General features: G+C 42.2%; 1 protein-coding gene across 1 annotated transcript; it reads left to right on the top strand.

Moving 5' to 3' along the window:
• Nucleotides 1–64,814: 64,814 nt before the first annotated feature.
• On the top strand, nucleotides 64,815–126,426 carry RND2 (Rho family GTPase 2). The gene is made up of 5 exons (XM_072111783.1): nucleotides 64,815–65,071; nucleotides 78,724–78,811; nucleotides 105,021–105,130; nucleotides 121,483–121,617; nucleotides 125,694–126,426. Exons 1-5 carry the CDS (start codon nucleotides 64,883–64,885, stop codon nucleotides 125,940–125,942), a joined length of 771 nt encoding a protein of 256 aa, XP_071967884.1. The 5' UTR covers nucleotides 64,815–64,882; the 3' UTR covers nucleotides 125,943–126,426.
• Nucleotides 126,427–144,179: the final 17,753 nt, after the last annotated feature.

Here is a 144,179-nt window from a genome sequence, read left to right as displayed (position 1 = left end):
AATCTGAGAGTTTCTGTCCCTCTTGCTAGACAAAGTTATTCAGCAGAGCAAAATTTATTGGGGTACATTTTCTTACCCGATCCCCAAAAGTGCATTGTCCGACTGGAATGCACATCTGTCGTGAAGATTGTGCGCCCGATATCCTGCATGTGTCGCTTCCCCGCTCAGGTCCGCCGGAGTTCACCATCTTCTTCCCGGTGTATGTAAGTGCATTGTCTTGCGACACAAATTGAATCTTAAATCCTGCACTTAGTCCGAATCAGACGGATCGTCCGGCAGCCCGCGCCCCAATTTCTGTCGCATGAAAGCCGGTGCCGCTTCTAAATACCTGTCTAAATGTCGGGAAGTCCGACGGAAATGCGATCCGCGGACCCATAGTAAAGAAGCCCAAATGTATCAGAAAAGGAGGCAACAGGAGAGGAGTCAAATCACTGGAGAAATAAGTATTTTTATTCTTAAAAAATAGTTTACAAAGTCACATGTACCATTTATGCAATATTTAATGAAGTAAAAGTGATCATTTGAAGCTGTTGGGCCTCACTTAGAGAAAAAACACCTATATCAATATCAACTTTTAAAATTATGCTAGTGAGCCATAAGGGCTCTGTGGGGTGATACCAGTGCCCATCTGTGCTGCAGCTTCACACACTTTTACTTGATGGACGTGTCTTTTTTCAACCGTATAAACTATGATACCATGATGATGATACTCTGTGCAAGAGCACCCTTTCTCTGGAGGCTGTGACGAAGGTTCCGAGCTGGACCGAAATGTTAAAAATTAATTTTTTTGGATTGCGTTAAATAACATATGTGTGAAATATTTCTTAATAACATAAGATTGCATAGGAAATCTTACATTGAGTGTCAGGCATTTGTTTTCTGAATACAACTGCTGGTGGTTCCCTAGCTTGTGCCCCAAACCTTAACCCTTTCCATATAAGGAGTGATGTGCATTCATCCATCAACATTTGCCCCTCCCCCTTGGCAGCTCCTTGCACAGTGTAACAGGCGAAGAAGCTACAACACGGAGGGACTTTGGTAACACCTTCAGAGCACTTCTGTCTCATAATTCAGAATTTTACAAGTTGTTTTTACAAGGAAGGAGGCCATGGATAACAAAGAAGATTACCAAGGTCACTGTTCCTGGATCAATGAGTAAGTGTTCCTGGTTTATCATGATGGATTTTCATGGTAGATTTCTTTTAACTTCATCCAGTCTGCCAACCCAAGCATAGCTTCATGGTAAGGAGGGCTGCGTTAAGAGGGAGCAAAAGAGGTGTGGTGTGTTTCCGTTGTCCTATCTGGGAAGGCTTATTTACATATTTCCCAGAATACCCTAGTGGTGCATCAATGGCTATAATACTCCACATGCCTGCAAAGGTGATCTTAATTGGAAAAGTCTCTGTAAGGAGAACTCAGTGACCTTGGGATTAGGGTTGCAAATAATTGGAGTTGGGGGAAGGGTAAGGGGTGCGGCGTAAGACATGAATATTTTCCAAAATGCGATGAAAATTGAGAGCTGTGGGCTTTGCTATTATACCGTCTGCTAGCCCATGGGGCAGGGGCATCGGCAGGGGGAGGAGGTGAGGCATGTGCTCTGGATTCTGTGTGTACAGAGAATTTTATTATCGAAGCCCAAGGGAGTCTGGGAATCCGTGATAATACATAATCAAAGAATGAAACAATGGGATCTTCTTTCATACATCTACAACACTGGAGAATCATTGTAACCCTAAAATGCATGCCCCAGCATCCCACCTTATATCTATAGGCTTTATTTCCATGGGGTCCCATCTCTTTCCATATATAAAAGTTGTGCATCTCATGATCTAGGTAAATAAGTACAGCTTATAATGCAGAGTGTCAGTGAATGGAGGTTGTGCCTTGTTAATATCTGAGAGCAAATATTTATACTGGTATTTGTAATGATAATGTCTGCAGCGCATGAATCCTATTGTCTGTCTATTCATCTCAAGTGCAGCCTAGGGTGGAGTGAGGCTGATTTATACTGGCAGGTTTTGCCATCTAGTGGAGCTAAATGGTAATCCATACCATAGTGAGGAAGATAGTCAATGGATTGGAGTGGAGCTATGTAACAATGGCTAAAGTGCATCTACCGCCGGATCAAGGATTGTATACCAAGCACACATACATGCAGGGGCAGTGGTGTAACTAGGAGAGACTGGGCCCCATAGCAGATTTCTGCATGTGGCCCTCCTTCCCCATAAAAAAATATACATATGTAGGCTGCATTCACATAAACGTGTGGTGGCCAGACTATAGCCTGGCAGGCACACATCGGACGCGCTGGAGAGGAGATCGCTGCTCACCCCTCCCCTCTCCATAGAGAATAGAGCCGCATGGCCGTTCTTATGGCCATAGATAGAGCTCGCTCTATCTCTGTTGCGGCCATGGTTCGAAACAGTAAGTACTCGTTGTGCTCACCGTACCGAGCCGAGGCGCTATAGATGCCTTTGAGGGATGTATATCCGCCAGCGGCCAGATATACATCCCCCATACGTTCTTGTGAATGTACCCCTACACGGACTTATTTATACAATTACACAAATTTATACACTGATACATACACACCTTTATATACTTATTTACACATAAAGTTCTACACATGTATAGTCGCACCCATATACATACAAGTATACACTCATACACACACATTTAAGCACTCATATACATTTATACACTAATACAGAGTGTATACAAACTCACACAGTATATACACACATACAGTATACACTGACCATATATACACATACATGCAGTATAAAAAGACCATATACATACATACTATTTGCACAGCATATACAAAAACACACATACATTATATATATATATATATATATATATATATATATATATATGTATACAATAAATACAGCATTTGCATCTATGCATATATACACAATGGGGCAGATTTACTTACCCGGCCCATTCGCGATCCAGCGGCGTGTTCTCTGCGGTGGATTCGGGTCTTCCGGCGATTCACTACGCTACGCTGCTGCGCTGAAGTTCCCCGGAAAGCACTCAAGTTTTCCCGACGTGTTACCCGAATATTTCCGATTTGCGCCGATTTCCCCAGAACTGCCCGGGATTTTGGCGCACGCGATCGGATTGTGGAATGCACTCAAGTTCACCGGCTTATTCCTAGTGATCGCGTGCGCTAAAATCCCGGGCAATTCTGGGGAAATCGGCGCAAATCGGAAATATTCGGGTAACACGTCGGGAAAACGCGAATCGGGCCTTTAGTAAATGACCCCCAATATATTCATATATACATATATACACACAGTATATTCATATATACCCAATAAACACAGTATATGCATATATACACAATATACACAGAATATACATATATACAGAAATATACACAGTATATACATATACACAGAATATACATATATACGCATATAGACAGCATATACATATATATATAATATACACAGTATATACATATATACGCAGTATACACAGTATATACACGGTATATGCATATATATGCAATATACACATATACACAGTAAGGGCCCAAATCGCTATTTTTCGTCGGGTTTCCCGAATATTACTGATTTGCGCCGTTTTTCCCAGAATTGCCCTGAGTTTTTGGCGCACACGATCGGATTGTGGCACATCGGCGCTGGCATGCATGCGATGGAAATCGGGGGGCGTGGCCGTTTGAAAACCCGACGGATTCGGAAAAAAAAAATACCCGACGGTATTTTTTAAAAAAATGTGTCGCTTGACACGCGCTTTCATGCACCCAGGATAGGAAGGTGAACTCTGGCGGACCTCGGCGCAGCAGCGACACCTGGTGTACATTGGTCGCACTGCCTTAGTGATCCAGTGGCGCGCTCTCTGTGGAGGATTCGGTTCTTCTGGCGATTCACTAAGGTAGTGCGCCCGATGTCCACTAGGTGTCGCTGCTGCGCTGAAGTCCGTCAGAGTTCACTGGAGTTCACAATCCGTTGCTGTGTGCAGGTAAGTGCGTGTCAAGTGACACTTTTTTTGGGTTTTCCGACGGCCACGTACACCAAAAACCCGGGCCAATTCAGGGAAAATCTGCGCAAATCGGTAATATTCGGTCGCTGGGCGGGAGGGCGAGGGCATGGGGTGCGTTCGCCAGGGCGGGAGGGCAGGGGGTCCGTTGGCCGGACGGGAGAGCGTGGGGGTGCGTTCGCCGGGGTGGGGGTTTTGGTGTGGTCGTGCCAGCGGACGGGTAAGGGAGGTGGCTAGCGGACGGGTGGGTCAGGCAGGTGGCGGGTGGGAGTTTCGGGGACACAATCTACCAGGCACCCGGCAGTGCATTCCCGGACCACTTGGCAAAGCACTGCACACAGGGTCAGTGCATCCCCGGGCCCCTGAACCTCTTGGGCCCCGTAGCAGCTGTACAGCGGTAGTTACGCCAGAGGTGTATACCCTCTCTGGCAAGATCTGCTCTTCTTTAAGCTTCTTAATGTCCTTGTTTTTATGAGAAAAGGCTGTACATTATGCAAATGAGCCTGAGGGGCTCTGGGTTACATTAACATCTATGGAGTCCATAGCCCCTCAGGCTTATTCGCATAATTTTTTAAAGCTTTTTTTTGGTAAAAGCATGGGCATAAGGAGCTAAAAGAAGAGCGGGGCACACACCCGTATGTAAGTGCGCTTGGTTTACAATCCTTGATCCTGATGGTAGATTTTCTTTAGGACAAGGAAGTTTATTGTCCTGCCTAGTAAACAACTAACACAAACTGTCATCTTGCATCCTGAAAGATTAACGAGATATATTCTACCTATAAGATCTGAAAATAAAGGCTGCAAGAGGTGGTATTTTATTAAATAATAATATATAAATATATAAAATAATAATCTTTGTGAAATGGGATCATTTGTGCTTCCTCATCAGCCATGTCTAGTTCTCTTTGGCTTTCTCTACCCCTATCTCATGCAAAGGTCCCTCGAGTGTATCCTCGACCCTCTAACATGTCTATTGGTGAATACTTGTAGTTATGAGAACCTGCATACCAACCAGCAAGGTACCTTCCGTAGTCTTCTGTGTAATATGACATATGGACTCACCTACAATAAAATATTGATGAGACTATATAGTTTATATTGTGTAAAATATATGGTTTAGATATAGGAGGGGGGTTGGGTATTCTGTATAGCCCATTTTGATTCTGGGTTTCCATGTCCTGGGTTAGGAACTCTCCTATTATTACTAATAACTTTTGATGTAATGTATTGTGATATTGGACCTGTGTATAGAATAAAAATTGGTTATTGTTTTTATAAAGATAGACTCCCATGTTTTATTTTGGTGTGTTGATGTTGGTTATTGTCTATCTGTAGATTGTTCTTTAGACAGGCATTTTTCTGTTATAGATTCAGCAATAAATACCAACCCAGAAACCAAATACTGCATTCAGACAATAGTGGAGACTAGCCCCAGCGCCAGGGGCGTAACTTTAGGGTGTGCAGAGGGTGCAGTCGCAACTGGGCCCAAGAGGTTTAGGGGGCCCATGAAGATCCACTTACCCATATAGGAAGACCAGTACTATAAACCATAGATTACAGTCAGGGACCTGGCACAGACTTTCCACTGGGACCCATTACCTTCAAGTTACTCTGCTGCCTTGAGTAGATAATAATCATAGTACTGGAGTCCCTAGTGCAGACACTAACAATACTGGAGACCCCATAGCAGACTAACAATACTGGAGACCATTAATGGAGAGAAATACCGGAGACCGTAGAGCAGATAATAATACTGGAGACCCTCGGAGAAGACATAATACAGGCAGTCCCCGGGTTACATACAAGATAGGGTCTTTAGGTTTGTTCTTAAGTTGAATTTGTATGTAAGTCGGAACTGTATATTTTATCATTGTAATCCCAGCCAGAACTTTTTTGGTCTCTGTGACAATTGGATTTTAAAAATGTTGGGTTGTCATAAGAATCAGGATTAACAATAAAGCTTCATTACAGACAGCTGTGATAACTGTTACAGCGGATCATTGTAAGCTAGGACTAAAGTACAGTAAATTACCAATATCCACAGGTCCGTTTGTAACTAGGGGTTGTATGTAAGTCGAAGTAGGGGACCGTCTGTACTGGAGTCCCAATAACAGACAAATAGTGGAGACCCCAGAGCAAACAGAACAATAAATAGATAAATAAATCATCTCCCTTCTCGGCTCATCGTCTCCTCCCTGCACCACACTGCAGCTTCTTATTCATAGTTTATTCATAGTTAGCAAAATGTGTAATTTAAATTCAACATTAGTAGCCTATAAAGTTGAAAAATGTTAATTAAATCACTTTTAGATACATAAAAGGTTGATTTTATATTAATATAAAGTGCATTTTAAACATTGTAATTGTTCATTATAGTACGTATCAATCTTCCATGCGCGCTGAGCTACACAATGGTTTTGTCTCTCACAAAGTAGGGAGCTGGTTATAAAAATTTGAATCCCGCCCCTGCTGACTCCCTATGTACAGACCAAACTTACAGGCCTCATAGTATTATAGGTATATGCTGCAATAGTACCATCTAGTGGCTAACCAACAAACTGCTGATAACTGATCTGATGTAATCTTAGGCCCCTTCTACACTGGCGTTTTTCACGCGCGAGTTCTGCGCGTGCATTTGACGCTCAGAACTCGCATTGCACTCTGTCCCATTGTATTCAATGGGTCTTTCTCCATTTGCGTGGTTTTCAACGCGCGTGCTTGCGTTCGTTTGCACGCGCGTCAAAATCGCAGCATGCTCTATTTTTGCGATTCACGCGCATTTTTCACGCCCCATTCAAGTCTATGGGGACGTATCAAAAACGCATTGCACTCGCAAACATTGCAAGTGCAATGCGAGTGCAATGCGTTTTAAACGTAAGGGTTGCTAGGTGACCAGTATAACAGTATTTCCCCTGCTCGCGAACGATCATTTAATTAAAAAAACACAATGAAGAACAGTGAAGAATAGAATAAAACCAGTGAACACAGTGAACACAGTGACCACAGGATCATTTAAGATAAAAACACAGTGCAGAACACAGTGCAGAATAGATTACAGATGTTCGGCACATCTGCTTACTTGTCGGGAGATACGCGCGGAGCGGTGCGAACAAAATAGCATGTGAAGAACAATATATATGTGTGAAGAAGACATTGCAGATGTATGGAAACATCTGCAATGTGTTCTTTACACACATATATATTGTTCTTCACATGCTATTTTGTTCGCACCGCTCCGCGCGTATCTCCCGACAAGTAAGCAGATGTGCCGAACATCTGTAATCTATTCTGCACTGTGTTCTGCACTGTGTTTTTATCTTAAATGATCCTGTGTTCACTGTGTTCACTGTTTTTATTCTATTCTTCACTGTTCTTCACATCTGCTAAATTGTCGGGAGATAATATACGCGCGGAACAGTGAAGAATAGATCGCAGATGTTTGCAAATTATCAGAAGACATTATTTTTCAATTAAATAACACATTTTAATCCCAAATCATGGTCCCTTTGAAAACTGCTCGAGTCTCCCATTGAAACGCGCGTCAAAAATGCGCCGAAAACGCAAAAACAACGCTAACAACACGCGCGTGAAAAACGCAAAAACGCAAATTACTCCAAGGAAAAATGGAACAAAAACGCAGCCAAAACGTCAGTTTTTCACGCATTGCACCCTGACGTGAAACGCAACGCTAGTGTGCAAGAGGCCTAATGGTTCCATGCTGACTTTTTAAACAAATTATACAACGTTTTCACACTTATTTTGAACTTATTTTATTACCTTTATCTCTAAAATCTCTATGACTATAATAGAATCATGGGCGGACTAAAACTGCTATGGGCCCTGGACTGTATGAATATTATAGCTCCCTACAAGTCTGGAATCACTTCCTACATGTGGTACCAGAATCAGTTTTTTGGGGAATGGAGGATACGTCCCTTCTGCCTGCTTTCTATCCTTCTATCTGCAGTTTCAGGACCTTCAAAGGTCCTGAAATGACTCTTGTGTACATGTGTATTGAGAGCATGAACAGATATACAAGGATTTCATGGGTAAAGGTCCTTCTGAATTCAATATTTGGTATGTGGTTCGAATGGCCATAGGGCATCTAGAAGGCCTGGGCCCTGGGATACCGCCCAAACAGCCTATATTATAATCCACTAAGGAACAGAATCTCTGACAAAATACACACCTGACACAGGAAAGGATGGAAAGCAAAAACCGCCCTGGCTGCCACCCAGAAGTTGATTTTTGATGATGTTCCTGTATGTATGTAATGCTGAATCTCCCAGAATCATTGTAATGTTTGAAAAATCTCCTACATCTCAAAAAGCTTTTCTGTATGTCCCACCAGTCCAATATTACAGAACAAAATCAGTGATTTAGGAAATGTTGCTTTAGGTTCCATGCACGTGACCATAAATGAGGGCTGTGAGCTAGCAGCGAAAGAGGTGTATAGTGCATGGCTAAAGTGTGGTGAGCACAACAGGGGTCATTCATCATTTGTGGTTCAGGGTCTGTTTTTTTGGCTCACAAATTGTGCGATAATTTACACTGCAATGTTAGATTGTGGCGAAAGGGAGCTATGAATTTGAGCACAACAGAAAAAGTGTCACATACCGTAGCACGGCGGGCACTCGTCGTCGGACAGGAGAGAAGGAGGGGGTGAGCGCTGCTAGCCCCTGCCCTTCTCCATAGAGATATATGGGAAATACGGGAAAAGAAAGGACATGTTGCTTAAAAAAATAAACACATGCTTACCTCTGTGGTCCTTCTTGGTGTCCCGTATTGCCATCTCTACGGGCTGTGCCCCTGTTAGTTGTGATGTAGAGTAGCCAGGGATATATCTATATTCTACTTATACAATTGATCTGCATTGTATATACTTTTGTATATATATATATAATAAACCTAATATTAGACTGACAGCTAACATGTAGAATGTATAATCTATTCTTCCTAGACTGCTGTACAGGGCTGAATACAAATAAGCAGAACAAACTGTGGGAACACAACGAGCCAGAAAGGGATACTGGGAGATTTGAACTCTGACGGTCCAATTCACATCTCAGCTATATCATGTTTTTTTTTTGCATTAGTTATTATGAGCCAAGGCTAGTAGTGTTAGAACACACTGAATAGGTACAATACTTTACATTATACCTTATCTATATGTTATTTCTGCACCTGGTTTTGGTTTAAAATAATTGATGCAAAAAACTGATGTCCCTTAGCTGTTAGCTATATTAGTCTGATTAACTTCTAGGGGCGTAACTACTGCGGTAGCTTCACATCTTCCACAGTACACAAGAAATGTTGGTGGAGAGGGAGGGAGCAGCAGAACGAGAGGACTAGGGATCTCTCATCTCTAATACCTGCCATGTACTTCCCTCTTGTGGTCAGCAGCTCCTGCGACAGATCTGTGTAAGTGTATAAATGTATATATCACTGCATAAATGTGTGCGCATGAGTGTATAAATGTGTATATGTGTGTAAGAGTTTATAAATGTGTGAGTATACAAGTATATATATATTTTCTAAAGGGGGGGGGGGGTGCCTATTCAGAAGTCTGCTATGGGGCCCTGCCTCTCCTAGTTTCAGCCCCGATAACTTCATATCTACAGTGGTGGCCAAAAGTATTGGCACCCCTGCAATTCTGTCAGATAATACTCTTTTTGAAAGACTCTTTTTTTCCTGTAAACTCTATGTTAATGCCTTTTCCCAAAAAACTGTACTTTTGTCTCAAGTGACCAAAGAACAATCTCCCAAAATGTTTTAGACTTTCTCAGGTAAGTTTTGGCAAACTCCACCCTGGCTTTTTTTATGTTTCTGTGTAAGAAGTGGAGTATCCTGGGTATCCTACCATACAGTCCCTTTCATTCAGACGGCGACGGATAGGACGGGTTGATACTGTTGTACCCTCGGACTGCAGGGCAACTTGAACTTGTTTGGATGTTAGTCGAGGTTATTTATCTACCATCCGCACAATCTTGCGTTGAAATCTCAATTTTTCTTTTCCGTCCACATATAGGGAGGTGCCACAGTGCCATGGGCATTACACTTCTTGATGACACTGCGCATGGTAGAGACAGGAACATTTAGGTCTCTGGAGATGGACTTGTAGCCTTAAGATTTCTCAGGCTTCCTCACAATATTGATTCTCAAGTCCTCAGACAGTTCTTTGGTCTTCCATCTTTTCTCCATGCTCAATGTGGTGCACACAAGGACACAGGACAGAGGTTGAGTCAACTTTAATCCATTTCCACTTGTTAGGTGCCACAGGTAGTTTACAGCTGCTGTTAATTATACAAATTAGAGAAGCATCACATGATTTTTCGAACAGTGCCAATACTTTTGTCCACCCCCTTTTTATGTTTGGTGTGGAATTACATAAAATTTGGCTTTTTGACATTTATTTTTGTGGTTTCCCATTGAAGACAAATTAAATGAAGATAATAATACCGAAGAATTTCTTATTGAAATCACTTTTTGGAAAACACTGGGGCAGATTTACTTACCCGGTCTATTCGCGATCCAGCAGCGCGTTCTCTGCTGTGGATTCGGGTCTTCCAGCGATTCACTAAGGCAGTTCCTCCGACGTCCACCAGGTGTCGCTGCTGCGCTGCAGTCCACCGAGGTCCGCGAAGTTCACGGTCCATTGCCGGGTGAAGGTAAGCGCGTGTCCAGTTACACTTTTTTAAAAAAAATGCGGTGGTTTCTCCAAATCCGTCGGGTTTTTGTTCAACCACGCCCCTGATTTCCGTTGCGTGCACACCGGCGCCGATGCGCCACAATCCGATCGCGTGAGCCAAAAACCTGGGGCAATTCAGGGAAAATCGCCGCAAGTCGGAAATATTCGGGTAACACGTCGGGAAAACGCGAATTGGGCCCTTAGTAAATGATCCCCATTGAGAATTATTTGACAGAATTGCAGGGGTGTCAATTACTTTTGGCCACCACTGTATATGGAATAAGTTAAGTCATGTATATATACACTCACCAGCCACTTTATTAGGTACACCTGTCCAACTGCTCGTTAACACTTAATTTCTAATCAGCCAGTCACATGGTGGCAACTCAGTGCATTTAGGCATGTAGACATGGTCAAGACAATCTCCTGCAGTTCAAACCGAGCATCAGTACGGGGAAGAAAGGTGATTTGAGTGCCTTTGAACGTGGCATGGTTGTTGGTGCCAGAAGGACTGGTCTGAGTATTTCAGAAACGTCTGTTCTACTGGGATTTTCACGCACAACCATCTCTAGGGTTTACAGAGAATGGTCCGAAAAAGAAAAAACATCCAGTGAGCGGCAGTTCTGTGGGCGGAAATGCCTTGTTGATGCCAGAGGTCAGAGGAGAATGGGCAGACTGGTTCGAGCTGATAGAAAGGCAACAGTGACTCAAATCGCCACCCGTTACAACCAAGGTACGCAGAAGAGCATCTCTGAACGCACAGTACGTCGAACTTTGAGGCAGATGGGCTACAGCAGCAGAAGACCACACCGGGTGCCCCTCCTTTCAGCTAAGAACAGGAAACTGAGGCTACAATTTGCACAAGCTCATGGAAATTGGACAGTAGAAGATTGGAAAAACGTTGCCTGGTCTGATGAGTCTCGATTTCTGCTGCGACATTCGGATGGTAGGGTCAGAATTTGGTGTCAACAACATGAGAGCATGGATCCATCCTGCCTTGTATCAACGGTTCAAGCTGGTGGGGGTGGTGTCATGGTGTGGGGAATATTTTCTTGGCACTCTTTGGGCCCCTTGGTACCAATTGAGCATCGTTGCAACGCCACAGCCTACCTGAGTATTGTTGCTGACCATGTCCATCCCTTTATGACCACAATGTACCCAACATCTGATGGCTACTTTCAGCAGGATAATGCGCCATGTCATAAAGCTGGAATCATCTCAGACTGGTTTCTTGAACATGACAATGAGTTCAATGTACTCAAATGGCCTCCACAGTCACCAGATCTCAATCCAATAGAGCATCTTTGGGATGTGGTGGAACGGGAGATTTGCATCATGGATGTGCAGCCGACAAATCTGCGGCAACTGTGTGATGCCATCATGTCAATATGGACCAAAATCTCTGAGGAATCCAGCACCTTGTTGAATCTATGCCACGAATAATTGAGGCAGTTCTGAAGGCAAAAGGGGGTCCAACCCGTTACTAGCATGGTGTACCTAATAAAGTGGCCGGTGAGTGTAAATGTGCTTTTTTTCTATGCAAATTAGCTGTAAAATATCATCCCCTTTAAAGCGAGGAAGTTACAATCTACCTGCAGCAGGCGAGTACTTTCTCTGCTTGAATCATTTCACAAGGTCTTACGACTTTGTGACTGGCTTGCACTATATGAAATGGGCTCAAGCACCCTCAGTTGTTGTAAAAATGTGTTCAATTTGATAACATGGGCTTGTGTACAGACCCAATCATAATTTCATTGTAGGAAGCTTACCTTCATCTCTCGGAACACAGATGGGAACATTCAAAATAACCCTGAAATGATTTAGAAGATGAACCTGTCAAAGCCAATATCACGTCAATCCTTAAGATCGACATTTCCTTGATTGAAGCTCCGGTAGACGGCCGTGCTGATTTATCCATTGTAACTGATGGATTTTTTAGAGGTAGACAGCAAGTGTATACAAATGAGGGATGACTGATGCAAATACTGACTACAAGTATAACTGTATTGACTGCTTTATCTTTATAGTGTGGCTTATACAGAGATAATCTACAGTACATACATGAAACTGTCTCTATACTTTTATTCAAAGTGGTCACCGCTTCTGATACTGGTGTCTGTATTAGGAAAACCTGGGCACATTGCCTAGCTCATTAGGCCCACAGGAGGTATTAGAGATGTGTGTACATTGCTTTCAAATGTTTTAAAGCATAACTGTAAAGCTATAGGGATTTTAACAAATTATAATATGTGATTCCCCCTTTAAAAAAAACAAAACTATTCCTACTTTGTACTGCCCGCCCTTTGTACTGCCCTTCCCAAAGTTATGGCATTTTCTCTTCTGAAAGTGTTTGACAAAAATCTGAAGTGGGCGGAGACTAATGTCTGTCAGTCTATGCCCTCAGGCTGAGGCTAGTTAGCTTGACCACAGATCTTGTGTTCTCTCTAATTTAGCATTACATCTATTTAGTTTCCCACAAGTAAATCCACTAAACACTGCACAGTGCAAATGCAGGGTGTATATGGTGGCTAGCCTGGCTGCTTCCATCATGGAAGAGCAGGGAGCTTGTAATAGGAAGAAATCCAAGTACACCAGTCACATGAAGTCTTTAGCCTGTGCTGAGTGAGCACTAAAGGTTAATAGCTGATAGTGCCGAGTAGATGGTCGGGGAAGGGAGCAGCATGAGGTGCAGAGAGAGACATACAAAGTTCTGTAGAATCACAGACTGGGATGGAAAACTGATAGGGAGCAAGGAAGATCTTGTGCCTCACTATTCTGTGCAGGAGACATCTGTATCCACTGTCTGGAACACATCCAGCCCTGCTACATACACAGCGAGAGCGCTGTCAAATGACCTCCTCTACTGTGAGCAGGGAGCAGCAGCCCCTCCCCTCCCAGGAGTCCGTAAAGTTTGTAGAGTTTGGTTATAATATGTGACCGCGACCGTGCCCACTGTGGGGAGGAGCCTGCATCGGCACACTGCAGTGCAGACTATGGTGACAGCCAGGAGTGTAACAACAGCCAGTTTCCACGCTGCCCCTGGATTATTTCCCCTGCTTTCAAGTCTCTATTCACGCAGTGGTCCGTGCGGAATCCGTGACGTGCAGCGCTGGTTGAAGTCATTTGGTGAGCGACAAAAGAACTCACAATACTTATCCTGCATCTGCACTGCCTCTCCCTGATGACAGGTGTGCCAGGATGTAGCAACAGCACAGCAGTAACAAGGGCAATTTAATGGGGCCCCATTTGCTTTGCTGACTAGGCCCACCTGCACACTTTTTTTTGCGGCCCGCCCACTCACTTTTCCTGTCCACCCAACTCTAAAGCAAGTTGCCTGCCTGCCACCACTGACACCCGTACCGCCGGGATGCCATACTCTGCTCCGCCCACCGATGCCATTCACCGCCACCCGCCCAATGCCACAGCCAGCCGTCTACCACCTGTCTGCCGTCCAGGACAGCCGCCTGCTCACCGCCACAGACACCCGCCTGACAGCCTAGTAAAGTAAGTCCCTCTATGCATATGCTGTGTGTATGCTGTATGTGCGTGCACTGTGAGTGTATGTATATGGTGTGCGTCCGCTGTGAGCAGTGGCGTACCGACCGCGGTCGCAGCGGTCGCCATTGAGACCGGGCCCATCGGACGGGGGGACCCGGACGACCATCTCAATGGCGACCGCGGTCGACACGCCACTGGCAGTCGGGCAGGGGCCTCCGTCTGTCCGGACAGGAAGCTCCTGCCCGTCACTGAATAGTCCTGGATGCGGCAGTAAGCGGCCGCTCGAGCACTATAACTGGAGCGATGTGGCCGGAAGACAACCCCGGCGCACATCGCTCCATGAACTGGGATGCGCGGCTGCGTGATGACGTCATCACGCTGCCGCGCACCCCTTCCTGCCCGCCCGCGGCAAGAAGATAGAAGACGCGGGACCCGCTGCCAGAGGTGAGTATAGGTTATTTTTTTAATGGGGCTTATTTTATAAAATCATTAATTTGATCTGATAACTCATTGGGGGGGGGGGGGGGGGTTTGCGCAAGAATATGTGGTGATTAATTGTGGGGGGGGGGGGGGAATATGTAATAATTAATTGTGGGGGGCAGAATATGTGGTAATTAATTGTGGGGGGGAAATATTTAATAATTAATTGTGGGGGGGGGGGGGGGCAGAATATGTAATAATTAATTGTGTGGGGGGAGAGATTGTAATAATTAATTGTGTGGGGGGAGAGATTGTAATAATTAATTGTGGGGGGCAGAATATGTAATAATTCATGGGGGGGGGGCAGAATATGTAATAATTCATTGTGTGGGGGGGGGAGAGATTGTAATAATTAATTTTTTTGGGGGGGGAGAGATTGTAATAATTAATTGTGGCGGAGGAGAATATGTAATAATTAATTGTGGGGGGGGAGAATATGTAATAATTAATTGTGGGGGGGGGAGAATATGTAATAATTCATTGTGGGGGGGGCAGAATATTTAATAATTAATTGTAGGGGGGGAGAGAATATGTAATAATTAATTGTGGGGGGGGCAGAATATTTAATAATTCATTGTGGGGGGGGGGTTATAATATTTAATAATTCATTGTGGGGGGCAGAATATGTAATAATTCATTGTGTGGGGGGGAGAATATGTAATAATTGTAGGGGGGAAAGAATATGTAATTAATTGTGTGGGGGGGAGAATATTTAATAATTCATTGTGGGGGGTAGAATATGTAATAAGTAATTGTGGGGGGGGGATTGTAATAATTAATTGTGGGGGGCAGAATATGTAATAATTCATTGTGTGGGGGGAGAGATTGTAATAATTAATTGTGGGGGGGGGCAGAATATGTAATAATTAATTGTGGGGGGGGCAGAATATGTAATAATTAATTGTGGGGGGGGGCAGAATATGTAATAAATAATTGTGGGGGGAGAGAATATGTAATAATTCATTGTGGGGGGGGAGAATATGTAATAATTGTGGGGGGGGGAGATTGTAATAATTCATTGTGTGGGGGGAGAGATTGTAATAATTAATTGTGGGATGGGGTGCAGAATATGTAATAATTGTGGGGGGGGAGATTGTAAGAATTCATTGTGTGGGGGGAGAGATTGTAATAATTAATTGTGGGGGGGGGCAGAATATGTAATAATTCATTGTGGGGGGAGAGAATATGTAATAATTAATTGTGGGGGGGGGCAGAATATGTAATAATTAATTGTGGGGGGGGGATTGTAATAATTAATTGTGGGGGGCAGAATATGTAATAATCACTGAAATATCGGTTAGCAGAAAGGGTTTTGAGGTTTTTTTTATTTAGGTATAGTTGGGGAGGGGCGGGGGGGGCCCCATTAGGAATTTTGTCCCGGGGCCCAGTGGACTCTAGTTACGCCACTGGCTGTGAGTGTATCTATATGGTGTGTCTGCATGTGCTGTGTGTATGTGCTGTAGTGTGTGTTGTGCGCTGTGAGTGTATAAGGTGTGTGTGCGCTGTGAGGATGTATATGGTGTGCATGTATATGGTGTGTGTGTATATGTAGTGTATTTGGTGCTGTATGTTTTGTGTGTGTGTGTGTATCTGCTGTGTGTGTATGTTCTGTGTGTGTGCGCGCTGTGTGAGTGTATGTGTGCTGTGTGAGTGTATGTGTGCTGTATGAGTGTTCCTGGTGTTTGTTTATATGCTGTATATGCAGCATGTCTGTATATAGTGTATGTGTGTATATGCTGTATGTGCGCTGTGTGAGTGTACCTGGTGTTTGTTTTTATGCTGTATATGCAGCATGTCTGTATATAGTGTATGTGTGAATATGCTGTATGTACATGTGTACATAAATGTGTGCGTATAAGTGTATACATGTTTGTAAGTGTGTACAAGTATAGAAATGTGTGTATATGAAAGTGTATAAATGTTTGTGATTCTATAAACATGTGTACAAATATGCATATATATTTTTTAAGGCGAAGGGGGGCCCCATGCAGAAGTTTGCTAGCCTCTCCTAGTTATGCCACTGACTCCAGAAAGCAACTCCTGCAGCACTGAGGTAATCTAAGGCCCATTCCACACTCGCAACGCATGCTGCCGGGAACGCAAGGCCCAAACGCTGCACCGCGGGAGTGAACTGACATGCTGAGTTCACTCCCGCGGTGCAGCGTTCAGGCCGTGCGTTCCCGGCAGCATGCGTTGCGAGTGTGATGCGAGTTCATCGCATCACACTCGCAAGTGTGGAACGGGCCTAAGAGGCATAGCAAGTAAACTACTGCATATAGGTAACAAATATAATAAGCAAAGTTGCTGTACATCCCAAGAACTACTGATTTGTCCGGGGAAAAAAAAAGGTAGTCATACTGTGATATTTTTCTATATTTGCAGTGATAATAAAAGATATCTATCATGTCTGGTGCCAGTTTCTGTGCCAGGGGCAGACCAGGATCATGGCACAAGTTATAGCAGAGATTTAAGCCAGGCAAGACTTAGAGTCAGAATTAATACATTATTCCCATAAGGTTATAACATATTGATAACATAAGAATAGGTCTTCATTATCACATTGGTGGATTCCAGCACCATGAACCACCATCAATAAGTTGTTTTCTCGAAATTTAACTACAAGCAGATAGCACCATTCTCAATGTGTAATGTCCCACTGGAACAGTCATTGCGAAAAGCTAGTTTCAGTTAACCTCCTGGCTAGCTGACAGAGTGTGGCAAACTCTGTTGTGCTAATTCTAGGAGTTGTGCCTATTAAAACCTATTAAAGAGTTCCCCTAACGTATTTGTTATCATTTGGCGCCATGTAATATGGTATTATGCCTACAAGATATTTATGCCTGTGAACTCTAAGGTTAATGCCTGTGATGTTTATATTAAATGTTTCAAATATATTATTTTCTTTGCACTTTAAAGCTAGTGTTTGTTGGAGCCCTTGGAAATCCCCAGACCTGAAAGTTCATATATATATTCCTCTGGCTGGATTTCAGGGAAGTGCCGAGTGCGAGTGCAGATTTATTCAGTCTTCTGAGACAGTTAGTCAGATTGCTCCTGTCTCCCTTCAGAGGGATACTCCTCTGCCAGACCTGCGTCTCTGCATGCAAATACTACAGAGACTGCATACAGATTGCTGCTCAATCTTCCTATTGGTTCCTACTAGCCAGCCCCTCACCACTGGACTAGGTCAGAGGTACTCTCCAGAACGACCAAATCACATCCAACCAATCTACCAGCTTGTGGGAGTCTGCAGAGATAAATGTTTACAGCCTGTTACCTACTGCTTCAGTGGACTGTGTGCCATTAAAGAGGCTGTGGGATTTTGTTTAAGGTCCCTGTCTCCACGTGTGATCCCTGGCTGCCGCTTAACCACAGGCCTCCCTTTCACCATCACCCTAGGGATCTATTACCATACACACAACAAGAGTGCCCCAGGGGGAAACCTTTACTACACTGCAGCCTTCCCCTCTTCTTGCATCTCTCCTGAGGGGCGTGGATGAGGCCTGTTCTCCTGGACCAAGCCACATATGACATAACTCTGATGCTGGCACTACCAGCTAGCCAGTCACATACCAGCTTCCCCCCACACCACAATCAGACACCCGCTGGGTGGACATTGCATATGTAATGGTGAGATTATATTCATTTATATGGGAGCCTAGCTGCAGTGCCTCAATTCAACCACTACGTAGAGAATGGAGCTGTCTGCTTACTTTTTCATTCTTTGTGTATCAGATTCCGAGAACAGCTGATTGATCGGGGTGTTGGCTGTCAAAACCCACCAAGCTGACTCATCCTATCTTACGAATAACTCCCCACTAATTTTAGTTGTGAAATCCATAGGTGAGAAATGTTTAAATTGCTGGATGGGATATAAATTAGCTCCTTTTTTGGAAAAAGATTCCCCTTATACCATCTGTGGGAAGATGACTCTAACCCTGCACTAACCCTAAGGTTGGCGGCATACAACTGGTTTAGCCCGTAGATACATACCTGTATGTGATCCAATCCCATAGACCTAACACAATCCACGGGATGGGAATCCTTACATCATACAGAAATATGCAAGGACTCTCTGGCTGCTGATTGAACAGCAGGGCCGGTAATGTAAGACTTGTTATGGCTTGGGAGTCCTTGTATTATACTTCTGTAAGATGTAAGGACTCCACTCCTGTGCAAGGTATTCATGCGTGATTGGGCTAACATAGGGGTCTGTTTCCATAGGCTGAACACATTTGTGTGCAGCCGGCCTAACACTAACTCTATTAACTATAAATTAGAAGGTAGCCTATTAATAAGGCTGTTGTGGTGAACCAGATTCTCATTTAAAGTCAGCTTTTTTAGGTTGTTTGCTTCAAAGATACTGGGTGCAGAATTAATATGGCCGACAGCAAATTTACTGAAAATGGAGTTAATGAAAATTTCCAATAAACTATCCCTCCTTCACCCCGGATCAGAAGAGTTGGCACAAAGTCGTTCTTCATTGACCATTGATTTCTTTGTTTAGTGATAACTAGAGATCAGCGAACATACTCGTCCGAGCTTGATGCTAGCATACTCGCAACTGCTCGGTCGAGTATTTCACCCGTTTAGATTTTTGGCGGCCAGAAACAGAGCCAATCACAAGCCAGGAGACTCTGCACTCCACCCAGCATGACGTGGTACCCTTACACGTCGATAGCAGTGGTTGGCTGGCCAGATCAGGTGACCCTGGGATAGACTAGCCGCTGCCCGCGCTGCTCGGATCATTCTGTGTCTGGATGCCGCTAGGGAGAGAGCTGCTGCTGGTCAGGGATAGCGTTAGATTGCTAGTAGATTACTGTTAGGCAGGAGTGATTCTACAAGAACCCAACAGCCCTTGTTAAGGCTACATTAGCGTTTTTAAAAAGTTAAAGTGACACACTCAGTCACAGCACAAAATCCTTTAGTGTGCTGTCAGTGTAGGTTAGAAACTAGCCATAGCAATCATCTTCTGTGGTTGCTGTCTGATTTCTTCTGCATGTTTTGTTCTATAAAAAAAAAAAACAAACAAAAAAAAAATGTTACAGTTTATTTTTCAGTTTTGTCTATGTAACGTCCGTGCCTGAACGTCGTTCTATCCGCAGTTGGCGGAATAGAGGCGTTTATTTGTGTGTGAACTGTGGCTTAATTCTTGTGTTTGGATTAACTGAACCACACCTTGCTCCTTGCATTTCTGTCTTGCCCAGCAAGGGTTACTAGCCTGATGGACAGTTCCTCCAGTGTGCTACTGGGGGCGTGTCCGGGATCGGCTTTATATACCTGCCCATTCCCATCTTACCTTGCTGGTTATTTTTAAGTCTGACCTGTGTATAGCCCGCCTGTACCTGTATCCATCAGGCTGGCTGGTTATTTTGAGTCTGACCTGTGTTTATAGCTGTTTGTTCTTGTCCTGTCTCTGCTTGTCTGCCTGTATCTGTACCTGACCTGTGTATATCTGCTTGATCTTGACCTGACCTGTATATTACCCGTTTGATCTTGACCTGACCTGTGTATATCCCGCCTGTACCTGTAACTGACCTGTGTATTACCTGCCTGAAGACCTGTCTAGATCTGTTGTTTTGTCCCTGTCTCAGTCCTGTGTTTGTATTCTGTGCACCAGTGTGAACACTGGTCTATTCCTGTATTCCGGTTTCCTGTTCAGTCCTGCGTTTGTATTCTGTGTACCAGTGTGAACACTGGTCTATACCTGTATTTCCGTTACCTGTCCGCTCCACCATCCAGCAGCTGCCAGACGAAGTAAGTGTCCCCTGTCCTGTTGTAGGGTCACTCAGGGACCGTCAGTTAGGTTCCTGATAGTGGGTTCGCCCTTATCAGGGTGGTTTATCTGCTTTAGGCAGGGCCTTAGCCCGCAGGGACGCCGCAGGGTGAGTTCGCCATCACTTACGTAGTCTGACAGCTAGCGCCAAGCCTGGTTGTGGTTGCGCATTTGCTGGACGGGTGCTAACAGTCTATATAATAGACTTTAATTTTGACAATGTTGAACCCGAGGGCTAGGGGTAGAGGGCGTGGGCGTCCATTTACTGCAGGGGTCAGAGGCCATGGTCCTGGGTGGGGTAAGACAGCACCTGCTGATGAGGGAGCAGGGGAACGCTGCAGAGCTACACTCCCTAGGTTCATGTCTCAAGTTACTGGGACTCGTGGTAGAGCACTGTTGAGGTCAGAACAGTGCGAACAGGTGATGTCGTGGATTGCTGACAATGCTTCGAGCAATTTGTCCACCAGTTAGTCTTACACTCAGTTCAGCCATGTTACCCAAGTGAGCACTCCTCCAGCTCCTCCACATCAACCTCCATCCCCCCAGTCTGCCCCCTCCCAGGAAAATTTGGCATTTGAGCCGGCATACTCTGAGGAACTGTTTTCTGGACCCTTCACAGAGTCACAAACCACTTGTCCGGTTGCTGCTGAGCTCTTTTCCGATGCCCAGGTTTTCCACCGGTCGCAGTCTGTGGGTGATGATGACCTTCTTGACATAGTGGAAGAAGTGTGTAAAGAGGTGTCAGACAATGAGTAGTCACGGTTGTCAGTGGTGAAGTTGTTGTCAGGGCAGGAAGTCTGAGGGGGGTGCAGACTGAGGGATTGGAGGATGATGAGGTGACAGACCCAAGCTGGGTTGATAGGCCGGGTGAACACAGTGCTTCTGAGACGGAGGCGAGTCCTATAGCAGAACAGGTTGGAAGAGGCAGTGGTGGGGCCAGACAGAGAGGCAGGGCCAGAGCTGGTGCATCAGCGCCAAATGTTTCACGTAGTGAAGCTTCCTTGGTGAGGGCTAGATTTTCTGAAGTCTGGAGGCTCTTTAAAAAAACACCAGATGACCAACGGACTGTGGTGTGCAACCTGTGCCACACCAGGATCAGCAGGGGTTCCAACACTACCAGCTTAACCACCACCAGTATGTGCAGGCATATGAATGCTAAACACCCCACTCAATGGAACCAAGGCCATTCACCTACGGGCACACCACTGCTCCTTCCCCTGTGTCATCTGCTGCCTCTGCTAGTCAGCCCCCTGCTCAGGACCCCAGCACAAACACCCCCCAGGCGAAAACCACTCCTTCGCCTCCACAATCCTCCACAGCGTCCACCAATGTCTCCATGCGCAGTGTCCAGCTCTCTATACCCCAGACACTGGAGCGCAAGAGGAAATACAGTTGCATCCTATAGGCTGGTAGAGACCGAGGCCTTTCGCAACCTCATGGCGGCGCCCCCCCCCTCGTTATTTGGACCCCAGCCGCCACTACTTGTTCCCCATGTGCCGTCCCAGCCCTGTACCACCACATGTCAGACAACATCATCCGTGCCCTTACCAACGCTGTTTCTGACAAGGTCCACCTGACCACGAACACGTGGACGTGTGCTGCCGGGCAGGGCCGCTATATATCGCTGACGGCACATTGGGTTAACTTGGTGGAGGCTGGGACTGAGTCTGACCTTGGGGCCGCTCAAATACTGCCGACGCAGAGGATTGCGGGGCCTACCTCGGTCCAGGTCTCTCAGGCCTACTATGCCTCCTCCTCCTCCCACCCCTCCTCCGAATTACCATGCGTGGGCATTAGCCGGTAGCTCAAGGAACAGCAGCAGTGCCGTCGCTAAGCGACAGCAGGCAGTGCTCAAACTGCTGAGCCTAGGCGATAAAAGGCACACCGCCCAAGAGCTATTACAGGGCATCACGTCAGACTGATCTGTGGCTGGCACCGCTGAACCTGAAGCCAGGCATGGTTGTGTGTGACAACGGCCATAACCTGGTGGCGGCTCTGCAACTCAGCAGACTGACACATGTGCCATGCCTGGCCGATGTGTTAAATCTCATAGTTCAGCGGTTCCTCAAGACATACCCCAATCTGTCTGATTTGCTCATGAAGGTGCGCCGCATCTGTGCGCATTTCAGGAAGTCCAGCACAGATGCTGCCACTCTCAGGGCAGCGCAGCGCCGCCTCCAACTGCCCGCTCACCGACTGTTGTGCGACGTGCCCACGAGGTGGAATTCAACATTAACCATGTTATCCAGAGTTTACCAGCAGCGCAGAGCGATTGTAGACTGCCAGATGTCAACTTCCACCAGAACTGGTAGTCAGGTCAGTCAGCTTCCTCAAGTCTTCAATGAGGAGTGGACGTGGATGTCTGATATCTGTCAGGTACTGAGTAACTTTGAGGAGTCAACACAGATGGTCAGTGGCGATGCCGCCATCATCAGCCTCACCATCCCGCTGCTTGGCCTGTTGAAAAACTCTCTGGTCAGCATGAAGTCGGAAGCTTTGCGCTCGTCATAAGAGATGGGGGAAAAAGATTTCCTTGTTGATAGCCAAAGCACCCTTAGGTCTGTTTCTCAGCGCGTATCGGAGGAGGTGGAGGAGGAAGAGGCGGAGAATGTTGGCGAGACAGAAGAGGGGAGCATTGCTCAGTCCTTAACTGTTGAGTGTGACAGACGAAGAGGAGTTGGAGGAGGAGGAAATGGAGAATCAGGATAGTGAGGGGAGTGAATTCTTGCGTGTTGGGAATCTGGCGCATATGGCAGATTTCATGCTAGGCTGCCTATCCCATGACCCTCGCGTTCAAAGAATTTATTCCAGCACCGATTACTGGGTATTCACTCTCCTGGACCCACGGTACAAGCAAAATCTTTCCACTCTCATCCCTGGAGAGGAAAGGAGTGTGAGAATGCATGAATACCAGCAGGCCCTGGTGCACAAGCTGAAACAGTATTTCCCTTCTGACAGCGCCAGCGGCAGAGGGCGTACTTCTGCGGGACAAGTAGCGAGGGAGAGTAGGCGAGCAGGCAGCTTGTCCAGCACTGGCAGGGGTACGCTTTACAAGGCCTTTGCAAAGTTTTATGTCACCCCAGCAAGACACTGTCACCTGTCCCCAGTCTCGGCAGAGTAGGGCTGATCTTTACAGAAAGATGGTGAGGGAGTACGTAGCTGACCATACCATCGTCCTAAATGATCACTCAGCTCCCTACAACTACTGGGTTTCAAAGATGGACATGTGGCCCGAACTGGCGCTGTACGCCTTGGAGGTTCTTGCCTGCCCTGCCACTAGCGTGTTGTCAGAGCGGGTTTTCAGTGCAGCTGGTGGCATCATCACCGATAAGCGTACACGCCTGTCGACTGACAGCACTGACAGGCTGACGCTTATCAAGATGAATAAAGCCTGGATTTCTCAGGATTTCCATTCTCCAGCAGGTGAAAGCAGCTCAACCTGAATAATGTATGCACTCCTTCTCCTCATTCTCCTCCTCTTTGTAGACTAAAGCAGAGGAAACTGGCTATTTTTTTCCGAGGCCAACTGGCTCTAGCTATAGTACTCTATGTATTTAATTTTTCTGGAGGGCCACCTACCCTCTCCTCAGTTTTAGAAATTTTTGGGAGTGCCACATACAGGTATTCTATGTATTTAATTTTTCTGGAGGGCCACCTACGTTGTCTCCATAGCTGCCTCCAAAAGTCGTCCACATAGCTGCCTCCATACATCGTCCCCTTAACAAACGAGCTGTGCCAGGCAGAATTTTGGGTTGTTTTAACGGCTTCCACATCAAACTTGTTAACTTTGTCGCCCCCCTGCTGTGTTATCCACAAAATATACTGCCAAACTTTTATCACTTACCGATATTATTTCAGCGCTACTTGTGCATCTGTTTATGTCCCCCGCCGTCATAACCAGCCAAATACTTATGAGAACAGTACTACACTTGATCTTATACAAAAGGTTCTTAGAAATGCTGTTTGTAGCCCCCGCCTGCTTTGAAAATTACAATTTTTTCAAAGTAAACGCCTCTGGCCCCCAGGCCCATTTTGGGTGGGGAGGAGCCAAGGGTCAGGGGCTTGGACAGGCAAAAGCTCGCCTGGCAACGGACCGCCAGCTCCATCCCAAGATTCAACTAACATCGTTTAAACTGCAGCACCTTTAATCTGCTACTACTTTACTGCCTCCATACATCGTCCCCTTAGCAAACAAGCTGTGTCAGGCAGAATTTCGGGTGTTTCACCAGATACATAATTGAACTCGTCGCATCTGTCGCCGCCATGCTGGAGACCTGAAGTTTCAATCATAGCACCGCAATATGGATGCCCCATACTGTCGCTCTTAATCATGGAACCATTTCCGTAAAAACAATTAAAAATAGAACCACTATGCTATTCCATTATTCCTAGGTGAAATATTCAAACGACCCGGCCTGCTTTGAAAATGATAATTTTTTCAAAGTAAACACTTCTGGCCCCCAGGTCCATTTTGGGTGGGGAGGAGCCGAGAGGCATGGGCTTGGCCAGACTCGCCTGGCAGCGGACCGCCAGCTCCATCCCAAGATTTCCTGTCCATTTCTCCTCCACGATCCTCCACAGTGTCCACCAATGTCTCCATGCGCAGCGTTCAACTGTCTATACCCCAGACGCTGGAGCGCAAGAGGAAATACAGCACATCATCCCCTTAGCACATCATCCCCTTAGCAACGAGCTGTGTCAGGCTACATTTTCGGGTGGTTTACCGGCTGTGATTTTCTGGTGTTTTATATGGGTCACTCATTTTGATAATGGATGCAAAGCTGTATGACTGAGTGCGCCCCCCCCCACATGCCACCACACGTCGTCTCCATAGCAGCCTCCACATGTTGTCTTGATAGCTGCCTCCACACGTCGTCTCCATAACAGCCTCCAGATGCCGTCTCCATAGCTGCCTCCACACGCCGTCTCCATAGCTGCCTCCACATGCCGTCTCCACAGCTGCCTCCACATGCCGTCTCCACAGCTGCCTCCACACGGTGTCTCCATAGCAGCCTCCACACATCGTCTCCATAGCAGCCTCCAGACTGCCTCCAAAAGACGTCTCCATAGCTGACTCCTTTAGCAAACGATCTGTGTCAGCCTCATTTTTCGGGTGTTTCACCAGTTACGTTATGGAACTTGGTCACTATGTCGCCACCATGCTGTGTTATCAACTAAATATACCGTCAACCTTTTGTTCACATAGGAAATCATTTTAGCGCTTCTTGCTCACCTCCTTTGGTTCCTCTCTGCTGCCATAACCAGGCAAAATACTGATACGTACAGTGCAAGACGTTATCCTCGCCAAAAGGAATTTTTAAAATTGGTTTGAAGCCTGAGTCCATTTGGGGTATGTCGCCATGCCACTCTCTAGCCTGCCGCTGCTGCCGCTGCCTCTGCATGCCGTCCCCTATAGTGTCAGGGTCAATTATTGCATGTTTTAGATGCTATCTAGCTTCATTCTGTCACTCTGTCATGGCCATGCTGTTGCCCATAATTTTGGCATAATGGTGCGATTAAGCAGCCTCAGAGGCATCCATGCATGCTGCCCCTGCTGTTTCCTGTCCATTTCCATGGTGTTTCCATCCTTTTCTGAGGTTCCCAGGTGTTTGGCCAAGCTTCCCTGTGCAGAGCCTTGGTCCCTTTGAAAAATTTATTCGAAACGAGCACATGAGCATCGGACAAAGTTCGACTCGAGTAACGAGCACTTGAGCATTTTAGTGCTTGCTCATCTCTAATAATAACTATTAGCAAATCCAATATAGTTTTATCCAGTAGACACAGTTCATCCAAGACCACAGACACATAGATAATGATTGCGATTGTCTGAATCTTCTTATATTTTATTACACTGGCAATAACCCCGGACTAGATTTACCTCTCTCTCCACCAGAAATGGTAATCTTGCAAGATTTTTAACAGAAAGCCTTGACATGCTTCGGAAACAGGCTCCTAGCACGGAGAATAATATGATTTATTATATTATGACTACACTGACATGATCTAGCTGTATATTTATGGTAATTTTTCTTGTCTTCATAGTTTATTGTTATAACAAAAAAGACTGAACCACATCCCGCCTGACAAATATTTCCTGTATTTTATTGTAAGCAGAGAAGCAAAGCTGCTACTTGATATTCATGACAACAGTTGTATTCTAGATGGATCTGTAAGCAAACCGGACTGACTTTATGGGATATGAATGATTGCCGGCAATTTGTCAAGTGTCATCCGTACTGATGTTTTTAGAACTTATACATGAAAAATATGTGTAATTATATGCATTGTCACTTAGGTGTCCTTGTTCTGACCTACATAAATGAACAGTATATTACCTCACTACCGCTAATAACTTCATACACATCCAAAAAGTTACACTCCTACAAAAAACAGCACAAAATGTCACCCCAGAAATTATAAATGCCAAAGTACAGCAATAAATACCACCACAGCAGCCAAATACTACATTCAGAGCAAACAATAATAGTGGAGACCCCAGAGCAGATAATAAGAGTACTGGAGACCCCAGGACAGTCAACAGTAAAAATGGAGAGATCCCCAGAGTTGACAATAATAATACTAGAGACCCATAGAGCAGACTAACAATACTGCAGAACCCCAGAGCATAAAACTACTAATACTGGAGACCCCATAACAAGTAGTATTACTGGAGACCCCAGAGCAGATAATAATACTGGAGACCCCAAAGCAGATAATAATACTGGAGACCCCAAAGCAGATAATAATACTGGAGACCTCAAAGCAGATAATAATACTGGAGACCCCAAAGCAGATAATAATACTGGAGACCTCAAAGCAAATAATAATACTGGAGACCCCAAAGCAGATAATAATACTGGAGACCCCAAAGCAGATAATAATACTGGAGACCCCCCGAACGTAAAACTAATAATACTGCAGATCCCCAGAGCATACAAATACTGGAGATCCCATAGCAGACAGTAATCCTGGAGTCCCCAGAGCAGACATAGATAAATCCTCTCCTTTCCTGGCTCCTCTTTTCCCTGAACCACATTGCAGCTTCTTTTTTCCTCCATTTGTATGTACCGACATCAGGACATGGAGCAGAGCTGCAGCAGAAGCAGGAGAGGACACGGAAGAAGTACAGTACAGCTGACAAGTACTTACCACTCCCGGGGCATCTCCTGCTCCTGGGGCTGTTCTGATCAGTGTCCTTAACCCGACGCATACACCCAGTGTCTGGAATCAGGACACAGAGTAGAGAAGCAGGAAAGGACCTGGGAGCAGTAAGGACACAGAGTGGAATGGCAGGAGAGGACCTGGGAGCAGTAAGGACACAAAGTGGAATGGCAGGAGAGGACCTGGGAGCAGTAAGGACACAGAGTGGAGTGGCAGGAGAGGACCTTGGAGCAGTGAGGACTTCTTGGCTGTAATCATGCTACCCAGCCTTCTGCGCCAATAAACACTTCCATCAGTTATCAAAGCACACATTGGATTCTGTTAGCACAATGTGAATGGCAACTCATGGCTTGACAGGCCACATGAGGCCTGGCGGTGCAGTTTGTGAACTCCTCTTCTAGGATTTAAATTGAGATTAATGTGTGCTGTACTTTATGTACATGCTCAGAAGTGAAGCACTGCTAGAGTGACCAGGCTAGAGTCAGAGTCAAAGTTAGGGAAACTGAGGAGTCAGAGTCAAAGTTAGGGAAACTGAGGAGTCAGAGCTGGAAGTTTGGTTTACCGACTCCACAGCCATGACTAGCTCTCTGAATCTGGGACAGTTGGTTGACATATGAAGAATGTGGGACCCCTATTCCAATGGAGTGTAGAGTGAGGACTGAAGAGGGCTTAGTTTAGACTTGTAGTCAGCACATGACTGTCCAGTTCTAGCCAAGGAACCCAGTGTGTTAAAGTAAAGTTCACACAAGAGCTTTAAAGGGAATCTGTGACCAGGAGTCCCATTTTTAGCATACCCCCAGTTCCCATAGAGCAGTGATGGCGAACCTTTCAGAGACCGAGTGCCCAAACTACAACCAAAATCCACTTATTTTCCATGAAGTGCCAACATGGCATTTTTTAGCAGTAGCTTATTGCTCCTTGTTCTTCCACATCATTCAATTGTATTAGCTCTCCTAAGGCCACCAATAGAGGTGAAAGAAGGTGGGCAAATAAGTTCAGACCGTCATTGTAGCTTTTCTCCAGGAAGAATGGTGGGTCCAGCAGAAGGACCTCCAAAGACAATGCAGTTCTGTCAACACCTGCTCACTTTTCCCACAGTTTCAAACAGCCAATAGCGCTTTAAAATAGCACTGAGAGCAGCATCCCTTAAGTTGCTTGGGACTGCAGGAAGATTTGGTGGATTTTGTCCTGTTTGGTGAAATTGGGGGGATGGCCTGAGTGCCCACAGAAAGGGCTTTGAGTGCCACCTCTGGCACCCGTGCCATAGGTTCGCCATCACTGCCATAGAGCATTGTACATACACTGCCAAAGAGTGTGCACTGTGACTAGGTCATCCGTCCCCTGGGAGTGGTTTTCCCCCTATCCCCTGCCATCTTCGGGAAACCGCTCCTGCTTTTTCTTCATAAAAAAGGTTTTAAAATATGCAAATGAGCCTGAGGGGCTCCAGGCTCAATAGATGTCAATGGAACCTGGAACCCCTCAGGCTCATTTGCATATTTTTTTGTAAAAACAAGGGTTTAACAGAAATCTACAACTTGTAGTTATGCACTGTGAACCAAACATACTTTGAGAATGCTGTAGCTACAAATGAAAATGCTGAAACATTTCTTGTTTAATCCATGATCCAAGTGCTTTTGCACAAAAAACAATTATAAAATCGAGGAGCTTGGGAATGCTGGGAGCAGACTGGCTGCAGTACATAAACACATAAACACATTACACAGAGCTTACTAAACTGTCCATCCACCTGAGCTGGATGATTCATATACAGTAGCTGGGGGACGGTGCAGCGATTGATTACTTCTGCCTGTCAGGGACAGCAAAGTGAATACTGCGTTCTCTGGAGCTCTGCATAATTAAGGTAAGAGGAGAAGTGGTGGAGCAGGCACAGGAACGACAGAATTTCATTATCATAATTTTAAAATTGTTTTTTTGAGGAAAGCCACTTGGTTCAGGGATTAAACAAGATATGTTTCTGCATTGGTGTAGCTACAACATTCTAAAGGTATGTTTGGTTCATAATGCATAAAAGCAAATGGTAAATTTTCTTTAAGAAGCTAAAAGAAGAGCAGATCCTGCAAGAGGGGGCACACATCAGCATGTAAGTGCGCTTGGTTTACAATACTTCATCCTGGTGGTAGATGTCTTTTAACAGAGTCCCCAGCTAATTACTATACTGCTTTGATGCCTTCTGGTCCGATAGCTAATGACAATTCTTCCCTTTGCTTCACAAGGACTTTATGATCATCACATTTATGGAAGACACTTCTAACAAAAAGGATTGTCAAACGTGGACACCCCTTCAGGTAAATAAACCAATTATAGAAGCAGCGTCCTATTAGTATTCTTGTGGCTGTATAACTGCATAATACAAAGCAAGAATACAAAATGTAGTGTAAATGAGTCACAATACTATGACAATGTGGGGATGATAATCACCACTAACACTGCTTATTACAAGGTGCACGCACAGATAAGCCCGAATCCATCAGATGGAAGGAACACTTTGATTACAATTGATTCGATATTCATAAAAGACGGAGCACAATGCCGGTTGCATTATCTTCCTGAATTGTCTGAAACCTTCTTTATTCTAGAATTATGAAAACTAGAACATTAATTAAAAAACGAAAATGTGAGTTGCATGCCTTATTTTCCAGGTTATCTCTTTTTCATCTGAACATGAATAGAAAAATATAAGCTTATTCCTCTTTTATTAAGGAGATTATATCAGGTCTGAACATTGGATTAATATACCAGCTGAATGCGTGTACTGAAGATTATACATTAGGGGGGGGAGGGGATTCAATGAAACAGTGCCCCTAGTGGTCAAAGTATCTTTGAAAATTAACACCAACTTTCAGCCATTATTACAGACTATTAAAACACAACTTATAGAATACTCCAAACACCAAATCACTTGGTTTGGCCGAAAATTCCTCTATCTATTCAAAACCCTACCCATACAAATTAACAAAACTTTCTTTTATAAAGCTAACTCATACCTACAAAAGTTTATCTGGCAAAACTAAAAAAACAGATTTGCCTGCTCACTAATGACCAAAAGCAGAGAAGAAGGAGGGCTGGGACTCACAGAACTAAGGGAATTCTCTGTAGTAGCTAATTTAGACCAAATAGAGCACTGGTGGTTAGACAACAATGATAAGACTTGGATAGATATAAAAAGAATCCTACAAAAACGCAACCCTCTAATGAATCGCATGATCGCCTCCTGCTGGAGAACCTACACTCCTAAAACAAAGCTTATTCCCATGCGCACAGCAGATTGGGCATGTAAGCATCTTGGTCTTGGTCTTTCTTAAGTGGAAAGTTCCAGAGGTCAGTTTGTCAAGGAAGTCAGTTCAGGAAGCAGAGGTGTTTCAGGAAAGCTGCCTGGCACCTTGGCCAGTCAGGAGACTAGGCCCAGAGTAGAGCTCCACATCAGGACTCTGTTCCATCCCAACTAGCCCATCCCGAAGCTACTTTACTGAGCTGTGTGCACACATTCCTAAGGATCAGCACTCCAACCAGCTGAAGTTTTGCTGCTGTTAAAGGACATCTACCACAACATTTAAGGGTGGTAGACTGTCCCCAAATGGATGCTCATTACGTTAGGGGTGATGTGGGACAACTGTTGGCATGCTCCGGGCCACCTTCTATGATGAAATATCGACTTATAAAATTTATGCAAATGAGCCGGCGACGCTCACATCTCGGCTAGCCGAGCACCTCCTGGCTCCGTCGGAATCTAATTTATTCACGCTCCTTCTGTTTTTCTAGCCCCATGTAGGATGGCCACAAGCGCTGCAGACAGCCGGTGACATCGCCCAACTGCGCAAGGAAGTTAGCTACCTCGCATGTGAGAGATTAGCAGACAGCCGGGTGATGTCACCTGCTGTCTGCAGCGCCCAGCATACATTGCCTACATATGCAACACCCCTGCCAACGTATAGGCAAGGTGGTAGTTGCGAATGGCGCCCTCTCCATGTCAGGATCTAGGGAGAAACCAGTACATCTGCCTCCTTATTTCTTGCACACACCACCTGCTGGAGACCTGCCAGGCTGTAGGACAGCCCCCCGGTCTCCATACCAAGCACCGTGACATCAGAGCGCCCTAGGCCGCAATCGCCAGCCACTCGGTATTCTGGGCCCCGGCTTGTTATCACAAGACACTGGAAATCAGTAGATGCTGCCCACAACAATGAGATCATAGCACAGGTAAACACAAGCTGCACATATCTTTAGCCCCAAATCGCATAGAGAAGGGGCTGGGGACTGTAGGGGATTTCTGGTGATGGTGCAGAAGGTGGCTAAAAAGGCGATTGGCCCCTTCTTTAGGCCGTCGCAAAAAGGGGCTGGAATGGGCGGGCTTATTGGGGCCCACCCTGTGGTTTTAAAAGCATTGGGGGCACGTGGAGGGGCCTCTTTCCTTCTGCCGTCAGGACCGAGCGTCGAGAAGTCTCCCACCCACCCTTGCCCTCAGGTTAATTTTCGTTTACAGGTGATTTTTTCCAGTTTCTGGCTGTTCTTTTCGTCTTCCCTTCAGATGTCACAGCATTGGTGGATTATTACATGCCCGAAGGCGAGATGAAGGTGCCCACATGACGTATGATGCCGTTCGGGTGAAAGGTTTTTGCTCAAGAAGAAGCGAAGGGCCCGGATGGGCATGAATTTTGTTCCAACTATTTAGCATTTTTTCTATTGGTTATTTAATTAATTAATTGTTTCTCTAAAAATAAATGCTGTGCCCCCCCCCCCCCCCCCCCCCGCATACCCACAACAAGAAACACGGTGTGTTGTCCATTGATGGCTGGTTTTGCGAGGATTTAAAATATTTTGGACTTAGTTACAAGTCCCTACAGTCTAAAACAATCTTGGCCCACCAGCTCTCATCCATGTCCAGATTCACCAAAAACTTTCTACTAACTATAGCATCACAAACAGTTATACCAGAATTACTCAACCCTTTTTTAAAGCTCAATATAAGAGCTAAGGAGATAATTGTCACCAGTCTTTAAACCCATAACGCAAAAAGAAGTTACTGTACGTCTTGTTGCGTAGGGGGTAGTATGAAGCTGGCTCACGGGCTGAGCCCTCTTTGATACTCACTGGGTGTTTGCTTCACAATGGAGCAAACACCCATCGCTAATACCCTCGATCAGTGCTAGCACTGATCGCGGGTGTTAATCCTTTGAACGCCGCTGGCAAAGCTGCCGGCAGCATTAACGTGACGTCATCGGGGAGTGGCGATCCGAGGCGATCATGCTTTAGGCTATCTATTACAATGTGCGACTCGCACATTATAATAGATGTGGGCAAATTTACTTACCCAGTCCTGTTGAGATCCCCTATCCGAACGGTCCGACGAAGATGAAGTCGTGTAACTGCGTGTCTTGCCACACAATTTGAATATTAAATCCCATGTGTAGTCCGAATCCGTAACAGATTTTTGAAGGTGGGGAGTGAAAAATGAAAACGCAAAAAACAGAAAAGGGCCTGGTCCTTAAGGGGTTAAAAATACCTCAACCCCCAAGAGAAACACTTTGTGCATGCCCCATCCCTGAATTTGTTGTTATTTTCTTATCTAACTTGGTCAAATATAGCCATTTTCCCTCCGTTACCATACAAATACATGAAAGATAAGCTGCAATGGCGCAGTACGGCCAATGTAAAGGGCAAAGACCACTATAGCCAGTCAGATATTGTCAATTCTTCACCCATCAAATACATATATATTAATATTATATGCACTATATTCACTATATGAGGAATGAAACGGCATGTACCAATAAGTCTATCCCTAATATTGCCATTAGAGGGCAGTGCATCCCTATGAATCGGAAGCATTTTTTTCCATTGGGAAAATAATTCTATATATTTCATATTATAGTTTTCTGGCCTCCTATCTAATGATTTCCTAGCACTGGGTGAGTAATGTAGACCACTGCGCAGCTCTGGGGGTGTGAATTACAGTTACACCTGCCACTGTGAGTTTGGGCCTAAAGGACAGTGGTAATATAGAACTGGCTATATTTGCTGGATAAATGTTGACCACGCATCTTATATGTTTAGGGGCCTCTACCAATCTTGTAGCTAACTGTAATAATGTTCAAATTCACAGAGAAGAAGGGACTCCATGCATCATATAGCTATGAAGCACTTTGGGGGGGGGGCATTTATTATTTGTGTCGCAAGGTCCTTTTTTTTGGTGCACAAATTAATGACCTATAATAAATAAGGTGCACGTGTGAAGCAACAATATAAAAAGCGTCCGCAAATGAACTGTCACAAAGCCAAAAATAAATGCCCCGCCCTATGAGTCCTGTCCCCATACCTGTGCTCGATTTGTAAAACAGAATTTTGCGCAGTTCGTGTTTCACAGACCAACCATGCTCATCTGTTTCATCTGTTTTGTGGATACACAGTAACCTTAAAGACACAATGGGGCACATTTATTAATGCATTTGCACCTGTCTTTTGGAAGGCAATCACAGGGGGGGATTTATTATTGGCTTTTCAACAGTTTTTGGGTGTTTTTTTGTGCAACATATTTTTGAAATGTTGGCGGCACAATTTCGGTCCTTTTCCGACACTCACGCCTTCTTTTTTTGGGTGCAGCTTCAGAATCCCGACACTTGGGAATTCCTGCACTTCTTTTTTTTTTTTTTTTTAAGTATTTTTTTATTTATTTTAACAAAACAATCCTGCACTTCTTGATTCTCAACACTTTCTTTCCCGCAATTTTTGGAGCACAATTAGACCAGCTTTCCTACCAAATTCTATTTCACCATTATGAATGCGGAGTCAGTTCAGACTCTTTTTGGTCATGCGTCAATTCATTAAGGCCAATTCATTAAGTTCAAAGGAACTTCCCAGTCTAAATTACCGCACAATTTCAAAATAGCCAACCATGCAACACTATTAATTGATTGCCCCCCAATTTTTATTTTTTGTTTGCGCCTGCTCAAACAGACTTTCAGAGTGCATTGTGTTTTCCGACACATTTTTTTTTTGTCGCTCAATTTGGGTGCAGCTTTTGAATCCCGACACTTTTCCTGCACTTCTAGTTATCTGACACTATTTTGGCCCAATTTATGGAGTAGAATTAGACATACCTCTAAACCCCTCAGGAATGTGGAGTGTCATTTCTAACACTCATTTGTTTTTCTTCCAGTGCGCCAAATACATTAAAGGACATCTACCAGGATGCCCTTGTTATTAACAAATAAAAAAGGCTTTTAAAATGATGCAAATTAGCCTGAGGCTCTCCAGCCTCCATCAGCACCTATGGAACTTGGAGCCCTTCGGGCTCATTTGCATAATTTTAAAAGCTTGGGGCATAAGAAGCTAAGAGAAGAGCGGATCCTGCCAGAGGGGGCACACACCAGTATATCAGTGTGCTTGGTTTACAATATTTCATCCTGATGGTAGATGTCCTTTAAAGTCGTGTACCACAATCCAGTCTGAATCCAAATAAACACTGAAGTTGGGGGCCAGATAATGGACCTATCGCCACATATCAATAAATTCCCCCACTGACCGCAAAAATGAACAAGAGATCCATGGTTTGAAGGCAGGTAGCCTCACTGAAGACTTTCTTTAGATTTTCTTGCGACTATAACTCTTTTACAGCAGCTTCAGGCCTGTCTATGCTGTCAAGGTATCTCCATTATTTATTTCTGCCAGTGTGAGATGCTGTGAAGACACAGGTTAATATGGCGATCAGAAAATCATTCATTAAAGCTGGGGCTGTGAACCCAATTAAGGCTCCATCGATTGTATAATTACTCAAGTATAGTTAGACGCCAATTGTGTGACCAGCCAAACCTCATTGCTGCAGTGACATGTCAATAGCAGAGGAGTTTTCATCCCTGGAGAAAGACTGATCATTTCTTTTTCTTTACACAATTTTTAGGTCAGATTTAGGATTGAGCCCCAGTAATATACCGGCACCAAACATTTGCTCTGTTGGCATTTTTTCTGCTGTGAAACTTAATTAGATTTAGATCTTTGAGTAAGAAATATATGGGGCTGTCAGACCGGGCCAATTACTTTCCTTTTACCATGCACAATACTCTTTAGTAAGGCATGGCTTACTAAAGAGAGAACAATTGATCAGAACAATTGATCAGATTTAAGAAAAACGTTATCAAGGCTTATACACCAACACAAGTGTCACGGGTGCTCCCGCGATCCCTGTCTCGGATCGTGAGGCGCACCCGTGTCCTTCTGTGTGCCCTCGCTCCAGCTGCAGCTCCGGACTCACCTGTCCCGGGTCCTGCTCCCCAGCGGACTGCTGTGCGTGCACGTTCCCACCTCCTATGGCGCACGCTCGTGGTCTGTCAGAAATTTAAAGGGTCAGGGCACTGCTGATAGGTGCGCTGGCTGAACACGTTCTCTTTATAATTTGGCACGCCCTTTCCTGCCTCGCCAGATGTTTGTGTGCTATTGCCAAAGAGAAAGCTCCCCTGCGATATCCCTGAGTATTCCTGCGTTCCTAGTTGTTCCTGTTCCTACATTCCTGTGTGTTCCCTTGTTTCTGTTCTTGTATTCCTGTTCCTACGTTCCTGTGTGTTCCTGCATTCCTGCTCCCCTGCTCCTGTGTGTTCCTGTTCCCGTGCTCATGTGTGTTCCAGTCCATTGCTGTGTTCCTGTTTCCCTACTGCCTGGACCTACCGTCGCTGACCTCAGATTGGACTTGACCTTGCATCTCTGCCGCCTGCCCCGACCCTGTGCCTGAACCTTACAAGACTGTCTCCTGCAAAGGTACCTCGACCTTGGCTGCCGCCACAGCTGTGGAACGACCTGGTGGTACCCCGCCGTACTGCTTGGCGGTGGGCTCTGGTGAAGAACAGGTGCCACTTAGATTACGGTCCCAGGTGTCGGTTAGTACTACGTCCGACGGTGGTCCAGAAGATCCACAGATCCCGCACCCTGACAACAAGCAATGATAAAAGTCCCACAAGTGAGTCTTGCACAGCTCTTGTGTAAGAAAATCGCTTGTGACAAAGACACCTCAGTAAATACTAACATTCCAGATGAAGTAAAACCGCTGGAGCAGCTTTCCTAAATGATACCGTATTATAAAGAAAAATATTCTAGTATTTGAATTTTGCATATTTAAAGTTACCCCCTATACTCAGGATATATAACATGTTTTCTCAAAAGGGGTCCGACTATTGAGACCTCCTCCACCAGAAAAGGGTCCCATGGGCTCCAAAATAAATGGACTTTTGTGTATAGACATTTCCTTTACTTCTAAGGAACTAGCTATTTGTGCAGAAGAAGGGTAGACTTTCTCTTGATCATTGGGGGTAGGGGGGGGGGGGTTACCACAAGGGCCAGATTATGGGGAGCTCCCCAGGGCCTGCACCATTTGGCTCCTACGGGGGCCCCCACCAAATAACGATGGATTACAGTGTAGCCACACAGGTCCCAAGGGTCCCATGGTCAACCAAATCTCCCACTTGATGTAGACCTGCGCAGGAAAGGTAAGGTTGAGGTAAAGTTAAAGAGTAAAGTTTTATCATTTTGCTGTGGGTTGATTTCATTACTGGGGGCTGTATATATCCATAACTAGTACATACGTTGTGATTTTTATTCAGTAGCAGTTTGAACACAATTCTGTTGCTGGGATCTTTGGAGAAGTAATAATATTACCAAGTAGCAACAGAAGGGAAAGGCACCCACCAGTTTGCAAGCACGGGCCTCCGCCACCCTTAATCCGGTCCTGTCAACTACCCACGAGCAAGTTCCTGTGAAATTTTGCAGAGTACTACTTTGGAACACATCTGTCTGAAGATGACAAATCCTGTTTAAACACTAACATTATCTGAATAAATGATATTATGTTATAATATTATAAAGTAAATTACATAACCACACTGAGTATAAACTATGCCCCTAACTCCAGTGGACTCGTGGTTTGCATAGTTCCTGTTATCTGCCATTTATAGGTCATTAATGAATATAAGTTTCAGGACCTTACTTTTTAAGCGTAAAATTAGGACTGAAAACCCCCATACTCATGGCATAGGATGAAAGCCGGAGCACGTGGTTCTGCCCACTAGATAAGCGATGCCAGTGCTCTATACATCTAACGGCCTTATCTACAGTCCTGTGCAATGTGATTGTCATTATTGTGATATTCAGGATGGGACGTGAACCAGGCTCGGAGTCAGATAAGTTGTATTTTGTGTCTGCTTTCATCTGTGGGATTTCCTGATGTTTTGTCAGCAGGATCTTTTTACTGCCTGCGCAGTTTTGCTTACAAAGAAACCAAAGATAAATTTGAAACAAGGCAGCAAGACAGAAGACAAAAGAATAATATCTGCTTAGCAGGAATTCTGTGTATGGAAGAATTCTGTGTATGGAATGAATTATATGTTCCTGTATAAAGTCTAATGGGAATAGATCTGTAGTGACCCAGTCTGGTTACTTCACAGTATATAGAGCTGTCTATACCCGGATCTGTAGCGTATTTCTGTGGCTACTTATATGTACAGATACTGGTAGGGATGTCAGGTGTCGGACCCTTGCCATTGTATACTGATTACTTCTCCTATGGTCATCACTAGCAATATCCAGGAAAAAGCTCTCTGTACACTATGTAGGTGGCTCAAGTAGTGTCTGGGGCAGTGGTGGTCAGGGCAAGCAGCGTTAAGGTACAATAGAAAAGAAGGATGGAGTCAGGGCAAGCAGTGTTAAGGTACAAAAGTAGAGAATGCTGTGGTCAGGGCAAGCAGTGTTTAGATGTAACAGTAGAGAAGGCTGGGGTCAGGGCAAGCAGTGTTTATGTGTAACAGTCGAGAAGGCTGGGGTCAGGGCAAGTGGTGTTTGGGTACAATAGTAGAGAAGGCTGTGGTCAGGGTAAGCAGTATTCAGGTACAACAGTAAAGAAGACTGGAGTCAGGGCATGCAATGATCAGGTACAACAGAAGAGAAGGGTGGGGTCAAGGAAAGCAGTATTTAGGTGTAACAGTAGAGAAGGCTGGGGTCAGGGCAAGCAGTGTTGAGGAAAAAGAGTAGACAAGGTTTGAGGCTAGGGAAATAAGTTTTTAGGTACAACAGTAGAGAAGGCTGGGGTTAGGGCAAGCAGTGTTTAGATACAAAAGTAAAGAAGGCAGGGGTCAGGGCAAACAATGTTAACATACAGCAGCAGAGAAGGCTGGAGTCAGAGCAAGCAGTGTTTAGATACAACAGTAGAGAATGGTGGAGTCAGGGCAAGCAGTGTTAGGTACAAGAGTAGAGAAGGCTGGGGTCAAGACCAGCAGGATGAAGGTAGAGTTGTAACAAATGTCATGACTGCAAAATATCTGTGCAGCACCTGTGCTAAACAGACCTTATACGAAAATAGTTTTCAGACGTGGTTATAACCATATAGGCAAACCAGTAGTTATACACAAAGTACAGGAACATTGAACTGGGTCAATGTAAAAAAGCATTAAAGTATCGCAATGAATCGTTGCTACCTTTGTCTGGTGACTAGTAATAAATGGCTTTGTATTGCAGGCAATGAATATGTCAACCTTGTCTTAACACAAAGGAGCAGAAATATGAAAAGTGCTGTGCACGTCTCTGTATAGCAGGCAGGAAAGATAAAACCTGATAAAGCTTCCATATTGTAGAAAAGTAAACCGTTATGTGCCCCTTTACCTCAACAAGGAGGTGGTAAGTACCTCATTGTATGCAAACAATTCACCATTCAAACCACCAGGGATTTGGGAATTAAAGGGGTGATCACAGAATTACATTTTTTTCTAAGAACATCCATAAACATCCATCATTTCAGTCTTGTATTTACTTCTACTGCTTCTCCTTTCCTCTTTCTGTATAAATCGTTTGCCCCTGAAGTGCTGCCCACATAAATGCCCTTTGCTTCCAGGACATTTCAGTTCACATCTTCTTTAGAATCTACTATGTAGTTTCATCCTGTGATATTTTTTAACGACCATGTTGAACAGAAACTGTAAATGTTAAAGTAAATCTGTCACCACGACTTACCTACCTGAACAAACAGCTATGTTACGTAGAGTGTTATGTACAGTGTAACAAAGTCCAGGTGTATGTGTTCTACTTCTCCTGCATTGCTAAATTTTTCTGTGCAACAAAGTTTCAATTAGAAACTGCCTAGGGTGTAAAATGCTGACAGCTACTGTAAAAAACAAGCCCTCATATGGCCATATTAGAAGAAAATTATTATTTTTGGCTCTTGAAACTGGGTGAAAAAACTGATCTGACATGTGTTAAGGAGATCACACTGGTTTTGGACGCCATCTTGCGCACTGTCAGCCATTTTAGATACAGCGGACATGTTCGCTGACCACTGTCCAGCTAATGTCATGATTCAGCCATTTTTGTGTAACCTGCCTGTAAAAGTTTTTCCTTGGCACATGTGAGAGATGATTGACCTTCAGTATGTTCTCCTTCTTATCATAAATGTTAGGGTTCTCTGTACATTCTGTAGATAAACATTTCTGAAAAGAAATAGTTTATGGGTCATTAACCGTTTGGGAGAATGTCTTAGAGAATGTCCTGGTAAATTCATTATGGCCAATAGCATTACAGTATTCTATCTCCTTGTCACGTCCCTTTGATGATGATGTTTCTGTCTTTTATATATGCAACTGCGGACTAATAAACTGGGAGAAGATTTCCACATACACTAGAGACTGATGTGTCTAGGTTTGTTCGCCTCCCGGGACCAGGGCAGCCATGAAAGAGTTAATTTGAAAGTCAACTGTACAACTGAAGTAAGGACTGTTTTGAGTCCTAGATAAAAATCTCTAACACATGTATGCTAACGTTTAGGTGGCTGATAAGTGTCCCCCCTCAATATACTGGATACCAAGTTGTCATGAATTAGAGCTGCATCATATTTTCAGGATTCTGAACCTAGTGATAAGGACTCGGAACCGTAATGCTCCTGCACCAATGTCTGAATGAGGCTGCTGTTTACTGTGTTTTAGTAAAAGGTAAGAAGTGAACTTAAAGGTTATGTTCACATGACTATTTGACCAATGAAAACTCAAGCTCACATTTTCAGTGAAAATTCCAGATCGGGCTTACCAGCGTGGAGTTTGACTGCAATATTCTATATGTGGCATTTGACCAGTTTCTGTTGTGCTGTACACCTTTTGTAGAATTTACTACTGCTACTCCAATTGCAGCAACAGGGGGGGGGGGCATTTGTTGTTTTTGCGCTAGGTGTTGTTTTCTTTTTTTGGCGCCTGATTTTATCGATGTTTTGCACTGTGATTATATGTTGGGGACCACATGTTTTTGGCGCATTGCAAGAATGTATTTGATTTTTTTAACAGATGCCTTTAACAGGTTTATTAAATAAAACGGATACTACACTTTCTGTTAGTGTCAGATAATTTACGTTTTCTATTATTTTACAGCCATCTGGGTTTTTTTTGTATTCCTCTGCTTCGGCCACTAGAGGTCGCATTGAAAATCTGGAATTTATAAATCAGGGCATGCTCAGTGTGCAAGCTGGTCTATGGTTACAAATAAATTGGGGGCTACTGATCTAAGGGATTATATAACCAAAAGCTGTTATTATTGGCCACGTGATCACCATTCACCACCTTGCTATGAATGTATAAGCACAGCCTGTGCGAGCACTATGTCATAATTGCAGGTCAAGATGCGCTAATTTGGGGGACACCAAAATGAAAGAATACCAGGAAGCCGAAAATGGAGAAATAGACAATGTAACAAATTTCATAAGACATGGAACATACCATAGGTTCAAAGGTTGGAATTAGCCTACGATACCATGAATGCTTGTGGTCACCTCATCCACTACCCCAGACCACCAGGGCTCTAATCAATAATAGCCCCACTTCCATAGACCATCCCTGATTATATACATTTTAGCATCCATTCTAGAGCACCTAGAATTGTACTATTAACTCCTAAACAATCCTATACAACCAACAATATTCATTAGTTACTAAACCTTTGAAACATTTTTTTAATTTCAGAAATTAATACCGAAAGGTGATATTGGTAAACTTTGCTATATACTTCATTAAGACTGCTTCTCAATATACTTCATTAAGACTGCTTCTCTGTGTCCTTTATCCGCTCTTTCTCCTGCAGTGAGCAGTATATGTAAAAGCTTCTGAAGTCCATCTACTTCAGACAAATAATCCTGAACTATTATCATCTGCATTAATAATTTATGTAATTTTGTTGAAAGTTTAGTCACACTTTAAGCTTTCAGCAACTCTAGAGAACAGGAATCAACATTCTAAAATCTCTCTCCACTTACCTGTGATGTCAGTGATACATATATAATAAGCAGTAGCTATAATACCCTCTTGTATAAGTGACAAGCTACATTATCCAGACATATTAAACACCCCACACAGACAAGTGTATATACAACAGCCAGTCAAAATGTCCAGTGTCAATGTGTCACTGTATCTGCAGGACATGATGCTAGTGCGGCACCTGCTCCGTTTTTCAGGAACGTCTGGGAAAATGTCATTTGCCCTATTTGATTGGCATTCATCTACAGGGAACTCTTGACCCTGGGGGTCAACACTTACACAAAACAGTATAGTGAAGTGGGGTCTCTCCATTTCCCAGCTGCCAACTTTCCTGTGAAGTTAATTTGCCTTGCCACTGTTGACCACTATAGATCCTGCTATTCAGGAACATTCCCAGCAGCCTCTGGAGAGCATGAATTCCAGTGTGACGGATTTACCCGGCAGAAGGCATCAGGTCGTGGGTACCATACATACAGAGAATATACAAGCTATGCCTGCACAGAAAGATGAAAATTTTAAAATTCTAGAAACATAATGTTACAAATAGAAGGAAAATATTCTTTAAGTAGGTTGGGTAAAAAAAGAGGATGTTTATGCAGGATGATTACTTTTATGGTTGTAGTGATGATGGCTGGGGACATACAGTATGTGTCTGTATATACATATATATATATATATATATATATATATATATATATATATATACACACTCACCGGCCACTTTATTAGGTACACCATGCTAGTAATGGGTTGGACCCCCTTTTGCCTTCAGAACTGCCTTCGTGGCATAGATTCAACAAGGTGCTGGAAGCATTCCTCAGAGATTTTGGTCCATATTGACATGATGGCATCACACAGTTGCCGCAGATTTGTCGGCTGCACATCCATGATGCGAATCTCCCGTTCCACCACATCCCAAAGATGCTCTATTGGATTGAGATCTGGTGACTGTGGAGGCCATTTGAGTACAGTGACCTCATTGTCATGTTCAAGAAACCAGTCTGAGATGATTCCAGCTTTATGACATGGCGCATTAGCCTGCTGAAAGTAGCCATCAGATGTTGGGTACATTGTGGTCATAAAGGGATGGACATGGTCAGCAACAATACTCAGGTAGGCTGTGGCGTTGCAACGATGCTCAATTGGTACCAAGGGGCCCAAAGAGTGCCAAGAAAATATTCCCCACACCATGACACCACCACCACCAGCCTGAACCGTTGATACAAGGCAGGATGGATCCATGCTTTCATGTTGTTGACGCCAAATTCTGACCCTACCATCCGAATGTCGCAGCAGAAATCGAGACTCATCAAACCAGGCAACGTTTTTCCAATCTTCTACTGTCCAATTTCGATGAGCTTGTGCAAATTGTAGCCTCAGTTTCCTGTTCTTAGCTGAAAGGAGTGGCACCCAGTGTGGTCTTCTGCTGCTGTAGCCCATCTGCCTCAAAGTTCGACGTACTGTGCGTTCAGAGATGCTCTTCTGCCTACCTTGGCAATTTGAGTCACTGTTGCCTTTCTATCAGCTCGAACCAGTCTGCCCATTCTCCTCTGACCTCTGGCATCAACGAGGCATTTCCGCCCACAGAACTGCCGCTCACTGGATGTTTTTTCTTTTTCGGACCATTCTCTGTAAACCCTAGAGATGGTTGTGCGTGAAAATCCCAGTAGATCAGCAGTTTCTGAAATACTCAGACCAGCCCTTCTGGCACCAACAACCATGCCATGTTCAAAGGCACTCAAATCACCTTTCTTCCCCATACTGATGCTCGGTTTGAACTGCAGGAGATTGTCTTGACCATGTTTACATGCCTAAATGCACTGAGTTGCTGCCATGTGATTGGCTGATTAGAAATTAAGTGTTAACGAGCAGTTGGACTGGTGTACCTAATAAAGTGGCCGGTGAGTGTATATATATATATCAAGGATAGATCATAGATAGATAGATAGCATCATTTGGGGAATAATTGGTAGAACCAAAGGATTTCCCCAGGGTCACCATATATCACAAATATGAATGTTTTATCCATATTGTGTAAAACAATCGCTATATTGTACTATGATGTGTGCATATGGTGGGCATCTACAGAAGGTTGTGATCAGGGTCGGCTCCAGCACTGGGCATACCCAGGCAAGTGCTGGGGCCCAGAGCTGTTTGGGTAGCCCACATAAGTCTGTACATAAAAAATCCATGAGGTTCAGGAGGGCTGTATATAAAATAACTATGAGGGGGCTGTTTGGGATGATAAATTAGGGAACATTTTAGGAGACTGTTTTAGTTTCTGAATTTTTAATGCCGCCACATGAGTTTACTGCAATGGGACCTATTGAGGCTCTGTCGCCTAGGGGCCTACTGATACCTGGAGCCAACCACGGTTGTGATATATCTTCACAAGTAGAGATGAACATAGCTATTGATCTATTCGTAGATTCAGTGCAATACTGGATATTTTTCTGATACACTTTGACAAATTTTCTATTAAAGATAAAAGGAAGCCTGACAGATTATTGATTTCAATGGGTTTGTGATGGGTTCTATTATTGTTGGTTTACATAACACCCATAAGGTTTCTGTAATTATCAACTTAATAAAAGCTGATACTTAGGACACAATAGGGCACTTTAATGAAAAACAACTTTTTAAAGAGGACTAGGTATATACCAATTTTCCAGGACATTTTAAGCAACATTGGATAGATTTGTAGGCAAATCGAATCCTATGAAAAATTTGGTGAAGCTTCAGCAAACCACATCTTGAATGATTTACTCTTCTCTATTTTCAAGCACAGTGACCCATTTTTAATTAAGATTTTAGAACATGCATATTTACAGTTATGTAATCCAATGAAGAGTCCCTTACTTGTCTAAGCTAAACGTTTTATTTAGGTGGGGCCCTTCACTTAGCCATAGAATATGCAATCTCACTTTAGGGGTCCTGTGTCCAACTTTTGAGTGGAGTTGTGGTCACTTCTCATTTACTATGAATTTAGCCAATAAATTACAATTCCCCCCATAATCCATGTCAACCAAAAAATAATTAAATAAACAATTATTACTAATAGTCCCCATAACTCTTTAACTTTTTTTTAGGAATTCTTGTTGCGAGCCTAATGCCAGAGCAGCAAAGCAGATCATAGTTATTTATCAGACCTGTATTTTTTAATTTAGCATTTTACACTATAATTATTATAATATAGATTTTTATGCATGTATATGACTTTGCAGGGGGTATACATTTCCCTGCACGATTAATGTGCAATCATATTTCCCCTCCACTGCCTCCAAATGACCACGGCTACAGCTCAGGACTCATTTTCCTCTTCTGTACTGAGGCCCTTTGACCTCTTGCCCAGGGAGACAAAAGATGGTCATAGGTCAATCACTTCTGCAGTGAGAGCCCTTTGAGCCAACCTCAAAAATATCCCAAGCGTGGAAAATGGATTTAGGAACTTTGTTGACTCAGTTTAACCTTGTAATCCCAGGGACTTTGAGCTATAAACTTTTAATTGTTTTCTTCCTTTAAGGCACAAGAAAAATAATGCAAACACACAAACATTATCTAAAGTCAATACGGTCAATATGGGGAGAGTTCACCTGTAGCTGCCATGTTACAAGAAACAAATAGTACGGTATATGTTTTTAAGGGATACTATCGAATGGAATGTAATAGCCTGTTACACTGTCACAGCCTTTGTTTGCAGCATTATAGCACATGTATCAGCTAGGCAGAGGGCAAAAGGACACCTTTTTGGCTTGTGTCTGACTAATGGAGCCCTATAATGTGTTTCCCCTGAAAATAAGACAGGGTCTTATTTTACTTTATTTTTTGGAGGGGGCACACTTCAAACGGCTTAACTGTGGCACCTTTACAGTTCTGGTGCCATTTCATGGAGAATTTCGCCTTTTAAGGATTGTGTTTTTAGGCCACTAGTTTATGCCAGTCACTGTACCGGCTGCCTGTCTCCTTCCGAATTCACCCTCATCCACCAAAGATCTGCATAATGCTGCACCTCCCTATCTCTTTTTTTCTCATCTCAGTCAATCGCCCATCCCATGCTCTTCGATCTGCTAGTGATGTCAAATTAATCTCTACCTCCAGAACTTCTCCCGAACTGCAGCAATGCTCCGGAATGCCCTTTCCTGGACTATCAGACTAATACCCAACCTCCAAAGTGTATAACCTGCTCTTAAAACCCATCTTTTTAGGCAGATCTATCAGACTCGCTAACTGCATGAAATGTCAACTCTCCCTTTACTAACCCATCTTGTGTCCTCCTCTCATCTGTTATCCGGCAAACACCAAATAGATACCAAGCTCCAGGCTTCCCTGCAGTTCCACTGACTTTGGACTTTGTATATAAGATTGCGGCTGGTATTGTTTTAGTCTGTTCCCTTATAAACATGACTGGACCATTATACAAGCTCTTATACATGTTGTGTCCCCTCTTCATCCTCATAGACTGTAAGCTCTTGTGAGCAGGACCCTCATTCCTATTGTTCCATATGACCGTTTGTACTCTGTAATGTAGTATTTTATTAGTATATGTCCCCTATGAGTTGTAAAGTGCTACAGAATATGATGGCGCAATATAGAAATAAAGATAATTATCATTATTATTATTATATTCGGCACAGGTAACGGGTACAGGTAACATCATATCACCTACGTGTTTTAGGAGCCACCGCGCTCTGATGTCCGCCATGATACAACCTATAAATAATCCCCTAGATTGTTTATAGGTTGCTAGTACACCTGATAATCAATAGACCAGTCGTTGACATCATATAATAATACGCCATAATTAAGAACGCAGTTGTGCTTGAAACATGTAGGTGATATGATGTTACCTGTACCTTTGCTGGATATGTTTGATGTTTCAATTGCAATTTTTCAAATAAAGTCTGAAGACAAAACTTTTTCAATAACTGGATCGTTTTGGTGCTGGATCAATCTGCCATTTTGCTGAATTGCTTACTCTGATCCGAATAGTGATATGCAGCGCACACTGCCACAGAAATTTCCCCCATATACTGGTGAGCTGTACTTGTTTGGTAATATATTGCCTTGTCCACCAACTGTCAAGCTCAATGCAAATGGGGCAAAAAATGTCACTTTCTGGAACTATGTGTCATAGCTGTGTGCCATAAACTAAGACTCTTATAGTACAGATAATAAAAAAGTATGAAAAATTCTCACAAATGTGAATACAGCTTCTAACTACCTGCACACAATTGTAACCAAAATTGTCAGTGAAAACGGATGTTAACATCAGTTTTTCACGGACGACTTGCATCGGTTTTTCAAGGAACCTCATGAAGTATAGATTACGAGTGATCTATAAGAAAGAGTTCTTGCTAGGAAATGCTCTACAGATAGGTTGCAAGTCCAGTTAAATACTGGAAAGTACGAAAAAAAGTACAATCTACGATTGATTTCATGCATTATGAACCAAACATACCTTGAGAATGCTGTAGCTACACTGATGCAGAAATATATCTTGTTTAATCCCTGAGCTGAGTGGTTTTGCTGAAAAAATAATTATAAAATTCAGGATAATGAGTCTCTGTCGTTCCTGTGGCTGCTCCGGCGCTTCTCCTTTTACACTGCTCAGGAAAATGATGTAAAACTGACAGGCAGAAGTAATCAATTACTGCGCCATCTCCAGCTGCTGTGTATGAGTGATCCAGCATAATGATATGATCCATGTCATTATTGTTTTTTTCAGCAAAACCACTCAACTCAGAGATTAAACAAGATATGATCCTACATCAGTGTAGCTACAGCATTCTCAAGGTATGTTTGCTTCATAATGCATCAAATCAAATAGTAGATTTCCTTTAAGTGCAACCGTGTGACATCCGTTCTAAAAACAGACAGCATACTTCTGATTTTCACTATCGCGTGCAGCACATTCTTGGTCACATTTGTCACTATGGAAGCTGGGTGATAACTAATTACTAATGCTCCTCCCATTTAAAGGGATTCCTTTATCACTGAAAGTGATAGTGTATCACCTTTTGATAAGTGACTGCTGGGACTCCCACAACTTTGAAGATGAAAGGGTCTTTTTATGTTCCCTTTCCAGTTTCTCCCTGCATATCAGCACTTTGGCCTCCAGCTGTGCAGACTCCTTCCAGGAAAATCTTTTAAGGAGCTGCAGCGCTGAACCTCATTCATAGAACCAGAGAACTGCGGTACCAGACTGATCAGAATAATGTGGGATGTTACTGAGCAGGAACTGACTGAAAGACAAGACATGGGCACAGACAGAGGCTGCTGCAGCAGATAAGAGGGGTTTTATCGCACCCCAAGTGCTTTGTTTATATCGGGTCAATAATTCTCTATAATATCCTATATGAGAGAGAGAAAGTGTTATGGAGAAGATTAATTTCTACTTTATGTGTACAGTGTATAGGAGACATAATAGTGTCTAGTCTCCACCCTCCGGCTCTAAGACTACTGAGAATTATAGAGAAATCCTGTGGAGGGAAACGGACAAAAATGCATAATATGTCATGTATTTTCCGAAAATAGTGTTACTTCTCATGTTCTCACACTGTACTAAGTTTATGGAAAGGGTAAGTACTGTAACACAATTGAATAAAGATGAGCTGTAATACCAGACATGACCACTGGAAAGACCTGGCGCTTGAGTATGTTTTTTCTAATTCAACCCTATTCAATCCTATAAATACATTAAAAAATATATTAAAAAATATGTATGCACCTACTTCTTTACACACAGGCCTACAAACCCTCCCTGTGAGTTTTTATGACATTTTGGGTTACCATTAGGGCTTTGGACTTTGGGTTTTAGGTTGTTTGCACAGTTTAGCTTTTTAAATGTGGTCTAATTGCAACATGTTCACAGAACAAACAAGAGCCAGGGGCAGAGGTTAGAGACAGATGAAATGGGCTGGGGGGGGGGGGGTGATTTATAGAATACATGGTCAAAAATGTTTTCCAAATTTTCAGTGGAGTTCCCTGGAAAGAGAGCCATTGCCCCTAACTAAATGATCATAATAATTGCCATATATACTCCAGTATAAGCCTAGTTTTTCAGAACAAAAAAGTGCTGAAGACCCAAACTCGGCTAATACGTGAGTAAAAAAATATAGGTTTTACCAGGTTTATGTGGTAAAATTAGGGGCCTCAGCTTATACTTGGGTCGGCTTATATTCAAGTATATACAGTATATGGTAATTGTCTTTATAAATGGAGGCAGGGAGCAAATAGGACAAGGATAGGACATCTCCAGTTTTGGACTAGGCCCCCTATTGTGAGGACATGTGTATATCCACTTTTAATAAAAACACTGTTATTGTATACATATATAGGTCTAATTGGTTAAATTAGTACTGAATCAATCCATAAGAGATTATTAATCCAAAATCAGCTCCAAAAAGGGTTGCTGTCTTCTGTCTGTTATTTTAGAGCCTCAGTCTAGTTGTGTGATGGACCAGTCTGATGTTGGATCTCATCATGCCAATAAGGACAGAGACCTTAAAGAGAACCTGTCAGGCAAAATAACCCCCCTAAACTAAATATATTTTCATAAACTGCCATTAGAAAGTATTGCCTCTATCCCTTCATTGTCCCTCTACATGCCTGTAAACCCAAGCAATGAGGTCCTAAAGCTGTATGCAAATGACCTGTGAAATGTCCAATGAGTCATTAGCATATTCAAGCTGTCCAGCTTATTCATGAGTGAGAGGCACAGCCACACCCCCAGTGCTTGACTGACAGCTGCTCCATATAATGGCTGCTCCATGTGCTTGCTGGTGGCCACACCTCCTGCAGCCTGTGTGTGTGTATGTGTATGTGAAAGATACAACAGCTCCAGGATGCAGCCATGTTATAGCACAACATGTCAGGTACTTGTGTAGCTGATGTCTGGGTCTCTGTGTATTAGGAGAATGCAGCATGTCAGCAGATACTGCACACACACTAGCAATGCTTTACTATACATTACACACAGAGATGAGCCGGGGGAGGAGAGAGGAGGGGTAACAGGGGTGACATCACTGCCTCTGACCATGTGACCAGCCTCATTTACATAAATGCGGCGCAAATCGGAAATAGTCGGGAAACCCGACAAAAATGCGTCTTGCGCACCTGGTAGCTAAGCTACTAAACAACATATTTTCTTAACTTTGAGACTAATAAATGTTAAGTTTTATCATATTTTCTTTTTGTCCGGATATGGGTATCTCTGTCTGCTAATAGCAGTATTGTATTCCTTCAAGTAAAAATCCCTGCCGGACATTTGGTCCATTTGGTCCATCTCCTCTTAAGAAAAATTTACTATACATTACACACAGAGATGAGCCGGGGGAGGAGAGAGGAGGGGTAACAGGGGTGACATCACTGCCTCTGACCATGTGACCAGCCTCATTTACATAAATGCGGCGCAAATCGGAAATAGTCGGGAAACCCGACAAAAATGCGTCTTGCGGACCCTTAGTAAATGTGCCCCATTATATCAATGGGCAGTGATGACAGTTATTATGGTACCTGAGCAAGACAGTCTGTTACATCATCACTGGGAGCATAAGAGGGAGGGGCTGTAACTTAGAATAGAAGGATCATGGGATAACAGCCATCTTGGAGATAACTCTTTAGAAAGGCCATAACATTTTGTAAATTATAAAATCAAACTATTGAAGCTCCATTTTGTGATTAATGATATCTAGTTTTGTTGTATTTATTTATTTATAACATTATGGGGTTTTTGTATCAGACCTGGAATATTCCTTTAACTATATATTTCTCACAATAAGTCACCTGCTTAACCTCACCTAACATAACACTTACCGTATTTTTTGGACTATAAGGCGCACCGGAGTATAAGGTGCACCATCAATAAATGCCTGCTAAAATGTCTAGGTTCATATATAAGGCGCACTGGACTATAAAGATGAATGACCAGCAGGTGGCAGACCTGTGCACAGTTCAAGGCAGCTGTTGTCTGTAAGTACGGTTCATATATAAGGAGCACTGGACTATAAGGCGCACCTTTAATTTCTGAGAAAATCTAAGGATTTTTTGTGCGCCTTATAGTCCAAAAAATATGGTACCAATTTTAGGATACATTTTTACAACTTCATCTACTGAAATCTCTACTGCAGTATCAAAGGTTTTCTAGAGAGATATATTTACAAAGTAAAAAAAAAAGTGTATTCTGATTGGATTAGGAACCCGAACGATTTTAATTAAAGTTATCAAGAAGTTTAAGCCTCCATAAGGTTACACAAGAGATTAATTCATTAATTGTTCATGTTTCGAGGAAGAAGGTGTAGCTTTCCCGTAACTCCATGTCCATAATAATACTATTAGATTACAGATTACTCGGATTATGAAACAGATTACTTCACGTTGTGGAAATGTTATGTAAGTGATTTATTATTTTCATATCTCAACAACAGTAATGCATAAAGTATTACTCAACAAGACTACAAGTATTCCTAACAAATGTGGTTAAACCTATTTAGTCATATACATCAATATGTTGATACACACCACGGTATGTTAAAAGTCACAGGGGTGAAGGTTGCTGAATAGGAAGGGGTGACAGGTCAGTGGGACATGTGTCCACGTGATAGTTGTTGGGGTGGGGGGCAAGTTTGTGTATTTAGATGCATACCAGGGGCAGTGAACTGGATGAAGGAGAGGCTAGCCATGGATCTTCGGTGATGTGACTCTCAGTGTAAATTATATATGAACATATAGGGGCACATTTACTTACCCATCCCGTTGCGATCTCCGATCCAGAATGTCCGACGAGGATTCGGAGCTGCCGCGATCCACTAAGATCGTGCGTCCAATTTCCTGCATGTGTCGCTTCCCCGCTGAGGTCCGCCGGAGTTCACCATTGTGTTGCATGAAAGACGGCACCGATGCGCCACAATCCGATCACGTGCACCAAAATCCCGGGGCAATTCAGAGCAAATCAGAAATAATCGGGAAACCCGGCGGAAATGCGGACAACGGACCCTCAGTAAATGTGTCCCACAGCGTCGGAGCATGTAACCTCATAGAAAATTATTCTGAGGGTTCATCGTCAATGTGTGGTCAATTTTCATTTTACTCATATTTCTCATAAACTGTATCTGTAGGATAGGTCATCAATATCATATAGGTCTCAGTTTGCAGCCTCAATTGAATAGGAGATGAGCTGCTAACCCCTGCTCAATTAGAATAGCTGTTCTTCCGACTCCATTCAAGTGCCTGAGAGTGATCTTATTGGTTGGTGAACTCATGATAGTAAGGTCCTTGAATAAAGTCAATTTCTTTTTTTGTTAAAGGAAATCTACCATCGAAATCCATCATGATAAACCAGAGATACTTCCTCATAGATCCAGGTACAGTGACTGTGGTAATATTCTTATATTTTTTATCCATGGCCTCCTTCCTTCTAATATCAACTTTTACAAGTATGCTAATTAGCCTGAAGGGCTCCCGGGGGTGTTACTGGAACCCCTCCATACTATGACTTCTCAGGCTGTGAGACTGTCTCCCTTTCTCTCTGTTTAATGTAATATCAGTTCAGAAGAGAAAGTTTCAGTGGAAGGGGGAATTGCTCTTGTACACTGTAACAGCCGGTGAATCTGGTAACACCCCCAGGAACCCTTCAGACTAATTAGCATAATTGTAAAAGTTAATTTTAGAGGAGGTCATGGATAACAAATATAAGAAGATTACCACAGCCATGGTGCCTAGAATTACGAGTAAGTGTCCCTGGTTTATCATGGTGGATTTTGTTGGTAGATTTGCTTTAGGCAACGAATAAAAGCAAAACAGTCCTAACTTGCAGGACAGTGGGTGTTGTCTTTAGCTGGACCTTTGGTGTAATGATTTTGAAATATTGTGGTATGTTCACAGAACACACCCAAGGAGTAAGTACAATAACAATTGTGATATAACAATAGAAAATAGACTAAGCACATGAAGTACATTGTAGTATATTGTGACATTATCAAAACAAAACAAACCGGCCGTTGTGAAATCATCGTAAGACTACAATCACATGGACATATAAATAATTGTCCGGGATGAAACTTACTGTCTCCAATGTTCTTTACAATACAGAAAGGTTCTTTCCAATATGTACAAGTCATTACTGTATTTTTCGGATTATAAAGCACACCGGATTATAAGGAGCACCATCAATAAATGCCTGCTAAAACATTTAAGTTCCTATATAAGGCGCACCTGATTATAAGGATGAATGACCAGCAGGTGGCAGACCTGTGCACAGTTCAAGGCAGCTGTTGTCTGGTTCATATATAAGGCGCACTGGACTTTTCTGAGCAAATCAAAGAATTTTTGTGCGCCTTATAGTGCGAAAAATATGGTAACTTTCGAACCAACTTTACATAAATCAATGGAAGAAATGAATACATAAAAACTTGTAATATATCTTATGACAGCAAAAAATAACAATAATTAAAAAAGCTTTATTCATATAGCGCCATCCTATTCTGCAGTGATGTACAGATCATGGGGTACATATACAAATAAAACAAGACATTACAGGGTAATAACATAATCAGGTGAAACAATAGAAATGAGGGCTCTGCTCACAAGAGCTTACAATCTATGGGGATGAAGGGGTGACACCGAAGGTGACTTGTACAATGGTCCAGCCATTCTTTAACCCTTTCCCGACGCGCTAGTACTAGTACGGCACGCGCCGGGTCCCGGTACATGGAGAGGGCTCGCGGGCCGAGCCCTCTCCATAGCCGGTAAGTCTTTGCTGCATATTGCAGCAAAGGCTTACCGGTAACACCCGCGATCGGTGCTAGCACCGATCGCGGGTGCTTTCACGGCAATCGCCGCCGGCAATGCTGCCGGAGGCTCCAAAAAGATGGCGCCGCATGGGCGCCGCCATCTTGCAGCGGTTTGCCGCTCCCCGATGACGTCACAGGGAGTGGTGATCCGTTGCCATGACAGCTTCGGGTCTCACGAAGGCCCGAAGCAGTCTCGTTTTAACCCATTCATTACAATGTGCTATCAGCACATTGTAATGAATGAGGAGTAAAATCCCAATATACTGCCATATTGCAGTATGGCAGTATATGGTAGGATCGATCAGACAACCTAGGGTTAAAGTACCCTAGGGAGTCTGAAAAATAGTAAAAGTAAAAAAAAGTTTAAAAAAGAAAAATTATAATAAAAAAACCTCAAAATTCAAATCACCCCCCTTTCCCTAGAACTGATATTAATATTAATAAACAGTAAAAATCATAAACACATTAGGTATCGCCGCGTCCGAAAATGTCCAATCTATCAAAATATAATTACGGTTTTTCACTGCGTTTAACCTCGTAACGGAAAATAGCGTCCAAAGTCAAAATTGACATTTTTTTGCCATTTTGGAAAATATAAAAAAATTAATAAAAAGTGATCAAAAGGTCACACAGTCCTAGAAATGATAGCAATGAAAACGCCATCAAAAGTCGCAAAAAATGACACCACCCACAGCTTCGTACACCAAAGTATGAAAAAGTTATTGCCGCCAGAAGATGGCAAAATCAAAAAAAAAAATTTTGTACAGGAGGTTTTAATTTTTTTAAATGTATGAAAACATTATAAAACCTATACAAATTTGGTATCCACGTGATCGTACCGACCCAAAGAATAAATTAGACATGTCATTTGTGGCACACAGTGAAAGCTGTAAAATCCAAGCCCACAAGAAAGTGTTGCAAATGTGTTTTTTCACCATTTTCACTGCATTTGGAATTTTTTTCCCGCTTCCCAGTACGCGCCATGGAATATTGAATACCGTCACTACGAAGTGCAATTTGTTATGCAGAAAATAAGCCATAACAGAGCTCTTTATGTGGAAAAATAAAAAAGTTATAGATTTTTGAAGGTGGGGAGTGAAAAATGGAAGTGAAAAAACTAAAAAAGGCCAAGTCGTGAAGGGGTTAAGTGACCCCCATCCGAACAGCTGGCAACCTGAAGCTAGATAATGGAGACTGACTTTAACACTGTGCATATTAGCAAGTGTGAACACTGCATGTGGTCTGTTTTTTTCTGCTCAGTTTCTATAGAACCAAAGAAGCAAAGGTTCAGCTTGGTGACCTTTCTCTTGTGGATTCTGGATTTCTATGTAAAGCAATTTTAGAATATAACATCACTACTACAATTAATGTTTGTTTTAGTGAAGGTTTTGGGAAAGTTTTTTGTGCTGGAATTATTTTTATTTTGTTGCACTGCTATTTGTACAGCAATATGTACAACTTTTGGCACGTTTGCACCTCTTAGGCTGTGTTCACAAGTTACGGTTGACTTGCATTTAGAAACAAAAGTCAACCAGAATGGGGAAGGACTTAGACCAGTGGTGGCGAACCTATGGCACGGGTGCCAGAGGTGGCACTCAGAGCCCTCTATATGGGCACCCTTGCCATCACCCCAGGGCAGGGTTCGCCAGACAGGACTCAAGGTCTCTTGCAGTCACAGGCAGCCCAGGACCCTAGTAGGAAGCTACAATAATGATCCAAACTTCTTCTCCTTCTTTCTACTGTATTGGTGTCCTCAGGTGCCTATACAATTTAAACCTATGACAGAGCAGGGAGTAATAAGTTACTGCTTAAATTGTTGCATCGGCACTTTGCGAAAAATATGTCGGTTTTGGTTGTAGTTTGGGCACTCGGTGTCTAAAACGTTTGCCGCCAATGGCTTAGACCGATTGCATATGTGTTCCAATTGAAATACATAGGATCAGTAACAAGCACCACATATTTTTGTATATAAACAATGCAAAACACATGCTCATTACTAGTCGCATATGCAATGGCCCCAGGCTCCTCCCCATTCCGGGTGACTTTTGTTTCTAAAAGTTAACCGTAATGTTTGAATGCAGCCTTACACTAATTTTCTGAATTGTGGGTGTGTCATGTTTGGGATTACTATAAGAGGGTGTGGTCTTGTTTCTAGCTTGCATAGATTGGAGAATTTGCCTAAAAGAGATAGTAAAACCTCCAAACAAATAGCCCCACTGTAAAAACAGCACTAAAAAAAAACTCTGTTAAAAAAACATGTGCCAAAAGTGTGATTAGCCCTCCATACATGTTGCTAGTAAATACTGGTATAACCTATAGATTTTTTCCATTCTTGGTATTCTTTGTTGTACTCGCATATGCTTCATTTCATAAGCGAAAATGTTAATTACTTTAGCTGTATTTTTATTTACTGTCAATTAAAGTCATTATTTTTCTTAGGCTAAAAGCTTTTTAAACTTTTTTTTGCTCATTATCTGTAGAATTTTTTTCAGCAAAACTAATTTTTCAAAAAACGATTTGCATTTTGCTGTGAACAAATCAAAGTAATGGGTAAAATGATTATATTATTAAGCTTGGTTGTGTTAATATGGATGCCAGATGCACTCATCAGAGTCGTGAGTTGAGTACTTTGAAGCTATAGGCACTCTATAGTGTTGGTGCTCTCAGTAGGGGATTATAATAAGGCAATTTGGGTGGTAGGCCGGGGTCCAAGCCTTCTAGGGGGGCTAAGGCCACCAAAACCACCCACTAAATCTACATCTGTTCATGTTTTCAATACACATGTACACAAGAGCCATTTCAAAACCTTTGAAGGTCCTCCAAAGGTTCTGAAACCTCATATTGAAAGTAGGCAGAAGGGACTCATCCTCCATTCACCAAGAACCTTGATTCTAGTACCATAGGGCAGCATGGTGGCTTAGTGGTTAGCACTACACTACAGCCTTGCAGCACTGGGGACCTGGGCTCAAGTCCCAGGGTCACCATCTGCAAAGAGCTTGTATGTTCTCTTTGTGTTTGCGTGGGTTTCCTCCGGGTCCTCCAGTTTCCTCCGACACTCCAACAAAACATACTGGTAGATTGTGAGCCCCATTGGGGACAGGGACCGATTTGGCAAGCTCTGAGTGCACTATTTAAATAAAGGAATTATTATTATTACATGTAGGAAGTGATTCTAGTCTCGTAGGGGCTATAATATTCATACAGCCCAGAGCCCATAGCAGTCTTAATCCGCTCCTGAGTGGTCTATATGATGCCATAGCATGGCTCACTGGTTAGCACTGTGGCCATATGGCACCTGTGACCCGAGCATCCAACAAATGTCAACGTCTTCCTACATAAGCCTAATCTTTTCTGCTTTGCTTCAAACTAATTTTCTAAAACTGGGGCAACTACTGCAGAGACTAGGGAGGGGAATTGGGTGATGGAAAAAGGTAAAAAAAAAAAACAATAAAAAAAATGAACAAAGAGAGATAGGGGCTTTTCATGAAAAATCCTGGGTTTACGTCCCATCTAGGTCAACATCTGCAAAGAGTCCTCCGGTTTCCTCCCACACTCCAAAAACATACTGGTAGGTTGATTAGATTGTGCGCCCCATTGCGGACAGGGACTGATTTGGCAGCTCTGTGCAGTGCTGTGTAATCTGTGTGCGCTGTATAAAGAAAGGAATTCTTATTATATTATTAAATTAGTGTTTTCATGGACTACCAATTTTGGGGCAATTGGAAAAATATTGCTTTGGAGTGAATACTTTTGGATCTGCGGCGAATCTTTTAAAAATTTGGTAAAGTGAATCTTGGAAGATCTCTGTACAATATTACCATATAATTCTCTATGGGTGCTGTATTATGTCTCTGTAAAGCTTATTATTATAGAACAGCGCTTGAACCTTTATTGTAGAGGTCATTTCACTGCATTGGGCTTTATTAAAAATGCGTCTAAATGTCATATATTAAAAACATTAGCCACTTCTTGTGTCTGTAAGATATCATGGCCTGGGAACTTCTGTATAGAAATTACACAGGCTCCATAAGGGATATATCACAAATATCACTGCTCTGTGCTGTTATACATCTTCAATAATTTTTATTGTTAAGTTTATTGCACAATGTTTAGATAAATCTCAGTCATCTCATTCTACAAGAATATTTCTTACATCCAAAGATTGGATTCTGGTTTTTCCCATCAGTTTTACTACTACTGAAACTCCTGAAAGTTTTCATAGCGATACTTTAGGCACATGTGCTTGGATCCCTGTAGTTGTGATGGGGGAGGGGAAGCAGCTTGTTCCCAGAGGGGGGTTCATAATGACCATTAGTGAGTCAGCAGGAGAGGGGATGGTGGTGGTTTTATATTACTAATGCACAGAATGCAGAAAGCTGGTTGAGCTGGCTACTCTGCTTTTCCCTAATGACACCAAAATTGACAAAAAGATGCATACTCACCTAAAAACTTTTCTTCTTCAAAACTAGTTTAAAGATTTATGCCCCACTAAAACAACAACAACAAAAAATATAATCCTGTCAAGTTGGGTGATGACCAGCATAGCTGCTGTTACAGGGGTTATTATCTAGTTTGCCTAGAGCCTAGATTAGCATATCTGCCAAGCAGTGGCGTAACTAGGAAAGACAGGGCCCCCTAGCAGGCTACTGCATGGGGCCCCCCTTCCCACTTAAAAAATATACATATTAGTATACACACATGCAAGTTACAATCAAGTATAAATATACTCATGTACACACACAGCATATACACACACGTACAGTGCCATATGCAACATACTCACATATAGTGTTTACAGACACCATATACACATCACAGATACTGCATATATACCTCACAGTATATGTTATATACATACTATTCTGGACAATGGGCAGTACAATATAGATATAATGGTGCACATCCTCCATTCTTTATTGTGTAAGGTCGGATGACGGGGCCCCCTGACACTGCGGGCCCCAAAACGGCTGCTATGGCTGCTACCCCTGTAGTTACGCCCCTGCTGCCCAGCCATGCAGGGATGTAGATAGTTTAGACCACTTGATATACCACTTTCATACTACAGTCTATGTTCTCGTGACTTGTCATGGCCATTATAGTTCCAGACTAACTGTGGATTTACTACTGTACAATACTGAACTGATGCTATGGGTGTGTAGATCCGCAGTAGTCCACTATGAAGTTCAGTTATGATGAAGTCAGGCCTACCGGATTTCACAGCCTAAATGTGTCCAAATGAGTGGACTCTTAGGGACTTAAACTGGCCATATAATTAGATTAGTGTCATTTGAACCTATCATGGATGTCCCAAGTCTTTCAATGGGTGCAGATGTTTGGATAGATAAGGAGCAGGCAAGGGAATTTCAACTCCCAGATCTTTTTGATCTTAAAGTGATAAACCACAGCTGGAAGTATCTGGCACCAGCTTCTACACTATCACACTATGCAAATTCAGATCCATGTGTGTATCTGCACAGGGAGAACGGAAGAGATAGCTTTTGGCCTAATATGCATTCAACCACCTATCTTATATCTATGATCAGCATTAAGATGTGTAGATACTCTGTGTATAGGGGGCTCGAAAAGCCAGAAATACCCCCATACAACACATATTCATAATATATGCATCTTCCTCAGCCCTTAAAATACTCTTTAAGGTCTTCAAAAATGAAAATGTGGTGGTTTGTGCACCTTTTACAAGACGTTTCTAAATATATATTCACATTGACTATACAAAACAGAAGGGAAGGGTGAGAGATGGACTGTGACATTTAGTATGTAAAGAAATTCTTAAGTGAAATTCTGAAGATCGCTATGGGAGGGTGAGGTGTGTAGATCACACCTTAGCTTTTGAAGAAAACAGATGCATGGTTTTCAAAATTAAGAAAATAATTTTAAAATAATGAAGCAGTTTTATGCAGTTTTACTCTCAATATTGTCACTTTCTGCAACCATAACTTTATTGGCTCTGCGACTAGTAAGCACTGCACCCATCGTTGTTCACATTATGTACTGTCTACATCAGGGGTACACAACCTTCTTTCTAAGTTGTGTCCCGCACCATCGACGACGTGGGTGACTATTGTATTCTCTCCCCATTATTATTATATGCTGCTCTGCCTGCTCTCTATTATTACTTTCTGCTCTGTGGTTTCCAATATTAATTTTTGCTGCTCTGGGTGGTCTCCATTATTACTATCTGCTCTGTGGTCTCCATTATTTTTATTTGTCTATTGTGAGGTCTCTTATATTTATTGTCTGGTGTTGTGGTCTGTATTAGTTATTGGGGCTTACTTACTAAGGGTCTGATAGCCCCACTTTTGTTGGGTTTCCAGAATATTTCCATTTTGTGGCGTATTGCCCCAGGATTTTGGCGCAGGTGATCGGATTTTGCCGCATCGATGCCGGCTTGCAAGTGACAGAAATTGGGGTGCGTGGCCGTTGGACAACGCGACGAATTCGAACAAACCGCAGAATTTAAAAGAGGATTTGTGACGCAAGATCAAGCACTCACATGCACCAGGAAGAAGCAGGTGAACTCCGGCGGACCTCTGCGCAGCAGTCACACATGCAGGAACTCGGACGCACGATGTTAGTGAATTGCGCTGGACCCGAATCCTCTTCAGACAGCACACCGCGGCAACGCGACAGGATCGGGTAAGTAAATCTACCCCATTGTCTGAAAGCAGTATTTGGTTTCTGGGGTGGTATTTAGGGTACTTCAGGGGCGGCATTTGCTGGTTACTAGCACAGACTCTTGAAGTTGAGTGGCATGACAATGTGGCCATTGGATCAATAATGATTGTGAATTCCAGATTTACAAAGCACACTGTGCAGGGTTTCACAGCTTAGTCATATTCACTCCACATTGAAGGACCCCCACTGGTCTGATATAAATGCCATCAACAATGTGTATCACGAAAAAGCCCTTTACTGATAAGGATAGACAATGACATTTGGAAAGGATTAAGACGTAAATTTATGGGATTACTATGGAAAACATTGCACAGGTCCTATGACCCAAGTGTGTGTAATTATACAGCCATTACCTGACTTAATAATAGTCTGGTATGTTGCTCAAGGTGTTACTGTAATGGTTGATTATCCATAAGGTTGTTGACTAAATGTTGACATCTACGGACAATTTAGAGGGATCTTCTGATCCCAAAACCCACTTCTATTACTTCCATATGTCCTACCTACCATAGCATATGGAAACAGTAACTTCAGTCCAAGGTGATTATAATATGAGCAACCTTGGCTTTATGATGTTTGCCTTACCCCATACTTTGTGATAGAACCAGTGTAACCTTTCTCTTGAGACTAGACAGGATCATTCTAACTGGATTCTGCTGAGATTAGGAAGAAAATCCTATATAATAATGTATAATCACATTATCATGGCCACACAGGTACAGCTCTAATCATTCCCAGTTGCCAAAATCTATAAGCCTCTGACCCAAAATTGTCAGATTGTTGGAAATAAATTTAACTTACATCAATCATCCATGACCCCAAATGGACAACTTCCATCTACCAAGTCAAATAATACAAAATAACATTCCTTTAAAATTCTAATTATAAAGCTGGGTTCATGTCTCTTCTGGGAACATCAGTTGAGCATTGACAAATATTATTGACTTAAATGGGGTTTCTGCTATGTGAAATAACACAATATGCTATGCCATGTTGTCCATGAGTTTTGGACAACAGGCTTTTTACCTTAATATATTTCAAGATTTGGGTTCTGTCCAGAAATTAAGGATGTATATTGAAATACAGCACCAAAATGGGTTCTGTAAACAAATACAGTACTAGAAATACAGAACCAGGACCAAGCTCCATCAAAAATTCTGCACCAGAACTGTGCCTCGTACAGAAATACAGCACCAGAACCATAAAGTAGAGGAAGTGGAGGGCATTGGGGCCTTCAATGTGCTCAAATGGCCGCCCCTTGACCCTGATTCTTTACTTAATATTGATCAAACCATAGAATATCTTCTCTATTTGAATACAGTATAGACCAGACCTGTGCATTGTACGGTCCATGGACCACATCTAGCCCTCTAACTTTCTCTGACAGGCATGCGTGAGCTTGTTGAAAAAATTTAGCTCCCCGGCCTGATTGCCCACCCTTGCACCCAAACGCCAACCCTCTGAGGCATCGCTAGTCTGGTGCTGGATGCCCATGATACTTGTTGGCTTCTTGACTGCCTGATGGCTTTGGAGACCTCCAGGTCTGTTCTTGGTCCACTTGTGCTACTTGCGGTGGTGGAGTTGATATGAGTAGAGATGAGCGAGCACTAAAATGCTCGGGTGCTCGTTACTCGAGCCGAACATTTCCCAATGCTCGAGTGCTCGTTTCAAGTAACGAGCCCCATTGAAATCAATGGGAGACCCGAGCATTTTTCTGTAAAATTACAAACTGAACGAGCACATTGAAAGAACACAGTGCAGAACAGATTGCAGATGTTCGGGAACAACTGCGATCTGTTCCGGAGACAACATCTGCAAGTTGTTCTTCACACATATTGTTCTTCAAATACTATTGCGGAGAACACTGTTCTGCACGCGTGTCTCCGGAACAGATCGCAGATGTTCCCGAACATCTGCAATCTATTCTGCACTGTGTTCTTTCACTGTTTTCTTCAATTAAATGATTAAATTAAATGTTTTAATTGTATTTTTTTACTCTTCTTCACTTCTTTTTTTTTTTATTAAATGCTCGTTATCGAGCAGGGCAAATACTCGTCCGAGCAACGAGCCGGTCCGAGTATGCTAATACTCGACCGAGCATCAAGCTCGGACGAGTATACTCGCTCATCACTAGATATGAGATGTTTTGTGTTGACTCCTTGTTGTGTCCCGATGCTGGAGGAGGTTGATGCTCAATGCAGAGATTTTTGCAAGGAATGGGCTTTTTAATATGTATTTTCTGCAGTTGATTGTAAAGCTGTGCTCTTAGTTTGTGGAGAGCAGATATCTGTGTTTAAGGATTGAGTCCAGTCCTCTAAAACCATCCCAATTTCTCTTGCGGTCCCATGGGAAAACTGAATTGCCCACCCCAGGTATTGACTAAAGCTGTTAGTAGTATACAGTCTATAATATATTTATCTCTGTTTTATAGATTATACTGTGAGTACCAGTACTGTGTAGTTGATATTATAGTTACTTGATTTGGCTGCGAGTGGTCAGCCACAAACTCCCTCATTTAGGGGTCCGCACAAACTCCCTCACTGCTGTTCCAGTCCACCATTAATGCCTGCTGGTTGCGATGACACAGCATTTTAACTGAGTGAAACCCTATAGCGATGTCACCGTAACTTCATGACTAATACACTTATAAGGTGTCAGAAACAAAACATAACTATCACACCATCTTATCTGACTGAAAAACATGTGTGACCTCAAAGTACTTTTGTAGACGGAAACCCCTTGATGATGTCACTGCAGCTGAGATGTTATTTCTATGGGATTCCAGGACTTCCTGACTGATATCAACTTGTGATGTCATACTAGTTTCACTATCCGAGTGAAATCCATTTGTGATGTCACAGAACCAAAGGGGTAAGGTCACAGCCTTTCACTTGAGAGAAACAGCTTATGACATCATCTTAGTTTACCTGACCTAAACCCCCCAGTTATGTCAAAGCAGCTCACCTGACTGATACCCAGTTATGATTAGGGGATAAGATTTGGATCAGGATGGGGAAAAGGAAAACCACACCCCTTTTGCTAGCTTGTAGGCAGCCCCCATAAAATCAAGAATGACTTTCAGGAAGCCTAATGACGCGATGTGGGATTAAAACCAAACCAGTATATCTATTTCAGAAGGAACAGACTCCCAACTGTAGATGGCGCTGTTTTGACCTGGTTGTGTCTATTCAGTACAGTGTAGGGAGAACTAACCCTAAAACCTCTTATTTATCCAAACCTGCTCCCTACGCTGTACTAAAGAGACGCAACCACATCAAAACATTGCTGTCTACAGTTGGGAGTCTGTTCCTTCTGGAATAGATACACTGGTTTGGTTTTAATCCCACATCATGTCATTAGGCTTCCAGATAGACATACTTGGTGTTAAGGTGGCCGCCTTACCAGGTATCAAAAGAGGCGTGTTTTTCCTTTTCCCATCCTGGAAAACTTATTTGCATATTTACCCAGTTGTGATGTCATGGACAGATAGATTTAAGCCTTCAAGGACAAAAATGTTTTTGTTCATGTGCTATCCGTTTTTTTCACACACTAACATATTCATTTCAATGGAGCCATCCAACCAATTGTTGTGTAAAACAATCATATTACCCTTCAAGATGTTGGGGCAAGAAGTCATTTTCCAGCCTTCTTTTTTCTTAGCGGATCCAGATGACATACTGACTGTCCCAGTGGCGACGGATTACACACTGAGGACATCAACAATGGATCCATGGTCCGTATTTTGCGTCCTACAAACAGCACACAGTGGTGTTTCAGGCTATATATCACTGGTGTCAAACACAAGGTCTGCCCCTATGCAGCACCAGGAGAGCATTATAGGGGCTAAGCTACCACAATTTTCACCTAACCCCACTCCCCCAAAGCTAGTGCAGTCTTCTTCTGTACTTCTGTGTGTGGCAGCTGTTGTGTACAGCTGACACACACAGGAGTAAAGAAGAAGCCTGCACTAGGTTTGGGGTAGTGGGGAAAGGTGAGCACTCTGATCATTGCCCGCTGTGCTATCTAACTGTATATAGTGGCTGTTATGCTATATAGCTGTATATAGTGGCTGTTGTGCTATCTAGATGTATATAGTGGCTGTTATGCTATCAGGCTGTATATAGTGGCTGTTATGCTATCAGGCTGTATATAGTGGCTGTTATGCTATATAGCTGTATATAGTGACTGTTATGTTATCTAGCTGTATATAGTGGCTGCTCTCTAGTACAGGAGTCAGTATTGTGCGCTTTAACCCCTGCTTGCCCGGGCAGGTGAGCGCGCTGTATCATCCTCATGTCTGGCTGCACCTATAATCCTCATCAATTCACAATCTCATCAAGCCGCTAGACCACGCCTATTATGGTAATCGGGGCACCTCTGTCCGGCTCGCCATTGGCGGCTCCCTGCTAGGAGGCGTGTCCCCGGCACGGGCAGGTCGGGGGCGCCGCTGGTCGGGCTGTGCAGTGCAGGAGCGATGTTGGGAGGCTGAGGAGCGCCGTGCATGTGTGGACTGTACCGGGGGGCTCTCTTCCACTGGGCTGGGGGGCTCTCCATGAGGGAGCCGAGGGCTGAGGACACAGAGGAGACAATGGAAAAGCAGATGTCTCGCTGTAAGATAGTCGTGGTCGGGGACACTCAGTGCGGGAAGACGGCTCTGCTTCATGTGTTCGCTAAAGACTGCTACCCGGAGGTAACCGGCTCCTCACTACTACTATAGTCACTGTAGTATGCAGAGCTGACACTCTAGTGCCGTGCTATGTAATACTATACTGTTATACTATAGAATATCAGGACTAGTATGTTACATGTACCAGGAGTCAGTGCAGGAGTGGATATGATGTCCAACTACTACAACTACTAGTATAATCACTGCTGTAATCTTTTATAGACAGTAATTGTTTTAGTTATTGTTTGGTTAACTGATCAGTTATGTTATAACTAGTAGCATGTTATGGATAGGACTAGTACTTACCAACCTGTACAGCCCCTTATGTTTCCTTCTTACTAGTCTTATACTCCAGTGTGATAATACTTGAAGGATGCCATCACTCCTGCTTATAACTAGTAGGTTATAACTAGTAGCACTAGTATTTTATAAGCACGAGTGTTATCTTTTATAGCCAGCAGTTGTTTGTACGATTTTTTGTGGTTAACTAGTTATTTGGTTATAACTAGTATCATGTAATGGATAGGACTAGTACTTACTACTGTTTGTAGCCACTTATGCTTAATTCTTACTTGTCTTGTCTAGCTATTTTCTATAACTAGTTGGTCAAATTATTTACTAATAGGTAATAACTAGCAGTCTCAACTAGTAATAGTAACTAGTAGTCTAATCCATGTTTATAGTCACTTACGTTTCTTTCTTCCTTGTCTTGTGTATATACATTAGTGTGAGAATGCTAGTATGGTGTCATAGCTATTGTCTATAACTACGTGTTCACATTATTTACTGATAGGTCACAACTAGTATTAGTATAACCTTATGTTCATAGCCACTTATATTTTCAGCCTAAGCGTATTTTCTATATATTTTCTAGTAGCGCGTCAGAGTTCCTGTCTATAACCAATATTATTACTAGTAGTTTGTTATAAGTAACTAATGGAGTAAAGTTACTTGTCCATTGAAGAGCAATATGTCATTGGATACTCTTGTATATATTCTTTGCTAATGTGTTCTTACTAGAAGTGTCTGTTATTGCTAACAGTGTGTATACTCATGTGTACATAAGCATTGCTAGTGTGTCATTACTAGCAGGGTGCAATTGGTCTGTAACTAGTTGTGCTGTGTTTTCTATACACAACTAACGTGTTATGGCTGACATGTCTGCTCTGTACTACTGTGACCTTTTTAGGCTATGAATGTTTTATAGCCACTAGTCTATAACAGATGCATTGCTCTGGTGTTATTACTACCTGTGTTGTAGTTGTTACTGGTAGTTGATTATAGTATTCAGTGTTCTGCATCTAGAATGTATTGCAGTTACTTGTCTTCTATATTTTCCCTTATTATATGATGACAAATCAACACTGTACAATTATAGGTTGGACAAGTGTATTTTTGCTGTATTGTATCCAGCAGTGTATTAAAATTTCCATTTGTAACTACCAGTGCTTTGTAGTTACTAGTCTTTAGGTATATACTAGTATATATAGTAGTGTATACTAGTGGGGGGGTTGTTACCTTTATTTGTATCCATAGGTGTGTAAGACATGATTGCATGTGTTATAGTTACCAGTCTGATCTATAGAGCAGTATTATTTCTAACATGTAGTCTCCTATACTGTAGCTTCCAGCTGTAACACTATAGTTACTAGTCTGTTACAATGAGTAGTCCTAAAGCTTCTGACATGTAATAGTTACTTGTTTACAATACTGTTAAATGATATGATTGTTGTATAAATAACAGAGTATTAATTACTAGTTTTAAGCTTTTATAATGTGTAACATTTATATACTACACGGCTATATATAACTGTTTGTGCATCATACATATTACTGTATTATAGGCTACAGTTCTCTTATACTTTTATGTTATATAGATTGCTCTTGTGTTACATTTACTAGTCTTTACTGATTGTAACTGGTAATCACTTGTGTGTTATAGCTAGTAGTGTATTGTAGGACACAACAGTGTAACATGTACTAGTCGGTTATATGTATTATTGTGATATTATAAGTGATGGGTTATGACTATTATAGCTGCTTATTTTGTATTATATAAGTCTCTTCTTGCCTACTGGTTCCTGAGTTGTTCTGCTCTTCACTTTCCACAAGAGGTCATTTAGATCTGACAGATTTTGGACATACACCACCATACACTGTATAATTTTTCTCGCTTGGTCCCTGGAGCAGTGTTTTCCTTTAAAAAGTGGAAAAACTGTGTCCTTCTTAGTTGGAGAATTTTAGTTTTTAAAGATAGAGAACATGTATATCTATGTGTTATTCCTAATATGCTCCTGCAAGTTTTTAACTCTTTAGTGTTGTGACCTTTACTGACTTATTTCCATATTGATAACTAATGGGGACTGGACTCCAAGATCTTCAGGACCTTGTCCGTTAAAAGGGGCACCAAACATTTTTGGCTGTTTTCTAATGATGTTAAGTCAGGTCAGCTTTGATCGCTTGTGTATAGATTCTGAGACCTTCTACTACAGGAGGAAATGAGATTTAGACTGGTATCTGGTTTAGTCTCATGAGTTTCACTTTCTTTCTATTATAAATCCTATTAAAATTTGTTTATAATAAATTATATGGATATCAATTGGGTAGATATTGACAATCCCTCGAAATGTCGGCACCTGCATCACTATGAATCTGTGTGTGAAGTTGATATCGCTTTGATAGATATGTCACATTTCATTTAGGAGTCTCTCCCCACCCCTCTGTACGTGATAGAGTGTACGGGATCCATTCATATATCTGTGTCCCCAGTACTGAGTCTGCTCCTGCCTTAGCTGTTCATATTGCTGCCTTCATATAAGACATGATCAGCATGTAGCCCCCTCCTGTGTACACAATGCAATGTCTGACATATCATGCAGAAGCAAGGACAGGATTACAATGTCTTATAGACAGGTATATTACTCAAAGTATTAACCCTTTCGGTGCTTCGTCACCTTAAGCATTGTACATGCTCATTGTGCGGCCAAACCCTATGAAGGGTTAAGCCAGCATGCGTCTACAATGAGATCCAATTCGGTCTCCTCAGCTGGATATTCCCCCCTTTTCGCCTCCAAAGTGGAATCATATGTCAGTTTCCAGTAGAGTACAGTGTAATCCTACAGAGGATTGTTCCCAGCAAAGTTTTGCATTTATGAAAAGCGTTGTTCCACGGAGGCATGTGGTATTGTGAAATGATATGCAAACAATTGCGATCATATAGAACTACGCTGGGTTTATATGTGCCCTGCCAAATGGACGTCCTGTAGTTTTATCAATGTAAATGCCAATAGTGGAACCCGTCCTGTTGTAGAGCTCACAGAGGCAATGCAATCCTATTAAAAGATTCTGAATGTCGTACTTGTATTGAATTCTAGAAATGCCAAGTCCGGAGTGATCCTATAAAGCAGCCAGTGTAATCCTATTGCCTCCATGCAGTTCTTTAGAGAGGCAAACGTGCCATGGTTGTAACAAAGTGGTTGTATCTTGGGGCCATGGAAAGTCTTGAGCTTCTTTGGTGCTCTTCATAATTATGGTATGAGAAATTGCAGTATATCATTGCTATATGGTGTATACTTTATCAACTATCTGATGTGCCAACTAGCCTTACCATGGGACTTATGTCTTAGTCATATACAAGCGGTCCCCTACTTAAGCACAGCCGACTTACTGGTGAAGCTCTCTGGATGTTTTTTTAGTCCCAGACTGCAATGATCAGCTGTAAATTGTCTGTAATGAAGTTAAATTGATAATCCTTGGTCCAATTACAGCAAAAAAGTTTGAAACTCCAATTGTCACTGGGGATCTGGATCTACAATTCTAAAATCTACAGTTTCAACTTACATCCAAATTCAACTTAAGAACAAACCTATGGAACCTACAGGGGCTGCCTGTGTTGAACTTGATGGACAAGTGTCTTTTTTTAAACCGTATAAACTATGAAACTATATATAATTGAATCTTTACGTTATTTTCTGGTATATAAACACTTCCTAAATCTCTATCTTTACGGTCTACTTGTAGTGTTCTTCTTTATAAACAGGAAGTCCAAAAAATTCCTGAGCTCCTCCCGATCCAGTCATCTCACACATCTCCAGTTCTGAGAGTCTCTGAGAAACATCTGCACATCTATGAGAGAATAATATTGGCAGCTCTTCCCATACAGTTCCCTTTTATAAAGTTCCAGCTTTAGGTCTTAAGTGCGGCAGGAGGTGGTGTGATAGTTTATTGGAATATTATTCACGTTTTGAGGCTAGAATCAAAAATGTATTTTTTGGGTGCACATTTTTGAACCTACACAAAATACCCAGTGAGTATATTGCTGGTCCTTTAGCTATCTGGCACAACTTCTTAATAGACAAACGCACTCAGGAGTGGCTTAACACCAAATGAGCAAAAGGGTTGGTCAGTTTCAAATACAGTTACACAGTCCTTATGTTACTCTATATATTATATTTGGTTGGATATTTCACCTGACAGCAAGCTTAAAGACATTTTTCAGCAGTTTTTGCCACGCAATGCTGCAGACAGTCTTGGGTATTGATTCTGTATATCTTTGATCATACCATTGTGTATATTGTTACAGGACTGTAAAATGTGAAGTTATAATCCAGCAATGTGGATCTTGGAAGGGCTCTGGATGGTTCTTTCAGCCTGAAGAGCTTTCTGCACTGAGCTTTTCCACAGCCCCTCCCACAGTAGGAGCTGTATCAGGATTCTGGTTGGATGCTTACAGCAGTTACTCAGAGCAGAGGGGAGGGGCTGTGCAACAGTTTATTGCAAAGAGCAGAAAGCTTTTCAGGCCCACCCAGAGAACAAGCAGGAGCTGCAAAGGAGGAAGAAAAGCTCATTTTTCACAGTCCTGCTACTACTTGCTAGACACGCACACACAAAGATATGGTTACACAGATCTCCAGGACCTCCAGTTTTCCATTGCTGGTCTTGGAACTACGGGACTCAATTTGGCCTTTATTTGACTTTTTCTGTACCTGGATGGGGCAGACAAAGTAGAGAATTTTGACCACGTTTTTCCCATTACAGATCTGTCAACTACAGTATAACCTCTTGGACATGATAGAATCAACAGTTATGGACCATTGTGACTTTTCTTTTTGGACCCCTGTGTTCTATTCTCACGCCTCACTTTCCTGTGGGAGATTACTGAAGGACATTGCTGTTCCCCAATGCTATCTGTCCATGGTGCTTGGATCAGTTAGCAATTTGTTAGCTCCCACACAGTTGTCCGTGCTCCAGCTTATAGTATTGGATGAAGCCGGAGGTGAGCTGAATATATTTATGTTGGTATTTTTAAGCAATTTGTTATCCCATTGCTACCAGAAAAGTGGACGTTATAGTGAATTGTTATGCTGTTACCAGCTGTTCCTTCTTGCACGGTCATTGTTATCATAACTCATTTTGTGTGTGACAATTACTTTATGATCAGTGACAGGAAGGCTCATATCTATTGCCTGTTAATGATGGACCAGATACCTCTGAGCAGGTTTGGATTTCCGAGAAGGGTATTTGGATTTATGATATCATCAATATTTCCTCCACTTGATGTGTCTCTGTCATCTCTCTACTCTCAAATTAATTATATTTTATAATGTGTTGACTTGTCGAAGCGCCAGTATCCAAGTTTCCTTGTAGGTCAACCAGCAGCCTTCTAACTTATTGCCTCTGTCTTTTTTCCCATAGAGTTCCCTATTTTCGGCTTTTACATGCTGTCAGTTTTTCTAAAAAGATCTATTTTCCAGATTAGAATGTCCATACACGTTGTAAGTTTGCTGGCTGGTCTGGATAGCTTCTGGTATCATGCCATGATTTACTGCATGAAGTGGCCCCAGCTGGACCATAAAGGAAAAAGGATAGCAAGTTTCTATCAGATATCAATATCAACATGACCTCTGTTATTAGATATAAAACCCTTATTGTGAATTCTCATGAGAATCCATAAAGTTTACAGTTTTGGGCACCAGTGTATAAAAAGGATATAGTAGAGCTGGAATGGGTGCAGAGGAGAGCAACCAGGATTATTAGGGGAATGGGGAGACTAGAATACACTGACAGATTACAAATTTGGGATTATTCCTGAACGGACAGTACAAGGATCTCTCCAAAGATCTTTTTATACCTCGGCCTGTGACCAGGACAAGGGGGCATCCTCTACGCCTAGAGGAGAGGCGATTCTACCATCAACATAGACAAAGGTTCTTTACTGTAAGAGCAGTGAGACTGTGGAACTCTCTGCCGCAGGAGGTTGTTATGGCGGACTCTATGTACATGTTCAAGAGGGGCCTGGATGACTTTCTGGAGAGCAAAAATATCACGGGTTATAGGGATAAAACATTTATTTAATTCTTAAAGGTTGGACTTGATGGACTTGCGTCTTTTTCCAGCCTTATATACTATGATACTAGAACTGCAAAATCAAATATGTGGATAATACCTGGATGTCTCCTGCTGCAGGACCATTGTTCTAACCGCATATAGATATAAAGACAAGTTATTATCTTGGGAAAAGTAAAGAACGCTGGATTACCTGGCCTCTGGAAGGTGTCAAGAGCGGCCTGAACCAGGGAACGTTTTGTGAGTGAAGAGGAATCCAGAAGAACCACAAGATATTGTGACATTGAATATTTTGAATCAGTATCAATTAATACATGGCAAATTAGTCTCAGAAATGCACAAAATTTTTTTACAGCTGACCATTAATTTTTATAATGGTAAGGTAACAGCTAAAATATCTGGGTGGCCCATGTCTTAAGAATTACTGTGATCCTTTAAGAATTTTTTTTATGTGTGTTCTGTGGTTGGTGACTTATCTTACCATCTTCTCCTTCTCCATCTTCTCCTTGCCAATAATGGCCCAGACATATTATTATGCTTGCACCAGTTTTCTGTCTAATTGTGCACCAAAAAGAACGTCTTCGGAGATCGACACATATATTTATAAAGTTTTGCGCCACTTTTGTATCGCATCTGCACTTTGTCCAACGCTTTAGAAAACTGTGCCCCTAAAAGAGCATGATAGTGCTTAGTGGTAGTGCTACACAAATGTGCATCAAAAAGAAAAACGTGCCGCTGTGTGCACACTATTCAAGTAGCAGATTGTGCCAGATTATTGAACACTGTGCACCAATATTGAGTTATCTGGCGCACCCTGCACTTTTTATAAATTTGGGCCAATGTCTCCAGGTGTTAGCTCTCTAAATTGCCACCATTCTGTTATCTATTATGATGACACTTTCTTTATTATAATATTGTATGCTCAATTATAAAGAAAACAGAGCTTTGACCACTGCTTTTAAACACCAGGAAGGAGACATGGGGCGGGCAGAACTCTTCTCAAGCTGTCTGGTACTTCTAACTTGATTGGGTACACCGCCACAAGGTAGAGTGAATTAGACTGCCACAAGCCTCCTAGACTCGCATTGAAGGAAGGTGCAGTGACCAAAGCCTGATAGATAGAGGATTGTGATGACATAACCAAACTACGGGAACTTTTGGAAATTGGTCAGCTTGACTTTTAGGTACAATGATTCCATTCTAGCATTTGAAAACAGCAGTCATAGTCCTTTTTGCTTAGTTAAGAAAGAATCTGAATGCAAAGTCAACCTGCTATGGTTATTATGAACCTGTTGCTGGTGGTTTTGGAATTTAAATTCCTTTAGAGCTACTCAAACCCACAAGGTGCACAAAGTTTGCGAAACCCTTTGTAAGCTATTTGGCCAGTAATGCCAATTCAAAGGTGTTTTAAATCTACTACAGATTAATCTCAAGAGAAAGTTGGAAAGAACATGTAGAACTTCAACATGAGTGACCCTTGGGAAAAGGGAACTGTTGGGAGTTTGTAGCTGTGGCCAGTTACCATACACACACTCTCAATATACCCATGTTTAGGGAAGTCATAAGGAGTATATGTGGCCAAATCATCAAGGCTAAATGTAGACATAGGGGGTTATTTATTGTGCGTCATGTATGATAGCCCCGCTACCCCCAGTGCAGCCAATACATCAAGAGGGTTAAGTGGCCACTCCCCCTATGGCCCACTCTTCGCACCACTCCAAGTCCCCCAGGTGTCCGAAAGGGTAAATAATTCCAGGGCTTCTACGCCACATTTGTGCCAAAGAAGTCCTGATATTTACCCCCCATAATCTTTATTTAATTTAAAGCTATCGGTTCTGAATAATAATAAATATTTAGCATCAGGATGCACCGATCATGGGATATCTTTATCTGTATCTACAGTATATGCCCCCTACCCAATTTTTCCATAAACAAATGGGCTAAAAAATTGGAGTATGTAAGTTTTCTTAGTATAATGCTCATACTGTGGGCATGTTACTGCCAAAGCTAATCTTTGTTAGCATCTCTCCTACTTTGGTTTATTGTAAGGGAACCCCCTCGTTGATGCCTGCAGGTCCTAATAGACATATGGAAAAGGGTTGTCGTGATTAGACGTCCCTTTAATAAGATTAAGGAGACGGCCTCTACATCGTCCACTTATCCACTAATGCACACATTCCGTCTTGGGATGTTTTCTTCCTGTAGACTTCAAACAATTGCATTAGCTGTAAACATCTGCTCTTAATCTCATTAGGAGGTTTTTAGCTGTGGTGAGTGCGGATTAACGCTCTTTTTCATTTAGATTTCTGTCTGATATTTTAATTGAAAAAGCAGCGATCAGGTTAAAACCATGAAATGTTGAAATGTTTGGATGAAGATGAAATGTTTTGTGACGGCTCAGAAGTGAAAATATCGATACTATGGTAACAAAACGAGCAGAGGACAAGAAGCAAATATAGTTCTGGAAGAAACGGAGCAAATCTATAAGCAATCTATAAAAGCACGGCAGAGGTGTAGGAGAGGAAGTAGTTGACCTGTAGCTTGACATGGGCGCTTCTGAAGAAATTGTTCCATTTAAGACACTTGTTGCTGGCCACCAGTGAATTTCACAACTGGAATTCCAGTTTTCAGAATTGGGTACCAATAAGTCCCCTGCACCCCTCCCTGTGATTAGAGCACAATGTGGCTGCATCCAGCACAAGACCTGCCAGAATTCCTAAGTGGTTCTGATCTCGTAGTAATTCTGGTGCAACCCAATTCAAATGTAGGCCAGGTCTGGCCTGGGATAGATTTCAGCTTTTTTTCTGCCCGTTTTTTTGGCACAGGTTATAGTAAAATTGGCTCCCTAGGTAATCTCTGCTCTGGTTCTCCTTATTCCGAGCTCCTCTGCAACCACAAAAGAGATTAAATCTCATAAATTCCATGGTGTGTGCCAAAAATGTTTACTTTTGCATGCCTTGTATGTCATAACACAGTTGCACAAAATCTGATGCAACAGCCCTATAGAAGTCATACATGTGCTCTGGAGCATCAGGGGCTTTTCAGGTCCTTCTTATCCTAACTGCTTGAGGTCCTGTGGTCAAAGTCTAGAATCTCAATAGAGTGGTGGTCACACACAGTGGATTGTCCCTCCATTCACAGAGGGGACTTGGAAAGTCCCATTTTAATGATCTCATCCAGTGATCAAACATTTTACACCTATCCTGTGGACAGGTAAAACATACTGGGGCTTATTTGCTAAGGGTCCGCGGCCGCACTTTTGTCGGATTTCCTAACACTTTCGGGATTTGCGCCGCTGTGACAGGTATTTAACTGGGGATTGTGTCGCACCCGGTCGGATTTTGGCGCAGCTGCGCTGGCTTTCATATGACAAAATTTGGGGGGACGTGCCATCGGACGATCCGACTGAGTGCGGGATTTAACTTTCAAATTGTGCTGCAAGACCAAGCACTTACATGCACCAGGAAGAAGAAGATGAACTCTGTCGGACCTGAGCGGGGAAGCGACACATGCAGGATATCGGGCGCACGATCTTAGTGAATCGCGGCGGAGTACATTATCGTCGGACAATGCACTTTCTGTGAATTCCTTTATCTCCAGTGCCCCTTTGTTTACATGGCTGCAGTGATGTGTTGGTATACCCCACATTACTGCTATATATACCTGTCATCAGAAATTGACCTAATAAACCACTACCAGTGTGTTTCCAAGCAGATGAACACCTTCCAGATTGTGTTTCTTTGATGACCAAGTGTGGTGTCCTCATCCAGAAAATCAACTTTGAAGTGAGTTGTGATTTGGTTGTATAAAGTCAAGGAGGCAGAGATTTAAACATTGAAATCAAACTCCCTCTTCTGCAGAAAGCACCTTCACTGTTATTGATGATCCTGCATCCAGAGACATCACTAACCAGATCTCCTGAAGTCTGATGCATGATGTCAATCACAGAGGAGAAGGCGTTCAGAGCCCCCACCTTGACTTCAGTGTTAAATTCTCCTCCTCTTTTACTTAATACAACCAATTTACATGTCACTTCAAAGTTGATTTTGTGGATGATGCCACCACACTGGACCATGAAAGAAACAAAAACTTGAAGGTGTTACGCTATATACTAGTAGTGGTTTATTACACTAATTTCTGATGACAGGTTCCCTTTAAGAGGCTGGAGATGGACAGCAGTGCCAATATGGAGTGTGCAATCACTTCGCCCAAGCCTAGTGGGGAGGACTGGAGCAGTGGTGCTGGAGTGATGGGAGATTACACAGGTGGCTTTAGCTTCTTTATGACATTTCCTCGCAATTTTTAACTCCTTTTAGGTCCAAACCTATACCTGAATACATCTTCCATTCCCATTTCCACATCTTTTTTTTTCTGATTCTATAGCTTTTAATCTTCCTGTATTCCTCTGTGTCAGAGGGACATATTGTAGCGAGCTCTACAAAGGCATAGAGTAAGCTTCCCTTGCATCCCATAAGAGTAGCCCGGCTTCATTTACATAACGTGTTATAAGGTGATAATTTCCTTTTCCATCTCCAGGGACCTTTTTATCATTCCAGGAGATGAATAGGGCTCTGGAAGAATTCTTGTGATTCATTTATCGTTGTCATCTCACATTTAAATGAGAGGGTCTGGCAGCCTGCGATGTGAAGGCACGGAGGAAATGCAGCTGTATAGGGGAAAACCAGGAGACAAAGAGCTGTCATAGCGGTGGCTCTGTACAAATGAGCTTAGGATTTGGTAAATGAGTCACGTCAGTCACTTCCTGACCCATTCTTACAATCTAATATCTCTACAGATGCAAATATACACACCCAAGCAATCATGGAATAGGAAGTTAGATAACAAAATACTCAGTGCTGGGACTTGTAGTACAGAACTATGGGGAAATCTCGGTTCTTATCATTTCTTATGATTGTGGGAAAGTCTGCCTTGAGCTTCTGTATTACACTTCTATGCAGCTGCTAATTATACTGTTGGTAGCACATAGGAGCTACAGATGTAGCAGAGCCAGCAGAGGTGCCATCTGGCACAGCTCAATGTGATGTGATGATGTGTTATCTCTAGTTTTACATATGACTGCAGGTAAATGCATCATCACATTCCAAAAACAATGAAGCAAAGCACAGATTTGAATAACATTCTCTGTATAGAGATCTCATGGAAGTGTAGCGTAATCACAATGTGTCATTAATGCTTCTTTTGCAAATTTTTCTTTTGAGTCACCTAATCTTAGTTGATTTGTAATGAGAAAAAAAATCTGGATCTGTTCAGAAACTGTCAGCAAGTAGACGGCTGTCAGTGATTGATCTTACTGAATACCCAAATGAACCAATTAGCAGGTCATATGGTATATTGAGTATTCATCAATGACATTGTGAATGAATGGGGGAAAAGTAGCTTATGATGGAGGGTGAGAAATGAATTGATAAGGTAGTAAAAACTTTGGTAAATCCTGACAGGACCCCTAGGAGAAACGGTTAGTGTCCTTACTGTCCTGTTCAGATAGAGACAGAGATACAGGGACAACTTTCTCTATACATATGGTCTACACTGAAGGATGTCAATCACTGTGTGTAGGCGGGGTTACCAGGACTCTCCTTGCCAATCACTATTGTTGGGTGGGATAATCAGCACTTTCCCTGCCAATCACTATTGTTGGGTGGGATAATCAGCACTCTCCCTGCCAATCACTATTGTTGGGTGGGATAATCAGCAGTCTCCCTGCCAATCACTATTGTTGGGTGGGATAATCAGCACTCTCCCTGCCAATCACTATTGTTGGGTGGGATAATCGTCGCTTTCCCTGCCAATGACTATAGATGGGGTAATCAGAACTATCCCTGTCAATTACTATAGATGGGGTAATCAGAACTATCCCTGTCAATTACTATAGATGGGGTAATCAGAACTATCCCTGTCAATTACTATAGATGGGGTAATCAGAACTATCCCTGTCAATTACTATAGATGGGGTAATCAGAACTATCCCTGTCAATTACTATAGATGGGGTAATCAGAACTATCCCTGTCAATCACTGTGGGTGGGCGGAATCAATGTCAATCAATGTGGATTATAAGCAATTTCTTACAATTTCTTAAAACTAAAGGTACATATAACAAGTATATCTTATTAATTGACACCAGCTTTCTGGCAGTTTCCTGTAGAACCAGAAATGTTGTACACATTACACAATAAAGCAAACAGAAAAACAGGTAACATATTACAAAGATGTTTAAATGATCCCTAATCTTATCCTGCATTAAAGAACCAGTTTTATATAAAGGTAAAATATTTTTTTTATACTACAAATCCTGAAGATTGAAAGAGCAAACATAGCAGTGTTTTGTAACCTTTAGTAACCAGGCAGATATTTGTTTTCATTAGTCAGTCTGTGTAATAGGTGGTAATTGACTAAGTAAATGGATGTCTTGGCTTCTTTGTTATATACGATACATCTGAGATTTCACAGCATCTGAATGGTCCTAGATTGTCAATACTGTAAATGGAGCGCTCACATAGGCCGTGCTCCGGGAGTGTCTGTGCGAGTGGAGAATTGCTTGTAATGCGCTTCCTTAACGTAATGGATGAATTGGTTCAATGTCTTAGCTGTACCTTTTAATATAAGAGTGCCTTGTGCCCTTAGATGCCAGGTACTTGGCCTCTAAAATGCAGAGATGCACTGCACAACTGAGACCTTACGTGTGCCAAACGTAATTTAGTTGGGCTCCGCTTTCAGTTCAGAGGTGCAATTTTAGGATCCAGGGCCGCAATGCAAAATCTGCTAGATGCCTTCTCCTATCCTGGATCATACTCAGGATTCATGACGTTGGACCCAAATAAGCAACAGATGTGGGTGCTTTTGCTACACTCTTATAGCAATCTCTCTACTACTAGGGAATAACTCTCTGATAGATAGGGGTGCCAGGGATGGGACTCGCAAGGATCTTGCAGTCTGCAGGCAACTCAGCTTTCCAAAGCTCTTAAATTTTATAACTAGTTTTTTGAGCAAAACCACTCAGATCAGGGTTTAAACAAGATATGTTTCTGCATCAGGGTAGCTAGAGCGTTATCAAGTTATGTTTGGTTCATAATGCTTAAAAAACAAATGGTAAATTTCCTTTAAGTGAATCTGTCATAAACATGGCAGATGTGAACTTTATAATCTGTTTTTATTTAAAAAGCAAAACCAACAAAAACCTGTTCCCAGCGTATGGAAAGTACCTGAAACACCATATAGAGCTATGGATATTCCCCTCTTACATCTATGGACGTCTTATATTTTCCTGTGTGTTGTATGTCCGAAGTAATAATTTTGTTCTCTCTATTTCAGAATTATGTCCCGACTGTTTTTGAGAACTACACGGCCAGCTTTGAGATAGACAAGCAGAGAATCGAGCTCAACATGTGGGACACGTCTGGTGAGTCTGTGCTGGTGCTTTATCGGCAGGCTGTCTGGGAGTTACACAGCGTGGCAGGTGTGCTGGGCTGGAGCCGGAAATAATGAGCATTTTATATGTTTTGTGGATTTCCCAGTGAAATAACTTTCATTTTATTTATCTTTTTTAAAAAGCCGGTGCACTTCAATGTAACATCTAGTAGGAAAGTAGACGGTAGAATTTATACACATACTTTATGGGGCACATTTACTAAGGGTTTTGCGCTGCACTTTTGTCGTACTGTGCACGTTTTTCATGGCTAAAATGGCTTGCAAAGGTGCTTAAAAAGTGTATGCACTGCAATTGTGGCTAGCCTTTTTTGACATGGCTGCGCTGGCTTCCATGCGACACAGATTAGGTGTCGTTCTGTTGGTCAATCCGACTGATTTGGATTGAGCGGCATTTCTAATTGTGTCGCACGCCCTATGCTAAAGGTGCAATACAAAAAAGATGATGAAGTCTGTCAGACCTGAGCGGGGAAGCAACAGATTCATGATTTCAGGCGCACAATCATAGTGAATTGCCGCACGCAGCATTATACACGGACAATGCACTTTCTGTGAATTCGAGCGGCATTGTAATGTAATGTTCCCCAATGTGTACGAACATAGCGTCACAACCACATCTGTGAATCTCGGGTTCCCTTCAAGGATCTTGATTCTACCAGCTCCTGGGTTATGTATAAACTAAGCATATGGCATAGTAAGAGATGAACCCTGCTACTTAGTCATGTCATTCATGTCATTCTAGCAAAAATTCTAAATTTATTTATGTGGAAATGGGCATGGCTGTGAGGTTAACCCTCTCTGGTTATGTGGGCACTGTCACGCCTGAGCAGGAGGCAATCAATGGTTAGTTTCCTGTCCATATGTTGAGCTGAGAGAGTATATAAGACTAGGGAGGAATAACCATGGTCTGAGGGAGTCGGTTTTGTAAGCATCAACATCTGGAAAAAGTGTATATAAAAAAAATATAGTAAAAATTTCCTTGAAGGGGTTGGCAACTTTACCTCATGTTTTTGCAATGTAAGTGTTGGAGAGGCAGGATATTAGGTATTTTACCAATACACATCTAGTAATAGTTCTGTTCTGCTTTCTTGATATGTAAAGTGAAGCCTCCTGTCTTTTACCTCATCAGCCAGACATTCCTATCCACAAAATGGCCGCAGATGGAGGGTCATGTGATCTCTATCTGTCCTTAAGCAATCGCCCTGCATGGACCTGAATTTTATATTCATGAATTGGCTGAGGTAAAAGACAGGAGGCTTCACTTTACATATCAAGAAAGCAGAGCAGAACTATTACTAGATGTATATTGGTAAATTACCTCCTATCCTCCCCCACACACATTACAAAAAAACATGGGGTAAAGTGGCCAACCCCTTTCAAATATATAGGGGGACACTTGTACACCAGTTTCCTGGCGTACAAGCCTTGAAATAATCACAATTACTTGCGCACAAGCTATAGACTACGCCTGTTCAGACACGGATTGCAGCACAATTTTACTACAAGCAGGGCCTTGGGTATAATTGTTTGGCAGTGCAGCTGGAGCCTCCTGATATAAAGGGCGTGGCAAGAGGGGCAGGGTTTACATAATACACTGGTGTATTTTGCTTTTAAAATACCATATATTTCGGACTATAAGGCGCACCATCAATAGATGCCTGCTTAAATGTCTAGGTTCATATAAAAGGCGCACCGTTTATAAGGCACACCTGATTATAAGGATGAATGACCAGCAGGTGGCAGACCTGTGCACAGTTCAATGTAGCTGTTGTCTGTAAGTACGGTTCATATATAAGGCGCACTGAACTATAAGGTGCACCTTTGATTTCTGAGAAAATCAAAGGATTTATTTTGCGCCTTTATAGTCCGAAAAATACGGTATGATAAATCCCCTACTAGAATCTATTGATTTTCAGTTTGTTCAAGACAAAAGCTGAGCCGTTTTTACTTTAATAAAGCTGAGCCTCCGTGTATGGGGTTGGTTGTTTTTTTGGAAGAAAGCGGCCATGCAGTAAACCCTTTTAAGGGCTGTTGCTATCTCCCTTTAGTGCTATGTTTGTGACTACCATTACTCTGCATTTTACTCGATGGGAGTATTTCCCATTCTTCCCGCACGCGGGGCGATGATTTATATATGCACAGACATGAGGGACATGTGAATAAGGAAATATTTTATCTACTGCCTTTATCACATTGCCCGGTTACTAATACACATGCAGTCAGTATATCAAATATATAAAGGGAATTGAAAAGTTTGCCCATTAATAAATCAAGCGTCGCAGCCCGGGCAGATCTGGACGTAGCAGGCCCCTCCCACTTGCCAACTACACTTGTTATATAGGCGCATTAATCACTTTTAATGCTTGAGAGTTGAACCAGGGATTATATATCCAGTTATTGGCATTTGAAGCTGTCGTACTGCGTAGTAATAAATGTGTTTTATACCAAAAGCAACGTGGGGATAATACCCTGTTAGTTTAATGTCAGAAGAAGCTATCATTATACACTTTTATTACCTCCTTCATCTTGCCACGTAGTCTTTTACTTGAATTACAATTTTTTTTTTTTTAAACATTTTCTAATATGCGTATAAATGGCATGTGTTACGCTACCAGGAGTTGCTCTTTTTCTGGTGGAAGTAATTGCAGTTCCTTGCGGCAAAAAGCTTTAACACCAGTGTTTCGGGGAGTTCCCATGATGCAAAGCGGCTGCCTATGAGAAACTCGCTGTACACGTGTGGTGACATTTCTATGTGCATTGGAACGTGCACTGATAAGGAGATCTTCTGCACAACATATGTTTTGCTTTGAGGGAATTTACGCTATTTTACCTATTTTACATAGCAGTCTGATACAACAGAACTATCTGATACAGCATCTAGGGTTATCGCCTTAGCAACTCCTGCTTTACCTTTACCTATTACCTGCTGCAATAGGGGGCGCCATAATACAGTAACAATGTCCTGTGGAAAGAAGGGTAATGTGGAGGCGATATTTCGTCACACATGTCCCTTCTAACTTTTAGGTCTCTGACCACATAAAAATGGCTGACAGGGTCACATGACACTTACATGACCTTAGGAACCGGAAAATCCTGGTTTGTAGAGAGGTGCGAAGTTGGCTTTTGAAACTTGATGGGTGTTTATTCATACCAATAATCAACCTTGCAAGAGGTTATTTTGTTTCACACATTTTTTTGGAAATAATAATGACCAAAAGTGGTCATACATACACCCTTCCCTGGTTTCCCATTCTCACAGCGTGCCATCAAAATCAACTATGGATAAACCAGGGGCACTTAATGTGGTAATCTTCTTATATGTGTTATTCCTTCTTAAATCAACTTTTAAAATTCTACCAATGAGCTTCTGGGGCTCTGGGGGTGTTACTAGAACCTCTCTGTGCTGCAGATTCACAGTAACTGCTGAGGCCAGGATACTCTGCCACTAGTTAGGTTCATAACATAAGTATATTTTATGGTTTTACCTTCTCCCTGTCCAGGGGTTCACTATTGTTTTCAGAAAATCCCTTTAATACTCTTCTTTAAGGGATGCATTGCCGTTACAAATGCTGCCTGTTCTTCTTTCTTTCTCTTTTTTTGGCTTTCTTTCTTTTTCTTTTTTTAATTTTTTAGGATATTTGACATTCAGTTTCAGAAATATTTAGTATAGACTACAGTACTTATCCTGACATTAGTAGTGAAAAGAACTGGTTGTGATTTAATTAGTTTGGGACATTGTACCATCCCTATATTATTCTAAATTTCTTATGAATTGACAACTGGGCGTCATCTGTTGGGGGCGTGTCACATGGATTCTCATGAAAGCTCCGCCCCTGCACTAGACCTAACACCGCTGAATATTTTTGCCTGGAGTCCTCCCTTTAAAATTTTTTCCAATTTTTTTTTATCCATCGTCTGAAAACATATATTTTAACTACCGCAAGCCACCGGAATGAGACGCTAAACATTTTAACATAAAACGGTAACATAGCTCATGCGTGAAGAATCAGGATACAAACAGACATCCTTTGTGGGATAATATAAACCAGATGTACACTTTGGGCTGAAAATTATTTTTATTATTATTTTTTTTTTTTATGTAACTGTTTTTTGCTATGAGCCATAACTCTAAACAAAGGGTAAAGAAATACAATCTCTTATTAATTCACATTACGACTGAAAACGTTCCAATTCCAGATATTGGCTTTTACGACTCTTCTTATGAACCAAAGGCAGCTGTAAAATATCTACTGTAACATTGTAGTCATACTGGGCTAATTGAATGCAGGGACGGAAAAAATTCTGCTTTTCATTTAGCTTTCTTATAAAGCTACGTCCCGTTCCCCATCACAACTTTCGTAGACCGCAGATGACTCGTAATTGTGATTGTAGGCAGGTAACATGTGGAATGGACTGTAATTGTACTTTTACAGCCCAGTCCAGACTGTCTCACATTGATTGATATGGATCTAGAGGGTCATGAGAGTCGAATTGCTCAATGTTACTTCCTTCTGGTTTGAGTTGTGAAAACTTAATATGATTGAGTCACATTCCAGTAGAAGTCTGAGTAAATATCACACCTTTTCTGCGGCCAAGCGAGGTTCTTATTATACAACCTGTGCAATGGCCGAGGCCATGGGCCAATGTTCCCGTCAACGCAACACCTGGAAGTGACTGCGCTGCGGCCACATTGGTCTGAACATGTTGTGATTTATTTTTGGTGCACACAGTGTTATTTTGCTCAACCTTCTGGTTGTAGGTGTTTTGTAGTTTGAGGTTTGGTGTACGTTCCGGCCATGGGGCCATCACCTGTAGGGGTGGCCTTAGGGTGGATGGTGCCCTGTTAATAACCTCCTTTTTAGGCCCCCTGTCCATTGTAAGTAAAGCACCATATGTAAAGGTCTAGCTTATTAGGGTTGTCTAGAATTTATGATGCCGTTCCTCTGGATAGGCCATCAATATCTCCCAAGCCATAACTGTAGCCTTGGTGAGGATTCTCTTCCACAGGGAGTTACAGACCACATGTTGAATATGCTATCAATCATATTTCAAGACCACCCCTTAAACAGATTGTCCAACAAGTAGGTGTGAGTTAGAGAAAATGGGCATGACTTTGTTAAAGGGAATTTGGTTTAAACATAGGTGGTATAAATTAAGATTCCACAAATTAAAAATTAATAAGAGTAATCATTCACCGTCAGGTGCTATGATAACTGGGCACATTTTTACTCTATCTTGGCAAAGTTTGCCCCCTCTCAGTATGAGGCTTCATGCGCACAAACACGTTCTATGTGCTAGCCATTGTTTCAGTGGCTAGCACAGGCCCCCATCTATTTCAATGGGTTCATAGACACGGCCATGGTGTGAGCCTAAAACCAGAGCCAAAAATTATAGAGCAGGTCTGGGCAGTCTTATTCTATTGTGATTGATGCTTTAAGAAGAGCCCCTTTGTACTGTAGCTTCACAGGCTATTACATTGTTCCGAAACGATCCAAGGGAGCAAAGGGAGGAGACGGTGTAACAGCCTATTAAGTTGCAGTACAGAGGGGCTCTGGTAACATCCCCTTGAGTGTTTCTGGACATAATTTTAAAAGGAAGAATGCTGTAGATGATAAATATAAGAAGATTACCAGAGTCCTTATGCCGGAATCTATGAGCAAGTGTCCCCGAATTATCATTCTTGGTACATTTTTGTTAAATGCCATATAGCTACCAGTCCCTAGTCTCATTTTGAAGTAGTTTTGCAGTCGCCCAATTGCCTTATATATAATGCCCAATATACTAGGTGTTTATGCTGCATCATATAGAATCATTAACATACTGTAGATAAGAAGCTTTCTTTCTGTTGTAAACTACTCCCAGGTCATGATGTGAGTTGTAGTGTTCCTGCAGTTAGAGCCCATAGCTCTAGCAGACCAAATAGTCCTGGATTTTACTATTCGCTAGTTGTAGTCTCTTCATTCTGAAAGCCATATAATTACAGGCAAATTAAGAAACTATTAAGTTGTAGCCCTGGCAGACTAAATACCTGAATATATTCTGCATTAAACTTCTCCTTGCTTGGAAAATATTATAGGAAGGTAATGAGGGGATTTCTCTTCACCAGGCTGCTCGCTAACTGCTAATGATCGCGCCTTTATGGCTGCAGTTATCTGTACAATGCGGCGTTAATCGCTCTGCAGTGCTCAGGCGTCGGGTCGCCTCGCACGATGATGGGAAGGAGTTTTGGGGGTCAGAATAAGTGAATGTAAATATTCTTTCTAATTTGGAAATGCAGTGGATAAAAGTACACAGTAAACAAACAAAAGAATGTAAAGAACCCATTAAAGAAGGACTAATAAAGAATAAGCTATGTAGTGCAACAAGTCTGGCAGAACAAGCTCAAGATGGTCCTGCATATTGATGGAAGCCCTTCTTTTAGCTAAAAATAGTTTCCCTTACATTCTCACAAAATTGACTTTGTTATCCTTCCAGGCATCAGAGGGGGCGCGTGCTGCTTGTCCTAACTACTCCCCCATGCCTTATGCATCTTCTTCGCATTCAGCACGTAATGTCATGTGACTAGTGGGATGTCATCTAAGGTTCTTTAATCCAGTTACATTTTCAATGTTTACCCCATGTTTATATCTGATCACATGAAATCAGAGGATGCCTCCATGAACTTCTACTTCTCCCCATCCTCCAAGGAGGTATACTGTGATTGCATGGCAGCTTCTCTTTAAGGGATGATCTGATATGTATGATGAACTTCCATACCCTACTGTCAGAATTCAAATTCTAAGTTTCATTGTCAGTGATTTTGGCCGATTCAGTAGTTCCCTTTCCCTTATATCATATTATACATGTAGCCAGATGATCGATTTTATATGACCCATGAAATTCCATCATAATGTTAATAGCGCCCGGTGTCCTGCGGAGCCGTTGAAGGCTCGAGAACCTCTCATGTCAACCTCTGAATAGGCGCCTCATGCGCAGTCATGAAAGAAGTGTTTTTATTTCCTTTCTTTTCTTCAAGTGTAGATTACGTTGATTCTTGTAATTTTTTTGTAAAATAAAATGGTACTTTGCTCAGATCTCTCCAACAATATTGCAAAGCCCTTAAAGACCTCCGACTGATAATGATTGCACAGACTGAACAGATTTCTTACTCTACTAATGTCTCGCTAATATATTATTCAAGGGCTCGTAATTACCACCTGCGTTAATTGATTATCGGCTCAATAGCCTTCTGTCTTTGTATTCTGCTTATTGATCTTTAAGTAACATTAACTACAGTTTCTGGGGTTTATTTTTTTAACTCCTTCCCCGCTGCGAGACGCAATACGACTCTGCCATACATGACATGTTGTGATTGCTGTCATCGCTGATTAGCTATTGCTAGTAATAATGAGAACGTTGTGACCCGGCTCTTTTGCACTGCCTGCTCACTGTTATTTGCTGATTTTAGGTAAATATTAGGAATTCGACTTCCCTGTTTAAAGGTTGGTGCTCAGCTGTGACCTGAGGACAAGAAGCAGCAGTGATTTCATTCTGATTGCACAGGGACATCATTGGTTCTGTCAGACCATCATATTTTGGGCTAAACATTAATCATCATGGTGAACATTAGGTGCCGCTACACATAGGAGACAACTATCACATTAGAAATTTCCCCTGCAAGCCCCAACACTAAGGATATGTTGGATAATGGGTGGCCTTATGAGAGGCAGCTTCCATAGAGAGAAATCGGCACAAAAATTGGTCTTAATTTAAACAGTGTTGAACTGGGCTTACTTTGGCCTATCAGATAAAATAATTCTGGGGGAGCCTCCTTCATCATCCCCTGGGACAGTGGTGAACCTTTTAGAGATTGAGTGCCCAAACTACACCCAAAATGCCAATTTAAAATGGCTTATTGCTCCCTGCTCTGTTACAGGTTTCAAACGTATTGGCGTCCTGAGGACACCAATACAGTAGAAAGGAGATATTCGGATTATCATTGTAGCTTCCCTTTAAGGTCCACTTAACAGCATGAATCAAAGGCCCGGAGAAGGGCCTCCAATGATAATCCGGCTCTGTCCACACCTCCTTGCTCCTCTTGCACTTGAAGTCACTTTAAAATAGCGCTAAACGTGGCACGTCCTGGGCTGCCTGTGACTGCAGGAGGATGTCTTGAGAACTGAATGGCTGGGTAATGGCCTGGGTGCCCACAGAGAGGGCTCTGAGTGCCACCTCTGGCACCCATGCCATAGGTTCACCACCACTGCCCCAGGAAATAGACCCTACCGGACTCCAAATTAGGTTGGCTTCAGCACTATTAATGGGATCCAGTATTAGGTTAGAGGATCCCACGGTTTTCTGGTGGACCAGTCCAACTTACACATTACACATAACAACCTCATATAGACATACAAATTACATGTCAAACCCTTAAGGCACAAAAATACTCACAATTCTCGAAAAACAATTTTAGCCTGTACATGTTTGTGCTCTTGAAGAGCACATGGTTTGGTTTAGTTTAAGTATCATTATGCTGTACATGGAAGTGGGTGGACTGGAATGAGGAGGATCGGATGTGAGGTCTCGGCAACAAGGAGCCCAAGAAGAAATAAAAACTGAAGTGTAGGTTCCAGTAATGAGATGGTGGGAAAGGACAGGTCATGGGTGCTCACTTCGTACAACTCTTATATTGCACCATGTAGTATTGAGTTCCTCAGAAGATGGATGCAGGATGCTTGGTGTTGTCTAACAGCGTAGTCCCGTGGTTAGGAGTTCAGGGTAGATGCAAGGAACTCCAATGCTGTTTTATTGTGTAGAAAAGCAATGCATCTTTTGTGTTCTTACAGAAGTCTTTATCAGGTGACAATAAAAACAATTAAAAACTATAGTGGTTTACCAGAGATCATATACGTACTCGGCAGTAAGTCCCACTCTTAGGTTGCAGTGGTAACAAAGCCTCTCACTTAATACCTAATGTTTGCAGTGAGTAAGGAGTTTTGTTATTAGGCTTGTCACACCTTGGCTGTGCAGAGCTTATCAAGTACAAGGAAAAGTCTAATCAATTATTCAGCATGAGGCTTTTTTATTCATTGCGCAAAATTGTGATGCCAGTATATGTGATATTGCAATATCTGGTCTGTAAAGAGTGGGGATGGAGGGTTATGTATGGAATAGTTTCCTCCTTCGAAGTGGTGGAAGAGTATTGAGAGTTTGATACTTTGTGCAGCCCAGTGTGTATGACCACCATGAATCTGCTGGATTGTTGGCTTTCCAGTATCCTGTTTACAAGGGTCAATATTTGCAAATGAACATTCATGCAAACCTATGCCAAAGGGCCATTAGCAAACTTGGCCCCTTGCTTTGCCTATTACAGAACCTTATATTGAGCATCTCCTTGGTATTGTTGGCTTGTAGCGAGTTCCCCATAACAATGAAAGCCATGTTGCAGAGAGGTGAGGATTTTCCCAGGCCACCCCTTGTCTACAAGAAGCCAGATCTCTCTCCATTCTGCTGTGTAAGGTTCTTTAACTTGGCTTTTTAACATTTGTTTTCACCCTCTTCTATTGACAACCCTGCTGGGGACAATGGTTCACTCAGAGCTCTATCATTCTCATGCTAATTTCATGGCTTTTCCCCAGAAGCCTTTGCTGAACTTTGCAGTAGACAATTCTCCGTCCCTTTTTGTCAGGGGAGCTGGAAGCAAAATAGTTGTGTTTATCAGAGCAAGACAACGACCCAAATATGCCGTGAATAAGGGATTCTGGGTGATGGCTCTGATTATTGAGTTACTTGGCTCGTATACTTCATGTCGCCCAAGGATTTCTCTTCACTTCTTCTTTCTCAGGCTGTTTATTTTAACATCTCTTATGCCAAGGACAAGTATTAACATACAAATGCCGGATGTAGATCTTCTATTTCGATTTGATACACCGTGAACTAATAACTAAGTTCCTCTCACTTATTGCCTGTGTTTTATTGTCCAGACCTAAAATATTAGATGGTCCCAACCAGTAAAGTGTATTAATGTTTCTTCAAGGGGGTTACATAAATAACAAGTCCCAAATGTAATGTTTTTTTTTGGAGAATTTGTAGTAGCCCTACTCTACACTACAAGGTCTACAGTGATATTCGTGACTGATGGGGACCAGTGTATGTTTTAAATGTACAGGAAAGAAAACGGATAGGAACCACAGAATAGGTAGGAATAGGCTAAGGATATTGATATCCATATCAGATAGGGGCATTCTGGAAGCCTATCAGGAAACGGTAGCTGAGCGCCTATGAATGATAGAATTGGACATCAATATTATGTAGTCATACACTTGAGATGGAAGTTGGCCAACCCCACCATTTGTTAAAACCATTGACCATGTAAACTTTATGGGGGTGTCCTGCAAAAGCAGAATAATGGAGAGTCTGAAAGCGGGTTCAAGTTACATTAAATGGGTTTTGAGGGATTAAAAGAAAAGGCTACCCTAAAAGTGCAGTTATTCTATAATAATCACTTACACAACTGTTGCTCTCATGAAACTGCCTGACTAGCAATTTTATTGCAATCAATATGTATGTCCTTCAAAGCATTTTTATCTATTGTGTTTGTTCCAAAATACATTTTTCTGTTCTGACACGAACTCCATGTCAACCGTGCAAGTGTTCATCCACAGCCCACAGCTACCTGAATAGTAACATCAGTGACGTAACTTGAAGCTGAAGGGCCCCAGTGCAAAGTCTGTGCCAGGCCCCCGTCTATAATGTATGTTTTATAGTACTAGTCTTCTCATATGGGAAAGTGACACCTTATGGGCCCCTAAACCTCTGGGCCCGGAGCGATCGTACCTTCTGCATCCCCTCAAGTTACGCCCCTGTATATGCTCTAGTATAAGCCGAGACCCTTCATTTTATCACAAACTGGCAAAACCTATTGTCTCGAGTATAAGCCTAGGGTGGGAAGTACATTGGTCACAGCCTCCCCTGCCCCTTAGTATAAAACAAAAAACTCCCTACTCACCTTTCCGATGCCCCCTGCAGGTCCTCTTCTGTATTCGGCCCCGTCCTCTGGTCCCCGCGCGGTGTATTGATAATTGTTAATTGAGCCTCCTAAATATAATCAGTGCAGAGAATGTACATAATATGATATTACATTATATTACATCTGTTTTAACTATTACTCAAATCACAGACAACATAAAATACGGACTTGCATCAGTCGAACAGTCAGCTTTGCCTGATGTAATCATTTCTGTGTGAGTATAGATCCTTTGTGTGCTGTAATTATTCATAGATGCTGAAAATGTTTCTATTGTTTAACTTCTCTCAGTAGAAATCATTACATATTAGAAGTTGCACGACAATTAAAGTATAACTAAACTTTTGACAGGATTTCATAAACGTTCAGAGCAGATAATGATAATGAACTTGTAATTTTCTTTTTTAATTTTTTTTTTAGGAAAATATTTCATTTACTTACCATTTTTGCTTGTATATGACCACTTTTTGTCAGAATAACTAGTTTTCAACAGCATTTAAATAGTGAAGTTGGCTTTTCAATACTGCTGACAATTTATACTGTATATGCATACAGTAGCAAACATGTGGCCAAATTACAAATGTGTATACCACATAGGATGAGTAATGAAAGATTTTTTTTAAAGACTTTTAAGAAATTCTAATTGGGTCAATGGTTGTTTCTGTATTTTTGGAAGAAACGTATACAGAAAAATATACACAAAAAAGTTAATTGAGCATGAAAACTCCATTAATTGACAATGCTTTAGGCAAGGTGAGAAGGGGGAGAGATCACCTCCCCTTCGGACTTTTCTTTCGTCATAAGAGGAAGGTTGGCTTTGGGCAGAGGGTATTAGGTTTCTGTGGAAGTTGACTAGACGTGAGAATGAGAAGAAAAATGCATTTACGCAACACTTTCTTAGTAAATAAGAAAAAAGAGGGGAGGTGACAGGTGAAGATGAATGTGAAAAGTCTGCGGAAAAACATTTTAGGGCTAATTGTCCCCTTCGGAGGTGACTGTACGTAGCTTTATACAGTAACTGGTGGATTCCAGTTTTTCGACTTGTTTTTAGATTGGCTTCAAGCTAAACTACGTGTTCTCATGGTTCTTGAAGTACGTAGTAATTACCACTTTGTTCATGTGCAGACAATAGGTATTAGAGTCCTACAGTTTCCCGTCATCATTTAGTAATTTTCTAGGTGCTGTTTTTCACTCTCCCCCTATGATTATGGCCATCCGGCATTGAAGAACAGGTGGCTAAATAGCATAGATAATCTTCACCTGTCTAGTGATCTTGTTGTCATTTATTTTATATTGACACATTTCAACTTTAATTATTTCTTAAGTTAATTGAAAACAGTTCATAAAGTCTTGTACATTACAATTAGTAGGAAAGGTGTAGCAGGGAGGACATTTTTGTCAGCAGAATGATCGCTCTATCTCCGCTTTACCCAGCCTTGTTCCCCTGTTGGCCGGGGATGGACAAACCACTTTTGATACCAGAATCCCGTTAAACCAGTCTATAGGTCAATTTGATTTTTTACATTGTTATTCCTTGACAACTTGAAGTCCGAGATGTAGAGCTTTAGGTTACAGGGATGCTACGGTACATCCATTTGCCATTGGACATCTAAGTCAGGTGCCACAAAAACTCACTGGGAGACATTCATCAGTTTTCTATCGTACAAGCATTGAAATAATTGCAGAATGCCAGGAATTGTGTTTATTTTCCCCGTTACGCTACCCTCTACAGGTGTGGTGGGGGGTTGTGCCCAGCGACTGAGTGGACTTAACTATAGCCTGCCCAATTCAGGCTTCAATGGGCACAGGTTATAGAGCTATTCTACACCAGACAGGCCTGGGGGTAGAGTTCCTCTTTAAAGAAAAACTTTCTTCTCCAGGGAACTGTAGACTATTATACATGTTATTCTTTCCATATTGGTATTGACAGAAATGTCTCCTCCACTATTTGTTTATGGAAAGTCTAAGTAAAGTGACTTCCAAATGTTGACAGTGTGAGTGCCGGCTTGTGTCTCCTGTGGTGTTTGCAGGGGTGTATTATGACTGCCATGGGCCAGGGGCTGTATGAATATTGTAGCCTCTAAAAGTCTGGAACTCACTTCCTGCACTTGGTACTAGAATCAAGCTTCTTGGGGAATGGAGGATGGGTCCCTCCTGCTTGCTTTCAATATCCGGTTTCAGGACCTTTGGATGACCTTCAAAGGTCCTGAAATGGCTTTTCTATACATTGTATATTGAGAGCAGTAACAGATGTATGAGGATTTCATGGGTGAAGGTCTTTCTCGGTATAAAGTTTGGGAGGTTTGATGGGCTCCCAAGAATGGTTGGGTAACAGGCTACTGCCCGAAACGCCTATATTATAATGTGATATTGGCTGTTTTCTCCAAATCATAGATGGTGATGGTAGAACATTATCTATAAGGGGAGGCTTGATGTAAATGTTTATACCAGTATAAGAAGAAGGTTATGACCAGTCTCTCCCATCTTTCTCGTCTTCCCATAAACATGTTTATTTGGCTCAGATGAATTTGGGAAGAACCTCTCTGGTGATGGCAACATCGGGGTGAATTTTCTACTGCTGTGTAAACCCAGTTGAAAATGATAGATTGAACACTTCTGCCATGCCATGGAAGACATTTTCAATGTTACCAATCCTTATTTTGTCAGAGACATCTGCCGTTGGCAGTGGTAGAAATTCTGTCCAAGTATTTAACCATATATACGGGCGGTTCAGTCAAGCAGAACATTTCTATGATCAATGGTTTCCTGCTTCTTGGGATTTATTTGCTGCTGGACGAATGGAAATACATTTAAAGGGATGATCAGCTAACAAAGTTTTCTTATCCATCACTAATAGATGTAAATTAATGTGACAACCCCCCCCCCCCTCCCCCCCATCTGAAGCTAAAAACAAAGGTCTGAAACAAGACAGAAGACATTTGTTTACAATGGTAGTAGGAAACACATGCAAGCACAGGGCATCATGGTACAATCCAGCTAGACAATCTCCCCCAGTCACGCACTGTCATATATAATTCAGACTGCGATAGTGTTGTGTATCTGCACACTGCTCTTCTTGTGTTGCCCGTGAAAGAGTCAGTGTTAGGATTCAGCTGCTGTGTCTGCTACATCGGGGCAGAAGGAACGTCAGTGGTGTCTAGTGACTAGTAATCTACAGAAATGCTACGTCTGTGCCATCTAACACCTCACGCACAACCGAATTTGTAAACTAAAGAGGTCACATTTGCACTGTTCGGTTATTTCTACTTCATCGATAAATGTTGATTAATCTGGGAGTCTTGTCCAGGAGCAAAAATTTACCAAATTTGTGTTTTATTCCATCTAAGTATACAGGCAGTCCCCAATTTAAGAACACTTGACTTATAGATGACTCCTAGTTAACCTGTGGATACTGGTAATTTAATTAACTTTAGCCCTAGACTGCAATAATCACCCATAAGAGTTATTAAAGTGCTTGCAATGTGGGTATATTGTTTATCCTTGCTCTTATTTTGTCTGGTGTTACACATAGAAAATATACTGACAAATTTAACTTAAGAAAAAAATCTACAGAACCTTCTTGTAAGTAATGACATGTAAAGCTGTCAATCTATCTGAATGCAAGGAAAAAAATAAATAAAATGAAAAAAAAAAAAAAAAAACAACTTGTTTTGAAAAGCAATTCAAGCGCATCCTGGATGTATTACCCCCAAATGCAGATTTGTTTAGAACTAAACACTTGCTTTCAGGTACTAAAAATATGTGTTTAGACTTTAACTGTTACTGTTATCGGGCATTCGTTCCTGAACACATGTATTTCGGTCTAACCACATCTGCATTTGGGAGTAACTCCTACCAGGGCACTAGAATTGCATCCAGAAACGCAATTTAAGTGCAACATGTGAACACACCCTTAAAGGACACCTGTCATCAGGTCTCTGCCACTTGCCCTGTCACTACTACCTGTTGGAGCAGCTCACAAGGATCCCATCCCAGCCTTTATCTAGTTATTTCATACATTATTCATTGTAAAATCATCTATTCTTTATCATGTAAATGAGGCTGGTCACATGGGCAGAGGCAGTGATGTCACCCCTGTTACCCCTCCCCTCTCCTCCCCCTGCTCATGTCTATGTGTAATGTATAGTAAAGCATGGCTAGTGTGTGTATGTCATCTGCTGACATGCTGCATCCTCCTAATACACAGAGACACAGACATGAGCTACACATGAATCTGACATGTTCTGCTGTAACATGGCTGCAGCCTGGAGCTGCTGTATCTCTCCTAAACACACACACACATGCACACACAGGCTGCAGGGGGCGTGGCCACCAGCACCAGGAAGCACATCATTATACAGCCTCACATCATTATACAGGCTGTCAGTCAAGCACTGGGGGTGTGGCTGTGCCTCCCACTCATGAATAGAGTGGACAGCTTGAATATGCTAATGCTTCATTGGACATTTCACAGGTCATTTGCATACAGCTTTAGGACCTCATTGCTCAGGTTTACAGGCATGTAGAGGGACAATGAAGGGATAGAGGCAATGCTCTCTAATGGCAGTTTATGAAAATATATTTAGTTTAGGGGGGTTATTTTGCATGACGGGTTCTCTTTAATATTCTCTAAAAACTGGGCAAAAATTGGAGCTTCCATATGGTATGGAAGGTTTGCAACTGATCTACATAAGAAGGAACTGTATTGTGCTTCTGATCTGATAAAAAAAGGGAACCTGTCAGCAGAAATTAATCGAATAAACTACTACCCGTCTGTTGTCAAACAGCTTAACACCTTCTTTCAGGACCCAGTTTTGTGGCATCATTCAGAAAATCAACTTTGAAGTAAGATGTAAATTGGCTGTATAAAACCAAGAAGGCGGAGATTTTAACACTGAAGTCAAGCTCTCTCTTCCTCAGAAAGCCCCTGCACTGTAATTGATGGTCCTGCATCCACAGACCTCAATAACCATGCTGAAGATCAATGCATGATATCAACCACAGAGGAGAAGGCGTTCAGAAATCCCCACCCTGACTTCAGTGTTAAACTTTCCACCTCCTTGACTTTATACAACCAATTTACAGCTCACTTGAAAGTTGATTTTAAGGTTGAAAACACACTGGACCATGAAAGAAACAAAAACTAGAAGGTGTTTGACAACATACTGGTAGTGATTTATTAGGCCAATTGCTTATGACAGGTTCCCTTTAGAGCCCCTTGAAGGCATATGCGTATCTTAGAGATCCACTGAAAACTGTCCTAAATGCAGAGCTGAAAGTTTTTGCAGAAGAAAACTCTAGAGGACTTATTGGGGCTCATTTATGAAGGGTCGCGTGCTCAATTTTGTCGGATTGCGCACCGTTTTCGAGGCTAAAACGGCTTGCACCGGTATTTAATAAGTGTGTGCGCTGCGATGAGACACAAATAAGGGGGCGTGCCGTCGGAAAGTCCGACTGATTCGGACTGAGCGCGGGACTTAACTTTTAAATTGTGTCGCAGGCCCAAGCACTTACGTGCACCACTAAAAATATGGTGAACTCTGTCAGACCTGAGCGGGGAAGCGACACATGCAGGATATTGGGCGCACAATCGTAGTGAATCACCGCACGGTGCGTCAGTCGGACAGGGACTTTCTGTGAACTCCGGTGACCCTGTAAGTAAATGTGTCCCATTGTGACCTTGTGTCCTTTCCTCCTTTCCAATATACTTGGTGTAATATTGTCTTTCACTGTTTGGTTTAGTGTGTGGTTACCCTCTTCAAATATTACCAGGGGTCCCATTTAAGTGGAAACAACCAAATTAATTTAGTTGTAGGTCAAATTTTATCATTAAGGCAAGGCATTGCTTCGTACTTTACAAAACTCGACTGATGAACGTATCTGACAGTGAAGAAGGCCTCAACCTTGGTTTGACAAGAGACTGTTCAACACGGTGTCTCACTTTATGACATGTTGTAGTTTAATCAATGCAAGAGCTAATTAATTGATAATTTTTCACCATTATGGTCTGAATCTCCACCGCTCATAACACCATGTATATTAACATCTCCGAAGAACAGATGACACGGGTCATGTGCATCTGTTGAGGTTGTCTCCACCGGGTCACAAACCACTAGAACAGCTGCATGAGACCCAGTCATTGTTAGACAACGCTAGCATCCCACGCTTCACATTAACTGTAATAAAGCTAATTATCTATCTGCAGCTGTAAATTCCCATCCTTACGCTGACCCCTATAGACGCGATGACTGTCCTACAGGCCTCACAGGGCTGACACATGTTTGATAGTCGCAGATTTTTCCCACCGTAGAAAAAATCGGCAGGGGATGTATATCAATTATAATGTGTCACAATAGAAAAGCAATTCATTTAGTTAATATAAAAATGGAAATTAAGCTTATTGGTAATGATAATATATATAACCATCAATACATCATTTATGGTTTTCACATTGTTTTCAAATGACAAACCCCTTGGCTATTTCATTTAATAGAAATAAGGCATTAGTGATAGGAACATGGGCCATTAATTCTTCAAAAGTGGTTCCCAGTGTGTTATCGGGCACAAGTGCTGGAGGATTAATGGTAATAACAATTCACTTTCTGTAACAATAAAGTAATTTGTAAAAATATTAACCTCTCAATGCGACCCTGAGTGGTAAGTTTCTTCTGACACTTGAATGGAGGTAATGAAGAGGACAACCCAAGGTCTCTTGGAGTGTATTTACTCATATAACTTTAATTTTCTAGTTCTTGCCCTGAAGGTAAGAACTTGCCAGGAATTCTAGGTCATTTTTATTTTTCAGTAGAAGGTCAAATATCTACATATGCTTCAAATCTTCAATATAATCTTCATGGTCTTGAAAGGGGAGTCTGCAGTCTATTTATTGGATAACAATTGACTTAGACTTTCTTGCACTGTTGGTTTATGTTCTTCTGAGACTACTTGTTGTATAACTTGAAGGTCCTGAGCAGAACTGTAGAACATGCAAGGACTGACTATACAAAAGGTCCTATTTATATCACTAGCTCCAGAGGTCTCCATGAATAGCAAAACCCCATCACCCATATTGCTATGACCTGAATGTATTTAATGTATTAAGTAAGGCCTGTAAATCCTTGTGCATGATTCTAAACCTGTAGGTAACTGGGGCTGAAGATAACCAAGGTTTCCTACCAATATCATTGTAGTTTGCAGAAGAAGAAGAAATGGTGTCCCAAAGATTACTATAGGCTATTATTATTATCCATGATTGTTACCCCTTCTGTTTGTTACATGTACCATACTCGAACAGATATTCTAAAGTTGGGTAGCTAGGTAGATATTTCCACATAAAATAGGGGACAGTGTGGAGAGAGAGATAATCGGTTTGGACCTAGTGATCTGAGGAGTCCAAAATACTCGACAAGTTATGACCTACACAATGGCAATGGGTAGGTGTAGCTTTTCTTCTTGTTATACATTTTTAACCAAATTACTCTTAATTTGAGTTTTTCAGATATCATAAATTTAGGTAGATATTGCCTCAAAGGCACCTAGGCACTTTGTCCTCTTCATTGTTACATTTCCTGTACCCAATAAAGAGGACAAATTGCCTTGGAGCTTTTGAGGCACTGGCACATGTAATAAACAGAAGTGGTAACAATGTTGGATAACAGATATTCAAAATTTAGGTAGCGATTTCCTCCAAAAGTCTTAGGGAATCTGTCCTCCTCATTGTTTTATGTCCAACAAACTCAACGAAGAGGACAAATTTCTTAGGAGTTTTTGAGGCAATATCTACCTAAATGTATGATATCTGAAATACCCAAGAGTAATTTGGTTAAAACTGTATTGCAAGACGGAAAACAACACCCATCCATTGTCTAGGTCATCACATTTCCAGTATTTTGTACTCCACAGATCACTAGATCTAAACCAATTTATCTCTCTACACTATCTCTTATTTTAGGTGGAAATATCTTCTAGACAGTGATGAGCGTCTGAGGTAAAACGGTTCTAGTTGCCCATGGGAACCAATCAGAGCTCAGCTTTAAATTCAAACAGCTGTGGGAAAATGAAAGCTGAGCTCTGATTTGTTGCCATAGGAAACTAGAACAGTTTTATCCCAGTCACTTCTGATAAATCTTTCCCCTATGACCTTCCCAGCAGTGGCAGAGAGTCTTTGTTTCTTTAATTCTTGTTACCATCATACCTAGAACAAAAAAAGATTTGCATGACCTAGTTAATGATATATTCCTCTACAGCGGCCATTTTGGTATTAGCCGGGGGTCAAGCACTGTCCAGCTAATGTCATGACTCAATCTTCATCTTCATCTTCTCCTGTCAGCTTCTCCTTGACATTTAATGAGAGGCAAATCTGTCCTTCACTCTTGTCCTATATTTTTGCTCTAGCACCTGTTTATCTTATGTTTTGGCTTGCCCGTCAGGGCAATAAGTATAAACAAGGCCTCTGAGAAGAAATGGCTTATGATTAATTAACCTTTTCGGAGAATTTCCTGGTAAAATTAATTATGGCCAATGGCATTGCAGTATTCTATCTCCTTGTCACGCCCCCCTGTATGCTGATGACTTTGTATTTCATATATGCGGCTGAGCGCTAATAAACGGGGGGGGGGGGAGGGGATTCTACATTTACTAAGAGACTGTTGTGTCTTAGTTTTGTGCTCTTGTCCCGGTATCGGGAGCCATGAAAGTGTTAATTAGAAAGTCGCCTTTACAACTGAAGTAAGGACTGTTTTCAGTCCTAGATAAAAATCTCTATCAACCTAAATATTACTTTTTGGTGTGTTTTTTTTTTTTTTTTTTTTTTTTTTTTTTGTATTTATAGTGACTTTTTTATAGATTTTTGAGGGAAGCCCCATTCTATAATTACATTGATATTTTGTTCTTTCATATTTCATTCTACGCACCACAGATAGGCATCTGCTTGTATTCCCCCAAGGCCATGTGGAAAACGCACTGGCAATATGTCGCTGTGTTTTGCGGAAAACTTCAATATGTTCATTACAGCTTACTGATGCGTTTCCCTTGGTTGTCATGGACATTGTCCGTGCCAGGCCACGATGCCAAAATGATTCCTTCAGTTGTGTGCCCCAGAGGTGTGTGGCACATGATACAATAGATGCTTAGGTCAGGTGAGGGTTCATAATCTTACATAATAAGTTCTGTTTCCAAACCCTGGAACGGATACAGTATATACAATGCTGGTCCATAGCACAGCAGTTACATATTGACATTGCAAGGAGTAAGTCCTCTCCGGCAGCCGGCTTTAGCATGCTGTATGCATAGGGATTTTAAATTGCTAAGGTTCTGCAGTCGTATTATGTAAGGAGTCAACTGAAATGTAAAACAAACAGCAGGGGCGCATTTATATGTTGGCGTCAAGCCGAGAGCATCCACAGCGTAACTGGAGAGAGGCTGATAACCTGAAGCTAGAAAATAGTCTCCAAATTCTGAGATACAGGTTGTAAATTATTCCCTACTTAAAGTGAACCCATCACCATGAAAAGTCAGTCTGCGGGCGACATGTTATAGAGCAGGAGCAGCTGAGCAGATTGTACCTAGTGTCCTATCTGCAGGCAGCATGTTATAGAGCAGGAGGTGCTGAGCAGATTGTACATAGTGTCCTTAACTGCAGAAAGCATGTTATAGAGCAGGAGGAGCTGATAAACCAATGTGTCTATGACACTGAGACCCCGGAAGTTTGAGACGGAAATCCTAAAACAAACAAACTGTGGAAAAGCCTCAGGCGGCGGGCGGTATACATGCCTCACTTCATATATCACTGCTGTTCACTTTCCTTGTAAGAATATAGTTGAAAGGGTTTTTCCACATTTGAACATTTGTCTTGTATCCAAAGGTAACTCGACAGGTGTCGCTGGAGGCCCAAATGATCATGCCAATGGGTGCTCACACAGGATCAAAGTAGCAGTACATACTCCATTCTTTCCTACAAGACTGAGGGAGAGCTGTACTTGGTTACTGTGTTTCCCCAAAAATAAGACGGTGTCTTTTATTAATTTTGCTCCTAAAGAGGCACTGGTTGTACAGGGGTACCAATTCCTCCATGTACTGGGTGTATAGGGGTACTACTGCTTCCCAGTACTTGGTGTATAGGGGTACCACTGCCTCCCTGTCCTGGGTGTATTGGGTTACTAATGCCTCCCTGTACTGGGCATATATGGGTTACTAATGCCTCCCTGTACTGGGCATATATGGGTACTAATGCCTCCCTGTACTGGGCGTATACGGGTACTAATACTCCTATAGACCCAGTACAGGGATGTAGTTCTGTCTCCCTGTACTGAGTCACTAGGTGTATAGGGGTATTACTGTCTCCCTATACTGGGTGTATAGGAGTACTACTGCCTCCCTGTACTGGGTGTATACGAGTACTACTGCCTCCCTGTACTGGCTGTATACAAGTACTACTGTCTCCCTGTACTGGCTGTATACAAGTACTACTGTCTCCCTGTACTGGCTGTATACAAGTACTACTGTCTCCCTGTACTGGCTGTATACAAGTACTACTGTCTCCCTGTACTGGCTGTATACAAGTACTACTGTCTCCCTGTACTGGCTGTATACAAGTACTACTGTCTCCCTGTACTGGCTGTATACAAGTACTACTGTCTTCCCTGTACTGGCTGTATACAAGTACTACTGTCTTCCCTGTACTGGCTGTATACAAGTACTACTGTCTCCCTGTACTGGGTGTATAGGAGTATTTCTGTCTCCCTGTACTGAGTCACTAGGTGTATAAGGGTATTACTGTCTCCCTATACTGGGTGTATAGGAGTACTGCTGCCTCCCTGTACTGGGTGTATACGAGTACTACTGTCTCCCTGTACTGGCTGTATATAAGTACTACTGTCTCCCTGTACTGGCTGTATACAAGTACTACTGTCTCCCTGTACTGGCTGTATACAAGTACTACTGTCTCCCTGTACTGGGTGTATAAGGGGTTCTTCTACCTCCCTGTACTGAGTGTATACAAGTACTACTGTCTCCCTGTACTGGGTGTATAAGGGGTTCTTCTACCTCCCTGTACTGGGTGTATAGGGGTACTACTGGCTACCTGTACAGAGTGTATTGGGTTACTGGCTCCCTGCACTGGATATGAAATAATTATTATAGCCAGTCTTGGTGGGGTTGAATTGTCATTTACTTTGCATTCCTGTGTCAGTCTGGTAGAAGAGGAGTTAATGAATTTTTCCAGAAGCTGCAGGGTTTTCACACTCCTCATGCTGTCACATTCTGCATTGTAACTAATTATCCTCCAACAACTACAAGCGGCAGTGTAATGGGGGATAAGAAGGCTCTACTGTAGTCAAATAATGCACCTAGATATGTCCCATAGCGAGAATTGGTATAACGGTAAATCTAGATATACAGTTGATATAGTAGAATCCATAAGGTTGCGCACTTTGCCGTATTTGTGATTTACTGATGGCGGTTCTGTTTTCATCTAATTTGGCATAAATTATAATATTAAATATAGGCAGAGACCCAGTGCAGGAGTTGTACCCATGTATTATATTTGGGCTCTGACCTTGATGGTGATATTATTAGTTGTCATACAGTCTCCCTAAGAACATGTATCATTAACTTGCTTTTAATCATCTGCATATATTTGTTAATACCCTATTTATTTTTGGCTCGACTCATTCAGTCCTTGACCTTTTACCTCTCTTTTCTCACTTACTTAATGTGCTCTTCTGTTGACTCTGAGAATCACTTTGCCACTTAGTGTCATCCAGCAGCTGTCACCTGCTGCGCGGGGCGCCTGTCCCTGCCCGGATGTGGGGTCATACATAATTTAGCACCTTGTCTTTCCTCTCCAGGCTAGCAATCATTGAGCTTATGGATATAGGAAAGAGGCAGATGTGACTTTCCAGACCATTAACCCTGTAACGTACCTTGTAAAACACTTGTTCTTATCATCTCAAAATGGCCGCCATGCTTCAGGTGACAGGAGTCATTACTTTTATGGTCCTGTATTTATGATTATATATCACGGGCACGGTGAGAGGTAATGAGGGACCTTGCTCATGCGAGTTTACAATGTAATAATCTCTCTATATAAATTTATGGCGATGACCGACGGCCGGACAGCATGGAACAGATGAAGTAAACAGTGTGGAAGAAAGTGATTAGGACTTTCACCAGAGTCATTTACAGAATGGTCAGGACGTACTGTATCGTTAGGATACTTCCATTATCTTATTAATAATCTTCATTCCTCTGTTTCTTCATAACATAATAACCATGGCTCACATCAGCCCTATCTATTTGTGTTATGGTTAATCCAAAAGCTTGAATCTTAGGTGAAGCTTGTACAAAGTAAATCTTGTCATAAATATGTAGTAGCTGAACCAGTTTGCTGGAGATTGGTTGACCATCAAAAGTGTTTAGGTCTTATGGGCAGTTGCGCGTTTTACTCCCATTTACACCACCGTTTACTCCCATTCAGCAGAACACATGTCTAGTGATTCTAAAAAATGCATCTATGTAGGCAAAACTTAGTCAAAAAGTTGCCAAATTTAACTGCCGGACAAATGAGCGTTTGGCCAACACATATATTTCATGTGTCGGAAGACGACATCTAGTATAATGATGGATAAGGTTGAAAAAAGACATACGTCCATCAAGTCCAAACTGTAATCCTGCAGTGTTGATACAGAGGAAGGCATAAAAAAGAAAAAGAAAAAAACACAAAGCTACTGCCATTTGGCCCGTAGTAGGGAAAAATTCCCTCCCGGGCCCAGATATCTCCCTGGATCAACATCACACAGGTTTGTTCCCATAATGTGATATTTTCGCTTTTGGGAAGGGCATCCAGGCCCATCTTGACCTACAAAGCATCAGCCATCACAATATTGTGTGGCAGGTTCTCACAGCTCTTAAAGTAAAGAATCCCTGTCTATGCTATGCTCTCATTTAGAATTTGTGGCTCATCGGGAAACAATTTTGGAGACAATTAGAAGAAACCAGGCATCAACCTTCCTAAAGTAAAGTCAATAAGTGTTGGGTTTATGAATTGCTGGTGTTCTCCAGACTACATTTACTTAGAGATTAGATTTGACGTGCATTATGTCTCAGGTATTATGCTATGTGTGTCTGTATGATAAGTTGGTATGTAACCTCCCTGCAGGCTACCATCCAGTCTGACCTGATTGCTCGGCCCGAGTTGACTTTCAGTGATTGCACAAGGCGAGGTCTGTGTGTGTATGTCACAGGTATGCTTTGATGCGCTGAAAATTATTTCTCTCTTTTGGACGTTTGTGCTCGCAGCCAAATTCCAGTTATGAAAAGTGTCAACTCAGTGTTTTCCATCATTTGTCACATTAAGCCGGGCCAGATGCAGCTCAATAGGAAGGGGCACGTCGTAAGAAGGGCTAGATGTCTTGCAAAGTGGAAAGACTCCTTCATTTTACTAGCATGGTAATAAAATGGTTATTACATGTTATCAAATGGTTGGTGGTTGCTGAGGTTTGTTGTTATGTCCATAGCACCAAATGGTCTTCTGGAAATTTTTAACAATATGAAAACAAATGTCACCACGTGAAGATAGAGAGCTAAGATTACAGGAACAGAGTCAAAATCCAGGACAAGGTTAGAAAGTGGGTCACAATAACTTCCAAAAAGTGGTCATGTCATTGATTTGGGACTTGTATTGGGTGGACATTGTACAGTCACATCCTTATTCCTATTCCTATTGTGTCACATAGCAAATTTTCTTGTCTCTTAAAAGGGTAAATATCCTGAATTCTATTCATGGAATTCTGAAAACTGAAAAAAATCCATTTGGCAATTTTGGTAGTATTTATTGAAGCTGCTTGTAACTATTTATGGGGCTGGTCTTGCAATAACCACGAAGATTGTGTTGGTACTTTTCATGGGTAGATCCCAGTGGCTTTCCTCTGACCTGGGTCTAATTGTTGAAGCATCCTGGTGGGATTCATGACAGCAGTTGGTGGGCTACCCATCAAGGCCATTGAGGAGCTATTGATGGAGAAGTTGGAAAACCAATCCAAGGTTATGGCAGGTTGCAGGTAAACACTTCCTATGCCCACCGTCCCACTTCACAAATGCCCAATCTTGTCGGCTTGGTGTGAGCTGACTACAGCCGGTGGAGTTTTGTGCGATTGTAACACTAAATCTTAATGTATAGTGTTACACATAAACTGTCACTAAAGATTGTCGTGTGTTTTTATAACCTGTGTATAAATCACGAGTTACAGCTCGACTGGCTCTATTTTTATGTTTGCTTTTTATGTCGCGTCTTCTTGGCGCTCTCTCGTATGGAGAAGAGGAGACATTTACAGAACTGAATGATAAAGGAAGCCATAATGATCTTGAGATTCTTTGGTGTAAAGGCAATTCCGGTGAAATATAGGGAATAGGAATCTCCAGATTGTCCTTGATTGACCAGTATTTGTTCTGTAATAGGATGTATTTACTGATATATGGCCGTGTTGAGTTGTTTTAATGATTGGCCAGTACTTGCATTTGCTTCTCCTCACACATGGTCGCTAAAATTTTGTCTGTGAAGCATCCCCACTCTAAATAGCAATGTAGGGAACTTTATTCCTCCCTGCTCATCCATAGCTGTAAATTGTATAGGCATCCAGTGGATGCCAATAAAATTTGAGTACAGGAGAATTTTCAGTTTCCCCCCCTACTTGATGGGATCTTCTGGATCTCCAGAGCGCTTGTCACTCTTGGACAATGGGATGTCCTTCTATTGTATGAGCTGATGTTCCCATATACTTTCACTAGCCGCAAAACAAGTGTCTCATCCTAAGAAAGGAGCTAAATAGAATTGCTAACATCATGGAAGATAACAAAAGTTTCTTTTCATTGAACCCTAATGTGGTACTGTGAACTTCTGGCTACCTGGAAGATGGTTGACTCGAAAAGGCTAAAGGGTTCTGAAAAACCCAATTATCTGTGGCTTTCCAAAAATGACCCTGGGCATGATGTGCTGGACAGCTAATAATAACGCTTTTACTTCTATCCATAAGTACAAGACCTTAATGTATCTTCTCCTGAAAGTTTTATTGCTGCATTATAATGTGTAAGTGAGAGGAAGACATTTACCAATCTCTCGTAGCTCAGGGATAAGATAAAGAGACATTGAATGGAATTCACTAATGTGTTTCTCTATTTGCAGGCTCAGCGTATTATGACAATGTCCGTCCTCTGGCGTACCCGGAATCTGATGCTGTACTCATTTGTTTTGATATCAGCCGTCCAGAAACATTAGACAGTGTATTAAAAAAGGTAAGTAGGATTATGTTCTAACGTAGATCTAATGCAAAAACGCAGACTCAAATTGATATGTCTAGCTATAGCAGATTCTTAAAGGGGGTCTACCAACTCCCCTGATGGCCGCATGTTGTAGGGAAATGCACTGTGATTTCCACCATACATTTTAAGTTTATTGAGCTGTTCCCATTTGAATCCATATTGTAATGAGTCCCCTAAGACCAAACTACTGCTTTTCCTCCCAGAATCACTACCCTATCCATCTGATGAAAAGGAGATTTGTCATTGGGTGAAACTGGAAGGAAGATGCAGTAGTTAAGGAAGGAATACTATTTCTCCAAGGCTAAGGACAACAACTGCCTCATTAGCATATGGATTTCAATTGGAATATCTCGAAAGTGGCATAATGGTCAGATCTAGTACACGTGTTATGCTAATTGTATTACTTTTTGCTTCATGTTAGTTAAAAGTGGTAGACTCCATTTAAAGGGGCTGTACAGAGCTAAAGAAGCATTGTGTGTCATCATGTCATTGCTTTTCTATGAAAGTAAATGGAACTGACTGCAAATTTCAGACTATAAGGCGCACAAAAAATCCTTTGATTTTCTCAGAAATGAAAGGTGCGCTTTATAGTCCAGTGCGCCTTATATAAGAACCGTACTTACAGACAACAGCTGTCTTGAACTGTGCACAAGTCTGCCTCTTGCTGGTCATTCTTCCTTATAATCAGGTGCACCTTATAATCAGGTGCGCCTTATATATGAACCTAGATATTTTAACAGGTATTTATTGATGGTGCGCCTTATAATCCGGTGTTCCTTATAGTCCGAAAAATATGGTATATGTAGAATCTCTTTGTGGAAGAGTCTGTAATCCTATAAGCAGAACTTTAAAAGTTTCACAGAAGAAATGGAGACAAGAACAAGCACATCAATAAACGCAAATAACCATTACAAGAGAAAAGTACCGTAACACACTGGATTTGACGTGATTAGACAAGATATGATTGTGAAGAGGAGCATCGGGATATTTTTTTTTCTCTATTGGATGGCAGTATGCTGTTATTATTGCTCATTTGTAGTACTTTAAAATCCAGTTGCCATGGAAAACAAATGACCACTTATCTTTCTACAGATTTTTTATCTTGTTTTCCTCCATTTGTATGTATTACGTGGAAGTGGAAGTGTCTAAATTGTCTATGCTTACAATTGGCTGCATCATTATCATTCATGTTGGAAAATGCAGAATGGATCAGTATAAATGCACAGTACTTGACTGACCATACTAAAAATTGCATAGCAACTGTCTTTTATACAACTGGCATTGCTGGCCATCTTGCTCTAATGGTAGCATAATATCAGTTTTTATTTTCACTTATTTTGTTTTCAGTTTCACCAATATAGGCACAACTTTTACAAAGCCACCAAATTACTTGCCCTCAGGTATGGTATGAAATATTCTTTCTAGATTTCACTCTTTTATGTGAAATTTCAACTCATTTATTTATAAAAAAATATACTCCATAGCCATGTGCAAATGAGTGGAGTCACTTTTTGCCTGAAAGGAGTCACTTTTAGAGGCTGGAAGAGAAGCGTCACTTCACACACCTCTCTATGAGGCTCTTTAGCGCCCGCAACCAAAATCAAATCTATGAGCTACAGAACTGGATATACAGGGGGTTAAAGACACTGGAGGGAATTCATTGAGACTAGCATTTTCAATGCCAGACTTAAAATTCCCCCGGCTGGTGCCCCGGTGCCATTATTTACAAAGAGGCTCTGGTCTCTTAGTAGATACTTGCGCAGTCTTTGCCAGGTCGGACCTAAGGGTTCTTTCATACAAACGTAATGTGGACCGATATGCAGGCCTCATATTGGTCCCGATTTGAGGCTTTGACGCCCAGTCACTGTGTGAAGAGCACACGTTGTCTCCCCTCACTGTGATCATGCATGGCGAAATGGAGGACATGTCCTCTATTTCGCTGTGATTTGCGGGGCAGCGCTGCTCACCCTTCCTCCTCTCCAGCATGCGGTTACGGCCCTCTCTATTTCATGTTCATGATTTGAAAGATGAGGTTCTCACCTTTTTAATATGGTTCCAAGCACTATAGAGTCCAAGATAAAGGTGTCTTAAGTGACGCTCCTTTTTAAAGCCTCTAAAAGTGACTCATCTAGGGCAAAAAGTGACTTTTCTCTGTTCATTTCCTATGTTGGAGGCAATTTTTATTATAGGTAAATGGGTGAATTTGACATTAAAAAAGGAAAGCTAGAAAGGACATGTCAGTCACGAGGCTGTTTGTTTAGCAATGTAAAAGCTGCTGACGGGTTCCTTTTTATGGCTGTGTGGTTTATATCACCACATCTTGCATCCAGGGACGGTCATGCTTCCTTCTCTTTTTTTTTTTTTAATCCCACGTGCTATTCTGTCTGTTTGGTTTTTTTTTGTTTTTTTTTTGTTTTTTTTTATGAAGATGACTTTTGTGCATTTAAAGAACCCCAAAAATGGTAATAAGTGTAATAAAAATTTTTTAATAAATTGGTAACAATTTTGCCGTTTTAGCACAAACTGAGCTTCAGTTGTGGCTCTGGGGAAGTTGCTAGGCCCACCTGGCCGTCTGCAGGGAATGTGAGAAGGGAATACATTCAGTTGGGTTATTTGCCCACTCGTACACGGGCAGCTGTCCCAGAATAGGCGGTTCATAGTCTAGACTTGCTTTTGTGTAGAGCGCTACAGGATGTTCTGTGCTGGGCACGGATCAGGGTGCAGAGAGACCCTTTAATTTGTGAGGGTGTTCCATGCAGTGTAATGTGGTAATTATCACATTCTAAGAGAGAATGTTAATTACTAACCTCCAAACATTAGGTGTTATATATTGATGTCAAGTATTTTCCAGATTTTGAGGATTTGGTGTGTATATATACATATAGTCCCTATCTTACAATACTGTATATACAATCTTATTGTAGAACTCCCTGAAACAGAGGGATCACCTGGTCCCATTTTTCATGTTTGGTTCTCATGAATTTATGTGACATTTCTCTCAGACAAGTTAAGGAGCTGAGACTTATTTAGCATTTGGCAGCTAAGCTCTGGGGCAGCAAAACGTGTCTTGCAGGAAACGGGTCTGGCTGGCGTCTCGGTAAAGTAAAAAAGTAGCTTTTTATACACCTTGCTGTAGTATGTAGTGCATGGGATTATAAAGTCAGTACTATGCAGACTTAAAGGGCATCTACGACCAGGATGAAGCATTGTATGCAAATGAGCCTTAGGGTTCCAGGCTCCATAGGTGTTAATGGAGCCTGGAGCCCCTCAGGCTCATTTGCATGCAATGTTTCATCCTGGTGGTAGATGTCCTTTAAAATAAATAAAACTGACACAGATTAAGTGGAAATGTATTGTCCCCTGGCTTTATTTACTAATTACCAATAAATAATTCAACTTTGCATCAAACAACTTCAACTTTGAAAAATACTTTGTTCATAAGAAACAAGCAAAAAGAGAATTTTAGACATAAACCTAAACTGAGTTATTTACTAACAGGGGAATTTCACCCGGGTATGCAAAACGAAGGCAGTTACAAGTAAAACAAACCATACAATTGGGACGGGGGTTTGGGCAAAATTAGGCAAATATCTAGAGTTTCTGAATAAAAGTGATCCTCTCATCATGGGAATTACAGTATTTAAAGGAAACCCTGGGCATGTGACAAAATACAGGTAGCCAAAAATCCCCTGTCAATGGGGACGAGGAGCAGAAACTCCATCCAGTGATAGGAAATCATTGGCCCCTGAGCCTACATATCATATACTGTCGCCTGCCGGGCAGACTTTGGCCCAGGCGACAACAGCCAAAGGTGGGAAACTCTTTTCCTGCTGAAATTACCTAAAGGCATCTAATATAGAGGACTAGGGTTCCATACATTGTAATGGGAGCACTTCCATAGATAACAGGGAGTTTCTCCTTTTTGTCCCTTACCCACAAGCAATATCAGACAGAATTCTGACACATTGATGGACCATTTGTGCTATGCACACATCTGGTGTTTTTCACAGTCCGATCTGATCCGATTCTAGAAGAGCGCAGCATGCTCTACTCTGATCCGAGTGTGAAATAATTACAACTCACATGCCATCATAGTGCAGTCAATTTTTCTTGCATGTATTTTAAGGAGGAAAGTCGGAGCCAAAAACTTTTCAGATCTTATGTGGAAATCTGACAACTTGGACGACATTGGGACAACAAAAATGGTTGGATAACACTAGGACACAAATTGGACCAAACATGGAATTGAAGCAGAGACATGGGGCTGAAAGCGTGCACCTGCTTCAGCCTCTGTTTTAGGCCACATACAGATGCCCGTGTGCTCCCCAAGTCAGAACCCAGATGTAGCACATAGCCTGGAGGAGGAAGGAGAAGTGGTAAGCTCTCCTCACCCCTTGCCATAGAAAGACGGCTGGCTTGGTCGCAATATGGTGAGACGCTGTGTGCTCACTGCACCGTCATCAGGTGCCATAGACCTCAATGCTGAGCCTATGTATACCAACAGAAGCCAGCGAGAAGTCCTGTGCTTGACCAGAGGGAATGACCAAGGTACTAGAAAAATAGGAAGAATCCACTCATCTGGATACACTGCTTCTCGAAGGAGATGACCTGTAGTGACACAGTCTTAATACCAAAATATAAAGTAGGATTGTCCAGCTCAAACAGGCATTTCACAAACTATGAGTAAAACAACTTCTTTCATGTAGACTTGCTAAAAATAGGATACATACTGACAAGGAAAGACGCACCAAAGCTCATAGCCATGGCTACAGAACTGGAGATGCAGAACGTTAAAGAAATACGTGGGAAATTGGATATCTTTCTGCAGTTTTCATATCTAACTATATCTTAAACTACAGTCTGCAACACACAGGACCACAACCCTGCGGTGTCTATAAAAGTGACTCATCTCACGCAAAAAGGTGACTCTTCTTTAATCATTTGTATATGATTTTGGAGGTAATTTTTTATATGTATTCTGGTAAGATTTAAACAATATAAACAAGGTAATTCTAGAAAAGATATTTCATAACCCACCTGAGGGTCTTCTAGTTGGGTGGGTAGAAATATGGTGACAGGTTCCCTATAAGCCGTGTTGTCCTGTGCAGGTTGGGGTATTCTTATCTTATGTATGGGCACCTCTAGATTGTAGTGACATTCGTTGTTGTTGTGTGGCTTTATACTGAGGAATGTCATTTATACCTCTAAGAAATGGGGAAACTTCCCCCTTCTCCTAAGGATGTGCATAGATAACATGTGTTTTCTCCAGCTCCGGTTTTACACGTATGAGAGGGAGCTGTATGAGCAAATGTTTCTCATCTGCCTATGAAGGCGTCTGTCCTAGTAACATTTTGTTAGGTGTGAGGATGCACACACAGCTACTGTCTGGAGAGGTGCAAATGAATGCCGTTTCCTCCTCCCTAATTTACCAAGCACCTCCTGGGCCTCCATTGAGCCTGAGAGAAAGGCTTCTGCTGAAGCTTGTTAGCGGGGACCTGTGATCGAAGGGTGACAAACCTGTGATCACATGGTACAGATGAGAATCTATTCATAGACAGCTGAGATAGCGGAATACTATCAACACTACGAAACATGTCTCGTAGCCTCAATATTTTTGTATACTACATTTTATCATCTATTAACCCAACTATTTGTACATTTTATGAGTTTTTATAATAAGCTGTTTAGGAAGGATTTGGAATTATAGCTGATCAAGCAGATATGTAATACTCCATTTCCCCTGCAGAGGTGCTGTAAGGAGTCTTTCAGGGAAGATTACAGATAATTGTCATAGGCCCTAGAAGTGGGACACAGGCGACTGGACCACAGGTGAACAGGTGGATCCCCTAGTGGGACCCTAAGCTGGTGGGACCCATGCCATGCATTAATAGTGCTTGACGAGGAACCCTCACTTTTCTTCATACAGATACTCAGCATACAGTAATCCTATATATTACAATAATAATATTAATTCCTTGATTTAATATTAATCAGAGATTACGCAGCGCTGCACATTCAGTCCCTGTCCCCATGGGGCTCACAATCTAATCAACCTCCAGGTCTGTTTGGGAGTGTGGGAGGAAACCGGAGGACTCTGAGGAAACCTAGTGAAAAAACACGGAGAGAACATACAAGCCTATAATTATATGGATAGATTATAAGGCAAACTGTACATGTAGCTGTACAGTGGTGGACCTCAAGATCAAATGTTACTGTAGGGCCTTAGGCATCCCAGTCCGACACTGGTGGGACATACTGTAAGCTTGTTGTTGCAATCAGAGATTGTAGCAATCAGAGATATGAATTTAATTTCTAATGGGAGATATAAAGATTCTGTTATCGGTCCCCAAGAGACCGTGGTGATGGACTCAAAAGTTAATAAGTTCCAAGCATTTATTATTTATTAAATATTTAACTTGGGGGGACATTATTATATTATGTAGTGAACAGGTCCATACATTCCAGTGATCTATTTATGCTTAAAAATATATTTATATTGATCACTTAACTTCATGTTTTCTATAATGTAGTGTTAGTGTGTATTAGGTAATTTACTAATATACATCTATTAATAGTTCTATACCACGTTCTTGAGATGTAAAGTAAAGCTCCTTGGTTCAGGAATGGCTTCCTCATAAGCTCTCTTTCCTTTCCATGAAATACAGACAGTCCCCGGGTTACGTACAAGATAGGTTCTGTAGGTTTGTTCTTAAGTTGAATTTGTATGCAAGTCGGAACCGTATACTTTATAATTGTAGTGCCAGGCAAAATTTTTTGGGTCTCTTTGACAATTGGATTTTAAAAATGTTGGGTTGTCATAAGAACCAGGATTAACAATTAATCTTAATTGCAGACACCTGTGATAACTGTTATAGCTATTTATAGTAGCCTAAGGCTAAAGTACAGTAAATTACCAAAATCCAGAGGTCCGTTTGTAACTAGGGGTAGTCTGTAAGTCAGGTGTTCTTAAGTAGGGGACCGCCTGTAGCTGGAAATGGTGGGTCATGTGATCCTAACTGTCCATGAACAAACTACCTTCCAGGACCTATTTAGGGGCACCACGGTGGTTCAGTGGTTAGCACTACAGCCTTGCAACACTGAGGTCCTGGGTCCAAGTCCCAACCAGGTAAACATTTGTTGTATGTTCTCTCCGTGTTTGCGTGGGTTTCCTCCGGTTTCTTCCCACACTCCAAAACATACTGGTAGGTTGATTAAATTGGCAAGCTCTGTGCAGCACTGCAGCATCTGTGAGCGCTATATAAATAAAGGAATTATTATTTTATTATTATTGTTCATGAATACTATCATAAGGTCCTGTATGGTTGTGACAACTTAAGATCACATAAGTGGTTCCCTGCAGACTACTAGTCACAGAGAGACCATGCACCCAGAAAAGAAAGAAAATGCTTTGGTGGGTGCTGGCGCTTCAGGTCTGCAGAAACAATATAAGGTTTACCATTTTCTGCTTGTCAACAAGTCTACAAATACAAATAGATAAATTGATGCTTTGCTGTCGTTCCTGATCCCTGAGAGCTGGCAGAAAGCTTTCTAGATGAGATTCATCCACATTACTTATCCACGGTGCCAGCCGCAGGGATGAATGACCTTGGTGCGTTTTCTAGACTGGACAGCATCCTGTGACTAGTTTGTGGCCATTGCTGACCCACATAGCTCCATGTTTATCCTCTGCAGCTGATAGGAAGTGCCTGGAATTTATCCAAGGAACCAGAATGTCCTGGGCAGTTCACACAATGGAGCCATACACGGCTCCCACAATGCCCCTGTGTTCCAGACAGATGTCTGTACTTAAAGAGCGGGCACTGCAGGGCGCAGGGGGACAGTGGAGAGCAGTATGTGGAGGCTTAATATCCTCCCTAATAGCCGGCTACATAAGCCTTGTTATATGTATCAGCGGATCTGCTAATGGCTCATTAGTTTTATGGATGGGGGGGGTTCGATTACTTCCGTTTCCCTAAATCCATTTTCCTAGCCTTGTTCCCTTTTTCGTTTTAACACATTCGTATCAAAGCCTCCAACACCTTACATTGCCTATAAAGAGTTTGTCGAGCTTGAAACAAGTTGGGAGAAAATTTAATTTGAAGGAAGATTAAATCCCGCTGTCAGCCCCTTTAAAAAATATTTCCTTCAAAACAACTGCATAAAACCAGAATGGATGTGACAGGCGACAAAGGACGTAAAAGCCATCGCAGGGGGATGTAAACCTTACTATGAAGGATGAAGCCACGTTTGTTGTTTGATTAATCTTAATTAGGTTTAATAGACTAACAAAAAGTTAATTATATGGATTGAATTTACATATTTATGCATAGACAATAAAGCAAATAAAGATCTGCAGATTAATGGCTCTTTTATAATGAATAGAAGGCTCCACTGCAGGCTACTGCAGATGTCAGCAAATCTACCAGAGTATAAGAGGAGGTATCATTGTGATCCTGTCACTGTCCTCAATATTGTAGGCCTTAAAGCTCATCACAGGTTCCCCTTAAAGGGATTGTACCAACTTCAAATTATTTTTCCCTATCCTGGTGGTAACAATTGATCAGTCTGCTGGGACCCGACCAATCACATCATGCTTGATCTGGCTCTTCATTCAGTAAGGGAGAATGGGACTCCTCTTCTGAAGACCGGAGTGGTCCCAGCATTCGGACCCCCCACCAATCAGATTGTTATTCCCTATTTTGTGTATAGGACATAAACAAAATTGGTGCAAGCATTTTTGTCCACTGGTGAAGCAGAACGTAGCAAGGCTTATAATTAGAGATGAGCGGACCCGACATTCGCATTCGACCGCTTGACCGCGTCCAAACATCCAATCCAGCAACTAGCTATGGCCATGATTGGGCTGTTTGGACGCCTATCCGTCAATACACTCATCTCTACTTCTAAAACAAAATAAGAGGATACTGGTACTATAAATTACATGTGGGTCCTTGGTACCGATTCCGAACCAAATTCCAGGACCTTTATACCAGATCTCTGCAGATAGGAAAGTACCAAAGTCTGAACACAGTTTTACATGGACATAACCAATAGTTTTTGTGCCTTACTACTAGAATCATTTCTATGATAATAGGTTCATGGGGTCAAATATTAGAAAGCCTGGAGATCTCTTTCCAGCCCAGTTTCTTTGGTCGAATCTTCCTTGTTATGTTGTATGTAGAGCTCAGCCGCTGCACGTGCACCTGCTACCAGTGTCCAGCACCAAGGCGATCACAGGGGATTGGTAATAGGATTTAATAAGGTTGTTTTAGTATTCTACACATTGAAGGATTCAGCTTTAGGCCCAAACTACATCAGCTATAATATTTATTATGTTGGACATATTCCTACTTTTACAATTTACCCAGTAAAGGCAGTAAGGGGACCCAACTGGTATTAAAGCAGGCTGTACACAAGCAAGTTTATTCTGACAAAATTGTCTGCAGGATTTGTTGGCTCAAACCTAAAACTACCGAACTGAATTTGGTAGTTCAGTTCATATCAACAGTTCTACTTTCAGGTCAGTAAATCTCACACATGCATGGAACTAATTCCAGTAATTGAATTCAACTTGCTGAGGGGCGACAAGGTCCTACAAATACTTTTGCCTATGCAGGTGTTGTTTCGTGTCTCATAGAAGAAAATGGGTGCACCAAAGAGTTAAGCTGTAGGTCCCTCTGTATGATGTATTGGATGTCACTAGTCAAGTGAATAACCCTAATAGTTCAGCAACCCCTATACAAAGGCAATGTCTAGATATGTGATTAGTGCAGGGGCGTAACTTCAGTGGTAGCAGCCGCTATGGGGCCCGCAGTGTCAGGGGGGCCTGTCATCTGACCTGACACTATATAATAGAGGATGTGCACCATTATATACATGTTATGCTGCGCACTGTGCCGCAGAACATCTATATAACATATATATTTGTGTGTATCTGTGATGTGTACATTATATGCTGTATATATGTGTGTAAGAGTATAAATGTTTGTGTATGAATGCAGTTTGCCTGTGTAGTGTGCAGGGGGCGCCAGATTTGGGATTTCTGGCACACGTTCTTTGTGAATCTGGCGCTCTCTGCACAGCTCCGACAGAGTGCACCAATTTTTTGTTTGGTGCACCTTTAACATAGAGCGTTCAACACAATTCTGTTGGACCTTGCATCTTAAATGTGTCCAACTGAGCACCATAACGCTCCCATAATTTGTGTTGCATGATGACTAGTGCAGCTGTGACACAAAAGGGTCGCGTGTGACACAAATGTGGTGCAGACACTTCTTAAATACCTGTGCAAGCAGTTTGCACTAAAAAGGACATGCAAAGTCTGACCGAAAACTGGCACACATCCCTTCGTAAATGTGCCCTAGTATGTTAATTTGTTTAGGTATATAAATGTGCATGTATATATATATATATATATATAACATTCAGTTTCATTAATTTGCCATATGTATACACATTTCTTCAATTGGATACAGAATTATTAAATTTTTTTAATAAATGCCAGAGTGCGGGGTGGTTGTATCTGAGGAAGCCATCTTGTTTCTTTGTGACAGCATAGGCACATTTATGAGAAATTATCTTCACACAGAAACATTTTTTTTATTAACATCCAATTGAAGAAATGTTTACACATGGCAAATGAATTAAATGTGGATGCCCGGATGGGAGTACCCCTTTAAGTGGGAAGGGGGACCTCATTAAGAAGTCTGCTATGAGGCCCTGCCTCAATTAGTTACGCCCCTAAATCAGTGGTACTACTGATCATCCCCTCCCTATATAGTTGCTGAGCTGTGAAAGATATCCTATAAATCTAATGACCACAGGTAGTAATTAAAGGACATCTATCACCAGATCAATGATTGTAAACCAAACATACAGACATAGTGGTGTGTGCCCCCTCTGGCAGGATCCGATGTTCTTTTAGCTTCTTTTGCCCTTGTTTTTAAGAAAAGGGTGCTTTAAAAATTATGCAAATGAGACTGAGGGGCTCCAGGCTCCATTAACTCCTATGAAGCCCCTCAGGTTAATTTGCATAATTTTAAAAGCCTTTTTTTCTTAAAAACTAGGGCATAAGAAGCTAAAAAAAGAGCAGATCCTGCCAGAGGGGCACACACCAGTATGTCAGTGTGCTTGGTTAAAATTCTTGATCTGGTGATAGATGTCCTTTAAAGAAAGCGCAGCCTGTGACTTCTAGTGCCTTTTGCTTGCTAGCATTGAAATGAAGGACGCAGGCAGCGACATTGCAGGGAGACGTAAGCGGCAGCTGGTTATAAGCACCTGATTCCAGCCCCTTTTGTAATTCCACAGTCGCTGTAATAACAGGCTTGCCGCGTGAATGGACATTGTTCACAACAAAGCGAGCTGCTGAAGACGCTGTAGAAATGATTTCAGATGCGCACACTTGTAGCGCGCCTCAATCCACTCGAGCCACAAGGCTCTGCTGTCAGTGTCTGGTCGATAGATGAGGAGCGTGAAGACGCTATGGCAGTTTGCGTGCGGGGGCGTTTGTATGTTTGTGTAATTTATTTATATATACCGCCAACTGTGGAGGAAAAGCTTTAGAAGATTACAACAAACAAAGGGTGCGATGTGACAAGTCCTGTAGCAACAGAGGTGCCTAATATTCTAATATACACAAGCAAATATTAGGATTCTCCATATAGGAATGATTCATCGCTGATACAACTCGTATAATCCGGACAGGAGTGCAATAGTTAACTGCATTTGTCTTACTACATTGAATTTGTAGTAAGGCATCACGTTCAGATCCTACATCTTGTTGTCTAGCTAATCTGTAAGTGGCGACCTGTGAATAAATATTTTTGCAGTATTAAATATCAATTTATAACCAGCAGTTTTTTTTTTTTTTAATACGTAAACGGTTCCTGTTGTAATAAAATATGAGGCATAGGTCAGTCACTCGACTACATATCCCATATACACTGACTGGGGTGAAATCCTGCTACATGGGCGGCACGGTGGCTGAGTGAGCAGCACTTCTGCCTTGCAGCGCTAGGGTCCTGGGTTCAAATCCCACCCATGTCAACATCTGCAAAGAGTTTGTAGGCTCTCTCTGTGTTTGTGTGGGTTTCCTCCGGGTCCTCCGGTTTCCTCCCACACTCCAAAACATACTGTTAGGTTGTTTAGATTGTGAGCCCCATGGGGACAGGGACCAATTTGACATGCTTTGTGCAGCTCTGCGTAATCTTTGTGCACTATATAAATAAAAAATTAATATTATTATTACATGGATGTGAAAAGAGGTTGGGGGTCACTTTGTAATCCATAATGGGGCTTGGATTGCTTTAGTATTCAGATCTTAGGCTATTTAGGTAGTCCGATAGATCTGTGAATCAGAATTTGGTGTGATGTTTTCCAGGACTCCCAGAACATGAAGAGTGAAAGGGGGTCATCTTAACGGTAGTGACTATAGCACATGTAGCACTGCTGACCTCTATGGTATGGATTGGCGGTGAAAAGATATCGGAAGAACCAGGGGTTAAAGGGAAATGGTGAGCGCTTAGGTCACATATAAAGTAAACATATGCATTTAGGCCACAGATTTTCCATGCTTATGATGCAGGATATTTTACTTACATTTAACTACCTGGAAATAGGACACTATGTATACTCTGCTCTGCTCCTCCTGCTCTATAACATGCTGCCTGTAGATAGGATACTATGTACAATCTGCTCCCTTCGTCCTGCTCTATAACATGCTGCCTGTAGATAGGACACTATGTCCAATCAGCTCTGCTATGCTGCTGGCCGATAGGACACTATGTACAATCTGCTCAGCTCCTCCTGCTCTGCTATGCTGCTGGCTGATGGGACACTATGTACAATCTGCTCTGCTCCTCCTGCTCTGTAACATGCTGCCTGCAGATAGGACACTATGTGCAATCCACCCTGCTCCTCCGCATTGCTATCTTCTGTATGTTGCCCTGTCTTTTCCTCGGTTTATACTGCAGGACATAATTTCTTCCCTTGCCTGTAATAGTATGCTAGCTTACAAGAGGGAAGCATTTCCATGAGAACATTGCAGCTCTCACATAATGATGCTGAGCAATCACCACTTGTGTGTTTCATTAAACAGAGCAGTGAGATTCTGCCCTAAACATCATTATGCAGTATGTATGAGGATGGAAGGAAGGCCCATTGCGTATAGCAGATCCCTCTCATCGCTGCTGCGACTTGTACTTAGAATTTAAACAAGACACATTTCATCAAATAGAGGAGGCTTTGTTCTCTGCGGGGAATCGAGATGAATAGATGCATGTTGTTGTTCCTTTGTTTTCCCATATCACTCCGGTCGAGATAAGAAAACTCTATCTGATGCTACTGTAATCGGCGGCAGCCAAAGGAAAGTGAGCAAGAACACAACAGAGCGGCAGGCAATGGATTCTTATGGCTTTAGGATAGGAGGGTCATCTCTTAATGTGGTCAACGAGATGCACAAGTGTTAAGCCTTTCACAGGTTCCTCTTCCTCTTCTGGTCTTCATGTAGTCAATCTCTTCTAATCTCTTCTTTCACAAGTTCCCTATGATAATTTATGCTAAAAAAGAGAATAAACTTTTTGTGTGGTGATTGGTTGCTATTAAGAAACACTTAGCGATGGTGAAAGGTTAGCGGACAATTGGACATCTGCTGCTCTGGAAGTGACATCTCAATATATGTCTCACTGAACAATATCACTAACTTCACATCTGCATCACATATTCTAATAATAGCGCATACAGATTACGCAGCGCTGCACAGATTTGCCAAATCAGTCCCTGTCCCCAATGGGGCCCACAATCTAATCAACCTACCAGTATGTTTTTTTTGAGTGTGGGAGCAAACCAGAGGTACCAGAGGAAACCCATACAAACACGGAAAGAACTCTTTGCAGTTGTTGACCCTGGGACTTGAACCCAGAGTAAAATCACACACGAAAAATTCTTGTGTTAAATTTTTCTAGATATTCTGTGTTGATATTCGTAGTTTTACCATTGTCCTTCCTCACCTTCAACTATTCAAAAAAGTGGAAAGTTTGCCTAATGCTCTGTTTTTACCAGTCACAGCATTTCCCACATTCCTGTTGATAACACTAAAACATGGCACAACCCATTTGAAAGGTGAATGGCAGACTCCAGTTCCCTCTTCTATACCTCTGAATTACGATAGTTGCAATTCACTACACAATCTTAAGGATTCGAAGACTATAATTGAACTTTACCATATTGGCTGGATGTTACAGCTGACACTTACTGCAGAAGAAGCAAGAGCAGCTCCTGACTCTGCATCATCAATGTTACAGCTGACACTTGCCGCAAAAGACACATGAGCAGCTCCTGACTCTGTATCAACAATGTTACAGCTGACACTCACTGCAGAAGACACAGGAGCAGCTCCTGACTCTGCATCATCAATGTTACTACTAACACCTACCGCAGAAGGCACAGGAGCAGCTCCTGACTCTGCATCATCAATGTTACAGCTGACGCTAACTGCATAAAGCACAGGGGCAGCTCCTGACTCTGCATCATCAATGCTACAGCTGGCACTTACCGTAGAAGGCACAGGAGCAGCTCCTGACGCTGCATCATCAATGCTACAACTGGCACTTAGCTGTAACATTGATGATGGTTCCTGTGTCTTCTGCGCTGACACTTACCGTAGAAGGCACAGGAGCAGCTCCTGACTCTGCATCATCAATAAAAAGTAACTGTAAATAAAGTAGCGTACACCTGTCAGTTTTGTACTGAATGTGTTTGTATTAATGACATCCCTTATTCTTGTAATACATATTATTCCATGTGCTGATGTAGCCAGATTCTACATATTCTATATTATCTTTATTAATTCATTTATTGATGTGTCGATGACTATTCTCATACCACTGTCTCCTGTGTAGCAGTAGACACTCTGTAAACATATCTTTGGAGATGTTCATGGAAACAGTGGGTTCCGGTATAGCAGCTCCTTTTATTTTGATGGCACTTTTAGGGATTTAGCGGGTAGTTTATCTCATTTGTAATGCAGGACAAAGTCTTTACGAGGCAGGCGATGGCAGAGTCTTCCTGCTGTCAGCGTGTAACACTTCTTCCTGCCCTCGCTGGGAGGTTTCTGCTGAATCCGCTGCCTCATTTGTTATGTGAAACTGAGGTCTGTTTGCAGCCAACTGATCTCGACAAATAAGAAAAATTTGGCTACTTAGCATTCAGCATGGGGAATGTATTTGTTCCATTAAACAAGAAAATGAACTCGAGGGGCTCAAGAGCTGAGCTTATCATTTATTAATCTGCCTTACAAAGAACACACAACGTTGATTCTTGAGGCAGAGACCAAGCTATGTAAGCTCCGTGCTCGATGCCACACTTCTGTGACCTTGCTTGGGATCAGCCTGCAACACTTGCCGTTTGCTACTTATCAATTATGTACAATGTTCAATATAATTCTGTGTAGGACAAATGGAGGTCCCGATGATTATAAAATCGCAAAATGTATTTGACCAAGTACAACCCCTTACAGTGCACTGGATGAAGTGGATTGAAGTTATGGAGATTTTGAAAAAGTTCTAGACACTTTTTGTGTCTGATAATTAAACGTATATACTAACAGCTATGATGGGTGCTCCTTGTTTATGGACTTCACGTAGTGAAGACAATATGGTACAGCTACCGTTTTAAAATGCCAGTATCTCATGAGACATGTAAGCAAATTGTAATTGGAAGTAGGTTTGGGACCCACCATTATTGGTGGTCGTCGACCCAGACGGGTTTAGAAACAAGCCAAGGTCTGGACAGGCATAGTTCTAGTGGAGATGTGGCCAGGGAGGGCAATTCTGATTTGCAGTTAAGCTAAGGTTGTAATGGAGGGTCAGATGAACATAAACACAAAACAACAAATCGTAAAGCAAGACATAGTCAGAAACACTAAAGTCGGTCAGCAGCAGATCAGATTTTGAAGTGGAGGCCTTGTCATGGGAGAGTTGGCCACCAGGTAGTGAACGTGAGTTGAGGTTATACCAATGGACATTTCTAAACGTTTTTTAAGGGGTTGTCCATCCTTTAAAATGATCTATCCTGCTGAGGGTGGGGGCTGTAAAAACGAAAAAAAAAAAAAAAATTAATGCTTACCTTCTTCATCACTCCGAATGTCCAACTACTGCTGCTTGCCTGCTACAGCATTAGATTCAATGCTGTAGCAGGTGCACAACAGTGGACAGGAGTGTGTGCCCTACTCTGTAAACAAACAGCGGCACAGTAGCGAAAGATGCAGCATCTGATAACATGAATTACAGAAAATCTTTTCTAATCAAATTATCTTCCTGTCTCCACAGTGGCAAGGTGAAACTCAGGAGTTCTGCCCAAGTGCCAAGATCATTCTTGTAGGCTGTAAACTTGATATGAGGACAGATATGAACACTTTACGGGAACTATCCAAACAGAGACTTATCCCCGTGACACACGAACAGGTAAGGCTCTCTGAGGCTTCTCATTGTGATTGTTATAGAATATTTTTTGGTTGTTAAGGTTTATTAAACTTTTCTATTCAAAAAGTTAAAAAAAAAACGCTTAGAGGGGTTGTTCAGAAGTTTAAAAACTTTTATACACAGCTGGTTGGGCTGTTTAAAACTTAAACATCTGAACAGCAGTTCATCTGGGTGCCGTCCATCACAGATGGGTGCTGCAGTCCCGACTATATCTGCACAATTACTACAGAAATTAACGCTGTAGCAATCATGTGCCTGTGGTCGGGACAGCGCCATCGACCTCTGCAAACAGAGAGCCAACAGTAATGGGTGGCACGCAGGTGAAAAGGAGCCCCAGAGGAGGTGAGAATGTGATGGTTATTTTTTAGATGTAGATAACCTTCCCACATATATACATATTTTTAAAATCCTATGTGAAAAATACCAAATAGTGTATTTTTTCACATTTTTGGATCAATTTGTGAATTATATGCAGAAATAAACATTCAATTAATACAACTATCCTATCAAGTCATTTCAGGTTTTATACAGGTCTGGAAAAAAAGTAAAATTTGTTATGATATGTAAAGCTGTTCGAAAGATACTGAAGAGCAGAACATTGGATATCAATATGTCTATGAATCCATAAAAAAATTCTGTTATAATGTTGTGTCTTCCTGGAATCAGAATAAGATTATGCTAATAATGCAGCCTCAGGCTGTGTGGCTATAATGTCAACATCTAGGGCATTAAGATTTTATGTAACACACTCTGAAAGTTTTTTTTTTTTTTTTGTCAAAGTTGGTTGTCCAATAATACACATCAAGAAGGAGATTTATCACAAGTCTCTTAGAGCAGAACTGTTCTAGTTGCCCATGACAACCAATCAGAGCTCGGCTTTCATTTTCCCACAGCTGTTTATAAAAATATAGCTGAGCTCTGATTGGTTTCCATGGGCAATTAGAACAGTTTTACCTCAGAAACTAGATGATAAATCTCCCCTAGGGGCCTATCCACAGAATAAGAACTTTGCATGATCATTAGGTCTGTGGGCAATGGAAACATTTTAATAACTGTTCAGATCTTAAAATATGACTTGAGAAATTATCCTGTCTTTATTAGAAATGGGTATAACAGTGTGCTATTATTTCTGCTACTATATAATACTAGATTTTATTAAAGTACAGATAAAAGTATTATACATGTGCCAAAAATGCTAGAGATGGGAATCCTGAGAAACTGTGTTCCTAAAATGGAATGACCCGGCCTGTGTTTACACAGTTCCCACACTTCATTCCTTCCATGTCCTAATCCACATCCCCTCTGTCCCTGTACAGAGGACGTTTACATTCCCATAAGTAAAGCTGGCCCTAAAACCATGTTTTCTTCAGCCGATTTACAGCAGACTAAACAAAAAATGACAAAGAGAAAATGGTATTTATTCCATGTATAAAGAATCTGCCTCGCAGGCGGCGAAAACGTAACCATTGCCTGTGAAGCTTTTGTGGATGTTAAGAGCAGCTGCAGTGTGACCACAAAGACCGCCGCATACAGAAATATTATTATTTTAGGTGTTAACCAGAATAAATGTTCAGCTGCTCAACTAAATTTTATTATGAAGCTTCTTTTATTTAAAAAAAAAAAAAGTGATTACCGTATACTGAAGTATAAGCCGACCCGAGCAAAAGCCAAGGCCCCTAATTTTACAACAAAAAAACTGGGAAAACCTATTGGCTCGAGTATAAGCCGAGGGTGGGAGATGCATTGGTCACAGCCCCCCCCAGTATACAGCCAGCAAGCCCCCAGTAGTATATAGCTAGCCAGCCCCCTGTGGTATATAGCTAGCCAGCCCCCTGTGGTATATAGCTAGCCAGCCCCCTGTGGTATATAGCTAGCCAGCCCCCTGTGGTATATAGCTAGCCAGCCCCCTGTAGTATATAGCCCAATCAGCCCCCTCTAGTGTATAACCTGCCAGATTTATGGCTATATGGGATGCACCCAAACCCTTGTGACTAAAGATATCCAAAGACCTTTTAATCACATATGATACCAGTGTTCTTACATAGTAGGTAAGGGGTCCTGTGGCATATTTCACATTAGTTTCCAGGAAGTTCATGATCAGGGGCGTAACTTAGACAGTGCCCCATAGCATACTTTTGAATAGGGCCCCCGTACCCCTTACAAAAAATTATACATATTTTTATTCTTATACATGTGAGTTACAATTACACACATCTATATACTTATATACATACAAATACAGCATGTATACACTTACAGCATAAACATATATACAGTATAAATATACCACTTATACATACAGCATAAATACACATACATACAGTACCATATATACACACACACAGCAAATATACACATACATACACTTCCATATACTCACTTACAGCATAAACATATATACAGTATAAATATACCACAAATACATACAGCATAAACACACACACATACAACAAATATACACATACATACAATTCCATATACACACCCAATACCCCAGATGCCGTGGCCCCCTGATACTGTAGGCCCCATAACAGATGGCTGCTACCCCTGTAGTTACGCCCTTGTTCAGGACTCAAGTTCCAGGTGACATTGGCACTAAGGAGGAAGGGCAAAGAGACTTGCCAGCTCTCAGTCCATATATTATATATATATTTCTTTTGCCAAAATAAATCTGCAGCACCTACTTAAATGAGTTTTTCTAAAACTATGTGCAGATTCTAGACCTTTCCCCATCGCACACCATATCCTCTAACAATAAGTTTTATAGTAATAATATAGAAAGGGATATTCCCAGCAAAGTGAAAAATTGCTTAATTATATATCATACTGTTCTCGTTTGCGAAATGTTAATTCATTACAGTATAAATAAAATTATATTATCTCTCTTTATAAGTTGACATAAAATAGCAGAAAATATAAAAGATTCATTATAATTGTCTTGGAATTGGAGGGGGGGAGCATTGGCTCATTATTTGACCACATAAAGACACAGATTGGATGTAGCTTGGTAGTATATACTGGGATACTGTGGTCGTGAATACATGGCATCCTATGTTGTAACTACAGGATGAGGCAAAATGGGATTCAACTAAATCAACAATGTATCTCATGGCTTTGTGAGGCATAATACTGTAGCGGCCATCTTCCTTATACCTTGGCTACCGATCATGTAACCTCAATTATACCCAGTCTAATATTAGGCCTTGAATAGACAGGTCACTTTCTTCCACAAAGTCTACTCTCTGAGCTTCTGCTTTAAACTGTCCAACTAGCTAAAAGTTGGTATGTCCATGTTCATTTAAAGGGAATTTTTCACCAGGAATGTGATTTTTAGCTGGTGGCAGGTTCCAATTGCCTATGCTATGCTGATTTTAAAAATGCCTTTGTCAGCAATCTAAATCATTTCAGTACTTTAGAGAAGTTAATTTCACATTACCTGGCTCCCTCCCAGTGGTGTGTGGTGAGTCCCCTGCGGAGGGGCAGCTGCAGTGAGTCCCTTGTGTCAGTCTTCTCTACTCCACTCATGTTACTCCAGTCATGTAACTGCCATGTGTATTGAGCAGGCAGGGGAGAGAGGAGGATGGCGTTAAGTAGAGGAAGAATGCATGGGGAGACCGAGACACAGGCTGCTGCAGCAACCCCTGCCCCGAGACTCGGCATACACTGCTGGCAAGGAGCTGGTAATGTGAAATAAACTTGCATAAAGTACTGAAAATCACATTTCTAGTGACAGGTTTACTTTAATACAATGTTTAGATACTGAAAAAGACATATTTAGGGGTCTGATGGGTTAGTAAAAGAAACAGTGGGTTAGTTAAAGAAACAGGGATCCACAAAGCGCCAAAGAAACTGCTGGTTGCCTAGTCTGATCTTTTTCTCCAAATGTTTTTGGCTCGTCACAGAGTTTACAAAGGTATACTGCATTCCATGAACCTATTGCTACAAACATGGGTGGCCCGAGTCCTCCTTTGTGAAGCCAATAATAGCCACCTTAAACTGTAGTATGCATATAGCCTGTATGATTTCATAAAGTAATAATTTTCTTTCTCTTATTCCAGGGTAGCACTCAGGCCCGTCAGATTGGAGCCGTAGCCTACGTAGAATGTTCCTCTAAGGTGTCGGAGAACAGCGTGAGGGATGTCTTTCATGTCACCACCTTGGCGTCTGTTAACCGCATTCACAAGAACCTCAAGCGCAGCAACTCCAAGAGGGGACTGAAACGTGTCTCGCAGCTTCCTGGACGGACTGAACTATTAAGCGAGACCGAAATACGCAAGGACCGCGCCAAGAGCTGCTCTATCATGTGAAACGTGCCTATTGGCTGTAAATAGAGTGTGTAGGGGTCCTCTCTACACAGTATTACGGGCATCCAATCCACAGAAATGGCAGCCTTTGCTTAGGCCAGTGTTGTGTAACCATAGTTAGACGCTGGTCTGTGACTGTTACGGTTATTTCTGGATTGCCGTAGGGAAAAAAAAAAATGGTGATATAAACCAATTAACAAGTAACAGCGCATTAAGAGTTTGCTTTTGTCCTGCTGATTCTGTCCCCATCAATGTATTTATATGCACACACAGTTCACGCCCATTGTACAGAGCATAGAGGAGGCGTCTGTGTAAAGCCTATGTAACGTGTGTATATATGTATGTATGTTTATATGTATATATACACACACACACACAGATGACGCACATTGTGTTATGGAGAGGTGTGGAAGGTTGTGTCGGTTTGAGAATTGAAGCATTGTTGTAATCCAAAAAAGTATAATTAAAATCAATTTATTGTTACAAAGTTGCAGCTTCTTCCATTTCTGTTCTGTTAATCCTTGTATACATCGCTTGCAACTCTCTTTTGGGGACTCCATATGGCTGAGCAGTGCTATCCTCAAACCCTTATCTGTAAACCATGGGGCAGATCTGACAAGGTGCTTCCACCAGTTTTGATTAATATGGGAACGAGCAGCTATCATTCTATCATGTATGACGGCCTACAAGAGATTTTTCCACCATAACAAATGTTGCAAATGGTGGCTGCTTTTTTCGTGAGGATTTGGAATTTATGTAATTAAAGGGGTTGTCCGAGTTCTGAAAAAAAACTAAGGGTGGCCGGGAGGGCGCTGCTTAAAAAAATAAAGTCCTACTTACCTTCCGGTGCCCTCCGGTATCCAGCGCAGCTGTTGCTCCGGTCCAGGCGCCATGTAAACAAACATGGCCGCCCGAGCAGCGCTGGACTCCGTGGCCGGCCAGAAGCTGAATCCAGCACTGCTCCGGCGGCCATGTTTGTTTACATGGCGCCCAGAGCGACAGCAGCGCTGGATACCTGAGGGCACCGGAAGGTAAGTAGGACTTTATTTTTTTAAGTAGCCCCTCCTGGCCACCTTTAGTTATTTTCAGAACTCTCGGACAACCCCTTTAATTACTTGTATATCATTTGGACCACCAATAATAATCAGTCCAGTTCAGGACACATAATGGGTCTCCAATACAACAAGGTCCTCGAGATCCAGTAGTAGCTAAAAGAGGTGTGGTTTTCCTTATCCCATCCTCGGAAACTTATTTACATATTTTCCCAGAATCGCCTAGTGGAGCGTCAATGGCTATAGGTCTCCACGCGCCTCTTACTTCCTGTCCTCCTCAGCCAGAGATTCCTGACCATAAAATGGCTGCAGATGGAGGGTCAAGGGATCCTCTTGCCAGGACCTTTATCTTGTATTCATGAATACTATCATAAGGTCCTGGCAGGGAAATTGCTCTTGGACAATAAGAGATCACATGAAATATTGTGAAATGACCCTTCATCTGCGGCCATTTTATGGACAGGAATCTCTGGCTGATGAGGTAAAAGGAGAGTTCACTTTACATATCAAGAAATCGGAGCAGAACTATTACTAGATGTATATTGGTAAATTACCTAATATCCTGCCCCTTACACTTACACACACATCAAAATAACATGAGGTAAGTGGTCAACCTCTTTAAGGTTCAGGAAATAGTTGACCTACTGTATCGAAAGAACCAATACACTGCGCCTCCCCTTCTAAATAGACAGATCAAAGAAAACCCAAATGAGTGTGAAAATCTTGAACCAGTGTAAGGGTACCATCAACAAAATGATGCGCCAAGAGTTGGATCTGCACAATTTTGATACTCCAATATGGCAACACCCTTTTATTTCCCAACCAGCACGATAAGGAAAAATGAGAAATCTCACTTACGGACTTAAAGTTTCTCCAACCACCAGTAATTTCTTTCCTGCGACTGGATTACGTTACTTTATATATTTACTTCACTTTCAAAGATACATTGACCTTTTATATCACACAAGATATGGAATCTGACTTGTAAGATGGGAAGAAAATATGAGCCTCTATTAGGCAGAGATAACAGAAAAGCTCCTTCTAAATCTATGCATTAGCAAGCTGGGTTATGATGGACTGGCGCAGTAATGGGGGTCACCTGTGGCAGGCCGGAGTTCATCGGGATTACTTTCTCCCCCATCCTGTCCTACAGATCTTAAATCAGTCTTTTCTTTTTATTTCTAAATTGCAATGGCCTTTTCAAGGACGCCACACTAATGAGATTTAGATGGCACACAATGTAATATCCTAAAAGGGAGAGTGGAGCTCCGATAGGAAGAGGCTTAATGTGACTTGTTTATGGGGGTCAGAAGGTGAAGCAGTGGAAGCGCGGTGTCTTCCAGCTGAATGAATACACAGTACAGGATGAGAGATCTGTAGACAAGGCTCTTGGCTGTAGAAGCGGCACATTCATACAACGTCTTTCTTGTAGCGGTAAAATAAATGTATTACATAAACTACAAATGGACAACCCAGGACATCAAAATAGGTGGCATGTATTACAAAACGTCTTAAGATTTTATAGGTACAAATAAGCCAGATATAGACATCACTGTCTGCAGGCAGTAGCTCTGGTGAATACAGGTCCCATGCCGAGTGCTCACGTATCACAAAAATAGATGTGCACTAGTCATTTGTAGAAGAGTGTAAATTTGTATTGTTATTACAAAAAAATAAAGATCCGAATGAATGAAATATTCTCATTGAATAATTGTTCTGAACAAAGTTGAATGTGCTGACACTAAAATCACAAAAACAATCAATGAAAAATCACAGTATTTAACCAAAGGAGACCTGGAATTGGATTCACACAGAAAATCAAAGTGGAAAAACACACTACAAGCTGATGTAACTTTGATGTAATGTCCTAAAAACAGGTCAAAATGAGGCTCAGTATTGTGTTTGTCGCCTCCACGTGCTTGTATGACCTCCCTACAACGCCTCGGCATGCTCCTGATGAGGTTGCAGATGGTCTCCTTAAGGCATCTCCATCCAGACCTGGACAAAGGCATCCACCAACTCCTGGACAGTCTGGGGTGTAAGGTGTCGTTGGTGGATGGAGCGAGACATCATGACCCAGATGTGCTCATTTGGATTCAGGTCTGGGGAACGAGTGGGCCAGTCCATGCCTTCAATGCCTTAATCTTGCAGGAACTGCTGACACACTCCAGCCACATGAGGTCTAGCATTGTCCTGCATTAGGAGAAACCCAGGGCCAGTGGCACCAGTAAATGGTCTCACAAGGGGGCTGAGGATCTCATCTCGGTACCTAATGGCAGTCAGGCCCCTCTGGCGAACACATGCAGGGATGTGCGGCCACCACACACCAATACTGACCCACTGCCAAACCGGTCATGCTGAAGGATGTTGCAGGCAGCTCCAGACTCTGTCATGTCTGACACATGTTTTCAGTGTGAACCTGCTTTTATGTATGAGGAGCACTGGGCGCCAGTGGCGAATTAGCCAATCCTGGTGTTCTCTGGCAAATGTCAAGTGTCCTGCACGGCGTTGGGCTGCGAGCACAACCCCCTGCTGTGGACGTCGTGCCCTCATACCATCCTCATCGAGTCAGTTTCTAACTGTTTGTGCAGACATATGCATATTTGTGGCAGCTGGAGGTCATTTTGCAGGGCACCGGCAGCTCTTCTTGTTCCTCCTTGCACAAAGGTGGAGGTAACAGTCCTGCTGCTGGGTTATTGCCCTCCTACGGCTACCTCCACGTCTCCTGGTGTACTGGCCCATCTCCTGGCAAATCTTCTGGCCACAGCTCGCATTGTCCATCTCATGCTACCACGAGTGTGAAAGCACCACCAACATTCATAATTGACAAAAACAGCCAATAAGCATTGGTACTGAGAAGTAGTCTGTGGTCCCCATCTGCAGAACCGCTCCTTATTGAGTGTGTCTTGCTAATTGCCTGTGAAATTGATTGTCAATCAATGTGTTGCGTCCTAAGTGGATAGTTTGATTTCACAGAATTTTTAATTAACTTCAATTTATAAGAGTTCCCTATAATTTTCTGAGCAGTGTACATAGCCAATAGCTGATGTAAAATATATGAGAAGTCTCTCGCATTTTATCTTGATATAATCTGCATTCGCTCATAGAATCAATCATTTACATGCAGAACATTTAAATTATTACAAGTATTTTAAATTTTTCTGATCTCTGATAAAATGGAAACTAAAGAGTGGCCGCTTCTTAAATAGGGCACTTCTCCGTAGAGCTGTGGCTTAAGCCTTTGCTCTACAACAAAAGCCTTGTGTATGTCTGTGCCAATGTAGTTATCGGCGCCTTCAGCCATTCGTGATGTCACTGTGAACACTGTGCCCCCTTCATAGGCAAAATATCAAAATTCAAATGTAAAGCGCAAATGTCATCCAAGTTTCATACTATGTAAATAAGCTTTTATTTGATTTAATATTATGTCATTTATCTAATAATCTTTTCTTCTGTGCCTTCATCCAGCGGTCCTGATACTACACACGAAGGGACTTCACTAGTAACTGGTAAAGGCAAGACATAAGAGTGGAGAAAGCCACAGCACTCGGTACGGTTCAATTCCAAGTCTTCTTTATTATAACATCATCAGGCATAAAATAGACTTGGAAGACTTGGAATTGAACCGTACCAAGTGCTGTGGCTTTCTCCACTCTTATGCTGTTTATGGGACTCTGAGCACCGGATCCCCAGCTGCGAGCACCAACCAAACTTTCTAGGAATATCCAGGATTGCTGTCCTTTCTCTCTTTCTTCTGGTAAAGGCAAGACGTTATTTATATTAGGTCTTCCTAAAAATGATGTTTATCAACCATCAAAATCAGACAATTCCCTCTATTTTCAGTGGCCACCCCTTGTTGAGGTTGGTATAAGGGCTCTTTCACGTTGGGGCTGTTTTTCACGTCAGTGGTTCACAAAGCCATTGATTTCTATGGACGCTTTCACATTGGCTTGTATTTTCACTGATCTGTTGATCAGTGAATGATAACACATCCATTTTTTTCAGCGATAAGGCTGAAAAACCAGGTCTGATGCTTTCAAAACCTTCAGGTTTTTTTGTGAACACGGAGACAAAACAGATGCATAATGCAGACAAAAGGGAAGACAAAACGGAACGGATGCACAACTGAAGCTGAACATCCACGCCAATGTGAAAGAGCCCTCAGTCCCACATCTATAAGACATTTATGACTGTCAAATTTCTTTACCCAATCATGTTCTCCTTTTGGGGGACCTGTAATCTTCCTGTTGCTGTACAACATTCTAAAAACAGTTCCGTTCACATTCTGAACAGTTTCCCCCTAAAATGGGGTTGGTGGTTTATACACTCCATCCAACACTCCGCATAGCCAGAAGTTGTTTAAAGAGGTGTTCCCGTTTCAGCAAATACATTTTGTTTCAATAATGAAATGATAATTATACAATTTTCAAATATACTTTCTGTATCAACTCACAGTTTTCTAGATTTCTGCTTGCTGTCCTTCTATAGAAAGCTTCATTATTTCCAGTGGATAGAAATCTGTCCGTGGTCACACAGGTGCACGGCTCAATATAACCCACAGCTCTGATTACTCTTACACTAAAGAGCCGTGCACCTGTGTGACCATGGTCAGAGATCTAGAATACTGTGACGAATTGATATAGAAAGTATAATGGAAAATTGTATATTTTTTCATAATGCAAACTATAACATTAATTTAGCCATGGAGATAGAAAGTCAGTAATTAGATGATTAATTATAATGTTATCACTCTCCTCAACTCTACTCAACAAACTGCTTGCAGATAGGACACTATGTACAATCTCGGCTTGTACAGTGGAGTACTGTAGTGATACTGCGCTGACAGGGTAGAAGGGAAATCACTGTGTGCAATAGTGATGGGTCGTTCTCACAAAGAGCCGGCTCTTGTTCGTGAACGACCTGAGCTGGCTCCCATCAGTGAGGTGATGGCACACTTAACCCCGCCCCTAACCAGCTCACCATGCCCCCTTTTACCCAATAAAATCGGGTTAAAAGTGGTGTGGTGTCTGGTGACTGAGCCGTTCAGGAACACTAGTGTCACTAGTGTGCAAGAGCTGAAAGGGTGGTAACTATAAAGTGTGTCATGCAAGGCTTCATGGGAATTATAGTCTCAGCAAGAAATACTGCAGACAATAAACAGTATGTGCTGGGATCATAGAAACAAGTAAATCAATATTTTGTTTCCAGATGCAATGTGTGTGGTAGGGCATGAGGATGCGATTGACTTGGGGAAACTTCTCGAAAAGGACGACCTTTACAATGATGTTTACCTCCATAGGCCACATTTTGTACAGGTGAAATATAACACTGCAGTAGCACAAATTTGACATTTGTCCTGAGGTTTGACAACAGCTATGATTCTGGGGTCCAAGCAATTGTCAGATATCGGCGCCATGCTCTTATCAGAATGGAAAGATTATTACCATTCTTGTTTATATTTGCACCAAAAAAATAGCTGAAAAGGGGCAAAACCAAAAAAAATAAAAAAATCACAAAAAAACCTAGGATGCATAAAGATGTTCGAACCGCACTGGACAGGACTTCCTTGCGGAAATGTTGTTTTAAGTGGTGAATTGACAAATCAATTTACTTTCCTATAACATCTGCAAGTCACTCACTAAATTGAATTCTGCAAGACACTAATCACTTGTCATCATAGACTTTTAAGAAACACTGCCACCAAGTGGCCGGACACTAATCATGGCTAATAGCTCAAATGTTTCTGTTCACTGCTGTGTCAAATACGTCTCACACTTGTTAACCCCTTAAGGACGCAGCCATTTTACAGCTTAAGGCTCAGCCCGATTTTTTGGATTCTGACTTGCTTCGCTTTATATGGTTATAACTTTTGAACACTGTTACTTATCAAAACGATTCTGAGATTGTTTTTTCCCCACATGTTGTACTTCATTTTAGTGGTAAATTTTGGCAGATAAGTTTTGCGTTTATTTACAAAAAAAAGAAAATATGATAAATTTTTTGAAAAATTTGCCATTTTCGAAATTCTAAATCATTGCGTTTTCAGGCAGATAGATTTACCACCTAAATAAGTTGCTGAATAACATTTCCCATTTGTCTACTTTACATTTTCATAATTTCTGAAATGTCTGGATAATTTATTTTGATGTCACGCGGCTTACAAATAGAATATCGCTTTTCCGGATTTTCAGAATTGACTATTTTGGGGATAAATACAGTTTTGAATGAAATTTTACATATTTAGCATCAAAACCCCCTATATAATCTACCCCAGGGCCGGATTAAAGGAGGGGCTCCTGGGGCTCTAGCCCCAGGGCCCCCACCACTTTCACTTTTTAAGGGGCCCCCACCAGGCTGAGTCGCTGACTGTTTCTGTGTGCGATGCGCTGTGGCCCGTGGCCGCCCGCATCGCACATGGGGGTCTAGGATGGCAGCAGGTTGTAATGGGACGCCAGCGGCGAGTGATGACGTCACGTTGTCGGCGTCCGATCACAACATGCTGCCAAGACAGCAGCCAAGACAGTGCATCCGTGATCTCCCCCAGCGATGGCATCTGTGTCTCACTGACACAGCTGACATCCTAGACCACTATGGCACAGGGTCTGGCAGGATGTATACTACAAGGGATTGGCATGGTTTATATACTACATGGGGTGGCAGGCTATATACTACAGGGTCTGGCTAGCTATATGCTACAGTGGACTGCCAGGCTATATACTACAGGGGGCTGGAAGGCTATATACTGCAGGGGGCTGGAAGGCTATATACTGCAGGGGGCTGGCAAGCTATACACTTTCAAAAACATTGTTGAAAGGGCCCCCACCAGTTTCCGCCCAGGGGCCCCCACCACCCTTAATCCGGCCCTGATCTACCCATTTTCAAATCTGCACCCCTCAAGCTATCAGAAACCGCTTTTACGAAGATTGTTAACCCCTTGAGATCTTCATAGTAATTGAATCAAAATGGAGGTGAAATTTAGAATGGTCATACTGTTCCCTTATACGTTCATTTAGCACTAAAATTTACACATTTCCAAAATATAAAAAGAGAAAACCCACCATACAATTTGTTCTGCAATTTCTCCTGAGTACAGAGACCCCCCACATGTGGCTGTGACTTGTTTTATGGGCGCACAGCAAGGCGCAGAAGGGAAGGAGGGCGCTGCAGCTGCCAGGATTTTAGTTTCCTCATTGGCCCCTTTTGAAGGCTATAAAATTTTCGCTTTTTCGTTATTGGGGCCATGTGACGGCATTTTTTTTGCGGGATGAGATGCTTTTTCCATTGTTACCATTTTGGGGTTGGTATCACCTATTGTTGAAAATTTAGGAACTTTTTTTGAGGGCAGGAGTAGAAAAGCATCAATTCTGTACTGGATTTTTGACTTTTTTTTTTTTGGTGTTCACCGTATAGACTAATAATCCTGTTATCTTCATTCTATGGGTCGATACGATTACGGGGATACCAGACATGAATATATTTTCTTACATTTTACTAAATTTGTCAAACAAAACCCTAATGTGGGGAAAAATCTATAATTTTTGTATTGCCATCTTCCAAGTGGCATAACTTTGTTACGTTTTTGGCTACGGAGCTGGTTGATGGCTTGTTTTTTGCGGGACATGTTGTACTTTGCACCAGTATCATGTCGGAGTACACATGGTTTTTTGATCACATTTTATAGCATTTTTTGTGGGATTGAATAGCTAAAAATCATAATTTTTGGAAGGTTTATAACAGTTTTTTTTTACGGCGTTTATCGTAGGGGTTCAATAATGATTTACTTTTATTCTACGGGTTGTTACGGACGCGGTGATACTATATATGTGGGGTTTGTGTTATGATTTAGACTTTTTTTTTGAGTTATATGTCTCTTTATATGTTTTGGGGGTTTGGGGCATTTTTAGTGATTTATGACTTTATTTTTTTATTGAATAACTTTTTTTTTTACTTTTTCACTTTTATACCATGGGATATGAACAAGCAATCATCTGATTGCTTCTTCATGATAATATTCTGCAATACTCATGTATTGCAGAGTATTATCAGTGTCAGCCTATGCACTTGCATAGGCTGGCACTTTGCCAGTAAGATGACGTCACAGACGCCATCTTACTGGCAATTCTTGCTAGTAACTCTGGGGTCCAGATCGGACCCCAGAGTTACTATAGCAACGATCGGCGCCCCCCGAAAACGGTTCGGGGGGGCCGATCGTGGGGGAAAGACCCCCCAGATACTTGTTAGATGCCGCGGTCGCGCTGACCGCGGCATCTAAAGGGTTAAGCACCCGCGATCGGAGACAACTCCGATCGCGGGTGTTACACTGGGGTGCCGGCTATTAGTTACAGCCGGCACCCCGTGTTTCCCGATGCCGGTTCGGCTCTGATCCAGAGCCGAGCCGGCATAAGCTCCGTGGCGGATATATCCGCCACTGAGCGCTAAGTCACTGCGCTCCGTGGCGGATATATCCGCCGCGGAGCGTGAAGGGGTTAATGTTAGAAAGCATCACCTACAGATTCCGTGAGGTCAGAGCAGACGTCACTGTGTTCCATCACAATGTCAGTCAGGCTGCGTATACAGTCTCAGTTGTGGAAAGTCACAAGCATCATCATTTATTGCTAAGTTTTCCCAAAGAGGAGTTAAGTTCAAGCCCCATTCTCAAAATTTCTCCTCGGCTCTAAGTTTGCAAATATAAATGTATATCTAATCCTGTCCACATCAAAGTTCACACATGAATTATGTTAAGGACATGTCCAGAAATATCATATGGAGTCAACTTTTACAAAAGATGTTGATTTTTTGAATGTTATTTTTCTCTTTTTTTTAAGAATTGCTTCTGATTTTTTTTGAGGGTCAATTAGGATGGGACTTGGGTGGGGAGTGGCAGGGGTGACGGACAATAAACAGAGCATGCACAGCCGACCGTGTGTCGCCATACTGACCGCATGTTGCAAGGAAAGGGTACAGCTTTTGGCTGCTCATATAGTATACAGATATGATTTAGGTTACCTATAGCATCCTGTTGGCTCATATACTACTTAGTGATTCTATACAGAGGGACAAATTAATCTAAGGAATCTAAATTGGGGTATGTGCATAACTATGCAACACCCCTGCCAATGCCCTCTCCTTGCCAGTATCTATCTGGTGAGCCTGCGCAACTCATCCAGAAGCTACTGCTAGGTAAAATGAAGCCACTGTCTGGCAAGGCAAGAGTTAAGCATGCCAAATGTTATTGTCCAATCATATTCCTTGTAATATTGTAAAACAGGTTGGAAGCTGATTGGAGAGTGCTACCACCTGACCAAGGGAGTATAATAACCCCTGGTGGGCGGGAGCACATGGTCAGAGAGCACAGACTCCATCTTGGAGCACATGTCCACAATGCAAGCAGAGAAGTTACTACCAGGCTGTGAGCAAACCTTCCTGCTGATCAGCTATCTCCATCAGCCTTCCAGACTGCTGAACCTGCTGCTACAGTTTGGCCTTCACCACACACCTCTGGGGTTAACCCAGGGAGAAACCTATTGCATCAGCCTCTCCCTCCACATTTCTTGCACAGACCACCCGCTGGAGAGCTGCCAGGCTGTAGGCCAGCCCTCCGGTCCCCATACCAAGCACCGTGACACTAGTGTGCTTAGGCAGCAACCACCAGCCACTCCGGTATTCTGGGCCCCAGCTGTCTACAGCCACCGAAAAAAGGCCAGGCCCCGGTAGGGGATGTTGCAACTACCTTAGTAGTGTGGCTTCTATGGCAATTCTCATCTGATTCCTGCTTGTCTAACTAGACCTGATTTTGATACTGCCTTTGATGTCAGGCCCATAGATACGGATAGGTACAACCCCTATCAGGGGCAGATCAAAGGAAATCTACCATTGGGAAACTACTTTTTCCCTTGGCTGCAGCTACATCCAATTTTTGCCCAATTCAGGGATGCAGCTGCTGCCAAAATAAACTTTAATCTATCTTTATGCAAATTATTTTCAAAGGCTACTGGGGGCGTGTAGGAGTCTAAACAAGCTATTGGGGCTAAGGTTGCTCCACGCCCCCAGTAGCATGCCACTGTTCATAGTCTTATTGCGCGTCTCTGGCTACTGAGGGCGGAGGCTACTACATGCCCCCAGGAGCCTTGGAAAATATTTTGCATGAAGATAGATTTTATAATCAGTTACTGATCACTATGATGTAGCAAAGGTTTGAAGAATAGAGGAGGTAGATGAATGAGCCCCTCCTTGCACGTAGCATTAGTAGTGTGAGCTTGATCTGCAAATGGAGAGCTTCTGTACTTACAGTGGAGAGCTGAAGTGATACTGTATTGACTGACAGCTAGGAAACCCTCACAGGCACACAAAAAGAAGCGTTGGTAAGAATAAAGTGCACCCCACCCCCTTCCCAGGAGAACACTGGATGTTTTCTAACATAGATGTAACCTAACTACAATGCAGATATTTATAGGACTGCTTTTCAATTTGCCATATACTATGGGGTACATTTACTTACCCGATCCCTGCACGATCCCCGATCCGGACTGTCCGATGAGGATAAACTGTGCAGCGATTCACAAAGATTGTGCACCCGATTTCCTGCATGTGTCGCTTCCCCGATCAGGTCCACTGGAGTGCACCTTCTTCTTCCTGGTGCATGTAAGTGCTTGACATGGACACAAATTTAAAAGTTAAATCCTGCGAGTAGTCCGAATCCCTCGGATCATCCGACAGGCCGCCCCACAATTTGTGTTGCGTGAAAGCCGGCACAAAACGATCGCGTGCGACACAATCCCCGGCGTGATCCCCGAAAAGTCGGGAAACCCGTCGAAAATGCGACCGCGAGACCTTTAGTAAATAAGGAGTATTGAAATTAAAGAAATTTGTGAACTCCAGTCACACTGTTGTGTTGCAAATTCTGATTTTTATTTTATACAAACATCCAAAAGGTGACATTTGTATGGTTTGTTGCGCTCTCCTCCATAAGCGGCATGGACCGCCATTCCTTTAATCATGCGCCATATTGCTATATGCAAGTTTAACTTGTCTACTCCCATACAAACTGAGTCTGATGAAGGTCAGTTGTTTAACCGATACGTCACATTTTGGATGTATAAAATAAAAATCAGAATTTGTGACTGGAGTGCACAAATTTCTTATACTGGAAGGGATTGAGACCCTCTCCAGAGCACCTGTGCAATCCACTATTGTTCGTGTGCAGCACAAATCCTAGCTTTACTGAGTATTGAAGTGAAACCACAATAACCATTTCATTTTGTCCAGTTATTGCAGTGGTCATTTTTGCATTGGAGTAGCCGCATCTGAACTAATAATGTCTCTGTGGACACATAGTAATATACTAAAGATCCTATTCAGCATATAAGATAACTGCATTACATAAAAGAAGAGGCCCCCTCCCGGGAGAGCTCTGCAGCAGGATGTGGGAGCGAGTAAATACTGAGCATTGCTTTTTTCCTGAAGATAATTTGATTTACCACAAATGAAGTAGAGAGGTTTAGTAAAGCCGTTGTCAGATAAACATGCTCAGTTCTATACCGCTGGGCTGCTAATTGTCATTAGTGCCGTAATAGCACTTCTCCATGCATAGGAGCGTCATTCATTAAGTTACTGACTAGCACATAGGAGACGTACTATCTGCACATTAAAACAATCCAGGAGAGTGCTCAAAGCAACGTCATGATGTCTAACTCTGGAGATGACTTGTGTGTAGAGCATAATTTACATTAAAGAGAACCTGTCAGCAGGAATGTCATTTTTAGTTGGTGAGAGGTTCCAATAGCCTCTCCAATTAATGCCTTTGTCAGTATTCTAAATCATCTCAGTACTTTATAAAAGTATATTTGACATCACCTGTCTTGCGTCCAGCGATGGGGCAGCTATCACTTCTCTTCGATTTGTCCTCCCCTCTTCCTCACACATCCCCCTTCTTACGTCAGCTAACCAAGGAGATGAGGGCCCGGGACATTTGAGCTGCTCGTGACTCGCTAGACTAGTGGTTTTCAACCTTTGTAATGCAGAGACCCCACAATACAGTTACTCATGTTGCGGTGACTCCAAACCATGCGATTTGCGGTGAAAACGCAATAAAATTGCGGCTCCAATGGCTTTAGGCTACCCATGTCTTTTGGTTGTTCGACCCCCGCTGGGGTCGCGACCCACAGGTTGAGAACCGCTGCGCTAGACGGTGCTAGCAGGGAGCCAGATAATGTCTAATATACTTTTATAAAGTGCTGAAATGATTCAGTCAAAGACATTTTTAAACTCATCGTTGCACAAACTATTGGAACCAGCTAAAAATGACATTCCCGGTGACAGATTCCCTTTTATATATATTGTGTTTTTTTAAAGCTTTTTTTCACATTTATTCTTCATATGGGACAGCAGAGATTACTCAGCCAAGAAACATCCTACCAAATCCGCCTACTATAACATCCCAATAAGGACACTGAATGCTGCGAGACACAGAAATATTTGGCCACAGACACTTCTTTATTAACACATTATTAAAAATGAATATCTCCACTACCTTCCACCCACGTAGAGGTCTTTATCCACTGTAGTGCAGAACAACCCCTACCCCAGAGGATAAAATAATGGGCCACTACAATAAAATGCACATATAAAAGAAGAGTAATCTATCACAACAAATATTTTAATATGGAGAGAGGTAAGGACAAAGTGACTATAATAAGGACTTATTGGTAAGTATGAAAAGGTTTGTCAATGCATAATTACAATTGTGGCTCCATATCTCCAGTAGGCAGGGCCGGCGCTAGCACTGGGCATACCTGGGCAAGTCCCGGGGCCTAGAGCTGCTGGGGGGGCCCAGATAAGGCTGTGCATAAGGAATCCATGGGTGTGAAGGGGGCTGTATCTAAAGAATTTGTAGAGGATAAGGGTAACTGTATATAGAATAAGCATGAGGGGGCTGTTATGATAAACTAGGGAATATTTTAGGGAACAAGAGACTATTTTAGTTTCTGAAAAAAATGTCTCATCATTCCAGACTGTAGATGTAGGCTCAATGGGGCAGATTTACTTACCCGGTCCATTCGCGATCCAGCGGCGCGTTCTCTGCACTGGATTCGGGTCCGGCCGGGATTTAATAAGGTAGTTCCTCCGCCGTCCACCAGGTGGCGCTGCTGCGCTGAAAAGCATCTGAACGCGCTGGAGTTCACCGGCTCGGGCTGAGTGAAGGTAAGCGCGTCCCGAGCATTTTCCGTTTTCAAATGCAGCGGTTTTTCCGAATAGATCAGGTTTTCGTTCGGCCACGTCCCCCGATTTCCGCCGCGCGCATCCCGGCGCCGGTGCGCCAAAATCCTGGGGCAATTCAGGTACAATCGGCGCAAATTGGAAATATTCGGGTAACACGTCGGGAAAACGCGAATCGGGCCCTTAGTAAATGACCCCCAATGTGTATAGATAGCCAGTGATGTAATGACAGGGGATAGATCTGAAAGTAAAGCGGCCAGAAAGATGACGCTGCAAGGTGATATTCTCATTGGCACCTGTATATATATATATATATATATATATATATATATATATATATATATATATAAGGCCTGCAGAAGGATACATCAATGGATCTACCATGGTGTCTGTTTGGAAGCTGCTCTATGTACAGAGGACAATGACAGCATCATCTGGTTTCTTTACTTGCATTTTTGTCCCTCTGGCCATTAATACATATTTCCTATCCCTATCCTTGGGGGATAAGTGTTTTTGCTCCCGGGACCCTCAGCAGTCACAAGTCTATAAGTGACCTTGAGTGCTCCATAAGAATAACAGACTTTTCACTCCATTTACTTCTATAGGACTGCACATACACCTGTCCTAGAAGTGCCACAGAGGGAATAAAGCCCTGGTAAAAGATATAGACCAGCATTAAATTGGGGCCTTGTAGCTGATAATATAACACACTACGCCGGGTTTGTGTACAATCACTACTTTAATGATTTCTACCCATCACACTTTTACTAGTTATCAATCACATGAAAGGTTACGTCACCCAAAAGTAAGTTTTCTCAACCTCCAAAAGTAGGGGGTGGACTTTCCCACAAGGGAACCCATGTCAGATATCCAAAGTAAAGTATCTGTTAAACAATGGCTGACACATAGAAGAGCTGGTTTAGAATTCCAGTACATAGGCAGTCATAGTCGTAGTCAGTCCAGGGTTGAAGCTGGGAAATATGTCAATAAGCTTTACAGGATGGGACAAGGAAAACCACACCTCCTGAGCTACCTTGTAAGGCAGCCCCTTACCATCAAGCATGACTTTCAGGAAGCCTAATGACATGATGCAGGATTAAAGCCAAACCAGAAGGAACAGAATCCCAACTGTAGACGGCACTGTTTCGATGTGGTTGCATCTCTTTAGTACAGTTTAGGGAACTGGTTTAGTTGAGCAGGTTTAATCATAATTGTCGAATAAGGCAGAGGTCAGAGCAAGTAGCAGGCAAGAGAACACGACCTGGAAAAAGTTCAATTGATACATTGAGAAGTAGGAACCACATTGACTTTTTAGCTTTAGCCCACAGTTATGCTGCACTTGTTGAAGCTTTCAAGGTCCATTGTGAGCAATCGAATATTACAAAGCAGAAGTAGAGTGGTGTCCTGTAGATGCACACTGAGCACCTGGAGACATTGGTCAACACATATTGACACACAGAACCATGCTGTCCCATACTTAAGAACAACCGACTTACAGACAACCCCTAGTTACAAACGGTCATCTGGATGCTGGTAATTTACTGTACTGTAGTCCAATGATCAGCTGTAACAGTTATCACAGGTGTCTGCAATGAAGCTTTATTGTTAATCCTGGTTCTTATGACAACCCAACATTTTAAAAATCCAATTGTCACAGAGACCATTGTAAAAGGTTACAATGATAAAATATACAGTTCCGGCTTACATCCAAATTCAACTTAAGAACAGAACCTATCCTGTACGTAACCCGGGAACTGCCTGTATTTAAAGGTCCACAGAGGTTTTCAGATAGATATTCATTAAGAAGTAATATATCTGTGTACAACAAGCTGAAGAGACATTATGGGTCGCTATAAGACCCAGATGGCCATCTTTTAGTTTTATTGCTTCCAGTGGGTCGTAACACAAATTTTTCTTGACTGTAACATAATGAAACATAGAAAATGGAAATTGACAACGTGTAACACAATATTGATTCCAAGCCCTGTATGCACCTAAATCTAGCTGCTCCTTTCTTCTGAAGCATATTGCTTACGACTCTTCAGATAAATCTGGACTTTCAGAAACCTTTTATCAACAACATGATGGAGAAACATGGGTTTGTGCACTCCGGGTGTCTCCAGCAGAGAAGTCCTCAGAGCACAGTCTATCAGTCTATAGATCCACACACAATCTCTAATTTAGCTGTTCTGTGAAATCAGGCCGACTAATCAATATTCTTCTGAACTGCTTCTTCATTCTGAAAGATCTTCATCTAGAGCAGAAGACCACGACGAGTCAGCTCATATATTTCTCCATGAGATTGATGAGGAGAGCTGGCTGTACTTTGGAATTTGTCCAACCAAGTCACCTTCATTTTCTCTCATCATGCCTCCCAAAGAAAAAGCCAGCTTTTCTTTCCACAATAAGGGAAGATCTAGTGTTCTTATCAGGACCCAATCCCAATTTTTTTTATGTTTTATTTTTTGCCAGTCCAAGAACCAAAGTGACTGATGAAGGGCTATCACGACTGCTAAAGAGCCCTTCTTCTTTCTACTTCTATCAATCCAATTAAGCTTTATTGGCAGGACCAAAGCATTTCTAAAATATGGGATTGTGGGGAATAACGTGGGGTGCAGGGTCATGGGGGACATGGGATGTGGGGGGTTATTATAGTCCATGGTATCGTATATGTCTCAGTCCATGGTATCAAGCGCTTCTCGGCCTATGGTAGGCGGTGACATATTGGGGCACATTTACTTACCCTTCCTGTCGCATTCCAAGAAAGTGCGGAATGCATATCATGCATGTGTCGCTTCCCACCTTCTTCTTCCTGGTGCATGCGAGTACATTGTCTTGCGACACAATTTGAATGTAAAATCCTGCACTCAGTCCGAATCAGTAGGATCGTCCGATGGCCTGCCTCCCTATTTCTGCAGCATGAAAGCCAGCGCAGCTGCGCCACAATCCGATCGCGTGAGACACAAACACAAGTTAAATACCTGTCACAGCGGCGCAAATCCCCAAAATTTAGAAAATGCAACAAAAGTGCGATCCTCGAACCCTTAGTAAATAAGCCCCATTGTGCGGATATGGCCATTGTGGTCTCCTCTTCCAGCAGAATGGAGATCTTCTCTTTCTCCTCCTTTAAGCTAAAGCCCAGATTTGAGAGTCTCCTGAAGTGAGTGTCGCTCACTGCTGAGTATTTGGAGCAGTGTAGCAGGAAGCGGACTTCATCCTCAGTGGCCTTCTGGTCCCATTGGATCAAAACCAGCTCATGGTCGTATCATGGACACACATCTGCTTACCTCTGACCAGTGTGACCTTCACATGTGACCTCCATCAGATAACCACAAGCTGATTTTTAACCAATTGATGTAAACAACAAATTACAGGAAGAAGAGATGAAAAACATGAAAAATTGATATAGTAAATATGAAGAAAATTGTATAACTTTTTATCAGGCAACATTTATTTGTGGAAACTGTGGAAAACTCGGAAGAATCTTGACACAGGAAAGGACATTATAACATGTAAGGTAAGACAGGGGACCCTGCAGGGTGAGAACATAGGTTTTTTACCAAAACAACTGTATGAAAAGAGACATTATAGAGGAATTATTTTCGTTTTTCCTCTTTTTCATACTGTATATAGTTTAGCGGCCCGTGCTCTGTGTCTGTGTCTGGCTGTATTGTGTAAGTACAGATTGGATTTGCTATTCTGTGCTAGTATGTTAGGGCAGTGATGAAAGACCTGCGTTCTCTGGGCTTCACTATAAATAGCTAGTCAGTGACTGCAATACATCACCTGGCCGGGCATTGGAGTGCTTTATATGGTATCATCGCACTCACTGTTTATTCTAACAGTAATTCTGCTATCTGTATCCGGGTCTGCAGAGACGTAGGGCATTGTATGGCATAGAAACAGTACAGCGTCATAGATAATAGTATATATAACAATGCAGAGTATTACTACAATATTCTGCAATGCAAAT

Source organism: Engystomops pustulosus, chromosome 6, assembly GCF_040894005.1.
Source record: "Engystomops pustulosus chromosome 6, aEngPut4.maternal, whole genome shotgun sequence".
NCBI classification, from domain to species: domain Eukaryota; kingdom Metazoa; phylum Chordata; class Amphibia; order Anura; family Leptodactylidae; genus Engystomops; species Engystomops pustulosus.
Note: the sequence above shows the minus strand (reverse complement) of the source record. Positions and strands in the feature narration are given on the sequence as shown.

Bases quoted from the DNA above. Each gene is read 5' to 3' on its own strand.
- RND2 (XM_072111783.1), top strand. From the start codon at position 64,883: ATGTGTGGACTGTACCGGGGGGCTCTCTTCCACTGGGCTGGGGGGCTC. The intron at 78,812-105,020 runs GTGAGTCTGTGC...CTCTATTTGCAG, and splicing joins CAACATGTGGGACACGTCTG to GCTCAGCGTATTATGACAAT. The intron at 105,131-121,482 runs GTAAGTAGGATT...CTGTCTCCACAG, and splicing joins TAGACAGTGTATTAAAAAAG to TGGCAAGGTGAAACTCAGGA.